The sequence below is a fragment of the Mustelus asterias genome, chromosome 10 (assembly GCF_964213995.1).
Source record: "Mustelus asterias chromosome 10, sMusAst1.hap1.1, whole genome shotgun sequence".
Taxonomy (NCBI): Eukaryota; Metazoa; Chordata; class Chondrichthyes; order Carcharhiniformes; family Triakidae; genus Mustelus; species Mustelus asterias.
The window spans coordinates 101,675,923-101,820,101 of record NC_135810.1 but is presented as its reverse complement, the minus strand read 5'-3'; the positions used below and the strand labels follow the sequence as shown (position 1 = coordinate 101,820,101).

Genomic DNA, 144,179 nt, shown 5'->3' with positions numbered 1-144,179 from the left:
TTTCCTCTCAAAATTTCATCATGTCATGAAAAGAACTGATCAATGTCACAGTCGCAGACAATGCTTTTACTTTGCGATATCACTGTTTATCATTTTGGTATCTGTGAGCCTCTCTCAACTCTACCCCCCCTTCTAACTCCACCTCCATGGTTTAGTATTTACCTTTAGTTCAGTGTTTAAATCTGCAGTGTCCATAATCCTGCTTTTAGAATGAAGGTTTATATTTTAAGATCTATCTAAAACAAAAAGTACGGGGCGGGATTTTCCGGCCACGCTTGCCCGAAGGCCGGAAATTCCCGTCCAAAGTCAACGGACCTTTGCGTGGTCCGCTCCCCGCCCACTATGATTCCCGTGACAGGCGGGACGGGAAAATTCTTCCCATGGACTGAGGTGAGAAACCTGCGCGGTTTTCATGAAACAGTGATGGCCCAATCAGATCCAAAACAGCCTAGCTTGACCATACCCATAAATATAGAACCACAAAAAAGTTACAACACCACAGAAGGCCATTCAGCCCATCTTGTCCATGCCAAATATAAACTCTTGGCTTTCTGGTTTAATGCTACTGATACACCCCCCCCCCCCAACCCTGGCCCGGCAAGTTATATTGTTTTTAGAATACATTTTGAAGATGTTGATTTTAAAATTAGATATGTAATGTGTGTGTGTGGGGGGTGGGGGGTTTGGTTTAGTTGATTAGAGTTGCAGGTGAATAGCAATATTTTGTCGACATTTTTAAAATGAGGAATATGGTTAATACAATGACCAGATAATGTTTTTTCGCGATTGAAGAATCGAAATCACGGGGTGACACGACGGCACAGTGGTTAGCACTGCTGCCTCACAGCGCCAGGGACCCGGGTTCGATTCCCAGCTTGGGGTCACTGCCTGTGTGGAGTCTGCACGTTCTCCCCGTGTCTGCGTGGGTTTTCTCCGGGTGCTGTGGCTTCCTCCCACAGTCCGAAAGACGTACTGGTTAGGTGCATTGGCCGTGCTAAATTCCCCCTCAGTGTACCCGAACGGGCGCTGGAGTGTGGCGACTAGGGGATTTTCACTTTAACTTCATTGCAGTGTTAATGTAAGCCTGCTTGTGACACTAATAAATAATAATATAAAATTAGAAAAATATTGACCAGGGCACCATCAGGGATACTATTTTGTCTTTTAAAAAGCGTTTGGACAGTTACATGGGTAAGATGGGTATAGAGGAATATGGGCCAAAGGTGGGCAATTGGGACTAGCTTAGGGGTTTAAAAAAGGGTGGCATAGACAAGTTGGGCTGACGGGCCTGTTTCCATGCTGGAAACCTCTATGACTCTATAACTCCCCTGCCCTTCTTTGGAACTGTGTTGTGGGATCTTTTACTTCCACCTGAATAGATTTAATGTTTCATCCAAAAGGTGGCACTTCCGACAATGCAGTTCTCCCTCAGTACTGAATCATAGAGTAAAATCCTTACAGTGCAGATGGAGGCCATTCGGCCCATCGAGCCTGCACCGACAACAATCCTATCCAGGCCCTATCTACATACTTACCCTGCTAGTCCCCTGGCACCAAGGGGCAATTCCGCATGGCCAATCAACCTAACTTGCACAGCTTTAGACTGTGGGAGGAAACTGGAGCACCCGGAGGAAGCCCACGCAGACATGTTTGCAGAAAGTGCAGACTCCACACAGACAGTCACCCGGGACTGGAATTGAACCTGGGTCCCTGGCGCTGTGAGGCAGCAGTGCTAACCACTGTGCCAACGTGCATTAGAGTGTCAGCCTTGGAGTGGGATTTGAATCCGGGAGGTGCTTGTGATTCAGGGGCGAGAGCGTTACTCACTGAACCACCGCTGTCGAAGCTAACAGCGTGAGGGTTCGATCCCCGTTCCAGCTGAGGCAGACTTGAGTCCTGCCACCATACACTGCCCCAGCGAACGAAATTACAGCCCTTAGTCACGGTTCAGGGTGCAATCACCAAGAACCTGTCTTCAGGCAGAGAGCTCGAGAAATATAATAAACAACATGAGAGGGCTGCTCAAATTCAGCGTGGATTCCACACAGTTTATTGTGCTTTGAGAAGATAATACAGGATTTATTATTCTGAGATGTCAGAGGACAGCTAGCTCATTATTACCACAAATTCCAGCCACTGCTCTGTTGCAAGCCTAGAATAGAGTTATGTGGATAAAGGGATAGCTGTTTAACTATGTGGCAAGCCTATCAGTGCATAATCACCCCACCTGTGTGGTGCAGTACAATGGTCTTTTATTCAGGGCTTATTAGCAGATTATACATGTTCAGAATGGCTGACAAGCAAGCAGTAATCCCTGATAGGATCACACATTCCAACTACTCTGAATGCTTCAAAGTGGTGCTGTGGCAGTCATTTCACCAAAGTTCAGTCTTCAGCAAGTTGCAGGGCAGAATTCTCCCAGGCTCCCACCGATGGCAGGGGCGGGTGGGTGGGGGAGGGGGAGAATATGACGGGAGGCCCAGAAATGTTTACGTCGGCGTGAATTTATAGCGGGATCTTCCACTGATGATGCCCACCATGGCGGGTTGGAAAACCCACCAGAGGCCATTGTCTGCGTCCTATTAATGGGACGCAGATGAACGCCCAATGCCAGATTCTCTATGATGCCAGCAGGAAAACACGCCAACGTGAAACCGGTCTGGAACAATGTGACGGGACTAACCTGAGCGATGACAGTGGCTGCCTCCAGAATTCAGGATGGAGGCCGCCCTCAACACTGGACCCTGGAAAGCTGCAGCAATGAGTCGGGGGAGCTTATGCAGGGGAACTTTCCAGATTGGGTTGCCCTGGAAGGGGGTCCATCTTCCGGCCTCAGAATGTTCCTGGAGATCCGTCTTCATTTCCAGGAAATTCGCCTTCTTTCTTTAATCGTGGGTCAGTGATCAGGGTGGCATGGTGGCACAGTGGTTAGCATGGCTGCCTCGGAGCGCCAGGGACCCGGGTTCGATTCCCGGCTTAGGACACTGTCTATGCAGAGTCTGCACATTCTCTGCGTGGGTTTCCTCTGAGTGCTCTGGTTTCCTCCCACAGTCCAAACGAGTGTTGGTTAGATGCATTGGCTGTGCTAAATTCTCCCTCAGTGTACCCAAACAGGTGCTGGAGCGCAGCGACTAGGGGATTTTCACAGTAACTTCATTGCAGTGTTAATGTAAGCCTACTTGTGACACTGATAAATTAACTTTAAAACTTGATGGACACCTTTCCAATATGGCATGGGTGCACCAGGGTGAAGCTTGTTTCCTAGAGTGCTCGCTGTGCACTGAGGCGGCCTTTAAAAATGCTGGCCCAAGCATCGAATCACAGAGTTGATGGCTGGGCGGGTGAATCAGAGGCTGCCCGCCAGCAAAAGGATGTGGAATCCCTGCATGTGTTATTTTTCTTCAAATTTCACACGCTGCTTTTCCCATCTGACATCGGCCCTTTGCCTACATCAGAGACATCGTCACCCATAGTGGGTGATTCATTTGCCCTCATACACCGCAAGCACAACAGTGACATGGACACAAAGTGAGAATCTTGTTTCCCAATTTCCCCCTTGCCAGTGATTTCATGAGAATTCATGCCCTTTGTGAGCAGGAACCTCATTTCCATCTATTTTAATACATATTATTAAAGGGCAATTCAGCCACATAATCCCTCCCCACTAAACGTTTGTACCTCACCAATGTGACGTCATCTCAGCGAGGTTTACAATATCTATACAAGAATGGGAATCAGTCGAGGGGAATATGCTAGGGGTGCTATGGTAAGTATAACCCCTAGGAGGAGAAGGACATACCCAGGCAATGCCCTGGCAGAGGTTGGCACTGCCCTGGCACAGGTTGGCAGGTGTCAACGTAGCAGTGCCAACTTGTGCTGGGGGCAGATCTGGGGCAGGACCATGGAAGCAGTGGACATGTGGGGATGATAACTGTGGAGGGCTGGGGTGATGATGGTTGTGAAGGGACGGGTCGATGAGCATGAGATCGTAGAAGATCAAAGAATCCCTACAGTGCAGAAGGAGGCCATGCGGCCCATTGAGTCTCCACCAACAACAATCCCACCCAGGCCCTATTCCCGTAACCCCACATATTTACCCTGTTAATCCCTTGGCACTAGGGTCAATTTAGCATGGCCAATCAACCTAACCCGCACATCTTTGGACCATGGGAGGAAACCGGAGCACCCAGAGGAAACCCACGCAGACACGGAGAGAATGTGCAAACTCCACACAGTGACCTAAGGCCGGAATTGGCACGGGTCCCTGGCGCTGTGAGACAACAGTGCTAACCACTGTGCTACCGTGCCGGGAGGAGAGTGCCCACAATACTGCCACAGTGGTGGGGGTGTTAGGAAAAGAGAGCCCCTGATATCTCTGTGGTGGTGTTGGGGGGAAGGGAGGATCCGTCCATATGAGGTGTGGTGGGGGGGGAGAGGGGGTTTATTTCCAGCGCTGAAGAGCCGGTCTTGCTGGTTCTTCTCAGTCCCATCACACTGAATGCGTAAATCATGCCCCCAGACTTTCTGTGCTCTAAGTGCTAGAAAATCTGGTCTGAAACCTTGACTGTGCATCTGGATAGATACACGCCCGTTTTCACTCAGAACCTGACTCTTGTGACAGATTTTGGTAAGATTCCACCCACAGTGTTAAATAGCAGACCGCAAGATGATTTAGCTTCTGCCTTACTGCAATAGCAATACACGTATTAGAATAACATACAGTAAGCTGATTAATGTGCTATAGTCACAGATAATTTAATTTATTTGAATCAGTTACACTGGAGTGAGTTCTGGGGTAACACCAATGTCATGTTGCATATCATGTTTTAAACTTAAATTGTTCGAAAGGGAGAATGAGAACATGTAATTGCAAAAAAAGAAACAATGGAATAACAGTGCTAACCATATAATTTAACATTCCTCCTTCAATTCAACCTTGATAATGTGTGAAGAGCCTAAAAATGATGTAGGTATCTTCCATAGCCTTCAAATTTGTCTTACATTTATTTTCCATATCGATGATACGTGGCATTTTTAACAATTTAAGACTTGCAGTCAGCACAGATCACCATACTATTGTATCTCCTACAGATCTGGAATATGAAGCAGGACTCTTGTGTACACGACTTACAGGCTCACAATAAAGAAATCTACACTATAAAATGGAGTCCCACTGGTCCAGGCACCAACAACCCAAACTCTTATATCATGTTAGCCAGGTAAGAGTGACATTTTTAAAAATGTGTGTAAAGTATGCACATAGTCGAAGAAATAACCGAGAATTGGATAAATAAATGTTCAGTAAAACCAATGCACTTGTGGTACAGATGTCTAAGTTGTACATAAGGTGCCTCGTAGGAAGTTGACACACGGAATTGAGCCATGGTAGTTTCAGGCTGACAGAACGAGATGCCATCTTGCTCCTGCAACATCCGCAGACGCAACCCTCAGCTAAAACGACTCATTTGACTTGAGCAGGGAAGAAATTTTGCCATATAAACTGCACGCACTCTCAACATAAATCCAGCAACCTCTGGTAAATTGGAGCAGAACACAGATCTGCTGAGTCTCCATCCAGTTGACCGAAAGGCAGATACCTCAGCAATCCTGTTGTCAGGTGTGCCCATGCTAAGCCCAGTGCTACCAATGGAGGCTGAGTGCAGCCATGGCGCTTCTGCTGTGGACCTAAGCTGGAGGTCAGAGTTCAAAAGGAAATTGACAATTAAATCGCGATCCATTGCAACTAGACCATACATTACAGGATGAAATATCTGAGCCGGATTAGCTGAAGTTGCGAAATTCCTCGACTCGGCAGACACGCCTCAGTGTAACACTTATTTTCATTTAATTTACATTTAATTTTCACTAGAGGAAGGCAGGTACAGCGTTATGGAGAAGATAAACATCAATTTTCACCTTCACCTCCATTGATGTCAAATGGAAATGAAAATGAGCATGTTCCCCAATAACTGGACCATCTGGTCTGGCAGTTTACCACACCATCCCCTGTTGGCAATTGGTGTTCTTTTTTTTTGGAACTTCAAAAATAGCAATTTTTCTTTATTCATTCGTGGAGCATGGCCATCGCTGGCTGGCTGCCCATCGCTAGTTGCCCTTGGCTAGGTCATTTCAGAGGGCAGTTAAGAGTCAGCCACATTGCTGTGGCTCTGGAGTCACAGGTAGGCCTGACCAGGTAAGGACAGTAGACTTCCTTCCCTAAAGGACATTAGTGAACAAGGTGGGTTTTTCTCCTCTATCGACAATGGTCATCAATAGGTTCTTAATTCCAGATTTTTTTTATTGAATTCAAATTCCACCATTGGCTGTGGCAGAATTCGAACTCAGGTCCCCAAAATATTAGCTGAGTTTCTGGATTAATAGCCTAGCGATAATACCATTACGCAATTGCATCCCATGGCCACGTCCATGAGCCACTGATAGGTGGCAAAGCACATCTTTAGTGACAGTTTATGGCCAATCAAAGATCAGGGTCAGAATTCTGCGACCTCGTCCGCGGCTGGGATTCTCCGTTTTTGGTGTTGTCAATGAAGATTTGGCTGAGCGCCAAATTCTCCGTTCTTGCTGGTAGTGCTGGTGGGACATACGTACAACATCAGAGAATTCCGGCCCACATTTGTCCCCGATGTGTCCCCATCTCCAAAATTAACAATGGGATCTGGCTGGCATAGAGATCAGTAAAGTGTAACTGATATATAGTTAGAATAAACAGTAAAGTTAAAAGTGAATTAGCACAAAGACAGAACATGAACTATTCAGCTTTCAGTTTAAAGTTTCAACGGTTGAGATTTTCCAGTCCCATCCGCTCCAAGGTCCATCTAGTCCCGTCAAAAGTCAATGGACTGTTGGCTGGGCCACTGAATCTCGGATTCCGCCACGGCAGGGCGAATATTCCCAGCCCAAAGTCTTTCCTCAATCAATTATGGGTTTTCTCTTGAGTAGACCTTTACCCAATGAGAACTGGATTGTGGCACCAACACACATAGGATGGTTTCTGTCCTGTAATTTGAGCTGGATGTGAGCCCAAATCTATAGAGAAATGGTAGCGTGCTCACCCACCACTGAGCGAATAGTGAAGACTTACCCAATGAGCGTACTGTGAAAGTCCTAATCAGCTGACACAGATTTTTAAAAAATGATCCAGCCATTATCAAAACACCATTTACTCAACAACCAAAATCATCTCCTCCTCCAGGCTTTTGTCTTTCAACTCCCTACCGAGGCGGAAGCTTTTTAACTCAGCACCGTTTCAAGCGGGCCAACGGCTCTCTGCTACTTCACACAAGTGGCTGTGCTGGATGTGTGAGTCAAAAGAGCAAGTGTTGACGAGCCCTTCAATCACCTCAGCTAAGCTCAATCTTATTCTCACCAGACATCCCCACACACTTTTCACTCAGGTCATTAGGCAGAGTGGAAGCCCAAGCTTATTTTTTCTTTCTGGAGCCCAGGTTTGCGACTCCTCAATGCAAAGGTCCGCTGATCTCGGGCAGGATTTTCCGTCCTTGGGGCTTGACTACAGCTCAGCCTTCAACACCATAATTCCTACGGCACTCATCTCCAAACTCCATGGCCTGGGGCTCGGCTCCTCCCTCTGCGACTGGATCCTGAACTTTCTAACGCACAAATCGCAATCAGTAAGGACAGGCAACAACATCTCCTCCACGATCATCCTCAACACCGGTGCCCCACAAGGCTGTGTTCTCAGCCCCCTGCTATACTCCTTATACACCTATGACTGTGTGGCCAAATTCCCCTCCAACTCGATTTTCAGGTTTGCTGATGACACCACGAAATGGGACGAATCTCAAACAATGACGAGACAGAGTACAGCAATGAAATAGAGAATCTGGTGAACTGGTGCGATGGCAATAATCTCTCCCTTAATGTCAACAAAATGAAGGAGATAGTTATCGACTTCAGGAAGCATAGTGGAGGACGTGCCCCTATCTAGAAGAAGTAGAAATGGTCGAGAGCTTCAGGTTTTTTGGCATGTCAGCTACAACTCTCACCAACTTTTACAGGTGCACCAATGAAAGCATTCTTTCTGGTTGTGTCACAGCTTGGTATGGCTGCTGCTCTGCCCAAGACCGCAAGGAACTACAAAGGGTTGTGATTGAAACCCAGTCCATCGCACAAACCAGTCTCCCCTCCATTGACTCTGTCTACACTTTCCTCTGCCTCAGAAAAGCAGCCAGCATAATTAAGGACCCCACACACCACAGACGTACTCTCTTCCACCTTCTTCCGACGGGAAAAAGATACAAAAGCCTGAGGTCTCATATCAACCGACACAAGGACAGCTTCTTCCCCGCTGCCATCAGACTTTTGAATGGATCTACCATGCACTAAGTTGATCTTTCTCTAGCTATGACTGTCACACTACATTCTGCACTCTTATTTCCTTCTCTGTGAACGGTATGCTTTGTCTGTATAGCATGCAAGAAACAATACTTTTCACTGTATAATACATGTGACAATAATAAATCAAATCAAATCAAATCCCGCCCCTCCAGATCTTTGACAATGAGTACTGTTGGACAAGCCACAAGTAATAAGGAAATTTTCTTGCCTATGTCCTTAAATGGCTCATTTTCTTCTCACATTGATATACCCAATGGCTTAAAACCATGTGCAGTAGTTGGGCAGGTTGCCATCGAATCAAAATTACTTTTACCTTTTATCTTTCAGTGCTTCATTTGATTCTACTGTTCGCCTATGGGATGTGGAAAGAGGAGTCTGCCTTCACACTTTAACCATGCACCAAGAACCTGTCTATAGTGTAGCATTCAGCCCTGATGGCAAATATCTAGCCAGTGGGTCATTCGACAAATGTGTCCACATATGGAACACTCAGGTAAGAGAGACAATACCATTTGCAACACTGACCACAGTCAGATTAGAGAAATCGTTAAATTGTTTTAGAATAATAGTTGCGTTTTAGATTTTTTTAAAAGAAGCGAGATTTGCAGCTGTATAAGGTGCTGGTGAGGCCACACCTGGAGTACTGTGCACAGTTTTTGTCTCCTTACTTGAGAAAGGATATACTGGCACTGGAGGGGGTGCAGAGGAGATTCACCAGATTGATTCTGGAGTTGAGAGGGTTGGCTTATGAGGAGAGACTGAGTAGACTGGGGCTTTACTCATTGAAATTCAGAAGAATGAGGGGAGATCTTATAGAAACATATAAGGTTATGAAGGGAATAGATAAGGTAGAAGTAGGGAGGTTGTTTCCACTGGCGGGTGAAACTGGAACTAGGGGCCATGGCCTCAAAATAACGGGGAGCAGATTTAGGACTGAGTTGAAGAGGAACCTCTTCACCCAAAGGTTTGTGAATCTGTGGAATTCCCTGCCCAGTGAAGCAGTTGAGGCGACCTCATTGAATGTTTTTAAGGCAAGGATAGATAGATTTTTGAACAGTAAAGGAATTAAGGATTATGGTGAGCGGGCGGGTAAGTGGAGCTGAGTCCACGAAAAGTTCAACCATGATCTAATTGAATGGCGGAGCAGACTCGAGGGGCCAGATGGCCTGCTCCTAGTTCTTATGTTCTTATTTCGGCCATGTTGTTGCAAAGATTCTTTCCATGTGAGCACTGGCGGTAAAGGGAAGCCAGTTATTTCTGAAATATAAATGGACTGCGTCACCTCACTTTTAATTGAATACATTGTGGTGTAAAGGACAAAAAAAATTGCTCAACATTTGAAGCAGACAACTGTGACTCCTGTGGAAAGGAAGACGGTGATCAGGATCATAATTAAGTTTAACCTGGAACTTGTCAGACTGTCATTGACATTTAAAAATGTCAGCAATCAAAGTAGATCCATTTCAAAAACATTCACCTGAAGTGTTTTCTCGGTATTCCAACAAATCAATGTGTTTGTTTTCGTAGACGGGAGCTCTAGTGCACAGCTACAGAGGGACCGGGGGAATCTTTGAAGTGTGCTGGAATGCATCAGGGGACAAAGTGGGAGCAAGTGCATCAGATGGCTCTGTAAGTATTTATGCTGTTCAATTTAGAGTCTGTCTGCACCCGCTACCTGCAAGTGATTGAAAGGTTTTTGCTCTATGTATCTGTCAGTGAACCTTGCATACAAGTGATCCAAAACAGACATTTTAAAATGTGTACGTGATTCCCTTAATAGCACATTCCCTCACATAAAATTACTTTTTAAAAAAAGATATTCAACAAAAAGATGCATTATTACAAAATAACTATTGCTGTGGAAGGCAATCCGACTCATTTTACGATCATCCATCCAGTCTGTTTGCTATTGAAGCAGTGAATGTGTTAACTTTTAAGAGTAAATAGCAAAGTTCAAGCAAAGGTGGGGGTGGACGGTGCAGTAATTAGCACTGCTGCCTGGAAGTGCCAGGGACACAGGTTCAATTCCAGCCTTGGTTGACTGTGCGGAGTTTGCATGTTCTCCCCATGTCTGCATGGGTTTCCTCCGGGAGCTCCGGTTTCCTTGCACACTCCAAAGATGTGCAGGTTAGGCGGATTGGCCATGCTAAATTGTCCCTTAATGTCCCAAATGTGTAGGTTAAGGGGATCAACGGGGTAAATAGATGCAGGAACAGGGATAGGGCCAGGGTAAGATGCTCTGTTGGAGAGTCAGTGCAGTCTCAGTGGGCTGAATGGCCTACTCATGCACTGGAGGGATTCTGTGATTCTATATATAGCTGGAGAGATCAGGGAAGCAAGCTGATGAAACAATCGGGCTGTGTTGGGAGATATTAAATATTACATCAACCAGGAGACACAGAGCAGCTTAGGTAGTAAAGCCAATGGATTTTAAAATTGGGGCAGGTTTCTAGAAATTGGATCACTCGTATTTTAAATTGTAGAGGAATTTTTGTTACTGCATTTACCATGTCAACCAAGTGTACTGCTCAAAATTAATTGGGAGAGACAGAGATGTTGCACAAATCAAGGTGTTAGCTAACCGAAAGAAAAACCAAAAGAGAAAATGCTGGAAAATCTCAGCAGGTCTGGCAGCATCTGTAAGGAGAGAAAAGAGCTGATGTTGCGAGTCCAGATGACCCTTTGTCAAAGGTGTTAGCTAATTTACTTGATATAATGGATGAATCAGGCATCAGAATACTTGAATTGGAGAAAAAAATTAAACATTATTAACAGAGAATCTGAATAAAAAGGAAACAATAGTTCATGTTGAAGCTTCCAGCAAATCGAGATTGAGTAAAGTTACAGGGGCTCATAATTAAAGTTGTCATAATCTGGGAATAGGAATAACTTCTACCAAACAGGAAAGATTGGAGGAAGTTTCCTCTGGGGATTTGATTTGTTTTCTTGGCCAGAGAGCAACATGCCGCACAGGGCTGTAAAATTCAGTCCTTTGAGATAGTAGAAACTGGAGCCTCAGTGATTCATGTGGAAGAACTAAAGCCAAGCTTATATCTGTTACATTATAGATTTATAAATGCCAGAACCTTTAAGAAAACTGTAACAGAATTCTTCCAGGAGTTCAGGCACTTCCATACAAGCCATACGTAACTTTGTGCTGTTCTTATCCATTAACGGGGTCTGTGGATTATCAGATAAACTGTGCTATACAAGCCATGTAACAAATTTATATCTATTAAATCTATTACATATGCTCAAAGTATATTTGAAGGTTAATTTATTGTCACAAGTAGGCTTACATTAACACTGCAATGAAGTTACTGTGAAAATCCCTTAGTCGCCACACTTAGGCACCTGTTCAGAGGGAGAATTTTGCATGGCCAATGCACCTAACCAGCACGTCTTTCAGACTGTGGGGGGAAACCGAAGCACCCGGAGGAAACCCATGCAGACACGGGGAGAATGTGCAGACTCCACACAGACAGTGACCCGAGCCAGAAGTCGAGTCTGGGTCCCTGGCACTGTGAGGCAGCAGTGCTAGCCACTGTGCCACCGTGCCGCCCTATCCCTTTAGACGCAGTGTTTGTCTCTCGACCAATTGGATATGATGTTTATTTTAATCTGGCAAGGCCAATTCAAATAAATGGACTAAAAATCCTACTTTAGAGAAAACTACCTCCTTAGATTGCCATGTCTCTCATTTCGGCAGTCTATCAATGACTCAATACATTAATGAACAGTCACCCCAGTAAGAACAGTTATGTTTGTATATACAGTGTTGTATTATATTTTAAAAAGATACTTAATAGGTAGTTTCATGGGGCTGTGAGAAAAATGTCACGGTTCACATGACACTTATTAAAATAGCTTGTCTTGTATTCTGTGATATTGAGGGCATCTGGCCCTCTGATTATATTGCAGTGTTTTTCTACAGCGTATAGCAGGAACAATTACTGTCACAACCACAATGAAGTTGTTAAAAATAATAAAGATAATTGGGTGGAATCGTCCCAAAATTTGTCAGAGTGTCAGTTTCAGACTGAAAACTGACGCGTTTTCTCTCCAGATTCTCTGGCACTCAGTGCCCGCAGAATCTGGAGGCATGGTTTGTGGCATCACTCTGACAGGGCCAGATAGAGCTGGCATGGCCGGCTCCATTGAGATTGGTGCACCATCTTTAAAGGGCGCCCCAATCTGCACAAAAGATAAACTACCTCCCCGCCTTCCCCCCACAGCGATATCCCATCCTAACTGGCACACAGGCTTCACCACGCCCCCACCATGGCATTCCCACCTCCCTCACCCACCACCTAGGCATTCCCCCAATAGGTATCAGGACACCCCCCCCCCCCCCCCCCATATCCTCCCCCAACATGCATCAGTGCCCCCCACCCATCCAAATGTAAGGGAACCGCCCAGTAGTTTACCTAGAGGGCACCCCCCCCACCCCCTGGCGCTGCCAGGTTGGCAATGCTGAGGATATCCCTTGCCACCTGGGGGCTATACTTTCCTGCGTGTGCCCAGCATTGTCATCAAATGAAAACCAGGAGTGATCTGCACCGGTGTGACATCACGCTGGCTGGGTGGGAAAATAGGTGGCGAGCGGAAATAGCAACATCAAGCCCACTAAATACATTATAATCGATGCTAAGATATGTTAATCAGGCTCGCGCCCTTCTGAAGCGTTAACCTGATCCCGTCAGGAGGGGGACAGGGAAGATCCTGAACTGAAATCTCGCCCGCACAAATCTCGTTTTTGGCTTCTCGCGAGATTTAGCGGTCAATATGGGATTTGCTATTCGTACTGGAATTTCCAATATTTGCCAATTATAATGCCAAGTCTTGCTACATATTAAACATGTTTTATTCCACGTTAAATAGAGACTGAAAGAAAACATCTCGGGGGCAATTCTCCCAAAAAAGTTTGAAGTGCTGAATTTGCGGGAAAACTGGTGTAAATCACGATTGTTTTTCCAATGGGAGTTCAGGATCGAATCTGAGGTCACGATCGTGAATATCATTAAAAGCTCGAGGGGCGGGGCCTATTTGCACCAGAGTCTGAAAGTTCCGGAACTCTGCGCATGAGTAGTGGCCCCAGTCTGTCAGCCTGCAGTGCTGCCCCTGCAGCAGCACCACCCCCCAATGGCCCGATCGCGGCCCCCATGACCATTCCCGGGCCAGCCCCGACAACCAGCCCCACTCACCCCGCCATCCCATCACGGAGCACCCCGATCTCCAATGCCCCCCTAACCCTAACCCCAATGGCAGACCTCACCCCAGCTCACCCCGATCGCTGGCCTCCCTTCAGTCCTAACTGATCCCAGTGGCAGAGTGACCCCCACCCCCAGGGGATGCTCCAAAGCCCCACCCTCTTGGCACTGCCCCATGCCCGGTGGGCAGTGCCCAGGTGCTCCTTGCGCATGGGCACTTTGCCCCGCCCCCATGCCTGACCCCCTGGGGGGCCCCGATTCCCCCCCCCCGCCCCCCACTTCATTCCAGCAGGCCTCCTGCTAGTTCCCCGAAAATGGGGAGCTACTCTAAATCCCGCCGAGGTGAAATGGTACTGGCAAGGTGGGAGACGCTATCGGGCCCGGGGAATTCAGCCCCGGGCCTGATAATCACATTTAAATTGCATTCAAATAAGATTAAAATAACTTACCTGCCGGTCCTGCCGGTTTCCAGTGTGGTCCCAACCGTGCCGGATATCCAGCACTCGGAGATGGGGAACGTCGGGAACGCATGCGCAAATCCTGCAAAATGGCCCACACGCGATTCTCCTGGCCCGATGCATGAAAAAAGTAGCACGTTGGGATGGGAGAATTGTCCCCCTATTATTTTAGAGTGTACTTTACAAATGGTATTACAGTTACCAGAGAGAAGAATCTGAGCCAAAGTCTTCTCAAAATTAGTCAGCACGAAGAAAGGCATGGCTATTATTGGAGTTTTATTCTTTTGAACAACTTAATAGGGTGGTATGTCTTGAGGAAAAGCATTTGCAAAGGGTGAAAAGCAGCGATACAGGAAATGAATTTTGTCCAAATGAAGCAAAGAATTGTGTTTCCTATTTCAGGTATTTTTGTGGTCAGCAGGGAGAGGGATGTCAGTAATTGTCAAATTAAACTTTTCTTTTAGGACAATATAAGCTATTACAGGGCAGGTTCGGAGTGGTGGGCAGCAGGGGTGCTTTAAGCCTGAGCACAGGAGAACATCCCTCTCCACCTATCTTCAATTTTTCTGCTCTCCCCTGGAGCAAGTCCCTGCAGCTGCTTTAACCTGGCTATTCATTGGGCTGTGGCCCATTCTAACTAGAAAGCAAACTCAAGGCATCCAGGCCCATTTCATCCAGAAGGGCATAGGTTTAAGGTGAGAGAGGAGAGATACAAAAGGGTCCAGAGGGGCAACTTTTTCACACACAGGGTGGTGAGTGTCTGGAATGAGCTGCCAGAGGTAGTAGTGGAGGTGGATACAATTTTGTCTTTTAAAAAGCATTTAGACAGTTACATGGGTAAGATGGGTATAGAGGGATATAGGCCAAGCGCGGGCAATTGGGACTAGCTTAGTGGTTTAAAAAAATGGGAAGCATGGACAAGTTGGGCTGAAGGGCCTGTTTCCATGCTGTAAACCTCTTTGACTCTATCTGTGACTCTAATCATTGGGCTGAATTTTGTCGATGGAGTCACAATCCCAAATTCTGCTTCAATTCGGGGCTGAGGATCCGAGACTGGCCGCAGTGGTTTGCCAGTACAGACATCCTGGCAGTCGGCCCATTAAGAAAGCACCGCCAGGAACTCCGTCCAGTTGAGGACAGTGGGTGGAGCAGGGAAACAAGAGGCTCAATCAGCAGCCCCATAGACCGATTCAACCAACAGCCCCACAGACATTAGGGGGCACCAGATGATCCCACCAGCGTGAACAGTCAGAGAATTCCGGCCACAGTGCTGTTAGGGAGGTTTTGGACTCAGTCACAGTGAAAGAATGGCAATATTATTCCAAGTCAGGAAGGTGAGTGGATTGGAGGGTGAACTTCCAGGTGGTGGTGTTCACAGGTGTCTGCTGCTCTTGCCCTTCTCGATGATAGGAATGGTGGGTTTGGAAGGTGCTGCCTAAGGAACCTTGTTGAATACCTGCAGTGTAATCTTGCAGATGGTACTCACTGCTGCCTCTCTGCGCTTCTTTCAAATGCTTTTTTTTATTAGTGTCACAAGCGGGCTTACATTAACGCTGCAATGAAGTTACTGTGAAGATTCCCTAGTTGCCACACTCCAGTGCCTGTTCGGGTACACTGAGGGAAAATTTAGCATGGCCAATGCACCTAACCAGCATGTCTTTCGGACTGTGGGAGGAAACCGCAGCACCCGGAGGAAACCCACGCAGACACAGGGAGAACGTCTGCACAGACCAGGCTGGGAATCGAACCCGGGTCCCTGATGCTGTGAGGCCGCAGTGCTAACCACTGTGCCACCGTGCTGCACTAAAGTGTTATTTTAAAAATAGCACTACGTAGAGTAGGAACTTTACTCTTAAATCAGGTTCTTATTGCCTCAAATCCGGAATATGGAAGTTGAGTTTTTTGACAGTTCTATGGGTAAATCTAGTATTTGCTGGTTAGTCACAATCGCATCTAAAACATGGTTCTGAGTGCAACCGGCTAGCCGATTGAACAATCAATGCTGTCTTTTTCTTTCCCCCAGAAGAATTGTGATCAACAATTGCTAATTCGTTTTTTCTTTTGATTTTCACAGGTCTGTGTGCTTGATCTACGGAAATAGCAAAATAGCAGGATAACAGGATGTAAGATTAGACCGGCAGTGAATGTGTGGGTGGCAAACACGCTCCTTCACCGTGTGTCAGCTCCAGAACTACAAGAACCTGACTTTTTAAAGTGAAACGGTTAAAACCAGCTCTCCCTGTCCTTTTAATTCTGATTCCCCCACACCCCCCTCCTCCCAAAAAAAAAAATGATTTTATTGTCTGCAAACAACACCCTCCCCTCCACTCACCCTGCCCCAGCTCCCGCTCCCCCCCCCTCCCCCCCCAACCCCTCCAAATGGAAACCCAGTCGTGCGCTGGCATTTTCACCAGTTGAACTCTTCAGCCTTGGAATGTCACGTAAGGAAACTGCGTCAGTCAATGTTTTGGGGTTTTCAACAGGACAGATGATGGCAATTTATGTTCGTGACTGAGAGCATTGTGCCAAACTGCAGATGCTGTGATGTACCAAAAAAAAAAGTGGGAAAAAAAAAACACAGAAAACAGACCAACGAAAAAAAAGGAAATAATGTAGATTTTCCTTTCTTCATATACTTTCCTCATTCTGGTTTGGACACTACAGTGCTGCTGAAAATGAAGAATAACATTGTGTGCGGTCACAGCGAAATAATCTGCTACTTTGTAATAGCAACACTTTATATTTTCTGGATTTTTGTTTTTTTTGTTTTTAAAAAGAAAAATGTTTTAGGGACGCTGGAGTATTATGTAGGTTCCTAAAAAAAAAAAGAAGCTTTTACCAGGGTTGGATGTGAATGATTTTGTTTCTAGAAGCTGCAGGGAGGAATTTGTGGGGCTTTAAAACTTAAGCTTTTCTGAACTGCTGATAGACTTGCTTACATTTACTGTGCTTCAGGTCGTGATCTTTTGGAAAAAGGCACTTCTACAGAGAACTGCATATAAAAAGTGCTTTACATTTGAGAAGGTGAACTTGTCACCAGCTTCATACAGGGAAAGAAGACTCACGGGAAGATCCCCAGTGTATTTTTGAAAAAAAAAAATAACAAAAGAAATATTTGTAATTTTTACCTTTAATCACACACACCAGACCTTAAGAGCCAGAACGGCAAACCACAAACCTAGCAGACACTTCGTTTTAAAGAAATGCGAGAAATGAGACATCTTAACACTGTACAAGAGCTTAAATTCTTTAATCTCATTGCCATGCTTTAGGTCCTTTTTGTTTTTTAAAAAAAAAACTATTTGCTAACAAAAGCTGTTGAGAGCCAAGTGAGGTGCACTTTGTCTAATGTAAGGGTCTGCTTTGTTTTGTTTCTGGGTTTTTTGAATATGTTCCTTGTCATACGCAGAGAGTTCATCTGTTTAAAATCTGTGTTCTGGCTTTCGTTGCTTTTATTGTCTGTGTCAGACTGTCAGCCAGACTTTGTTCCTTCTCCTTGCAGCCTCTCAGGAGTTTAGGTCAGAGGAGATCACGTGACCTTTTCTGTTTCTTCTAATCCAGAATGTGTGATGTAGCTCATGTGCTCATTAAAAGAAAACAAATCATCAAATCATATTCAATGTCTTGAATAAATTGCTATATTTTGATATTAGAAAATATGATTCTGTGATTTTTATTTTTCCTCATTTTAAAATGGTTTAGGTTTACTTTTGCACCTTTTGGCGGTCGCAGTCTTGCGAACAGGTCACGACTGACGACCTCAGCTATTAAACGTCGGGATTTTTGGAGCATGAAAATACGCAGAACTCTATAATCGCTGAGTTCACTCGCCGGTATTGCAACTCAGCCAGACAGACCAGGAAGGACCAGATTCAGTCAGCTGGCTTGGCACTAGGGACGCCTGCCATTGGTTTCACTGCCCTTTAGCTGAGACCCACACCGGATGTGTCAACTGACGAGTCTTGCTGACAAGTGTGCATGTGATGGGGAGGCAATGGCCTAGTGGTATTATCGCTAGACTATTAATCCAGAAACTCAGCTAATGTTCTGGGGACCCGGGTTTGAATCCTGCCATGGCAGATGGTGGATTTTGAATTCAATAATAAAACAAATCTGGAATTAAGAATCTACATATGACCATTGTTGATTGTCGGAAAAAACCATCTGGTTCACTCATGTCCTTTAGGGAAGAAAATCTGTCGTTGTTACCTGGTCTGGCCTACATGTGACTCCAGAGCCACAGCAATGTGGTTGACTCTCAACTGCCCTTGGCAATTAGGGATGGACATTAAATGCTGGCCAGCCAATGATGCTCATGTCCCACAAATGAATGAAAGAAATGTCAACACTGGGGAAAACAGGACTGGACTTGACTGATGTTCATTTGGCGCTTTTCCGCATGTTTTGCTTTTTTTATTCCTTCCATATGACACGGCGTTTGTTGCCCATCCCTAACTACCCTTGGATTGAATGGCTTGCTAGGCCATTCCGGAATGCAGTTAAGAGTCAAGTTAAGGGGCTGCACAGTTGTTAGTACTGTTGCCTCACAGCGCCAGAGACCTGGATTCAATTCCCGGCTTGGGTCACTGTCTGTGTGGAATCTGCATGTTCTCCCCGTGTCTGCGTGGGTTTCCTCCGAGTGCTCTGGTTTCCTCCCACTGTCCGAAAGACGAGCAGGTTAGGTGCATTGGCAATGCTAAATTCTCCCTCAGCATACCCAATAGGCGCCGCAGTGTGGCGACGAGGGGATTTTCACAGTAACTTCACTGCAGTGTTAATGTAAGCCTACTTGTGATGCTAATAAATAAACTTTAAGAGTCAACCACATTGCTATGGGTCTGGAGTCACGTGTAGGTCAGATCGAGTAATGCTTTCCTTCCCTAGAGGGACAGTCGTGGACCAGATGGGTTTCTAAGACAATTGATGATGGTTACTGAGACTAGTTTCATAATTTCAGATTTTAGTAACTGAATTTAAATTTCATCTGCTGCCATGTTGGGATTTGAATCTATGTACCTGAAAATTCCAGATTACTAGTTCAGTGAAATTACTACTCAGCTACCATCTTGGGTATCAAGAATTGACAATTTGTTGAAATGCTAGTAGGTGGCTGACATCTATATTCCAGCCTGGATCAGCACCGTCAGAATGCAGAGAAAACTTGGAGAATAATGAAAAAAACACATGAAAATTACTGCTGTTAACACAACAAATGACATACATAAGTTTGCAAGTTATCGACATGTAAATAATATAGGTACCAATGACTTGGGTATAAAGGTACACAAAACAATGTAGATCTGGATATATGAATGTGAGATGCATGGAAATAGAATGGGTGTTTCATTGTATGCAAATCAAATGATATAGATGCATAATTTATTGTACTTGCACATGGTTATCATTTAGTATATTTCTATGAACACATTTTAATTATGGGTGCAAACACATTATTACTGATCATTCATTGTACTTGTATGTACATACATTGTTCATTGTACTTACATATTTGTGACATTTAAGGTATTTCCATTTGTACATCATTCCTTGTGTTTGCAGATCATGGTAGATAACTTTCAATTGCAGCTGAGTTGTAAAATGATCCGTCATTTGTTATATATCCTGCCTGATTTTCAAGTAGTTCAATTGTGCAAGCGATGGCAGATCCAACATCACCAGTTTAACTCTCCTTTTGAAACTGAAAGTTACGCTTAATACACATATACATTAATCAGTCTTTGTACTAGCAGCCATATGTCTTTGTTGAACTTCCATACATATTGATCATGCAGATACCCAACATTTACTGTAATTACTTGGATACTTACACTGTTCACTACATTTTACATACTTAGAGGGCCAATTTCCCAAAACCGGGTGACAAAATGGGTAGCACGGTGGCACAGTGGTTAGCACTGCTGCCTCACAGTGCTAGGGATCCAGGTTCGATTCCAGTCTTGGGTCACTGTCTGTGCAGGGTCTGCACGTTCTCCCCATAGTTTGTGTGGGTTTCCTCCGGGTGCTCTGGTTTCCTCCCACAGTACGAAAGATGTGATGGTTAGGTGCATTGGCCATGCTAAATTCTCCCTCAGTGTGCCCGAATAGGCGCCCAAGTGTGGCGACTGGGTGATTTTCACTAACTTCATTGGAGTGTTAATATAAACCGACTTGAGACACTAATAAATAAACTTAAACAAGTAAGGGCCCTCCCCCACAAACTGCACATATCAAAAAATTACAGACATACTACCTATGATTTTCTAGCAACTGATTTTAATGGACAGAAAATCATGGGTGGCACACCCTACAATCTCAGGATATATCCATCAGTGAAGTGATACTCTCCATCAGTGAAGTGATACTCTCCACCAGTGCAGACGCATTGGGAAATCAGTCCTCTCGTTCACCTTTAACAAGAAGGACAGCATTCAGCATCCAGCAGAATCAATGACCCTCAGACAGTAACATGAAAATTATGTAGTTTTTATTCAGTTTTTTAAAAATGTAGTTTTTATTTTTATTCTAAGAGCCTTTTTATTACTAGCTTTCTGTGGCCTTAAATATAAACTTAACGTAATGCCATCTGTCACCTCTTCAATGTAAAATAGCACAGTTGCAAAATCCAGAAATTAAACATCTGATGTAAATTAAATGTGCCACAGACTGCACTGAAATATTGTCACCTCTGACAATAGTGTTAGAGGTGTTAGAATATGATTTCTAGTGTTTTGATTGTGAAAGTTGCAACACATAAACAAAAGTGTTGGTATATATTTATGGATCATTCCAGAGAATGCTGATGCAATACGATACAGTCCTGATGGGGAGGAGGGAGAGGGGTTGGGAGGGGTGGGGGGAGATCGTTTATATTGTATACTGAAAATTATTGTGATCCTTGAATTAAAGGAACATTTGAGGCTCACAAATAAACAAAAGACTGTTGGGACAATGCAGAACTGTAACTACGTACAATGTGCATTAAAGCATTCACAGTAACAATGATAAACATAGTTAAGCAGGTACATACAAAAATAGGATAGCGCACAGTATCAACATTGGATACAAGTAAATAGAAGACAAGCATTTCTAAATATATAACTCATTCTTTATTTTTTGCACTGTTGGAAATATCCAAAAACCAGCAGAATTATTTTTCTGTTTTTGCTGGATATCTCACTGTTAATGGTTAACGTGCAATCAACAAATCCACACATGGTATGCATGTTTGCAAGGTTGTAATTGATGCAAAGTATTTTGTATATGTAGTTTCCATTATTGTGTAACTAATTGCCTTGGTATTCCTAGCTTTCCATGGCATCTAATGTAAATTTGCCTTGTACTGTTTGTCACCATTTCAGCATAAAGTGGCACAGTTGCGAAACCCTTGCGAATTCAACTTCACGTGCACAGTAAGTAAATGTGTCGCAGAACCATAGAAATCCCTACCGTGCAGAAGGAGGCCATTTAGCCCATCGAGTCTGCGTCAACTATCTGAAGAAGCATCTTATCCAGGCCCACGCCCCCACCCTATCCCCGCAACCCTGCACGTTTACCATGGCTAATCCACCCAGCCCACACATCTTGGGGCACCAAGGGGCAATTTAGCATGTCCACTCCATCTAACCTGCAGTTCTTTGGACTGTGGGAGGAAACTGGAACACCCGGAGGAAACCCACATAGACATGGGGGAGAACGTGCAAAATCCACACAGCCAGCCACCCAAGACTAAAAAGGATATCAGTTCAGAGAAATTGCCCATATGTTGGTATCAAAATACTACTGTTCCTATTAGTTTGCACTAACTAATTTTAAATAAAATTCATGGCGTCATTATAATTTAAAAAGTAATTGCAGAATTCATTACCTTAGGGAGTCAACCTAATTTTGCATTTAAATTATTTTCTCATCATTTCCATTTATCTATTTCCCGCTATGTGTATAAAAAGGGAGTTATTCTACCACCATATTGGCATATGAATCAATTTATCTTATTGTCAAATCATGTGACATTAGTTTCAGCTTCATTAAACCTCCTAGATCAAACAAACTTGACCACATCTCAATGAGAATGGCCTACTCCTGCTTCTAGTTTCTATTTTAGCTCTGGGATCAATATTATAGCTCAAGGGATCAAGGAATAAGAGGGGATCAGGATATTGAATTCGATGATCAGCCGTGAACAAAATTAATGGCAGAGCGGGCTTGAAGGGTCGAATGGCCTACTCCTGCTTCTAGTTTCTATGAGATTGAATATGAAATGTTGACCAATGCTTGGAATTATTTTTCCTCTGGGTTCAGAACAGTCATAAACCACTCCAGTCTGGTGCCATAGTTAATGATACCATGCAAATCACTCAAAAGGGTTATTACTTTGAGATTACTTTCCAATGAGGTGGTATAGCATTTGGAAGTTGAATTCTTCATTTTGTCAAAAATCAACTCAAATTTCTTCATTATGGCATCGGAATGCATACATCCCTGTGTTCCACTTCTCCGAAAATACATCCCTTGTATTCTGCACCTCTGACAGTTATTCATCATGATGAAACAGATCGGGCAAGTTACTCAGTTTAAAAACTTACAACTAAAAAAAAATGTATATTTTATAAAATATAGTTGGGAACATAATCACTGTAATGTGCGGATTTATTTGTTAGTTTTCTCATTGTAACGTGTGGGCATAAACAGGACCATATACTGCCTCAAACCAACTCGGGGCCCCTGTGAATTTTTCATGTACTACTTCCAATTTCTTAATCGTCTTCAGCACGACAGTAATTTTGAACGGATTGGAGATTGGGTTCTCAATGGTAGCTCGTGGAACTTCTGTTCAACCCAAATACTTTCAACAAAAGAATTTGTGCAGCGTGATTTTAAGGCTTGTATTGAGTTTACTCATCTCACCAACATTATGCCCTTTCAGTGTTTTCCAATGAGTCACCATCGGCATCATTGCTACTGACGTCGTGCAGTTCACTTGGTATGTTCATTTCAAATGTACTGGTCTCAGAACCTAGCAAACAAAAACGAGGAAAGTGCCTTTGTAGTGCCATTAAAATGCGTATGGCTTCTGATACAGTATTGTTTTACTGAAACATTTAAAAATCTTTTGTAGGTGGCAAATGTCTTCTTATGACTTGGTTATTTTTTTTGTTTAACTGTAGCCAACAGCCATGCTTTTGAAATAAAACTAATTAACGCTATAAAATACATTTATTTACAATCCCAGTGCATTGTACTTTAGCTGTTAGAAGGTTACAGTGAAGAAAATGGTGCATGCGGAAGAGTTTCCTAGCTTCGTGTTAATAAAGTTATTCCTCCCAGTTTAACCCTCTGAGGCCTTCGATTCAAGGGTAGATCACTTGGTTCAAAATTGGAAGTTAAATGCTTGGAGCTGCCTCTCATTCCACTCTGCTTATCTTGAAACAAATGTATTCATCTCTAAGCTATATGGAGACTATGTTAAAAAAAACCATAGAATCCATACAGTGCAGAATGAGGCCATCCGGCCCATCTAGTCTGCACCAACTCTCCAAAACAACATCCCACCCAGGCCCACCCCTCTGCGCTATCCCCGTAAACATACATTAACCATGGCTAGTCCATCTAACCAATATGTCTTGGGACACTAAGGGGCAATTTAGCATGGCCAATCCATCTAACCTACACATCTTTGGAGTGTAGGAGGAAACCAGAGCAGCTGGAGGAAAATCGCACAGACACGGGGAGAACGTGCAAACTCCACGCAGTCACCCAAGGCCGGAATCAAACCCAGGTACTTGAAAGCACTATGTTCCAAGTTATCCCTGGGCTGTGGATATGATAAAGTGGGCTATTCAGATCTCTTGAATTAAATTCTGTTAACCATTCAAATACATGATAGAACCTATGGGCCAGTTTACAGTACAGACCATCAAACACCCCTGAATGGGCTTTCAGCACAGTTAGTTTATTTTTTATTGCTTCTTTCATGGGATGTGGGCATCACTGTATAGGCCAGCAATGTTGCCCATTCTTAATTGCCCTTGAGAAGGTGTTGGTGAGCCATCTTCTTGAACCACTGCAGTCCATGTGATGTAAGTACAACCAGAATGCTGTTAGGGAGGGAGTTCCAGGACTTTGACCCAATGACAGTGAAGTTGCTACAGCATACTCTGTCGATGCAGCTTTAAGTTAGAGCTATCTATCCAAGTTTTCAATGCCTGTTCTTTCCCTATTTCTTAATTTTTCTGTCACTCTCAGATTTTTATCCTATTCCCTCTAAAGAGTTTATTGAATTTGTTTCTTTGTGATTCTTCTTGCTTCTACTGTCATCTTTATACCCCATGTTATTGATGAATGAAATCAGTCTTCCACTATTTACTCTCACAAATCCTTCTATAATCTTAAACAGTTTCCACCCATTCCCCTCCTCTCCTCATTTTCCTTTGAAAATACCCCTTAATACTCAAAGGGAACCATAATTACATGTTTTTCTGTCAATGTTGTACAAGAGAATCTGACCAGCAAAACTAGTCCTGGCTAATATTAGTTATCGAGATATCTGCGTTTTAGTAGCAGCCTTTAGATACAATAGGGGAGTTCTCCACACATGTTGCAATAGGACACAGAAGGGACGGCATGGTGGCACAGTGATTAGCACTGCTCCCTCACAGCACCAGGAACCCAGGTTCAATTCCAGCCTTGCCTGACTCTCTGTGTGGAGTTTGCACATTCTCTCCGTGTCTGTGTGTGGGTTTCCTCCGGGTGCTCTGGTTTCCTCCCACACTCCAAAGATGTGTGGGTTAGGTTGATTGGCCATGTTAAATTGAGCCTTAGTGTCAGGGGGGGCTAGCAGAGTAAATACGTGGGGTTAGGGCCTGGGTGGGACTGTTGTCAGTGCAGGTTCAATGGGCTGAATGGCCTCCTTCTACACGATGTGGAGATGCCGGCGTTGGACCGGGGTAAGCACAGTAAGAAGTCTCACTAGTGAGAGAGTAAGAAGTGAGACTTCTTACTCTCCTTCTACACTCCAGAGATTCTAAGGGAAACAAAGTAGTAAGGATATATTCCAATTTTTTAATCTTGAGTGGTAAAATAAAAATTTAATGCAAATCACATTTAGAAATACTCTTGTCTGAGCAAGTCAGTTCTGAGGCATTTACTGAAGAGTTTGTTAAGAAACAACGTGATGTTGAGTTACTTGTTCACAGAATGAGTTGAAAATTCCCTCCTGGAAATCCCATGGGGTTTCTTCCAACCTCTGAAAGTCTTGACAGAAAACTGACAGAAATCCCAGAGAAACAGTGCCAGCAGCTGGTGGAGCTGCGTGTCTGACACACGTCTGCCAACGTGACAGACATTGGGGAAACCCCTCTCCCCCACACACACAGTGGAAATTCCACTCCCACATTCTTGACTAATCCATTTGCAATTTTTGAGCATCACAATAGCATTTATCATCACCGGCTTGGTAAAAGTCAAAACCTGAGTCTCCATTTTGTCTTTAAAAAAGGCGTCAAAATATACAAATGATTGATTGTATCAGGCATATTCCAGATTAGTCAGAAGCTTTGTAAGATCACTAAATAACCACGAGGATTAAAACACTCTCATTTTCAGTGTATAATGACATGCAATACATCGATAACTGGATGGAACTGTGAGCAAATTTCTCCATCTGACACTTCTACCCCTTTTGGTCCGACCTCCATTTTTAAGCAAGGTGCAATTTTTCATTAGCTATGTTGACTCTGACACTCTGTGTAGCTGACAGCGAATGCAGAACTTCAGAATAAAGAAGATCCCTGGTGGATTAGAGGGTGGAAACCACATCCATCAGGGGAGGGGAGGGGTTCCCTGGGGGAGTGGTGTGCCTGTGTCCGTGGAGTGGGAGGGGGATTGGTATTTCCTTTTTTATTTAATCCAACCCCTCACATAGATAACAATATGAGGAGTAGGATTAGTAAATTTGCAGATGACGCAAAGATTGGATGGGTGGCTAGCAGTGAGATGGAGTGTCTTGGGCTACGAGAAGATATCGATGGAATGGTCAAATGGGCAGATAAGTGGCAGATGGAATTTAACCCTGAAAAGTGTGATACACTTCAGAAAGAGTAATTTGACAAGAAAGTACTCAATGAATGGCAGGACACTAGGAAGTTCTGTGGAACAAAGGGACCTTGGCGTGTTTGTCCACAGATCTCTGAAAGCGAAAGGGCATGTTAGTTGGGTGGTGACAAAGGCATTTGGGACACTTGCTTTTATCAATCGAGGCACAGATTACAAAAGCAGGGAAGTCATGTTGGAATTGTATAGAACTTTGGTTAGACCAAAGATAAGCTGCATAAGATAAAGGCACACGGAGTTGGGGGTAAAGTGTTAGCGTGGATTGAGGATTGGCTATCTAACAGAAAGCAGACAGTCGGAATAAATGGGTGCTTTTCCGGTTGGCAATCAGTGACTAGTGGCGTGCCGCAGGGATCGGTGCTGGGACCTCAACTATTTACCATATACATAGACGATCTGGAGGAGGGGACCGAGTGTAGGGTAACAAAGTTTACGGATGACACATAGATGAGTGGGAAAGCAAATTGCGTGGAGGACACAGAGAGTCTGCAGAGAGATTTGGATAGGTTAAGTGAGTGGGCAAGGATCTGGCAGATGGAGTATAACGTTGGTAAGTGTGAGGTTATCCACTTTGGAAGGAATAATAGTAAAATGGACTATTATTTAAACGGTGAAAAATTACAACATGTTACTGTGCAGAGGGACCGGGGGTCCTTGTGCATGAATCACAAAAACTCAGTTTGCAGGTGCAGCAGGTAATCAAGAAGGCAAATGGAATGTTGGCCTTTATCGCGAGAGGGATAAAAGCAGGGTACTGGTGAGGCCACACCTAGAGTACTGTGTACAATTTTGGTCCCCTTATTTAAGAAAGGATATATTAGCTTTGGAGGGGGTACAGAGAAGGTTCACCAGGTTGATTCCAGAGATGAGGGGGTTAGCTTATGAGGAGAGATTGAGTAGACTGGGCCTGTACTCATTGGAGTTTAGAAGGTTGAGGGGAGATCTTATAGAGACACATAAGATAATGAAGGGGCGAGACAGGGTAGAAGCAGCGAGGTTATTTCCACTTACAATGGAAACAAGAACTAGGGGGCATAGCCTCAAAATACGGGGGAGTCAATTTAGAACAGAGTTGAGGAGGAACTTCTTCTCCCAGAGGGTAGTGAATCTTTGGAATTCTCTGCCCAATGAAGCAGTGGAGGCTACCTCGTTAAATGTGTTTAAGTCACAGATAGAGTTTTAACCATTAAGGGTTATGGGGAGCGGGCGGGTAAGTGGAACTGAACCCACTATCAGATCAGCCATGATCTCATTGAATGGCGGAGCAGGCTTGAGGGGCGAGATGGCCTACACCTGCGCCTATTTCTTATGTTCTTATGACCACAGCTGGAGTACTGTGCGTAGTTCTGGTCGCCACATTACTGGAAGGATGTGATTGCACTGGAGGGGGTGCAGAGGAGATTCACCAGGATGCTGCCTGGGATGGAACATTTAAGTTATGAAGAGAGGTTGGGTAGGCTTGGATTGTTTTCATTGGAGCAAAGAAGGCTGAGGGGGGACCTGATCGAGAAGTACAGGATTGGGAGGGACTTCGACAGAGTTGTTAAGGAGCAGCTGTTCCCCTTTGTTGAAGTCAGTCATGAAGGGACATAGGTTCAAGGTGAGGGGCAGATTTGGGGGGATGTGAGGAAAAACCTTTTTACCCAGAGGGTGGTGACGGTCTGGAATGCACTGCCTGGGAGGGTGGTCGAGGCGGGTTGCCTCACATCCTTTAAAAAGTATCTGGATGAACACTTGGCACATCATAACATTCAGGGCTATGGACCAAATGCAGGCAGAAGGGATTAGGTGGGAGGTCAGGTGTTTCTAATGTGCCGGTGCAGAGTCGATGGGCCAAAGGGCCTCTTCGGCACTGTAGTATTCTATGATTTTTGTTTTCAGATTGGGGCACCCTTTTTTAGGGCAGAGGTTGCTAGTGGGGTAGGAGTGATATCGTGGGATGTGCCTGCAAGATTTCTTTTGACCACATGTCAAAAAATACGGCGGAAAAAGCTGGCAGTGCCACTTTTCCTGCCTGACTTGACACGTTGAGCAGGATTTTCCGGCCATCCTCGCCCCGAAATGGAAAAATCCGGCTCAAGGTCAACGGACTTTTCCATGGTCCGTCCCCCGCCCATTCCGCTTCCCGTGGCGGGCGGAACGGGAAAATTTGCCCCACTGTCAATGTGTTCTTCTGGCATCCCTTGTCCATCACTTTAGCGATGAATTTAAGCTGCTTCCTTGAAATAGGGCAGGAATAATGCTTGCATCAATCAGTTATCCAACAATATCATTTAGTAATTTCTAGGCTTGGAGCATCGGAGTTCATCTCTGAAGATTATTTTATTTTACACAAAAGAAATTTAACCTTTTTTGAATATTTTCTTTTCATCTTTGCCAAAAAACAAATTACTGTTCCAAATTCAAGTAAGAAGAAAAATGTTGAAGAGAATGTTCCAGGTCTATTGCTCAATATTTGCACGTTTTGCTGACTTTAATTTCCCTTTACAGTCTTCGTGTTTTGTGAAGCATGTTTGTCACTTGCTAGATATTTATGAAAAATACACTGGATACTGCGTAGTTTCTCCTTTTGTCATATTTATTAGTGTTCCTTTAAGTCAACATGATCATTATAAGTGCCTTGGCAAGATCAGGGAATCATTAGAAGATCCAACAGGCCTCGAACTGCACAATAAATAACAACCCTCAACAGTTTGACATACCGTTTTGTTTGCAGCAGAATAGGTGGCAGATTGGTAACGAAGCATTTCTTGAACACAATGGAAGGTATTAAATCTTGTTTCAGATGTATACTTTAGAACACAGAACGACAGTGGGAAATACTGGCTGGCTTAGTATGGACTCCGCAGCTGTGTGTCAGAGTCGTGTCGAATTCACAGTGGAAAATTTCAGCTTGTGATAATTCCAAGAAAATTATGTTTGCTGCCAAAACAGCCAATGAGAAGCTGAACTGTAACCGAGCAATCTCGACTTGTATATATTGTGCAACCCAGCTGTCTTTCAGACAGCTTCATGTTAGGGCCTGGCCCTTCAGGAAACCAGGTCTGTTGACAGTGGCATAGTGGTTAGCACTGCTGCCTCACAGTGCCAGGGACCCGGGTTCGATTCCCGGCTTGGGTCACTGTCTGTGTGGAGTTTGCATGTTCTCCCCGTATCTGCGTGGGTTTCCTCCGGGTGCTCCAGTTTCCTCCCACAGTCCAAAAGACGTGCTGGTTAGGTGCATTGACCCGAACAGGTGCCAGAGTGTGGCGACGAGGGGAATTTCACAGTAACTTCATTGCAGTGTTAATATAAGCCTTACTTGTGACTAATAAATAAACTTTAATTGTCAAGGCATGATGTGGAGATGCTGGCATTGGACTGGGGTGGGCACAGTAATAAGTCTCACAACACCAGGTTAAAGTCCAACCAGTTATCGGAGCGCTGCTCCTTCATCAGGCGAGTGGAGGTGACCTCGCCACTCGCTTAATGAAGGAGTATCGCTCCAAAAGCTCGTGATTCCAAATAAACCAGTTGGACTTTAACGTAGTGTTGTGAGACTTCTTACTCTGTCAAGACAGGTGGTAAACACAGTAAGAAGCCTTCTTACTGTGTTTACCCCAGTCCAATGCCGGCATCTCCACATCAAGACAGGTGGTAGCAGGTGTGTGCGGTGTGCTGGGAGAAGTGTTGGGGACGCTGAAATGTGATGGCCATCCATTGCCTGTGCTGTCAAAGGGGGCAAAGGTGCTCATCATTTCCAATTCAGGAGCACTCCAGGGCTACCGGCACGGCAGCGCAGTGGTTAGCACTGCTGCTTCACAGCTCCAGGGTCCCGGGTTCGATTCCCGGCTCGGGTCACTGTCTGTGTGGAGTTTGCACATTCTCCTCGTGTCTGCGTGGGTTTCCTCCGGGTGCTCCAGTTTCCTCCCACAGTCCAAAGATGTGCGGGTTAGGTTGATTGGCCAGGCTAAAAAAAAAATTGCCCCTTAGAATCCTAAAATGCGTAGGTTAGAGGAGATTGAGGGGAGACTTAATAGAGGTTTATAAAATGATGAAGGGGATAGATCGAGTGAACGTTCAAAGACTATTTCCTCGGGTGGATGGAGCTATTACAAGGGGGCATAACTATAGGGTTCATGGTGGGAGATATAGGAAGGATATCAGAGGTAGGTTCTTCACGCAGAGAGTGGTTGGGGTGTGGAATGGACTGCCTGCAGTGATAGTGGAGTCAGACACTTTAGGAACATTTAAGCGGTTATTGGATAGGCACATGGAGCACACCAGGATGGTAGGGAGTGGGATAGCTTGATCTTGGTTTCAGATGAAGGTCGGCACAACATCGTGGGCCGAAGGGCCTGTTCTGTGCTGTACTGTTCTATGTTCTATATATGTGGGGGTAGGGCTTGGGTGGGATTGTGGTCGGTGCAGACTCGATGGGCCAAATGGCCTCCTTCTGCACTGTAGGGTTTCTATGATTTCTATGATCACCTAGAGGCATATGTGGGATCTCCCAGGCAGCCTATCGCTGCAACAAGCTGGTAATGGACACACGCACCAGAGGGCAGTGCAATATATCAGGTATCACACTAATCACACCAGTCAGGCTGTGAAGGCGATGGGCCATTGCTAGATTCCCCCAGGTTCACATGTGTGGCCATCTAAGCTCCCGCAGTGCATGCCAGGTGCCTCTACGAACAGGAAAGGGTTCCAGTAGCTGAAGATTCAATCAGCCTGTGACTGTCACGAGAGGATGCAGCAGGTGTGTGCATGGTTCCAGAAAGCTGCCAGAACTCATTTATCCTGAGACACTCCCTCAGCCCTCCAAGCCACCTGGCTCCTGGGTGACGAGGGGTACACGCCAAAGATATGACTGCTTGCAGCTTTACAGAACCCCAGCAGAGAAGACTCACAACTGCTGCTGTGTGACTATGAGGGCCGTGCAATTGGCCTTCTGAGAATAAAGCTGAGGCCTCGCTACATCTGGGGTTGCCCTGCAATACGCCCATCCAGGGTATCATTTATCGTGCTTGTATACTGCACTCTGCACAAGCTGGTGGCTCCAGAGGGGAGTAGCATTGGAGAATGGAAGCCATTTTGAATGCATCAATTTCTCCTCTGAAGAGAAAGAGTTGGAGTAGAGACCAGAGGGGCAGTGGAAATATACACGAGTCCAATATCAACAGGCTTCGACGCGTAGGTCAGGGAGATACATGGCTCATTCTTCAACACTTCTTCTCAGAGCCCTTTAAATTTCCCTCCGAGATGATTCCGTCATCTTGTTCTGCAGCTTTAATGATCTTTCATTTAATGCCATTACCAGTTTGGTGGCTCCATCATTACCTCATTCCAAGGGATTCATTGCCAATTTCCCTCATTCGGTGCACACTTTTACATGCTCTGCGTCTCAACTACTTACCACCTGGTAAAGGCCCACTCATGCAGAAATTAATGGACAAACAGTTGCTTTACATGACCTTTACCATGGCACATACATGTAATGCTTTGGCATTCAGTAATAAACTAGCACTCAGTGAGACCCCAACTGCAACTACAAAGGATTACACAAATGTTACAGTTGCTCCTACGTTGTGGTCCCCAGCACCTGCGGCTGATGTGGAGGTAATGTACTGCCTTCCTTGCACCTGTGTATGAGCTGGCTACCTCTGGGTGCCTGATCCCCAGAAGGGCCTAGCCCATTGGGAAGCTACCAGCACCTGTGCAAGGGTCGTATCAATCATCGGGGCTCATGCAACATTTGGGTTGTCAAATGGGCGGCATGGTGGCACAGTGGTTAGCACTGCTGCCTCACAACGCCAGGGAACCGGGTTCGATTCCCGGCTTGGGTGACTGTGTAGAGTTTGCACGTTCTCCCTGTGTCTGCGTGGGTTTCCTCCGGGTGCTCTGGTTTCCTCCCACAGTCCAAAGATGTGCGGGTTAGGTGGATTGGCCATGCTAAATTGCCCCTTAGTGTCAGGGGGACTAGCTAGGGTAAATGTATGGGGTTATGGGGATAGGGCCTGGGTGGGATTGTGGTCGGTGCAGACTCGATGGGCCAAATGGCCACCTTTGCACTGTAGGATTTTATGATTCTATGATGAGCTTAAGCTGTCGGGTCCCCGCCCGCCCCTTCCAAGGTCTTTGTCCTTCCCTGCTTAACTATAGTCGTTCAACAGGTCCAGGCGTCTCAGAGTCATCTTGCCAATCCATTGATATGAAGCACACAGGAAGATAAAGGGGCTAAAAAGATCACGGCCAGTTCTAGCTTTGGTATCGGACAACAAAGAAGTAATTGTCACTTTTGATAGTTCTGGTTCCCATGGCTTCAAATTAGATTTCAGAATAAATAGAAATGAATTTGCAACACAGGAGTCCATGCCTGACCTTTCTTGTTAGAACCACCCATTAAACAAGAGAGAGAGAGAGAAACACTCATTATATGAAATAAGCATTGACAGGAATTTATATAAAACAAATGTGGCACTGGAGTTCATTTCTTGCACTGAGCACCATGTTTCCTTGGTTGATTTATTTAATCTGGTTTCATTTTTCACTGGAATTACTTATCGTTAGGAATACCACAGCGCAAAGAACTGATCAGGTAATATACAAAGGAAGGCTTTCCTGGATCAACACTAGATCACGTGAACACAGGGATCATGGGACCATAAGACATAGGAGCAGAATTAGGCCACTCGGCCCATCGAGTCTGCTCTGCCATTCAATCATGGCTGATATTTTTCTCATCCCCATTCTCCTGCCTTTTCCCCATAACCCCTGATCCTCTTATTAATCAAGAACCTATCTATCTCTGTCTTAAAGACACTCAATGACCTGGCCTCCACAACCTTCTGTGGCAAAAAGTTCCACAGATTCACCACTCTCTGGCTTAAGAAATTCCTCCTCATCTCTGTTTTAAAGGATCGTCCCTTTAGCCTGAGGTTGTGCCCTCTGGTTCTAGTTTTTCCTACGAGTGGAAACATCCTCTCCACACCCACTCTATCGAGGCCTCGCAGTATCCTGTAAGTTTCAATAAGATCCCCCCTCATCCTTCTAAACTCCGATGAGTACAGACCCAGAGACCTCAACCGTTCCTCAAACGACAAGCTGGGTGGAGTCAGTGTGGGAGGGAGGGAGGGGGGAATCTAATTGTAAATTAGGGTTATACTTATAAAAGAGTCCAACTCGGTTTTGCTCCATTGAAATGAAATCAATCCTGTTCCTTTGCAGCAGTTGGTTGTGAGCTGCTTGACTTTCTGTTACGCGCTGCTCCCAGGGCAAGGGGGAGGTGGAGGAGATTTCTCCTTGTGTACTTTTGTCTTTTACAACTGAAGCTTCTGCCTCAATGCTTTGTCGAGCTGCTGGAATAATGGCTACATTAGCAACAAAGACCTGAAAATAATTTGAGGATAGTCTTTCCATTGAAGGGGGTTACAAGCCGAAGCCTGGAAAATTTGGACCGGGGGGGGGGGGGGCGTTCTTACCAAAGAAACTCTAAGCTCTGAATGAGCGTCAAAACTGGAGGAATTCGCGCCGTTTTTTTGGACGACTTAAAAATCGAATTCATTACCACAGGAAGTCGTTGATGCCAAAACATTGAATGCATTCAAGAGGCGGCTGGATATAGCACTTGGGTTAATGGGATCAAAGGTTATGGGAAAAAACAGGATTAGGCCACTGAGTTGGATGATCAGTCATGATCTTAATGCACGGCGGAGCAAACTCGAAGGGCCAAATGGCCTCCTCCTGCTCCTATGTTTCTAGAATCATACCTGACTTAGTCAAAAAAAGAGGCAAAACCTGGGGGTGTAGGGGGGGGCCTAGATCGCCTAAAAGCTGGCTGATAGAGATCTGCACATGCGCAATTGCTGTGTGCACAGTGACCTGTCACTACCTCCCCCAGCTATAGCCGGCCTTCATGGTCCATCACCACCCATCCCTGCTACCGCGGGGCTCTGCGGATGATCGCCCCACCGTCAATGATTACAGTTACAGAGCGGAGGCAGTTCCCCCCCCCCTCCCACCGATCTCAGAGTTTACAGTGGTTTCCCCCCCCACCCACATCGAATGGCCACACCCCCCTCAGGCCCCACTCCCTCAGGCCCCGCCCCCTTGGCATTGGTGGGCATGACCTCAATGGTTTCTGGTTCTACCGGCGAGACCATCACGTCTGGGCCCCGTTGATGGGAGATCAGGCGTGATCCTCACCGGAGAGAACCTCCACCGTCGAGGCCACAGAGGCGAATCCTGACAATTCCATCCCGGGCTCACTTGTAATATTTAAATGCCACCGGATATCTGGTGCTGGTAAGATCAGGAGAGGCGAGAAACCGGGCACGAACTTGATTTCTTGGCTCTCTCACAATCTTATCGGCTCGCCTGCCCATTGGCCGGCAGGGCAAAATGGTAAGATCGTTCCCCCTAATTTTGGCGCAAACCGCACTTAGGTGGCACAGCAGGTGGATCTTGAAAGAAAACCTGCACCCATTTATTCTCTGAAGAAGCTCTGACGAGGGGTCATCCAGACTCGAAACGTTGGCTCGATTCTCTCCCCACAGATGCCGTCAGGCCTGCTGAGATTTTCCAGCACTTTCTGTTTTTGTTTCAGATTCCAGCATCCGCAGTATTTTGCTTTCACCCATTTATTCTCAATGCCTCCAAACATCAAACAGAAAGCTCAGCATGATCTCTCTTTTGAAACAGGAAATTTGCATCAAGTGCTCACGACACCAGCGGCATTGACAAGGGAAGACAAATCAAACATTTTACTGCCACTGCAATCGAGTGTTAAAATCCTGGGAATTTGTAGGGAAGTGGTTCGGAGTTTGAAGTCTTGGAAAGGTATACTTGTGTTATCTGAGAAAATTATGACAAGAACGAGTGCAGGATCTTAATTCTTATCGCTGACAGGAAGGTGCAAACCATCTTGTGACCAAATGAGGGACATTCCAGCAGCAGTTACATAACGTGACATAAAATACTGTCATTAGGTTATTGAATTCTGAATGTTTCAAACACTCATCTAGTTAAAAACAATCTAGAGTTACAGCAATGCAATCTTAACCTTATTATTATTATAGGAAGGAATGAATATCAGAATGCTGATGACACTAGCGTAGTGGGTCGGATCTCAAACAACGATAAGCCGGAGAACAGGAATGAGATCGAGAATCTGGTGAACTGGTGCGACAACAATAATCTCTCCCTCAATGTCAGCAAAACAAAGGAGATAGTCATCGACTTCAGCAAGCAGAGTGGGGGACGTACCCCTGTCTACATCAAAGGGGATGAAGTAGAAATGGTCGCGAGCTTCAAGTTTCTAGGTGTCCAGATCACCAACAACTTGTCCTGCTCCTTCCAAACCGACGCTTATAGTCAAGGAAGCCCACCAACGCCTCTACTTTCTCAGGAGGCTAAGGAAATTCAGTGACTACAATTCTCCCATCCCGCTGCGCTAATTATTCAGCGCAGCGGGCTGGGAAAATCGCGTATTGGTCGATTCGCGGGGTTCCCATGAGCATTCGCACCGTGCTTGCGTTTCCCAGGCATCTGCGGCGTGCCAGAAATCGGCTAGGAGGCAGGGTCAGCATTTAAATAGTATTTAGCATACTATTTAAATACTATTCGTGAGGCCGGGATGGAATTCTCTGGGCTCGCTAGCATCTCCCAGCCCCCAGAGTGTTTCACTCCATCAGGATTCAGAGTAGCTAGCGACCCAACCCTGCATCAGTTAATTCAGGCAGCTGCTTCTGGTAGCACTGGACCCGCAGCAGATCCATAATGATTCTGATGTTCAATAAGATACAACAATACTGAACATGTATTGGAAGTTCCTCTCTTCATATTTTCACAGTTGCTAAGCCTTTTTTTTTATTAGTGTCACAAGTTGGCTTACATTAACACTGCAATGAAGTGAAAACCACACTCCAGTGCCTGTTCGGGTACAATGAGGGAGAATTTATCATGATCAATGCACCTAACGAGTATGTCTTTCAGACTGTGGGAGGAAACCGGAGCACCCGGAGGAAACCCACGCAGACACGGGGAGAACGTGCAGACTCCGCATAGACAGTGTCCCAAGCCGAGAATCGAACTAGGGTCCCTGGCGCTGCGAGACAGCAGTGCTAACCACTGTGCCACCATGCCGCCCCTAACTCTGCTAGTAGGGACAGTATTTCAAACCAGCTTTTGAATGCTAGTTTGCCACAGTGTCATTTCGGAACTTGCATATATATATTTAAATCACAGGAAGCCAGATTTTCCTGGTGTCAAAACATTTTTAGGAAATGCTAGTTTTCGCTGAGTACACAGTCTTCGGTGATTTTAAATACACACGCCTTTCCCAAAAGCAGTTCCATTTCCTGGCATGTTGTTTCATGGCACCAGTCACCTTAGATGTCCTGCCGCATGTGAGCTCAGACTAAGTGCCGTAGCAGGATATTTGGCTAAGGAGGTTAAAACTGCCAAGCTCAATCACGTCCTTTGCTGACGTACACTTCCCACCCACAATCTCAAGCGAAATGACTGGATAGTAAGCAGGGGCAGGCACCCTGGCTGATTTCCCTCTTTAATGCCACACATGAGACAAAGTGCAACATTATTGTCTAGGCTACCGAAGACAGCACATCCCAGTTTCAAATGTTCTTATTCTGCCCCAAGAAAATAAGAACTTTGTCTTTGGTGTCAAGAAGCAAGGTTAACTACTTTTAAAATAGAGATGGCCACCTTGTCAAAATAGCCCAAGCTGCTGAGACTGTCAGAAGAAACAGGACAATTTGGTCACTTAACTCAGATAAAAGCCCCCTTTGATGGCAGAAGTGGGCAGCACAGTGGCTGGCATTGCTGCCTCACAGTGCCAGCGACCCAGGTTCAATTCCGGCCTCAGGTGACTGTCTGTATAGAGTTTGCACGTTTCCCCCGTGGCTTTCCTCCGGGTGCTCCGGTTTCCTCCCACAGATGTGCGGATTAGGTTGATTGGCCATGCTAAATCAGACTTTTTGGTCAAAACATTGAATACAGGAGTTGGGACGTCTCGTTGAAGTTGTACAAGACATTGGTAAGGCCACACTTGGAATACTGTGTACAGTTCTGGTCACCCTATTACAGAAAGGATATTATTAAACTAGAAAGAGTGCAGAAAAGATTTACTAGGATGCTACCAGGACTTGGTGGTTTGAGTTATAAGGAGAGGCTGGATAGACTGGGACTTTTTTCTCTGGAGCGTAGGAGGCTGAGGGGTGATCTTATAGAGGTCTATAAAATAATGAGGGGCACAGATCAGCTAGATAGTCAATATCTTTTCCCAAAGGTAGGGGAGTCTAAAACTAGAGGGCATAGGTTTAAGGTGAGAGGGGAGAGATACAAAAGTGTCCAGAGGGGCAATTTTTTCACACAGAGAGTGGTGAGTGTCTGGAACAAGCTGCCAGTTGTAGTAGTAGAGGCGGGTACAATTTTCTCTTTTGAAAAGCGTTTAGACAGTTACATGGGTAAAATGGGTATAGAGGGATATGGGCCAAATGCGGGCAATTGGGACTAGCTTTTAAAAAAAAGGGCAGCATGGACAAGTTGGGCTGAAGGGCCTGTTTCCATGCTGTAAACCTCTATGACTCTATAAATGACCCTTAGTGTCAGTGGGATTAGCAGGCTAAAATACGTGGGATTACGGGGATAGGGCTTGAGTGGGATTGTTGTCGGTGCAGGCTCGACGGGCCGAATGACCTCCTTCTGCACTGTAGGAATTCTATGAAAAGTGTGTCTAACACCTCAAAGTATACTACAGTTGGCATCCGGTTCAAAGATTCTTGAATTAGTATAATTAGTCAAGTCCGTTTGAAAGGTAGCAAATTATCCTTGGCAGCATGGAGTAGCAGCGAGCGATGTTGGGAGCAGTTTACCAAGGTAGTAACAAACAAGATTACTGTATGGAGACTAATATAAGTAATTTCCAATTGTGCCAAGTGTTAAGGTATTTTAGTTGGAGTGATACAAAAGCCACACAAGAGCTAAGACTCAAAAACGTCAGAACATCAGATATAACATCAACTATCTCATTGTTTATTGGGATGGTAGACTTTAGACTATAAAGATTCTGTTTACAAGAGACAATTTTCAAAGACTGTTTGTACATCAAATAAATCCAGTGGATAAAAGTGATGTGTTAGTCCTGTTCACTGTGCTATTATATGCTTAATGGTGTGTATAATTTGGTGAGACAAGTTTCAATATTCCAACTGACATTTCAGAGATTGCCAGAAGGAACTGAGAGAACCATTCTACTAAACAACCAATTTACAGTGCAAGTTATTACTACTGCCGCACAGTATTTTGCATAAATATTTGCTTCTGAGAATCAGTTAATCATGAATGAATTTGGTCATTAGTCTATCCTATGTAAAATGCTCTGGCGTGTTTAAGGTTTTATGTTCTAATTGACAGGAGTATGCATCCTACACGGACGCAATCTACTGTGATCAGACTTGCTCAATGGCTCCGGGCTATGCTAATTCTTCTATCAAGTTATTGACAAGAGAAAATTGTTGAAAAGACCAAAAATGACTAATGACCTTTCATCAGAACCAGTGAATGTTACAGATGAACAGCTCAGAAGCAGGAACAGAACCAGGGAGAAACAATGAGAGGGGAAAAGAGACATGTCTGTGATTAGGTGCAGGACAAGAGATGATTAAATAATAGAAGTGATAGTGGTGTTACAAAAGGATGCTATGATGAGAGAAAGTAAAAGGCGGCTGATGAATTAACACGTGTCAACCTGTGGTATGATAGCAATGAACAGAAGAAATTAAACCCCACTGATATTCCAACGACCAGTCAGCAACACCAATGTCCTGGTGATTTGCATTATCATGTTGCATCATACTGAAGTCTTTCTGAGCGTTGAAATGACAATGAGAAGTTCCATATGGCAATGGTGTCGTAAGAGATGGGCGGTATGGTGGCACAGTGCTTAGCACTGTTGCCTCACAGCGCCAGGGACCTGGGTTCAATTCCTGGTTTGGGTCACTGTCTGTGCAGAGTCTGCACGTTCTCCCCATGTCTGCGTAGGTTTCCTCTGGGTGCTCTCGCTTCCTCCCACAGTCTGAAAAACGTGCTGGTGAGGTGCATTGGCCATTTAAATTCTCCCTTAGTGTACCCGAACAGGCGCCGGAGTGTAGTGACTAGGGGATTTTCACGGTAACTTCATTGCAGTGTTAATGTAAGCCTACTACTACTTGTGACACCAATAAATAAACTTTAAAGAGATGTAACCAAAGCTTTGATTTGTATCAGACAATAAATACAGGGCAGATTAAAAAAAATGGTTGCACTGGTTGTAGTCTTCCTAAAATTCTCCAGATCCTGGAAAGGTCCAAGTGAATAGACAATTCAAGAAAGGAGGGAGATAGAAAGTAGACCAACTGGCCTATAATTTCCTAACACTGGTCATTGGGAAAAGGCTGGAATCCGTTATTCAGTAGACAGTCAGAGGACACTTAGAAAATCATAACACAATCAAGCACAGCCAACATGATTTTATGAAAGAGAAATTGTATTTGATAAATTTATTTAAGTTCTCTGAGGATGTAACAAGTAGGGTAGATAAAGGGAACAATAGATGTAGTGCATTTGGATTTCCAAAAGGCAATTGACAAGGTGTCCCATAACACAGGATAAGAGCTCTTGGTGTTGGAGGGGATGTATGGGTTTGAACAGAGAATTAGCTATCAAACAGGAAACAGAGTCAGAATGAATAGGGAATTTTCAGATTGTCAAACTGAGACCTGTAGAGTGCCACAGGGATCAATGCTGGGGTCTCCATTATTTATGATCCATTCTAATGACTTAGATGAAGGGGCAGCACGATGGCACAGTGGTTAGCACTGCTGCCTCACACCGCCAGGGACCTGGGTTCAATTCCGGTCTCGGGTGACTCTCTGTGTGGAGTCTGCATGTTCTCCCCGTGTCTGCGCGGGTTTCCACCGAGTGCTCCAGTTTCCTCCAACAGTCCAAAAATGTGCGGATTAGGCTGAATCCGCTAAATTGCCAAGTGTCGGGGGATTAGGAGGGTAAATATGTGGGATTACGGGGATGGGACCTGGGTGGGATTGTTTAGGTGCAGGCTCGATGGGCCAAATGGCCTCCTTCTGCACTGTAGATTCTATGATTCTATGATAAGGGATTGAGTGTATTGTATTGATAATACCAAGATAGGAAGGAAAGTAAGTTGTGAGGAGGACACAAAATGATACGGATAGGTTAAGTGAGTGGCAAAAAATTGGCAGATGAAGTATAGCATAAAAAACTGAGATTGTTCACAGTGATAGGAAAAATAGGAAAGCAAAATATTATTTAAATTGATGGAGACTGCAGAATGCTGTGGCACTGAGGGATCTGGGCATCCTTGTACATGAATCACAAAGTTAGCAAGCTGGTACAATAAGTAATTAGGAAGACAAACGGAATGTTAGCCTTCATTGCAAGTGGATGGAAGTCTTGTCACAACTGTACAGGACATGGGTGAGACAGCACGTGGAGTACTGCATACAGTTTTGGTCTCCTTATGGAGGGATAGAATCACAATGGAGGGAGTTCAAGGAAGGTTTACTAAGCTGCTTTCTGGGATGAGGGGTTGTTATGTGATGAAAGGGTTGGGCCTATACTCACTGAAGTTCAGAAGAATGGGAAGTGATCTTATTAAAACACATGAGATTTTGAGTGGGTTTGACAGTGTAGATACTGAGAGGATGTTTCCCCTCATGGGGGAATCTAGATCCAGGGGGGGCCACAGTTTAAAAATAGGGGGACTCCCATTTAAGATGGGAGTGAGGAGGAATTTGTTCATTCAGCGGGCTGTGAATCTTCAGAATTCTCTGCTCCAGATAATAGTGGAGGTTAGGTGTTATTCAACGCCGAGTTGGGCAGATATTTTATCTGCAGGGAAGTCTAGGTTATGGGGAATGGAGCAGACAGGAAAGTATAGTGAAGGCTACAAACAGATCAGGCATGATTTATTGAATGATGGAGCACACTTGAGGGGACAAATCTTGTTCCTATTTCTTACATTCTTATGTACCTTAGATGTCAGCATACGAGTCGACCTTTGAAGCCTCTAAAAATCCCTCCAAAAATAGGGGTCAACTTATACGTTGTGTATAAAAATGAGCTGCTGGCAAAGGTGTGGGTGGTCACCATTTTGAAATGTCATCGGTAAAGAGTGGAAGAGCATAAACTCCCACACATCTCTTCAGTTGTTAACCACTTTTAGATTTTCAACATCCGCAGTAAGCAACTTTTCTTGCAACAAATATTTATGTTTGAGATTGATCTATTTGGATGATTAAAAAAGGGATATTTCTTCACTAAAAACGTATCATATAAAATGCAGTATTGCTCTGCTAAGCGTTTTTACTTCTTTTAAAAGTAGAAAGAGTAGAACCTGGTCTGTGAGTACAAACGAAGCATCATCACTTAACTTCCAACAAGAATCCCATGACTTTGAACCCAAGCCTTTCTGTCAATTGAGTTAATGGGTCCTTTTTTACCATTTTGATTCTAAGCGCTGGGCGGTCTTGAAACTGGAATGTTTCAGATCCGACTTTTAGACCCGTTCTCAGGCGCCCCCATATGCACCCTGCCTGAAAAAATATCAGCGATTCTGAATCGCGCTGCAGAAACCTGCGGGCGGGACTGAACGCGCCCGAAACCCTGCAGCTCCGATCGGCGCCTCCAACTGCGCATGCGCAGAAAATAAATGATACAAATGCTACTTCCCTCCAACATCCCTCCTGGATAATGCCTCCCCCTGGCTGCCACAGATATTACCCCACCCCCACATTACTGACCCCCTTATACCCCCACCCCCTTCGCCGCCCAGACCGATTGCGGGCTCCTCCCCCCTCCCCCCCCACCGATCTCAGGCAGAGTGACAGCGGCCCCCCCCCCCCACCTCACCCCCACCAATCTCAAACTGAGAGCTGTCGGATGTGTGAGGCACCTACCTCCTCACTAACTGGAGCGCCCAAATCGGACCTCTATGGAGTATGTCTATTTTGCGCCTATTCTGGATGGGTGAACGCATTGGTAAAGGGGGAAGTGCTGGTAAAGTTGGGCGTGCAGCCCATTAAGTCAATTTAAATGCACGCAAATGCATTTAAATGTCCATCGCCCCTGTTTCGGGAGCGGTCCCAATCGTGGCCATTTTCAGGCCTTGGTAAAGGGGGAACCGGCGCGGAGGCAGGCGCAGATCATGCTTCTCACCTCACGGCCGACTTTACTAAGTTTTTGTGCCCAAAAACGGGTGCAACGTGATGGTAAAATCGGGCCCAGTGTCTCTCTGGGCCACAATATGGAGCATCAAACATTGAGAAACATTGAGAAAAACAACTTGTCAATATATAGCACCTTTAACATAGTAAAATGTCCCAAAGGACTTTGATGGCAGCATTATCAAGTAACATTCGACACCAAGCCGCATAAGGACTTGCTAGTGACGATGACCCAACACTTGGTCAAAGAGGTAGGTTTTAAGGAACATCTTAAAAAAAGGGAAGAAAGCAAGACAAATGGATGTGGGGCTGGAATTCCAGATCTTTGGGCCGAGGTAGCTGAAATCATGATCACCGACGCTGGAACAATGAAAATCAAGGCTCTCAAGAGGCTGGAAATGGAGGAGTGCAAATATCTCTTGGAGGATTCAACTGTACTTGTGGAGTGGGGGAGGAGGAAGGTGTGACAAGCCCAGAGATTTGGGGGGAGTAGCTGAGCTCCATCATGGTAGAGGGAACAAGTGTGAATGAAAGAAAGAAAGAATGAAAGAACGAAAGGAAAAAAACAAATGAAAGGATGAAGGAAGAAAAGGAAGGAAGGCAAGCTCCTACAAACAGCAATATATTAATGACCAATCTGTTTTTTGTGATGTTGATTGAGAGATGAATGCTGGCCAAGATACCGGGAAAAACTTGCCCACAAGACATGACCATGATTGAAGGTGCATCAATTTTGATCAATAAATCATGAGGCAGTGTCAGGTAAGGTGGGGACGGGATCTTAGAAACTGACAGGTAGCAGGAGGAATGAAGGGGTTCTGAAGTTTGAAAGGCTCTGGGAATCAATGAGTGTTGTAGTTGGCCCCTTTAAGTGGGGTGCATCAGAAGGGTCATGTGACCCGATCGCCCAAAGTGAAACGAGAGCTGGACCTCTGGGCAAAGCGTGGGCTTTTGCAGCCAGATTGATCCTCGAGTCGAGAATAAACACATCCATTGTAGCACCCTGTGCACAACTGTAAATAGTAATAAACCCCTTGCTGTTCGCTAAGCAATTGATCTTGATCAATTCGGCCAATGGGCTGACGAAACGCAGATGGAGTTTAATTTAGACAAATGCGAGGTGATGCATTTTGGTAGACTGAACCAAAATGCAGTTCATTTTGGCAGGACTTACTCAGTTAATGGTAGGGCACTGGGGAGAGTTACAGAGCAAAGAGATCTAGGGGTACAGGTTCATAGCTCCTTGAAAGTGGAGTCACAGGTGGACAGAGTGGTGAAGAAGGCATTCAGCATGCTTGGTTTCCTTGGTCAGAACATTGAATACAGGAGTTGGGACGTCTTGTTGAACTTGTACAAGACACTGGTCAGGCCACACTTGGAATACTGTGTACAGTTCTGGTCACCCTATTGTAGGAAGAATATTATTAAACTAGAAAGAGTGCAGAAAAGATTTACTAGGATGCTACTGGGATTTGATGGTTTGAGTTATAAGGAGAGGCTGGATAGACTGGGACTTCTTTCTCTGGAGCTTAGAAGGCTGAGCGGTGATCTTATAGAGGTCTATAAAATAATGCGGGGCATAGATCAGCTGGATAGTCAATATCTTTTCCCAAAGGTAGAGGAGTCTTAAACTAGAGGGCATAGGTTTAAGGTGAGAGGGGAGAGATACAAAAGGGTCCAGAGGGGCAATTTTTTCACACAGAGGGTGGTGAGTGTCTGGAACAAGTTGCCAGAGATAGTAGTAGAGGCGGGTACAATTTTGTCTTTTAAAAAGCATTTAGACAGATACATGGGTAAGATGGGTATAGAGGGATATGGGCCAAATGCAGGCAATTGGGACTAGCTTAGGGGTTTAAAAAAAAAAGATGGCATGGACAAGTTTGGCCGAAGGGCCTGTTTCCATGTTGTAAACCTCTATGACTCTAAGTGGTGTTCGCCAATCATTGCATTTACTACAATGAGTTTGAAGGAAAGGCTGTGCAATACATCTCAACGTCAACCCCAATTGTGGGGAGGAGGACCCTACAAAGACCTTCACTCAAGCAGACAACCTGCTGGTTGATCATAGACCAATATTGATAGTCAGAGACAAAACCATAGCATGGACTCTCCTCAAATAGACCAATATCTTCAAGGAGATTAAAAGAATGGATAATAGTGGAAGTATTGGAATTGCTCTGGCTTGAGGAAGCCAGTTATAGACCTTGATAGATGGGGGAGATGTTTACCAAGAAACCATTTGCTTTCCCATTACCTTCTGAGAGGACAGAAAGCTCATCGTTATTTTCGTGGCCATTTTCAGTGATCATCTTTTCGTGTTCTTGAAGATATCCGTGATAATTGAGCGAGGCTGCCACCGGGTTGTCATAAGCATTTTCCGCTGTGGCAGAGGTCGTTGGCAACTCCCAAGGCATGTCGTGTTTCTGAAACCAGAAGTCAAAGTCCCATCCAGTCCAGCCATAAAATGCCAACGTGCTGAGAAAGCCTTGCATTGGATTCAGGATACTCTGCAAATGAAAATAGGATTGGGTTTAGAAATCTACACAGAACACAACAATACCAGCACTGCACGAAGCATTCAAGGACTATTTGCTTAGCCTTCAGAGCTTTGCAGCCCCCATTTTAAACAGAGATATCAATTTAAAGGGTTAATTTTCCCAATGCCAGCGACAAAGAGGCTGGCAACATTATATCCACCGGTAACCTTTAACCTTTTTTGTCCTTGAAGGTTCTAATTGGCCACCATAGATTTGGCTGAAATCACACCAGTCTTCTGAAGTTACAATAGCCAATCAAAAGGAGTCCCATTGGACGACACTCTCAGTCAGAATTAAAAATAAATGTGTTTATCTACTTAGATAAAAGCAAATTACTGTGGAAAGTTCTGACGAAGAGTCATCCAGACTCGAAACATCAACTCTTCTCTCTCCACAGACGCTGTCAGAACCGCTGAGAATTTCCAGCACTTTCTGTTTTGGTATTTATTTACTTATTCATTTAAAATTACAGGCAGTCCTGAAAACCGCTGCATAAGTTGGACTGTTGCAAGTCAAAACTGGCTTTCCCACAGGTACAATGTTATAAATGGAGGATTGGTTCCTGAACGTTATTTTCACAGTTTATAGTGAAAGATTTGTGAGATCTTGCTTCAGTATAATTGCCTCATAGTGTATTTCCCATCATTATAATCGTGTCTCCACCTTCAGAGACATTTCCTTGCTTCATAGAATCACAGGAGGCCATTCGGCCTACTGAGTCTGCACCGACGCTCCGACAGAGCATCCCACCCAGGTCTTATCCCCTGGTAATCCACCTAGCCTACACATCTTTGGACACTAAAGGACAATTTAGCATGGCCAATCCACCTAACCTGCACATCTTTGGACACTAAGAGGCAATTTAGCATGGCCAATCCACCTAACTACACATCTTTGGACTGTGGGAGGAAACCAGAGCACCTGGCAGAAACCCATGCAGATACGGAGAGAATGTGCAAACTCCACACAGTCATCCAAGGCTGGAATCGAACCCTGGGTCCTGGCACTGTGAGGCAGCAGTGTTAACCACTGTGCCACCCTTTGATTTTAAGAAGAAATTTGTCCTTTCTGCGATTGGGAAAGGTGGAACATAACAGTTGATCAAACAGTTTGCTGGCATGGTGTCATAAAGTCAAAACCTGCGCTGAAAAACTGAAACAGGTGTCAATTTGAAAACGACGCAAGTGCGGTTGGTTGTGAATCAAACGTGGTAAAGTCAGAGTCTGTCTATAAAGTGAATGAGGAACAATCCCAGTCACCTCATCCATTCTGCCAAGCCTACATTCCCAATCTGCTCCAGCTTGGGTGAACACTGCACCAAAAGCACCATCTCTTTCTATTTGCTCAGTTACAGACAGTGGACCAATCTTATCAGTAATGCACTCATCTCCTGCATGCGGTAAAACCCGAGGCTCATTAGCTTTAGTCACATTCATTTCAAAATGAGAATGAAAGCAATTCACAAGTCAGGAATCTTGTGCTAAAGTCATTTCTTCCACGAAATTGATTCCTCCCAATTTCCTCATTTTTCTGGCTCTTCAGTAATCTGCCTGAAGAGTGCTGACTGTCCTCATGTTTTCAAATATGTTAACACAATGTTATGATCTCAGTCAAGTCCAGTTAGTCTTAGTCTGAGTTCAAAAACTAAGAAATTCTAAAGTCCAGTTATTTACTGAAAAAGTGAATCCATAATATTCCATAGTTTAAAACAAAAGAGTTTTTTTACTATACAAGAGTCAAACAATGCAAACAATATTATCATGGGTAACCACCTATACTCTAACACAAGTTAAATATGATTAGCAAGCACATTTCAATTAATTAGTAGTTAGCACTGCTGTCTCACAGCGCCAGGGACCTGGGTTCGATTCCCGGCTTGGGTCACTGTCTGTGTGGAGTTTGCACATTCTCCCCGTGTCTGCGTGGGTTTCCTCCGGGTGCTCCGGTTTCCTCCCATGGTCCAAAGATGTGCAGATTAGGTGGATTGGCCATGCTAAATTGCTCTTTAGCATTAGGGGAACTAGCTAGGGTCAATGCATGGGGTTATGGGGGATAGGGCCTGGGTGGGATTGTGGGCAGAATGGTGTAGGCTTGATGGGCAGAATGGCCTCCTTCTGCACTGTAGGGCTATATTTAATGACAGAAAATACGAAAACAGGTCTTACAGGTCTTGGCAGTCTTGGCAGTCCACTCAGAATATCGGTCAGCGACCTTCGTCACAAAGACTTTCAAAACACAGTCTTCCTCGCAAAAAATTTCACCTCCTCCTCTTTGGGGATTTGCAGCCAACAGCAGTACACAACAAATCGGAGTTCTCCGGGCAGGGAATTCATCAAAAACCACACACATCACCAGAGCCTCCTGAATTCTGCTCACAACGGTCTGGATGGCACAGATCCACTAATATTCTCTTCAAGCAAACAAAACAGCTACAAAAACTACATATTTGCCTACGCTGAATCTAGCCTCTGACTTCTTCAGTCTGCCTGTACTGCACCACTGGACTCACCCGAGTTTGGATGGTGCTGTGTCCTTTGATGTGTTTCAACCAGTTTCAGTCCCCCCCCCCCCAGAAGTTTTAGTTTCCAATCTCAGTTTCAGTTTCCAATCTCAGTTTCAGTTTCCTTAAAAACTAGGAGGATCTGTTTTCTTTCTCAGTTTCCCTTTTCAATTAAGGTCTCAGAAATACTTTGAAGCTTTGAAACTATGGATTCCATCACAACAATCAGAAGTAAATGACAATGACGACTGAATTCTTCCCTTCTGAGTAATGCAGCCTATTTTTGATGGAGCTTTACCTCTTTTCCTCCCACTTTTTAAAAAATAGGAGTATGCCCTCAATCTGGTCCTGATCCTATAATAGTAATTTTGGCCCCTTTGCCGCTACATGAGTTAGGGCTATTAATGAGCACCCTACTAGAAATGGAAAGTGATGGAAAGCACACACTGTTCCCATGGCGGCTGCGACGGGGAAGAAGCTGTTGCCCACCTGCAGCATAATGTGGATAAATGTTTAGTTATCCACTTTGATAGCAATAATAGGAAGGCAGATTATTACTTGAATGGGAATAAATTGAGAGAGGAGGACACTCATCAAAACCTTGGTGTCCTTGTGCAACAGTCGCTGAAAGTAAGCGCACAGGTATAGCTGGTAGGCAAATGGTATGTTGACCTTCATAGCGAGAGGATTTGAGTACAGGGATAGGGATGTTTTGCTGCAATTGTATAGGGTGTTGGTGAGGCCACACCTGGAGTATTGTGTGCAGTTTTGGTCTCCTTATCTGAGGAAGGATGTCATTGCTATAGAGGGAGTGCAGCAGAGGTTTACCAGGTTAATTCCTGGGATGGCAGGTCTGTCATATGAGGAGACTAAGTCGGTTACGATTATAATCATTGGTGCTTAGAAGAATTAGAGGGGATCTCATAGAAACGTATAAAATTCTAACAGGATTAGACAGGATAGATTCAGAAGGAATGTTCCCGATGGTGGGGGAGTCCAGAACTAGGGGTCACAGTTTGAGGATAAGGGATAAACCTTTTAGAACTGAGATGAGGAGAAATTTCTTTACCCAGAGGATGGTGAATGTGTGGAAATCACTACCACAGAAAGTGGTTGAGGCCAAAATGTTGTCTGATTTCAAGAAGAAATTAGATATAGCTCTTGGGACTAAAGAGATCAAGGGATATGGGGGGAAGGGGTGGGTCAGAATATTGAATTTGATGATCAGCCGTGATCATAATGAATGGCAGAGCAGGCTCGAAGGGCCGAATGGTCTACTCCTGCTTCTATTTTCTATTTTTCTACCTCCTTCTGGAATGTGCCTTTGCAAAGAAGATCTGGAAAGTGATGCCGTGGTTTTCACTGAGTGGCTGAGCAGAACACAGGGCTCTACGAGCTCTTCCTAGAGACACACACCAAGCCAACCATCAACTGCTACTGGAGGATCATCAACCCTGTGAAAGACACGCTTTGGTCTGCCCGAAACCTGTTGGTCTTCCAGTTGAAAGAGCAGTCCAAGGCCAAGTGTTGCAGACTGACACATTCAAGACTATGTGCTGAGGGACACAGTCTGTGCTGTGGGGCAGCCACCCTAAAGGTTCAATGGGGCAAGGCCACTGTCATCACTCTCACGCCATAGTCTGCTGAAGGCCTAGAAAAATGTAATGGTCTTCAGTCCCTGGATGCCTTTGCTCGGTTGTCTGATCCAGTGGTGAATGCTGTAGACATTTGGAAAAAGTCCAAAAAACAACTTGACAAGAAAGGAATGAAGTTAATCAAGTGAAAGAGACAAACATTGCAGGTTCTTTAGTTGATTTGTTCTACAGTGACTTGCTGAAGTGTTCAGCTTAAACTGTCTTCTTAAACCCCCACTGCACTCCAATTTCCATACATTCCAGCAAATTGCATCGGTTTTACACAAGATTTCACCCATCACTTCTCTGGTGGGAATGAAGATGATATGAGCTAGGAAATAGTAACAGTGCACACTGATTAGAATCATAGAATCCCTAAAGTACAGAAGGAGGGCATTCGGCCCATCGAGTCTGTACCGATCACAATACCACCCTGGCCCTATTCCCGTAACCCCACACATTTACCCACTAATCCCACTGACACCAAGGCTGGAATTTTACCGACACGCCCACCCTGATTCCGGCATTCTCCACTGAACTCGGGTGGGATCGTACGAACATCGGGCGGACCTGCCGGTAAAATTCCACCCCGAGAGTCAATTTGAGCATGGCCAATCAACCTAACCCACACATCTTTGGACTGTGGGAGGAAACTGGAGCATCCGGAGGAAACCCACGCAGACACGGGGAGAATGTGCAAACTCCACACAGACAGTGACCTGAGGCCAGAATTGAACCTGGGTCCCTGGCGCTGCGAGGCAGAGGTGCTAACCACTGCGCCGCCCTGCTGCTGACTCACTGGTTAGCACTGCTGCCTCACAGCGCCAAGACCAGGGTTCAATTCCGGCCTTGGGTCACTGTCTGTGCGGTGTCTGCACGTTCTCCCCGTGTCTGCATGGGTTTCCTCCGGGTGCTCCAGTTTAATCACACAGTCTGAAAGACGTGCTGGTTAGGTGCATTGGCCATGCTAAATTCTCCCTCAGTGTACCCGAACAGGCGCCGGAGTGTGGCGACTAGGGGATTTTCACTGTAACTTCATTGCAGTGTTAATGTAAGCCTACTTGTGACACTAATAAATAAATTTAAACTTAATGAACGCTTGCGAAGCAGACACAAGTCACCTTTCATTGGCAATAAGAACAAATTAACCCAAGTTTCTTTACTTTTGTCTTTCAAACTTAAAAATAACATATTGCCTATCCCATCTTTAACAGCATCTGAGGGAGAATTATGCAGCAAATCTCTTTCTGTAGATGTAAGCCAGAAATTTCTGCAGAGGGCTCTCCCAGTGATCTGCCATATCAGATCTTCAGCAGAAGATGAGCAGATATCCTGGAGGAACAACATCCTTGACCCTCTGGAAATTCCTCCAATTTTTCACCAACATTATGAAAACAGGTCTGCAAGCTCCTGTAGAAATTCTTTCAAAGACAGCTCAAGTCTACCCCCTGGTGCCTACAGTATGTAATTACTCCACTTACAAATCTAGGACATTAGTGCAGGAGATCATTTCGGTGAAAAGTTGCTGTTTGCCCTATTCCACAGATCCAAGATTCTCCATATAAATTATACCAGAGTACTGCTCTCCTTTCAATTTTTCTTCCATGTATTTTCTTGTAAAACTTAAAAGTCCAACATTTCTGAAATGAGGATTGTTGAAAATAAAAACATGCTGTTGAAGCTTTTCATCTTGCATTCATCAGGACAAACCCAAGGATGCCAAATTTCAAAGGGAACAACAACTTATACTGCAGGACTACTCTCATGCAATGCTGTTTCCTTTGAAATTTGGCATTCTTGGATCTGTCCTGAAGAGTGCAAGATGAAAAGCTTCAACAGTAGGTCTCTTTTTTCATCAATATTCAAGGCCTGTATGATCAAACCACTTTTTTTTTATTCATTCGTGGGACATCAGTGTCGCTGGCTGGCCAACATTTATTGCCCATTCCTAGTTGCCCAAGGACAGTTGAGAGTCAACCACATTGCTATGGCTGTGGAGTCACATGTAGGCCAAATCAGGTAAGGACGGCAGATTTCCTTCCCTAAAGGACATTAGTGATCCAAATGTTCTTTTTTCCAATAATCAGCAATGTTTTCGTGGTCATCAGTAGATTCTTAATTCCAGATATTGTTTATTGAATTCAAATTCCACCATCTGCCGTGGCGGGATTCGAACCCAGGTCCCCAGAACATTAACTGAGTTTCTGAATTATCTAGCGATAATACCACTAGGCCATTGCACCATGACTTTTTGAATGGTTCTATTCCAAGAAATGGTTAGCATATTGCAGGATAATTAATGATGCGAAGAATGACTAGCAAGCAGATGATGCAGAGAACAGCTTGGATTTTTACATATTGCAGTTTTCATAGTTCTACTTCTCTACTTTTGCCTTCATCGCAGCTAAACAACGCTGGCCACAAAACTCTCCTCTGGAGCACCGCTGGTCTCAGCACAATGGGAGCCCAGAGGGGTTGAAAAATAGCAGCCACTCTGCTGCTGACTAATTCCAAGGCGGCCTTCACGACACACGACAACGCAGAGTCGCTGAGCAGAGACTGATAGCCAAGTTCCGCACACATGAGGACGGCCTCAACCAGGATCTTGGGTTCATGTCACACTATCTGTAGCCCTCAGGATGCTCACGACTTGCCTGGGCTTGCAAAATCTCACTAACTGTCCTGGCTGGAGACAATACACATCTTTTTAGCCTGTGCTTAACCCTCTCTCCACTCACATTGTCTGTACCTTTAAGACTTGATTACCTGTAAAGACTCGCATTCCAACCATTATTTTGTAAATTGAGTTTGTGTCTTTATATGCCCTGTTTGTGAACAGAACTCCCATTTACCTGACGAAGGGGCAGCGCTCCGAAAGCTAGTGGCTTGCGCTACCAAATAAACCTGTTGGACTTTAACCTGGTCGTGTTGGAGGAGCTTAACCCTCTCTCCACTCACATTGTCTGCACCTTTAAGACTTGATTACCTGTAAAGACTCGCATTCCAACCATTATTTTGTAAATTGAGTTTGTGTCTTTGTATGCCCTGTTTGTGAACAGAACTCCCACTTACCTGACGAAGGGGCAGCGCTCCGAAAGCTAGTGGCTTGCGCTACCAAATAAACCTGTTGGACTTTAACCTGGTGTTGTGAGACTTCTTACTGTGACTAATTCTAGCCCAGCTTGCACCCATCGCCACTTAGGAAGGGTAATACCACAAACATCTTCTGCATGGGTCATCAGTCACACCCACAGTGGGTGGTGTCAGTCAGTGTCTTAACACTGATTCGGTGACCAACCTGCCACTTGGACCAAACAGACCTTTCAATGCCCTCTCAAACAATTCTAGCTGAATGCCCTGTACAGCAACCGCCCCCCTCACCAGCAGTTTTGAAAGATTTTCAGATGAGCTGCATCTGTCTTTTGTTTGCTGCTGCAGAGTTAGTGAACACATTGTGTGTTGTTGGAGGAGCTCACCAAGCTTCTTTGCCACAGAAGAGGTTGCTGTTGGACCTTGGCAAGGAGCAGAGTGGATTTTTGAAATCTTCGAGCAGGAAACTTGCTGTCAGGCACTGTTCTTCCAGTTGTAGGTTCCTCGTGCAACATTGCAGGAAGACAGAGCGCAGGTGGTAAAGAGGGAGAAGGAGGGCTCTCAATAGAAAACTATTCACTTGGGTGGGAATTCAGACTGCAATTCTCCTACCTCCAATTCAGTCAGGAGCAGTATCTGAGTTAACATGACTCACAAGGAGGGGGTGACTAAATTCCAGCCAGATCTACAGCCACAGAGTAAGGGGGGGGACAACACTTCCATTTACTGTCAAGTCACTGTCGCCCTCAATTTCTGCACTTGTGGATTCTTCCAGGCTGGAACGATTAACATCATCAATGTCCAAAAAAGATACAAAAGGGTCCAGAGGGGCAATTTTTCACACAGAGGGTGGTGAGTGGCTGGAACAAGCTGCCAGAGGTAGTAGTAGAGGCGGGTACAATTTTGTCTTTTAAAAAGCATTTAGACAGTTACATGGGGTAAGATGGGTATAGAGGGACATGGGCCAAACATGGGCGATTGGGTCTAGCTTAGTGGTTTAAGAAAAAGGGGCGGCATGGACCAATTGGCCTGTTTCCATGCTGTAAACCTCTGTGACTCCATGACTTTATGTCTCTCAGTTCCTTGTACATCGCTGCATCAGGAAGGTCACAGCTCTCTACACAAGGAGGGCACTTCGAAGCTTCTCCCCAAGCTGAGAAGGAGAAGCAGGAAAAGTAGACAAAGTGATTTAGGAGAAGTGTGGGCTTCCCTGTGTATGTGGGTCTAAGACTGCCACATCACAATGGGGAGTCAAATCGCAATCACAAAGGATTCCACTCCATCAACTTCTCGACGTCCACCTCATCCGGTTCACGTTTTTAAAAAAAACAGCAGTAATTCAAGCCAGCGTGATGTCACGGCTGATGGATGGGAAGCCGCATCGGGGTTGGAGGTTAGGTCGTGATGCCCGCTATTGACGCTCTAAGATTAAAGCAAAATACTGCAGATGCTGGAATCTGAAACAAAAACAGAAAATGCTGAAAAATCTCAGCAGGTCTGGCAGCATCTGTGGGGAGAGAATGGAGCCAGCGTTTCGAGCCTAGATGACCCAGATGGACACTCTTGGCACCTTCTCAGCCTTCTGTATCCTCATTTACATTCCCTTTGTCCAATTTCACATCCCTCCCCCTCTCCCACCCCAATGGAATAAACCTCTGCTGATTCTGTTTGCTCTTAGCTCTGACAAAGGGTCATCTGGACGCGAAATGTTGACTCTATTCTCATTGACACTCTAATGCCTGCTAATCAGACTCTTCCTGGGTGCATCATCGGAGGGGGCGCTGGGTAGATTGCAAACCGAAATCTCACTGGCGTGCAAATCCCATTTGTGGCCTCTCACGAGATTTAGCAGCCGTTACGGGATTTGTGCCCATGGATAATGCGCCCATGAAGTTGCAGCCACAATACATAACGCATTGGGTGGGATTTTCCGTCCCTTCCTGCCAGCGGGATCTTCCACTCCTACCGAAGGTGAAACCCACCGCCGCGAGGGGTTTCCCCACTGACGGGACAGGCGAGCCACGCAGAACACCGCAGCTGTTGGCAGGAAGTTCCCGCCGACAGCCAACGGCTGGGAAATTTCACCCATTATTGCAAGATGTTTGGTAGGAACATTCTAAATAGGCAGGGTGCACTTGGCAGAGGTGCCTTCAAATCACTCATCAGACCAATGGTTTGCATCACCACATATTCACATTCACCTGATGAAGGGAGCAGCGCCCGAAAGCTCGGGATTCCAAATAAACTTGTTGGACTTTAAACTGGTGTTGTGAGATTTCATACCGTGCACACTCATATAGTTTGAGCCTGTCACTTTGTCATCAGCCACAAGGACCCTACACACCCTGGACATACTCTCTTCTACCTTCTTCCGTCAGGGAAAAAATACAAAAGTCTGAGGTCACGTTCCAACTGACTCAAGAACAGTTTCTTCCCTGCTACCATCAGACTTTTGGATGGACCGAGCTCGTATTAAGTTGACCTTTCTCTATATCCTAGCTATGACTGTAACATTACATTCTGCATCCTTTCCTTTCCTCCTCTATGTACGTATAGCGCACAAGAAACAATACTTTTCACTATATATTAATACATGTGACGACAATAAATCACATCAAAGAACAACTGGTCCTTTGCAAATTGCATTAGATTCACCAAGCTCGATAATCAGCTTTTCTTAAATGAGTAGAAATTATGAATTCATGGCAGGATAATTCATCTGTAGTCAACACGGGCTTGCATTTGCTCAGTTGCCTCTTTGTATGTTAATGTAGATAAAGTACCAAGTCGGGCACTGCAGTGAAACCCGTTTAGGATATTTCAGGGGGCTATATAAAAAGAAAAGCGGTTACAAGTTTTGTACCTTCCTAGAAAACCATATAAAACCAAACAGTTCACCCTCTCCTCTCCTTAAAAGGAAATGCACAATGTTTTCACGCACAGCAATGTAACTAGCAGAGCAGATTCTGAAAGCATACATAGAGTTCTGTTAATGGGAAAATTCAATAAATTAAGCTAAAATCAACAGCAAAGTGGCTTCCAATGTTAAGTCTGATTTTTAAGATGCTAATTGAGCGTGCTTGCGCCACTGAGTCATGTTACAGTTAGACAACACTCGAGCCATCTGCATAATCCTACTTTACCATTGTAAACCAAGTAATCAGAGCCGCATTTTTGACATTCTTCAGCAGCTCCCTGCTCATGTCTGGCTGCAGTTCAAGGTAGAATAAAAGACTTTCATTGATGATATTCGGGAGCCAGCTGTGAAAAAGGGAAAGACATGCCAATGATTTCAGAAATATGGCAAAGAAAGAAAGCAAAATGAAAATAACCTGCACTCATGCACTGCCTGCTCATGGCACAGTGGTTAGCACTGCTGCCTCGCAGTGCCAGGGACCTGGGTTCAATTCCGGCCTTGGGTGACTGTCTGTGTGGAGTTTGCATGTTCTCCCCCCTGTCTGTGTGGGTTTCCTCCGGGTGCTCCGGTTTCCTCCCTGTAGATGGAGCTAGGAAATATGTACCTTATATTAAAATATTAGCTGCTTGATATCCCTATGTTGGGGATTATGATTAAATTCCCTTCATCACTCCCACAGTCTAAAGATGTGATGGTTAGGTTGACTGGCCATGCTAAATTGCCTCTTAGTGTCAGGAGGATTGACAGAGTAAATACACGGGTTTACAGGGAATGGGGCCTGGGTGGGATTGTTATCGCTGCAGGCTCAATGGGCCGAATGGCCTCTTTCTGCACAGTAGGAATTCTATGAAAACATAAAGTGGAGTGACTAAAACATTAATGCATGGCCAGCATCTTGCTTACAACAGGATCCTACAAAAGGTAAAGCCAACCCCACTATCTCAAAGAAGGTGACAAACTCTTCAAATCACATGATTTGGTATAGAAATCATGATTTGTCCCCCCCGCACCCTCACCAAACATAGATTGACAATTAGTTTATAAATCTTATTAGAGGCTTATTTAATTTTTTAATAGGCTAAAGCTCTTTACAAAACTATATTAAAATTATAATTAAGTTTACATTCAAATTATATTACAGCTATTGAGTGCACTTTAAACTGGCTCCAGCCTTCCACACATGACTCCAGTTACACTCGATTCCATGGGTTTCAGAAGGGTCCATGCAGCTCAATTGAAAATTTCAAAGCTGCAATTGATAAGTTTTGGGTAACAAGGCACACAGAATTAAGTCGGCGGCACGGTCAGCAGTTTAGCATTGCTGCCTCACAGCGCCAGGGACCTGGGTTTGATTCTGGCCTTGGGTGACTGTCTGTGTGGAGTTTGCACATTCTCCCCGTGTCTGCGTGGGTTTCCTCCGGGTGCTCTGGTTTCTTCTTACAGTCCAAATATCATAGAATCCTTACAGTGCAGAAGGAGGCCATTCACCCATCGAGCCTGCACGGACAACAGTCCTATCCAGGCCCTGTGAGGGACAGCTCGGTGGATAGGATATTAGGATGTAGATAGGCTGGAAAATTGGGCGGGGATCCTGGATTCAGGATTCAATCCTGGACCGGGGAGCGGCGCGGGCTTGGAGGGCCGAAGGGCCTGTTCCTGTGCTGTATTGTTCTTTGTTCTATTCCCGTAACCCCTGTTAATCCCCCTGACACTAAGGGACAATTTAACATGGCCAATCCACTTAACCTGGACATCTTTGGACTGTGGGAGGAAACCAGGACCCCCAGGGGAAACACATGCAGACACGGGGAGAACGTGCAAACTCCAGACAGTCACCCAAAGCTGAATTTGAACCCGGGTACTTGGCGCTGTGAGGCAGCAGTGCTAACCACTGTGCCACTGTGCAGGTTAGGTGAATTAACCATGCTAAATTGCCTCTTAGTGTCCAAAGATATCTAGTTTAGGTGGGTAATCCATGGTAAATGCACGGGGTTTACGGGGATAGGGTGAAGGGGAGGGCCTGGGTGGGATGATCTTTTGGAGTCGGTGCAGATTCGATGGGTCCAATGGCCTCTTCTGCACTGTAGGGATTCTATGGTTCTAAGTTGTAAATAAGCCATGGAAGAGCAGACTGAATGGGCTAGGTTCCAATTCAGCCTTGGAATAAGGTTTAGTGCACATAACTATCATTACAGCAATTTTGGACTAGAAAAAATAAAGCAGTTTAATTACAGCAAAGAGATAGCCAGCAATTCCCATAAATACATTACTGTGCCTTACCAAATAATAAACACCAGCAGAATCTTGAAAAATCTTAATTTAATCTGAGTCCCCAAACGCCTTTCATTTTCTGTGTATATGCCTTGTCTTCCCTTCAACAATGAAGCAACTGAAAAATAAATTTAAAATTCCTTTGAACCGAATGTTGTCTTATGTTTAAAAATGTAAACTCTGGCACAAGCCAATGTTTCAAACAGTTTGAACGAATCGCTCCTTCAATATTGCAATTGATGATTTATTATTAGTATTCAAGCTGAAAGAATGGCTGGCAGTGAGTTACATAGATCCTGAAATTGCTCAGCGCAATGTTGTCACAAGGTTTCTTTGGTGAACAAGAGTATCTCACATGACGGTGCATAGAAATTAAATTTAAAAAGGATGACCAAGTTCTTAAAGGCCTTCCGCCGTTCATCCACCCCCAAGTCCTTAATCAGCTTCCTGCCGTTCATCCACCCCCACCCCACCCCAAAGCATCAAGAAATCACAGTCCAAAGATGTGCTAGGTGGATTGGCCATGCTAAATTGTCCCTTAGTGTCAGGTGATTAGCTGGGTAAATACATGGGGTTACGGGGATAAGGCCTGGGTGGGATTGTTGCCAGTGCAGGTTCGGTGGGCTGAATGGCCTCCTTCTGTACTGGAGGGATTCTATGATTCTATAAGTTAAGAAGTTTATAAAATTATGAGAAGTATAGATAGGGTGAAAAGTTGGAAGCTTTTTCCCAGGGCAGAAATGACAATTACAAGGGGGGGCACAAGTTCAAGGTAAGGGGTAGAAAGGTTCAGTGGAGATGTGCTGGGTAAGTTTTTTTACACAGAGAGTGGGGGGGGGGCCTGGAATGCATTGCCAAGTGAGGTGCTTGAGGCAGATGCATTAGTGACATTTAAGACTTATCTGGATAGACATATGAACAGCTGGGGAATAGAGAGATATAGGGGGTTTAGCCTAGCTAGGACAACGTGATTGGCGCAGGCTTGGAAGGCCGAAGGGCCTGTGCTGTACTGTTCTTTGTTCTAAAATGAATGACTCTCATCCAACTTGCCAGGTAAATAAATATATGTAGCCCTCACTCACCCAGTTACACAGATAAATCTGTGCTCATCACCCATTCCAGTTACATGTGTAAAGATACAAAACATTCACCCCATGAACCATTAAAGGCATTTGAACATGGGCTGTGCGCAGCGTATGAGCAGGCCAGACAGTGAAGGTGGGTCAGAGTATGACGTTCAGTGTATTCATAATAGCTAACTCTTTGATCATAGAAGAAATCATAGAAACCCTACAGTACAGAAAGAGGCCATTCGACCCATCGAGTCTGCACCGACCACAATCCCACCCAGGCCCTACCCCCATATCCCTACATATTTACCCACTAATCCCTCTAACCTAAGCATCTCAAGACACTAAGGACAATTTTTTTAGCATAGTCAATCAACCTAACCCGCACTTCTTTGGACTGTGGGAGGAAACCGGAGCACCCGGAGGAAACCCACGCAGACACAAGGAGAATGTGCAAACTCCACACAGACAGTGACCCAAGCCGGGAATCGAACCCAGGTCCTTGGAACTGTGAAGCAGCAGTGCTAACCGCTGTGCTACCGTGCCGCCCAGATTTTGAGGCATTGGTTTCCGTGGACCAATCATGCGTAAAAGAGTTATGAATCACCTGACCTCTCTTCTCATTCACCCGTGAAATTGCAAGCGCAGGTACAGCACATGATTCCTACACACCACCTTGGGGGAAGACAATACATACTCAAATGTGAAAAGATCACTTAAGAAAAGGAAATACACTCCAAGTTTTAGTTTGAAATTATTAATTCGTGCTATTATTTTAGGACAGGCCTAATCATACATTGTTTAACCAGTCATATATTAGAGGCAGTGTGAAATGATAGGAAGTTCACGGAGATGGTTTATGCCCTGGTGTAAGTGTATGATGGGAGAGGTGAGGCTGTTTTTTATACGATGATGCTGACTTCTTGCTGGAGTGCAGCTCCACGGGTGAATCACATCTCACACTTGGCCACTGTTCATGCAAGAGAAACATAGAAAATAAGTGAAGGAGTTGGCCATTCGGCCCTTTGAGTCTGCACCGCCATTCAATATGATCATGGCTGATCATGCACTTTCAGTATCCCACTCCTGCTTCCTCTCCATACCCCTTGATCCATTTAGCCACAAGGGCCATGTCCAGCTTCCTCTTGAACATATCTAACAAATTGGCCCCAACAGCTTTCTGTGGTAAAGAATTCCACAGGTTCACAACTCTCTGAGTGAAGAGGTTCTTCCTCATCTCAGTCTCAGAGAGACTTGCAAATGAGTGCTGTTAGATTATATTAGCCATATGGTGCATCACAGTATAGCCAAATGGTGGCAGTAGTCAGCATTGCCTCACAGCGCCAGGGACCCTGGTTCGATTCCCGGCTTGAGTCACTATCTGTGTGGAATTTGCACGTTCTCTCCCTATCTGCGTGGGTTTCCTGCGGGTGCTCCGGTTTCCTTCCACAGTCCGAAAGACTGTGTTGATTAGGTGCATTGGCCATGCTAAATTCTCCCTCAGTGTACTCGAACAGTGTGGCGACTAGGAGGATTTTCACAGTAACTTCATTGCAGTGTTAATGTAAGCCTACTTGTGACGCTAATAAATTAATTTAAACATCTACACAAACACATTTCCAGCAGGAGTGACTGTATATCCATCAGCAGAATTGCTTCCTCCTCTAAATTAGTGACATGGAATTCATTGTAATGCTGCTACCTGTATCTCAGTCAATTAACTAAGTGTGGTAAACCACTGTTAAGCTTATTGCCTGTGTGTGTGTGTGACATGCCTGGACATGCCCCTGCCGGCCCTGCCTGAGACTCCTCCCCCCCTGGTGCAGGTATAAAGGTGTTTGCTCCCAACCCCCCTGCCTCAGTCACCGGACCAGTTCATCAGCATGGGTGTGCTCCAAGTCTTTTGCGAATAAAAGCCTACTTGTCCTTGCATACAAACTAGTCTTTGCTTGATTGATAGTGCATCACTAAGCACAGAGCAGGAATTAAACCTGAGTTATATGTCTGGTTGCTGAAATCAATGAGGGCAATTCTTTTTTTATAAAGAAAATGCTGAAAAAATGTGTAATAATTCAGGAAATAAATCAATTTAAACATTTGGCAATATTTGTCCAGGCGATACCTGCAGATGCTGTTTTTCCAAACAGAATGGGATTAACAAGCAGAACAAGCAACAGAGGTGCGTAGGTTGTGATGTAATGTGGGATTGCATGTTCCAGTCCCTTTTCACAGCTGGAAGATAATCAAGTTTATATTAGTCATTTGAAATTCAATATAGGGAATATTTTCTGTTTGCCATGAATATCATGTGACAATGATTGAGTGTTACAGAGAGCGTTTATCATACAGTATAATTTAGTCACTTGGGAGTGCAGTGCGTGAGCATTTCTGCAAAAAGAGACATGCTGTTGAAGTTTTTCATCTTGCACTTATCAGGACAGACACAAGAATGCCAAATTTCAAAGGCATCAACAATTTATGTCGCATGAGAAAAAGGTGCTGATTAGTTGACAAGTCTACTCCAGTTGTTTGAGGTGTTGTCATAGAGAATGCACCAGGGAATTATTGTCATCCACGCTTTTGTTTAATACAAAAAAGACGCAATGCCCAAGCATGTTCCTTTTGTCTGCAGAAGGCAGGTCCCAGGCTATGAATATAAATAGCTTCCAGCGAACATAACTTAGCCCGACTCTTAAATTAGTAGTTTGTGTAACTCTTAGCACACTCAGGATTATAGTCTAGATTAGTAGAGCCAGATTATATTACACCTGTGTTTATTTTAATTTACATTCACAAGATGGTTCATTTTTGGGCATCGCTAAACATCACAAAAGCCACATCTTCCATTCACAATATTTAAATGTAGCATCAGGGGTTAAAAATCTACTACTGCCACTTTAATCTCAGAGGATGTGTGAGCTGTTGAGCATCCATCAATAGATACAACAGTAAAAGAATTGGTGCAAACTGCAGCAGATTTCTGAAAGCCAAGAGTGAAAACCAAATTGTTTCCAGTTCCTGAGGTTACTAACCTGGAAATGGATGGGTAATAGAGCATGGCCACACCTTCAACACAGAGGAGGATCGCTAAACCCCAAGTCAGCATGTGGTACAACACTAGAATACTGAGAGAAAAAATGAATGGCTTTAACATCATGTTTGACATTGATTGAATTAAGATTTCAGACATCTTTGACACATCCAAAGATGTGTGGGTTAGGTTGATTGGCCAGGATAAATTGTCCCTTAACGTCAGGGGGATTGGGAGGGTAAATATGTGGGGTTACATGGATAGGAGCGTATCCGGGTGGGATTGTTGTTGGTGCAGACTCAATGGGCTAAATGGCCCCTTTCAGCCCTGTAGATTCTATGATTCTTTGCAATGGTACAAATTAATTTATTTTCTCCATCAGTGAACTCAAGTGAATGGATGCTGATGGGAAATCTGTTCACACGGGATGGCTTCACAGGCAACCCCAACCTGCAGTTCACTTGTCATAACAAATCCACTGGATAGAGGCGCAGGAACCCTGCTTGATTTCCCTTTTCTTGCTCATAGACATGGAGACCAATTGCAAGCCCTGACGTCGTCTCAACTGAATTCAGTCAACTCAAAGCAGGCAAGTCAAATCTAAAACCTTCCTCACTAGATGGAGCAGTTATTCTCTCAGCCACCAGAAAATATGTCCATGATTAATTGAAATTGTTATTTGATCATTAACCGCTTTAAAAACAAGCAGCAAACCTGTTTCGTGTAGAGTGCAGATTGTTACTGCACTTCAAGGTTCAACTGGGTTGACTTATTGTTTTTCTGATTTCCGTGATTTCTGCCGATAATTTCTGCACCAGTTGATACTCAAGAAGGAGAACGGATTTAGCAGCGTGTATGTCAGGGTTGTGTTCCTGCCCCAACCTTAATATTGCTTGGTGCTGATCGCAAGACCATAAGATATAGGAGCAGAATTAGGCCATTCAGCCCATCGAGTCTGCTCCACCATTCAATCATGGCTGATAAGTTTCTCGACCCCATTCTCCTGCTTTTTCCCTGTAACTTTTGATCCCTTTATCAAGAACTTATCTATCTCTTAAATGCACTCAATGGCCTGGCCTCCACTGCCTTCTGTGGCAATGAATTCCATAGATTCACCACCCTCTAGCTAAAGAAATTCCTCCTCCTCTTAGTTCTAAAGGGTCGTCCCTTTACTCTGAGGCTGTGCCCTCGGATCCTAATCTCTCCTACTTTACTAATGGAAACATCTTCCTCACATCCACTCTATCCAGGCCTATTCTGCAAGTTTCAATCAGATCCCCCCTCCCTCATCCTTCTATACTCCATCGAGTACAGGCCCAGAGTCCTCAGACGCTCCTTGTACATCAAGCTTTTCATTGCCGGGATCATTCTCGTGAACATGGAGTTAATACAGAAAAGGAGCTTGTGGAAAATGACTAGACGATATGTAAGCACAGAGCTGGAGTTTGCCTTGGTTACGACACCTCACTGAAGCCTCTGTGTGAGGGATCAAGTATTTGGCTTCAGGTCAGCTGGAACAAGGTGAAAGTGTAATGTTATTACAGCGACCGTCCTTCTTAATAGATGACATAGAAACATAGAAAAACTATAGCACAATACAGGCCTTTCAGCCCACAAAGTTGTGCCGAACATGTCCCGACCTTAGCGATTACTAGGCTTACCTATAACCCTCTATCGAATGGAGTGTTATATTGAATGACAATCGAATGGAGGTTTTAATAAAAACTTCCTCATGGGTCAACAGAATCACATGTGGAGCAAAACACCTTATGCTCACACTAATGCCAAAATCAAAAACAGTTGGTGTCTAGGCGAACTTCACAATATACCTTGGAATTTCTAATCTTGTACCGAACATGGGTGACAGCCTAAAACTGCTCCCTGACAGCACGGGCTTTACAAATGAAGAATCACAAATGAGAGCTCTGAACCGTAAGAAGCTGTCTGCAGTAATGTCCTTTTATGGAAAAGTCCCTGGATAATGAAAATGATCCCCATGGTACAGCTCATGAAGAATAGTTTGTGGGTCACAACCTTTGATATTACGATTACCAAGAAAGATGGCTAGTTCCCACTCATATACCATTTCATCACCTTGCAGCAAATAGCATTGCTGAGCTGTTGCTCATTTCAGAAATGCAGCAGCTATTGGTTATTACTGGAAGAGGTCAAGACAGTGTACCTTAGGCGGCTGAAGGAGAAGAACAGTCTTGTGGAAAACAGATCAGTTGAAATGGTATTGTTGCAATGTTTTCCAGGGCTGTTGATTTGTTTGAGTGTAACAGGTTTGACCTTGCTGTACTCGCACTGCTGTTTATAGTACACTCCACAAAGGGGCATAGCTCAGTCTGTGTACAAATGTTTTCCTATGTGCTTCCATGATGGGCACCATAGGTGGTTTAAATTTTTTTACTCTCACTGTTTTGGCAACATATTGCGGTGGCACAGTGTTAGCACTGCTACCACACCGTGCCAGGCACCCGGGTTCGATTCCCGGCTTGGGACACTGTCTGTGCAGAGTCTGCATGTTCTCCCCGTGTCTGCGTGGGTTTCCTCCGGGTGCTCCGGTTTCCTTCCACAGTCGGGAAAGACGTGCCGGTTAGGTGCATTGGCCATGCTAAATTCTCCCTCAGTGTACCCGAACAGGTGCCAAAGTGTGGCGACTAGGGGATTTTCACAGTAACTTCATTGCAGTGTTAATGTCAGCTTTACTTGTGACTGATAAATAAACTTTACTTTTAAAATATTGGGCGGGATTTTCTGCCCTCCCCTGACCCCCACCATGGCGTATTGTGCAGCAGCAGAGGTGGCCTACCATTGGCCACAGGCAGGATCTGCCGGTCCCAACACTGTCAATGCTTTTTCCCGTTGTGGCAGGAACAGCTAGAAAATCCCGCCGACTGCTTACGTTAACTGCTCGGCACCTTTTAAAAAATCCTTCTGGAATTATGGCAGGCATTAGTTTGTGGGGAAACCACAAAATTCGTGGCATGAGGGACATTTCCTAAATATTTCTAGCATAAAAAAGTACATATTTCTACTGTTATTTTACAGAACGGATTGACTTCAGAAACCCAGTCTTATTTACATAAAAATACTTCAGGATTTAAAAATCTCCCTTCATTCTGCACTCGCTAAATTGATCCAATTTTGTTTCAAATCACTTTTCAAAAAAATTACACACTGTTCAAGTATCACAGCCACTCACTCCATGGGAGCATTAGCAATAACACGAATGCTGAGTACATCTCGACTGATCTGATTTATAAATATTTTAACAAGTTCCTATTGAACAGAAATGCCCTTTCATAGTGAAAATATGAACCTTAAGAGTGTCTAACAAAATCAGCAGTCAAGTGTGTGCGTTAAACTACGGAATAAGAAACAGCCAATTAGCCTATCACAACTTCTCATACTAGGACCACATCTCTTCCAAGTACAAATTGGAAATCCTGCATAACCTGAGGCTGTAACTCCAGCAGGAAAACTATGGGACCACGTGAAATGGCAGAAGCAAAGATTAATTTACTTCACGCCTATTTAAATTGATGCCATCTAATTCTACTTTCGCAGTTTCCCCTGAAGAAATATTACCTTCGCAATCTCAAGAACAGCTTCTTTCCTGCTGCCATCAGACTTTTGAATGGACCTACCTCACATTAAGTTGATCTTTCTCTACATCTATGACTGTCACACTACATTCTGCACTCTCTCCTTTCTCTATGTACGGGATGCTTCGTCTGTATAGTGCGCAAGAAACAATACTTTTCCCTGTATGCTAATACAAATGATAATAATAAATCAAATCAAATCATTTCATCCTGGAGTCAGCAGCAGGTACAAATGTGCACAAGTGGTACATTGATTAGACGCATTATTTAAATATGAGCAGTGAATTAAGGATCTAACCATTGGCCCTTGATATTCAATGGCTATACAATGCTGAATCCTCCACCATCAACATCCTGGGAGTTACCATTGAACAGAAACTGAACTGGACCAGCCATATAAATACTGTGGCTGCAAATTCTGCAACAAGAAACTCACTTCCCAACTCCCCAACGCCTCTCACGGCACATGTCAGGAATACGATGGAATTTTCTCCACTTCGGATGACTGCAGCTCCAACAACATTTAAGAAGCTCGATACAACCCAGGACAAAACAGCCTGCTTGAATGGCATCCCATTCGCCACATTAAACATTCATTTCCTCCACCACCATCGCACAATGGCAGCAATTGTTAACCATCTACAAGATGCACTGCAGCAACTCACCAGTGCTCCTTCCAAACCTATCGCCTCTACCGCCTAGAAGTACAAGAGCAGCAGTGGCATGGGAACTCTGTGACCTTCACGTTCCCCTCCAAGCCACAGGTCACCTTGACTTGGAAATATATCGTCGTTCCTTCACTGTTGCCTGGGTCAAAATCTTGGAAATCCCTTCCTAATAGCACCGTGGGTGGTCCTACATCACAAAGACTGTAGCGGTTCAAGAACACCACCACCTGCACAAGGGCAATTAGGGATGGCCAATAAAGACAGGTCTAGCCAGCCATGTGCGTGGAGTCTGCACGTTCTCCCCGTGTCTGCATGGGTTTCCTCCGAGTGCTCCGGTTTCCTCCCACACTCCAAAGATGTGCGGGTTAGGTGCATTGGCCATGCTAAATTTTCCCTTAGTGTCCCGGGATGCGTAGATTAGCAGTGTAAATATGTGGGGTTATAGCGATAAGGCCAAGGTGGGATTGTTGTCATTGAAGACTCAATGGGCCAAATGGCCCATATATATGTGCCAGTCCTTGTGTTGTGATTATATATATGGCCCTGATTTTACCAGCACGGCCGCCCCGAAATTGGGGCGGGTGAGGCTCACAGAATGGCATTCCCCATTTGCCTCGGGCGCGATCATACGAGCCTCGGGCGGCCGTGCCGGTAAAATCAGGGCCTATATGTGTCAGTCCGTGTGTTGCGATTCTCGCTGATATTAATACTGGACAAGTCAGGTCTCAGAGTGAAACCTGGCTCAATAGATTTCTTACCCTGTCTTCAGATTTCTATCCCTTTTAACTGCATTACAAACAAAGTTTCTTGTTTCTTTAAGAAAGAGGTTGTGCTGGAATCTTTGAATGGCATCAAGATAGATAAGTCGCCGGGTCCGGATGGGATGTACCCCAGGTTACTGTGGGAGGCGAGGGAAGTGATTGCAGAGCCTCTGGCGATGATCTTTGCCTCGTCGATGGAGACGGGAGAGGTGCCGGAGGATTGGAGGATTGCGGATGTGGTTCCTATTTTCAAGAAGGGGAATAGGGATAGCCCAGGTAATTACCGACCGGTGAGTCTAACCTCAGTGGTTGGTAAGCTGATGGAGAAGATCCTGAGGGACAGGATATATGAGCACTTAGAGAGGTTTAGTATGCTCAAGAATACTCAGGATGGCTTTGTCAAGGGCAGATCATGCCTTACGAGCCTGGTGGAGTTCTTCGAAAATGTGACTAAACACATTGACGAAGGGAAGGCGGTAGATGTGGTTTATATGGATTTTAGCAAGGCGTTCGATAAGGTCCCCCATGCAAGGCTTCTAGAAAAAGTGAGAGGGCATGGGATCCAAGGGGCTGCTGCCCAGTGGATCCAGACTGGCTTGCCCAAAGGAGGCAGAGAGTGGGTATAGATGGGTCTTTTTCTAAATGGAGGTCGGTCACCAGTGGTGTGCCCCAGGGATCTGTTCTGGGACCCTTGCTGTTTGTCATTTTCATAAATGACCTGGATGAGGAAGCAGAGGGATGGGTTGGTAAGTTTGCCGATGACACGAAGGCTGGTGGGGTTGTGGATAGTCTGGAGGGATGTCAGAAGTTACAGAGGGACATAGATAGGATGCAAGACTGGGAGGACAAGTGGCAGATGGACTTCAACCCAGATAAATGCGTCGTAGTCCATTTTGGTAGGTCAAATGGGATGAAGGAGTACAATATAAAGGGAAAGACTCTTAGTACTGTAGAGGATCAGAAGGAACTTGGGGTCCGGGTCCATAGGACTCTGAAATCGGCCCCGCAGGTGGAGGAGGTGGTTAAGAAGGCGTATGGTGTGCTGGCCTTTATCAATCGAGGGATTGAGTTTAGGAGTCCGGGGTTAATGATGCAGCTATATAAGACCCTCGTCAGACCCCACTTGGAGTACTGTGCTCAGTTCTGGTCGCCTCATTACAGGAAGGATGTGGAAAAGATTGAAAGGGTGCAGAGGAGATTTACAAGGATGTTGCCTGGATTGAGCGGCATGTCTTATGAGGATAGGCTGAGGGAGCTCGGTCTTTTCTCCTTGGAAAGACGAAGGATGAGAGGAGACCTAATAGAGGTGTATAAAATGTTGAGAGGCATAGATCGGGTAGACTCTCAGAGGCTTTTTCCCAGGGTGGAAATGTCTGCTACGAGAGGACACAGGTTTAGGGTGCTGGGGGGTAGGTACAGGGGAGATGTTAGGGGTAAGTTATTCACACAGAGGGTGGTGGGCGAGTGGAATCGGCTGCCGTCAGTGGTGGTGGAGGCGAACTCAATAGGGTCTTTTAAGAGACTCCTGGATGAGTACATGGAGCGTAATAGGATGGAGGGTTATAGGTAGGTCTAGAAGGTAGGGATATGTTTGGCACAACTTGTGGGCCGAAGGGCCTGTTTGTGCTGTAGTTTTTCTATGTTCTATGTGCCTTGTCTGTCCTGCCCCTGCTGCAGCGTCTGTCCCTAGTCACACGTCATCTTTATATTCCTGTTGCTACTTCCAGTTCAAAGGTCGTCAGACATGCTCCAGTATATTACCCAAGAAAATTACATTTGATCCCTTTACAATTGATACAAGCTCTTAAACATCTTTTACAATCATCCTTCAAAAAATTACACTGTATTTTAACAAAATTACAAATATTCCTTACTGGATTACTTCGGGTCAAAGGATCATTTGGCTCACCTTGCCTATGCCCCTTTGAAAAAGCTATCCAAATAGTTCATTCAGGCCGCAAACTTTTCCTTTCCTCTCCTGAGAGTACTGATATATCACAGAGACCCTACAGTGCAGAAGGCGGCCACTTGGCCCATCGAGTCTGCACCGACAACAATCCCACCCAGGCCCTATCCCCATTACCCCAGATATTTACACTGGTAATTTACGCATCCCAGGACACTAAGGGGAAATTTAGCATGGCCAATGCACCTAACCCACACATCTTCGGAGTGTGGGAGGAAACCGGAGCACCCGGAGGAAATCCACGCAGACACGGAGAGAACGTGCAGACTCCGCACAGACAGTGACCCAAGCCGGGAATCGAACCCAGGTCCCTGGAGCTGTGAGGCAGCAGTGCTAACCACTGTGCCACCGTGCCACCCGTAAGCTGGGTTTACTGCTCAACCTCCCACGTCCTGATCCATGAGGCTACAGTGCAAGGGCATCATAGTTTATCCTATTCACATTCACTTTCAATAATAAAAACACAAAAATGGTCGATCTAGTCGTTTCTTCTGTTCACTTATCCAGACACTGCTTGTGGTGCCCCGCACTCTCAACTCAACTACTGACAGCACAGGTAAGGAATCTAACATGGGATCTTCTTGGTCTAGAAGACTTGGTTCCATGCAGTAACAAATTTTCAGTGGAGCCAAAACCAGATGAACAAAAGCATATTATTTTGTACAATTAAAGAGTGAAATTCAAATATCCTGAACTTCCTAACTCGCAGACCACAATCAGTAAGGATAGGCAACAACACCTCCTCCACGATCATCCTCAACACCAGTGCCCCACAAGGCTGTGTTCTCTGCCTCCTGCTATAGTCCTTGTACACCCATGACTGTGTGGCCAAATTTCCCTCCAATTCGATTTTCAAGTTTGCTGATGACACCACCATAGTGGGTTGGATCTCAAACAATGATGAGACAGAGTACAGGAATGAGATAGAAAATCTGGTGAACTGATGCAGCAACAATAATCACTCTCTCAATGTCAACAAAACGAAGGAGATTGTCATCGACTTCAGGAAGTGTAAAGGAGAACATGCCCCTGTCTACATCAACGGGGCTGATGTAGAAAGGGTCGAGAGCTTCATGTTTTTAGGTGTCCAGATCACCAACAATCTGTCCTGGTCCCCCTATGCCGACACTATAGTTAAGAAAGCCCACCAATGCCTCTACTTTCTCAGAAGACTAAGAAAATTTGGCATGTCAGCTACAACTCTCACCAACTTCCACAGATGCACCATAGAAAGCATTCTTTCTGGTTGTATCACAGCTTGGTATGAAATCATAGAAATCATAGAAACCCTACAGTGCAGAAGGAGGCCATTCGGCCCATCGAGTCTGCACCGACCACAATCCCACCCAGGCCCTACCCCCACATATTTACCCGCTAATCCCACTAACCTATGCATCTCAGGACTCTAAGGGGCAATTTTTAACCTGGCCAATCAACCTAACCTGCACATCTTTGGACTGTGGGAGGAAACCGGAGCACCCGGAGGAAACCCACGCAGACACGAGGAGAATGTGCAAACTCCACACAGACAGTGACCTGAGCCGGGAATCGAACCCGGGACCCTGGAGCTGTGAAGCAGCAGTGCTAACCACTGTGCTACCGTGCCGCCCCTGCTCCTGGTATGGCTCCTGCTCTGCCCAAGACTGCAAGGAACTACAAAAGGTTGTGAATGTAGCCAGGTCCATCACGCAAACCAGCTTCCCATCCATTGACTCTGTCTACACTTCCCGCTGCCTCGGCAAAGCAGCCAGCATAATTAAGGACCCCATGCACCCTGGACATTCTCTCTTCCACTTGCTTCCTTCGGGAAAAAGATACAAAAGTTTGAGGTCACGTACCAACCGACTCAAGAACAACTTCTTCCCTGCTGCTGTCAGACTTTTGAATGGGCTTCCCTTGCATTAAGTTGATCTTTCTCTACACCCTAGCTATGACTGTAACACTACATTCTGCACTCTCTCGTTTCTTTCTATATGAACGGTATGCTTTGTCTGTATAGCGCGCAAGAAACAATACTTTTCAGTGTATGCAAATACATGTGACAATAATAAATCAAGTCAACTACAACATTCATATATTCACCATTTCCTCCCGCCTCTTAACTGTTTGATATAGTCATTTCTGCAGAGGTTTCCCTTCCCATCATTCAAAGGGGTGGCAGGGAACACATTCCCCGCCGACTCTGTTCACAAGAACGGTTCTGTTATGAGGACAGGTTGGAGAGATCGGGATTGGAGAGAAGGCAGCTGAGAGGAGATTGGGGAGAGATGTTCAAAACTATGAGGGGCTGGGAGAGTAGATCGGGAGAAATTGTTCCCACTTGTAAAAGGATCAAGAATGAACTGGCACAAATTTAAAGTGATTTGCAAAAGAGGCAGACGTGATGTGAGAAAAAGCATTTTCACACAATGAGTTGTAGCAGTCTGGAATGCACTGCCTCCTTGCGGTGGAGGCAGGTTCAATCGAGGCATTCAAGAGGTCATTGGATGATTGCTTGAAGAGAAAAAATGTGTAGGTGTACAGAAAAAGACAGAGGGTTGGCACAAAGTCATAATGCTCATTTGGAGAGCCGGTGCACACATGATGGATCAAATAGGGGGAGGCAATGGCCTAGTGGTATTATCGATAGACTATTAATTCAGAATAAAAGCAAATTACTGCGGATGCTGGAATCTGAAACCAAAAGAGAGAATGCTGGAAAATCTCAGCAGGTCTGACAGCATCTGTGAGGAGAGAAAAGAGCTGACGTTTCGAGTCCAGCTGACCCTTTGTCAAAGCTAAAAGGCAGAGAAAGTGGAAGATATTTATACTGCAGGGTAAGGGGATGAAAGATGAGTCATAGCCACAGAAACGAGGGGAAAAGACTGCTAATGACGGTCCACAGAGAGAATAAAGGGTCTGAATGGCCAAACGGCTGCCGGAAGATGAGATGTTATTCCTCCAGTTTGCGTTGAGCTTCACTGGAGCATTGCAGCAAGCCAAGGACAAACATGTGGGCACGGGAGCAGGACCGTGTTTTAAAATGGCAAGCAACTGGAAGGTCAGGGTCCTGAAAGCGCACAGATCGAAGGTGCTCAGCAAAGCGATCACCCAGTCTACGTTTGGTCTCTCCGATATAGAGGAGACCACATTGGGAGCAGCAAATGCAATAGACCAAGTTGAAAGAGGCGCAAGTGAAACGCTGCTTAACCTGGAATGAATGTTTTGGACCTTGGATGGTCAGCATGGAAGAGGTAAAGGGGCAGGTGTTACACCTTCTGCGATTGCATGGGAAAGTGCCATGGGTGACGGGAGGGGTGTTGGGTATAGAGGAGGAGTGGACTAGGTTATCCCAGAGGGAATGGTCTCTGCGGAATGCTGACAGAGTGAGTGAAGGGAAGATGTGTTTGGTAGTGGCATCACGCTGGAGTTGGTGAAAATGGCGGAGGATTATGCTTTGCTTTATTAATCCAGAAACTCAGCTAGTGTCCTGGGGACTCGGGTTCTAATCCCGCCAGAGCAGATGGTGGAACTTAAATTCAATTTTAAAAAATCTGGAATTAGGAATCTACTGATGACCATGAAATCATTGTCGATTGTCGGAAAAACCCATCTGGTTCACTAATGTCCTTTAGGGAAGGAAATCTGCCGTTCTTACTCGGTCTGGCCTACATGTGGCTCCAGCAATGTGGTTGACTCTCAACTGCCCTCGGGCAACGATGGATGAACAATAAATGTTGGCCAGCCAGCGACACACATGTCCCATGAATAATAAAAAAGACCTCCTACTCTGCCAGAACAGTAATGATGATTTGATGCTCGAATGAGCATTAATTGGCTACAGATAGGCCCTCCATCCCTTACTTGGGGGGAACTCCCACCTTGGAGAGTTGGTAGTACTGGAGCTGCAATGGCCAGAAGAGGAAATGCTTCAATATGCCAGAGTCTAAATCCCGGGACTAGATGGCATGGTTTTGGAGGGTCATAGGATGAGAAGGGCAGAGAGGGCCTCAGGAATGGGGGGAGGGAGGGAGGGAGTGTGCATATTGGATATTCAGGATTTCGGGGAGAGGCTCAGGTGAGGAGGGGGGTAGGTCCAATGGCCAGACATCAAGGAACACAAAGTCAGAAGAGGGCTTCTGACGGAGGCGCCCCAACCTCCTACCCGAGATCTAAGCTAATTCATATTCAGGCTTGCCCCACGTGAGGTAAATCCTCCCAGCAGCCCTGAAGGTGAGGTTGGCTGGGAAACAGTAATTGGGGCAAGGGTGATCAGCCTGTTTCAGGCCTTGCCTGTCAAGGTAACATCGCTGTACGTTTGGGGGACTCTGAGGAAATCCCTTCCATTCAACTTCACACTCCACATTGACCCCAAAAATCCCACTGGCGGGGGAGCGTGAAATTCAGGCGCTGATCTTAATCATCCAACAGGTACTCTACTTAAACTGGGAAAGTGTTTCTCAAGGCTACTGATATCTCCGAGGTTTCGTTTGATCCACATCAGTTGGCAGCAGCCACATAATGTGAGGCAGAACTGATTGCTTGCAATTGCCATCAAGTCCAATCATAGGCTGATGTTGAGGAGTTATCTATTTAATGGCCCTACTCAGCACAGATCACGATATCTCCCTCAGGAATAAAGGAAGCTGAGTATTACTCCTTAACTCTATTACATAGAAAGATTGGAATTGTATAACAATATCTGAAACAAGCAGCTCCCCCAACGGTAGAAACAGAATTATATCAGCAGGTATGATGTCTCTCCAAGTGAGAGGAAACATTCTTCATCATTGGGGACTATTCGCATATTAAAAATGTATTTGGTAATGGGGTAAACAGAACGGTTTTAATGGTTCAGTACATTCCCTTGTGGTTTAATCTAGCACAGCTACTGACAGCAGCGGTAATGATTTCAATATTGTGCGTTGCAGAACCCAGCACTCAAGGCTACAGTTTGCAGGAGTTTATTATTTTTAACATAATATTTTCAATGGAAAATTGAAACAGTTGCTTTGCACATTTAAATTTCTCAAGTGGATCAAGAACATGGAACAAACAAAATGATGTCTGTAAACGGGAGGAATCGCAAGAGAATCAAATTGGCAGACATGCCGAGAATGTTTACATGTTTAATGTTGCCTCGCGGGACATTTCCAAAAGAAAAATAATTCTAGTAACTATAACCTGATATCATAGAAACATGGGTTATGAGGAAAATGACATAAGTTGATCCCTTTTCAATTAGTGTCAATCCCATCTTTTCATAATATCCTTTGATCTCTTTGCTCTTAGCTCACATCTGACTGCTTTTTTTTTGCACTCTACACATCAGACTTACCTGGTAACTTTTCTACCTGTCACTGGGAGAGGGCTAAATGGTCCACTTACTTCCCTTCTTATTCCTGATCTTTTCATTTCCCACTTAATTGTGTCCCCTGGTATCTGAAACCTCCACAATAAATACAATGTCAATTAGTGTTAACCCTCTTTAACATAAGAACTAGGAGCAGAAGTAGGCAATTCAGCTCTTAGACCCTGCTCCGCCATTCAATGTGATCATGGCTGATCTCATCTTGCCCTCATCTCCACCTTCTTGCCCACTCCCCATAACCCTTCATCCCTCTATGAATTAAAAACTTATTGAGCTTCTTAAATTTATTTAGAGTTTCAAAGTCTACTGCACTCTGGATTAGAGAATTCCACAGATTCACGACCCCTTGACTGAAGTAATTCCCCATCATTTTCATTTTAAATCTGCCTAAAACTATGGCCTCTTGTCTAGGGTGTTCAACGAGGGGAAACATCCACTCTATGTCTGCCCTCCTCAGAAGACAAACATGGGACATGACCGACAGAGTACCCTTCATCGTCCAGTATTTCCCTGGAGCGGAGAAACTACGACATCTTCTTCGAAGTCTTCAACATGTCATCGATGACAATGAACATCTTGCCAAGGCCATCCCCACACCCCCACTGTTTCAAACAACCGCGCAACCTCAAACAGGCCATTGTTCACAGCAAACTACCCAGCCTTCAGGAGAACTGTGACCACGACACCACACAACCCTGCCATGACAGCCTCTGCAAGACGTGCCGGATCATCGAACAGATACCACCATCACACGTGAGACCACCACACACCAGGTACACAATACATACTCATGTAACTTGGCCAACATTGTCTACCTGATACGCTGCAAGAAAGAATGTCCCGAGGCATGGTACATCGATGGGACCATGCAGAAACTATGACAATGGATGAACGGACACCGTGCAATAATCACCAGGCAGGAGTGTTCTTTTCCTGTCAGGGAACACTTCAGCTGCCAAGGGCATTCAACCTCCAATCTTCGGGTAAGCATTCTCCAAGGCAGCCTTCAAGACACACGACAACGCAGAATTGCCGAGCAGAAACTGATAGCCAAGTTCCGTATGCATGAGAACGGCCTCAACGGGATCTTGGGTTCATGTCACAGTAGAATCATAGAATCATAGAAACCCTACAGTACAGAAAGAGGCCATTTGGCCCACCGAGTCTGCACCGACCACAAACCCACCCAGGCCCTACCCCCATATCCCTACATATTTTACCTGCTAATCCCTCTAATCTATGCATCCCAGGACACTAAGGGGCAATTTTAGCATGGCCAATCAACCTAACCCGCACATCTTTGGACTGTGGGAGGAAACCAGAGCACCCGGAGGAAACCCACGCAGACACAAGGAGAATGTGCAAACTCCACACAGACAGTGACCCAAGCCGGGAATTGAACCCAGGTCCCTGGAGCTGTGAAGCAGCAGTGCTAACCACTGTGCTACCGTGCCGCCCTTGTAACCCCCACCATACTGCCTGAGTTTGCAAAATCCTGGCTTGAGTTAATTCGCACCTCTCTAACCTGTGATTATCCTTCTCTCCACACACACTGTACCTGTAAAGACTCGCATTCCAACCATTCTTCACATTCTAATCTGTAATCATTTTGCAATTGTGTCTTTGCCTATATATGCTGTGTTTGTGAAGTAACCTCCACTCACCTGATGAAGGAGCAGCACTCCGAAAAGCTCATGATTCCAAATAAACATGTTGGACTTTAACCTGGTGTTGTGAGAACATAGAACAGTACAACACAGTACAGGCCCTTCGGCCCTCGATGTTGTGCCAAGCTTTGTCCAAAACCAAGATCAAGCTATCCCACTCCCTATCATTCTGAAACTTCTTACTGTGCCTACTGTGGAATGACTATTATTAATATAGATTACTCCCACCAGAGACTATTTTCCCTTGTTATTTTTTTATTTCTACCCAGATTGATTTCACGTCTTGATCTCCAGTGCCAATATAATTCTTCATTACAGCATTGATCCCTTCCTTTACTAACAAAGCTACACCATCACCTTTCCCTTTCTATCTATCCTTCTGAAACACTCAGTACCCTTAGATATTCAACTCCCAGATCTGGTCTCCTTGTAACCATGTCTCAGCAATCGTCATCAAATCATGCCCCATTGTTTCTATTTGTACTGTTAACTCATTAATTTTATTCCTAATACTACGTGCCGTGGAAATTTGCCCCATTATGAATTTTCCCTAGCCTTCTACAATTCCCTGGTTTAATATAACAGTCACGTGCTCTGTCTCTTCCTTTCATTGTCTGGTAACAATTAGCTCATCTCCTTACACTTTGATTTTTAAAATTTCCATGCAAATGAACCCCCCACCGCCCCACTATTTAGTTTAAAGCCCTATCCACAGCCCTAGTTATTCGATTTGCCAGGACGCTGATCCCAGCATGATTCAAGTGGAATCATGGACACTGATCCCAATGGAACAGCTCTCTCTTTCCCACATATTGGTTTTTAAGAAAAGCTGAATATGTTCGAATTATGGCTAGATGACATTTTCCGGGAGCACCTTAAATCATATCTTGGCCTGATACATACAAGCATTTTGACTCCTTTAAGCATTGAAACTTTTAAACAGCAGCAGCAAATTAAAAAGTGCGAGCACCTTTAATGCTATGACTTGCAAGTCATGCATAGCTATAATGTACAAAACTCCTGTAAACTAGTTTAAGTTTATTTATTAGTGTCACAAGTAGGCTTACATTAACACTGCAATGAAGTTGCTGTGAAAATCCCCTAATTGCCACACTCAGGTGCCTGTTCGGGTACACGGAGGGAGAATTTAGCACGGCCAATGCACCCAACCAGCACGTCTTTCAGACTATGGGAGGAAACCAGAGCACCCGGAGGAAACCCATGCAGACACGGGGAGAACGTGCAGACTCCACACAGACAGTGATCCAAGCCGGGAATCAAACCCGGGTCCCTGGCGCTGTGAAGCAGCAGTGCTAACCACTGTGCCACCGTGCCGCTAGTTGCCAATAATGATGATCTTTTATTTACCTTAGTCCAGAAGATCTCTTTACAACAAGGTAAGCATCCACGGCATAGCAGAACAACCACCAGAAGGTGGCACTATAGAACAGTTGAATCCAAATCTGCTGGGTGACAGGGACAAAAAAGAAGAATATTTGTTGTTGGAATTAAACCAGTTCGTATAATTAGTAATTGTAAAGCAATAATAGGCAGAGCTGGAAATATTAAACCGGTATTGAAGCTTCAGTAGTAGATCGATCCTACTCACAGCACTGGAGACACAGAAAGCTGTCGGCCAGGATTGAGTTCCATTAACTGAGATTCTTGTAACAAAGTCTGGGAAGCCAAGCCACACTGAAGCTCTGGTTATTATTCCTTAAAGAAAGAGGCAAACCTTGTTTGAGAGAATATTGAGCACTTGCTAAGGGGGTGTGAGGGGGGGAGGGGAATCATTGAAAAGATGCAGAACAGAACTTCAAGTCAAATAAAATGCATCCGAATGTATTGAGGTGTTAATAGAAAAAGCAATTTGCTATATTTAATCATCATATTCTGCAAATAACTTACTTTATGTTCAAGTTGAAGTTCGGGAACTACATTTCCCGGCGGATCTCCGGGATTCAGCTCATGCTTCGTCCGGGAAACGGCTGCACGTGTGCAGATTGTTCATTTTCACCTCTACAGGCCAAGAGCCAACCCTGCGTGCACACGCAGAACAAAAAAAGCGAAACGGCGCAAAACTGTAGGTCAGGTGACCTGACCCCAAGCGCCATTCCAGTGTGTGTGTCTGAGGGGAGCAATACACAATGAGGGGGACAGGGAGAAGGTCCCAAACCAGGGAGCGGGACGGAAAGAGGTCCCAAGCAGGGCCAAAAACAGGGATTAGAAACCAATCTCGCAGCACGGTGGCACAGTGGTTAGCACTGCTGCCTCACAGTGCCAGGGAGCCGGGTTCGATTCTGGCCTCAGGTGACTGTCTGCGTGGAGTTTGCACATTCTCCCCCTGTTTGTGTGGGTTTCCTCCCATAGTCCAAAAATGTGCAGGTTAGGTTGATTGGCCTTACTAAATTGCCCCTTAGTGTCAGGGAGATTAGCATGGTAAATACCTGGGATTACGGGGATAGGGTCTGGTTGGCACTGTTAGTGCAGGCTCGATGGGCTGAATGTCCTTCTTTTGCTCTGTATTAATTCTATGATTAGTAAAGTTAAATGAAAGGAGTAGGGTCACACAGGCTCCAAGTTAAAGAGAAAGTTGCAAAGAGCAGACTTGAAGCTAAGATGGCTTGAGAGGAGCACAGAAGCTCTGAGGGGGCAGCCAAAGGTTGGTGACTCCTTGCTGTGGGCCTTTTAGAGCAATGGTGTTCTGCTTGGCACGGCCGAAGATCTGAACATGTGCTTGCAAGGTGAAGCTTGAATGTACTCTGAGACCTGGGGAAAGGAATCTCAGGAGGTGAGACTGAAACCCTGGAGTGGATCCTTGTTGAAGCTGTCCAGGTGGGAGTGACATCTGAAGAGAATTCCAAAGCAAGATCTTCAGATGGAGAGATTGGAAATCCTTCTGAGAAAGGCCAAGGATGGAATTCTCCAGCCCTTCTAGCCAGCAGGATCTTCTGGTCCCACCAAAGTCGACCAACGCCGTGGGTTCCCCCAATTCTGCCCAAAGTTTCTTGGGAGGTTGCAAGCACCAAAAAGCATCAACTTCCCTCTGTCAAGGACTGTGGCATCAATCCCCTAACAGAGGAAAGGGATGCAAGGATTTATGGAAGCAAAGGATCAGAATGAAAAGTTGGGGTTCAGTTAACCAAAACGTCAGGGAAGAAGCTTTTGTTGATTCACAGAATGTGAAGTGTTATCAATGGTACCCAGGCTGATGGCGAGGGACATCACATGTATTCAGAATTGGTGGTTTGCTGCTCTACTTTAGCTCCTCTCCTAGAGATTAACCTGAATTTCTATGTTCTTAGGTGAGTTGAACTATTTCACTTCGCAAGCACTGCTCCTGTATCTTTGGACAGCAGTGGCTGCCAATGATTCTGTTGTTAGCATTTACAGCTCCTCTAGTCCCATCCTTTGTTGCACCAGAAGTTTCCGTGCTTCCCAGATGCCGAGAAGCAGGAGACAGGCGCAGCACTCCGCAAACTCAACTTCCAATTTTCAGGAGTTCATGTGTTAATCCGGCCCTTTCCCAGCCCCTGTGCCTGAAGCAGAGTCTCACACCTACTCCGACACACCAAAGAAACATCTGCTTCGCCCCAAAAATGTTAAAAACAGAACATCACTCCTTGCTGCAGCTTATCCCATTTCTCACCCAACTGTCTCAAAATATGGATGTATAACTGTATAATGAGGACTAGAAATAATGTCCTGGAATTATTATGCATGTCTGATTCTAGAAGCTTAAGTAATTACTGTAGAATAGTCCTTACATCACTGAACTAGTAATCCAGATACATCAGTACAAATCCCACCATGCAGCTGGGGAATTTAACTTCAGGCAATTAAATAAATATGGAATAAAAGGCTAGCATCAGTCATGGGAACAATGAAACTACTGAACTGTTGACAAGATGCCATTATATGATTCTGATATTTGCATAGTGACAATGTTCGCTGTCAGGAGCAACAAACATCTTTGTCAGTACAGACTCGATGGGCCGAATAGCCTCCTTCAGCATGGTAGGGATTCTATAATGGATTCTATGATGAAGCTGTCAGATTGGTGCAAAAACTCATCTGATTCACCAATTTCTATTCCGGAAGGAAGTCTGGCGTTCTTACTCAGTCTGTCCCATGTGTGACTCCAGGCCACATTGGTGAATCTTAATTACCACCACAAAAAGGCCTAGCAATCTACCCAGAGAAGCTGATTAGAGATGGTCAATAAATGCTGGCCTTTCCCGTATTCCCACCCAATAATATTTATCAACTTCAATTAGGGACAAATCAATTTGAATCTATTCTACAGCTAGTGCTTCAGGCTATTTATTTATGAGCAGTCAGTCAACAGAGTGATGCCCCTTTAATACAGTCTCAGCTTTAGCTTGGATTCCAGCAGACGGGTGTCCATTAACTGCCCCACTCCACTTACACAACCAAAACCTTTGATAAAAACTGGATCCAGTTTTTTTTTAAAGTTAGTTAATCTTGGAGTGCAAATACTGGGAGTCGACTCAGAAAATGATGGAAGTCTTGGTATCTGAATTAAAAGAGCACCAGCATAAATGGGACTGTGTAATAAATAATAAATAGTCAAGTCAGATGGTGTTCAAGCAGATTAACTTCATTTCAATGGTAAGGGTGGCACAGTGGTTAGCACTGCTGCTTCACAGCGCCAGGGACCCAGGTTCGATTCCCAGCTTGGGTCACTGTCTGTGTGGAGTTTGCAAGTTCTCTCCGTGTCTGCGTGGGTCCCCTCCGGGTGGTCTGGTTTCCTCCCACAGTTTGAAAGACGTGCTGGTCAGGTGCATCGACCCGAACAGGCGCTGGACTGTGGCGAGGAGGGGAATTTCACAGTAACTTCATTGCAATGTTTATGTAAGCCTTACTTGTGACTAATAAACTTTTACTTTGCTTTTACATCTTATTTTTGTTTTCCGAATACTTTAGCCTCGTTCATACAATTTATTTGACAATGTTATCACAGAACAGAAAGAAAGCACTTTCATTTCTAATGAACTCAGAGCGACCTAATGCTTGCTAAAAGTTCCACTTACCGCAGGCTATTTTTAAAAATTAATTCGTGGGACATGGGCGTCACTGACTGGCCAGCATTTATTGCCCATCCCTAGTTGCCAAAAGGCAGTTGAGAGTCAACCACATTGCTGTGGCTCTGGAGTCACACGTAGGCCAGACCAGGTTAAGACAGCAGATTTCCTTCCTTAAAGGACATTAGGGAAGCAGATGGATTTTTCCGACAATTAACGATGGTGTTATGGTCATCAGTAGATTCTTAATTCCAGTTATATTTCTTTTTCAGTGGATTCAAATTCCACCATCTGCAGTGACGGGATTCGAAACTGGATCCCCAAAATATTAGCTGAGTTTCTAGATTAATAGTCTAGTGATAATACCATGAGGCCTCCGCCTCCCCATTGCCAAAACAAATAGAGTGTCAGCATGTTTCACCAGCACGATCAAATATAAGCCTTGATGAGGACTCATTTAGAGCACTCTAGTTTACAGAGTTGGACCTCATTTCACAATGGATGAAATGGAGCCCATGTAAATGGTTCAAGGAGGGATCATTATACTTGTCACCAGTTTGAAGGTGCATGGTGGGCTGTGAGAGGTAGGACTTTAATTTCAGAAACATGTAGATCTTAAAGAAAGTATGACTATACAGAAAAAGAGGCCATTTGGCCCATCATACCTGTGCCAACTCTTTGAATGTGTTATCTAGTTAGTCCCACTCCCTGGCTCTTTCCCCAATAGAACTGCATTTTTTCCTTTTCTACTATATATCCAATTCCCTTTTGGAAGTTACTGTGCGTCTGCTTCCACCATCCATTCAGGCAGTGAATTCCAGACTTACACAACTCACAGTGTGAAAATTAGATTGGGGTAAAAGAAAATGGAAGGGATTTGTTTTCGACTATATGGATGCGCTGCTTTTATTGGATAGGTTGGGAGGGCTAGGGGACTTGAATAGAATGGGTACATTCATTCTTCTAATGAAATCAGCAGAAAGAGCAAGATAATCAAGTTTTAAAACAGTCAGCAAAACCATCAGTTGCAAAGTCTCCAGTGTAGGCCATTAACCCCAAGACAATAGAAACCTCTGATAGGTGAACAGAGAGATAAGCGGTATCCAGATACTGGCTGTGCTCGGATATAGACGATTGAAGAGCCAATGTGATTGGAGAGGTTGGGGAGTAGTGCATGGGAGGAAACGTGATTGGATAAATTCCTTTCATCAAGGTTTGAGTCAGTCATGTGTCAACAATGCTGTAAGCGCATTGAACAAGAGTTAAAATCCTCCCCATGGATTTACAGATGAATGTAATTCCCAATTGTTCCTTGTTAACTGCTGCTCAAATACTGTGACCTATTAAACCTTACTGAGATCCAAATGAAAAAAATCAGTACAGCGTTAACTTTGACCATAATCAAAATTCTCAGGATTACTATTGACCAGAAGCTGAATTGGACTCGCCATATCACTTTTTTTTTCATTTATGGGATGCAGGCATCACTGGCTAGGTCAGCAATTATTGCCAATTCCTAATTGCCATCAACAAGCTGTTGGTGAGCTGCTTGCTTGAACTGCTGCAGTCCATGTGGTGTAACTACACCCACCGTGCTGTTTGAAAGAGATTTTGACCCAGCAACAGAGAAGGGACGGCGATATAGTTCCAAATTAGGATGAGGTGTGGCTTGGAGGAGAACTTCGAATGGTGGTGCTGTTCCCATGTGTCTGCTGCCCCCGTGCTTCTAGGTGGTAGCAGTCATGGAGTTAGAAGGTGCTACACGGTCAGAGGCTAGGGATTCTGCAGCAAGTAACTCAGCTCCTGACTCCCCAAAGCCTGTCCACCATCTGCAAGGCACAAGTGAGGAGTGTGATGGAATACTCTCCCCTTGCCTGAGTGCAGCTCCAACAACACTCAAGAATCTCGAAACCATCCAGGAGAAAGCAGCCCGTTGCTTGGCACCCCTTCCGCAACATTCAATTCCTCCACCACCAACGCACAGTGTCATCGATGTGCACCATATACTGCAGGAACTCACCAAGGCTCCTTAGGCAGCATCTTCCAAACCCACGACAATTACCGGGACAGGGCAGCAGGAAACACTACAACCTGGAAGTTTCCCTCCAAGCCACTCACTATCCTGACTTGGAAACATTCCTTAATTGTCACTTGGTCAAAATCTTGGAACTTCCTCCCGAACAGCTCTGTGGGTGTATCTACACCATGAAGACTGTAACTGTTCAAGGAGGTGGCACACCACTACATTATCAAGGACAATTAGAGATGGGCTTGCCTAACCAGCGATGTCCGCATTGAATGAATTAATAATAAACTTAGAAGGCATTCAAAATAGTCCATTGTTAGATATGTTGTCCCCAGCCCTCCCAACCAGAGTTTAAACTTTGTAAAGAACCAAGAAAGACCTTGGGAGGCGTTCCTTTTCGAAGAGAGGCCCTGACCTTCAGTGCGTGAATTAGAGGGATTGAAAGCAGCTGCAGTGAGGAACCACTCGGTGTAGAGGCTGAGAGGAGAAAGAAGGGAAAATATCATAGGGAGAATCACACAGGGCTTGGCTTGGAGATTCATAGCTGATGGGGATTCTAAAAAAGAGATAAGAAAGTTTCAATGAAAACGCTGAAACATTAGCCTGTCCCTTATGCTGGTTGTAAAATTAACTGAAGAATGAATGAAGTCCAGCTATTTCCTGCTTTCTCCATTGACTAGACTAGAAGATCTGAGGCTGGAGGTTAGACGTTGACAATTGTACAGCCCAAAGCTCTGATCAATTTCAGCATAAAGTGAGAATTAAGCCTCAGTTCAACTGCTACAAGGTACAATCACAGAAACAGACCATTCAACCTGTCATATATTTAAGTAGTTGCATGATTGCTTGAAGAACTAGTCACATGATTTTACAGTGATGTCATTAGGGTGTTGCGCAGGCTGCTGTTTTAGTTTCAGTTTGTATTCTGTACAGGCCAGAGCTCCTAGAATAAATCTGTTGTTGTTAGTTTGAATCTACATGTGCAAACCACAACTCCTAACATAGTTCGGACATTACACAACCCAACAGGCTCATGCCAGTGCTTATGCTCCACACAAACTTGCCCCTTCTTCATTCATACCCATAAGCATAACCTCTATTGCTTACACACTTGTGCATTTCCCAGCTTCCCCTTAAGTAAGTTTATACTATTCGCCTCAAACATTGTAGCAAGTTCCACTTTCTAACCACTTTCTGGGTAAAGTGGTTTTCCTTTTGAATTTATCAGTGACTATCTTATGTTTGTGGCCTCTAACTTTGGTCCTAACCTCAAGTGCAAAGTTCTAAACATTGGTTAAGCCTCAATTGAAGAATTGTGTCCAATTCTGAGCACTGCACTTTAGGAAGGAGAGATCCTAAATGAATACTTTGTGTCGGTATTCACAAAGGAGAGGGATGTGTTGACTGGGAGTGTCTCGGAGGGGTGTTGACCCGTTAGAGAAAATCTCCATTACATGGGAGGAAGTGTTAGGTTTTTTAGGGAATATAAAGACTGACAAATCCCCAGGGCCTGATGGAATCTATCCAAGGCTGCTCAGGGAGATGAGAGATGAAATCGCTGGGCCTCTGACGCAAATCTTTGTCTCGTCACTGGACACAGGTGAGGTCCCAGTGGATTGGAGGATAGCTAATGTGGTCCTGTTATTTAAGAAGGGTAGGAAGGATAACCCGGGAAATTATAGGCCGGTGAGTTTGACGTCCGTGGTAGGGAAGTTGTTGGAGAGGATTCTTAGAGATAGGATGTATGCGCATTTAGAAAGGAATAAACTCATTAACGATAGTCAGCATGGTTTTGTGAGAGGGAGGTCATGCCTCACTAACCTGGTGGAGTTTTTTGAAGAAGTGACTAGAATGGTTGACGAGGGAAGGGCCGTGGATGTCGTCTATATGGACTTTAGTAAGGCGTTTGATAAAGTCCCTCATGGTAGGTTGGTGCAAAAGGTTGGATCTCATGGGATAAAGGGGGAGGTGGCTAGATGGGTGGAGAACTGGCTTGGTCACAGAAGACAGAGGGTAGTAGTGGAAGGGTCTTTTTCTGGCTGGATGCCTGTGACTAGTGGTGTTCCGCAGGGCTCTGTATTGGGACCTCTGCTGTTTGTGATTGATATAAACGATCTGGAAGAAGGTGTAACTGGGGTGATCAGTAAGTTTGCGGACGACACAAAAATGGCTGGACTTGCAGATAGTGAGGAACATTGTCAGAGGCTACAGAAGGATATAGATAGGCTGGAAATTTGGGCAAAGAAATGGCAGATGGAGTTCAATCCAGATAAATGCGAAGTGATGCATTTTGGTAGAACTAACGTACGGGGGAGCTATACGATAAATGGCAGAACCATAAAGGGTGTAGATACGCAGAGGGACCTGGGTGTGCAAGTCCACAGATCCTTGAAGGTGACGTCACAGGTGGAGAAGGTAGTGAATAAGGCATATGGCATGCTTGCCTTTATAGGACGGGGCATAGAGTATAAAAGTTGGGGTCTGATGTTGCGGTTGTATAGAACGTTGGTTCGGCCGCATTTGGAATACTGCGCCCAGTTCTGGTCGCCACACTACCGGAAGGACGTGGAGGCTTTAGAGAGAGTACAGAGGAGGTTTACCAGGATGTTGCCTGGTATGGAAGGGCTTAGTTATGAGGAGAAATTGGGTAAACTGGGGTTGTTCTCACTGGAAAGACGGAGGATGAGGGGTGACCTAATAGAGGTGTATAAAATTATGAAAGGTATAGTTAGGGTGAACGCTGGGAAGCTTTTTCCCAGGTCGGTGGTGACGTTCACGAGGGGTCATAGGTTCAAGGTGAGGGGGGGAGGTTTAACACGGATATCAGAAGGACGTAGAGGGTGGTGGGGGCCTGGAATGCGCTGCCGGGCAAGGTGGTGGAGGCGGACACACTGGGAACGTTTAAGGCTTATCTAGATAGCCACATGAACGGAGTGGGAATGGAGGGATACAAAAGAATGGTCTAGTTTGGACCAGGGAGCGGCGTGGGCTTGGAGGGCCGAAGGGCCTGTTCCTGTGCTGTATTGTTCTTTGTTCTTTGACTTTAAGATGATTAAAGATTACATAGATGCTCCAAGAGATGAGGAACTTCGGTTACTTGGATAGATAGGAGAATCTGGGGTTGTTCTCCTCTGAAAAGAGGACAAGGGCAGCAGACAAATGGGAACATCACCCCTGGAAGGCCCCCTTCAAGTCACTCGGAGCCTGACTTGGAAATATATTGCCATTCCTTCACAGTTGCTGGGTAGAAATCTTGGTACTCCCTCCCTAACAGCCCCATGCCACATGGATTGCTGAGGTTCAAGGTGACTGCTCACCACCACCTTGTCAAAGACAGTTAGGGATGGGCAATAAATGCTGGTCTAGCCAATGATGCCCACATCTCATGAATGTATCAAAAAATGATTTGATCGTGGTGTCCAAAGTCATGATGGGTGTCAACAGAGCAGTGAGGAATTTTTCCATTGACTGGAGGGTCAAGAACCAGAGTGCCTATATTTAAGATGACTGGCAAAAAGAACCCAAAGGCAACATGAGATAAAGTTCTAATTTTTTTAAAAACACAGTGATTGGCAAGGATCTGGAAAGCGCTGCCCGAGGGGGTGGTGGAGGCAGATATAATCATTTCAAAAGGAACTTGGATAAGCAACTGAAGAGAAAAGATATTGCAGGTCAATGAGGAAAAGGACAGTGGAGTGGGACTAATTGAATTGCTCTTGCAGAGAATCAGCATGGACTCAATAGGCCGAATGGCCTCCTTCAGTGCTGGAGCCATTCTGTGAACTGTTGATTGTGGTCAACACTACACCAATAGAACGCAGATGAAGTATTGGGAATATCTCTTGGTCGATCAATTCCAGGGCAGACAGAGATATTTTCCAGTTTTATTTCACCCCTAAACCCCTGGTCTGGAAAGTTTTTCCTTAACCTCTCCCAGTAGATTGCATGGCTACCTGGTGAGGGATGGGAAAGATGAGGTGTAGGTGCTGTCACATGATAGCACAGGATGACTTTGATGGACCAGCTGGTCTTGTACTTTCCCTTTGTTATTCCTCTTCCATTCTATTGACTGTAACAAAAGGTAACTGATGATGTAAACATAACTCATCATCTTTATTTGTGACCTAAGTGTGCAAACAAGGGAATATAACTATACGATGGCCTAATCACTGTGCGTCCGAATAGAACATACACAGAGAGACACACGCACGTGCATGCACTTCCCTGTAACCTTTCTCTGCGCCCTCTCCAATGCCTCTAGATCTTTCATATAATATGGCAACCACATCTACATGCAGTCCTCCAAACATGGTCTAATCAAGGAAAATCTCAGCAGGTTTGACAGCATCTGTGGAGAGAGAATAGAGCCAACGTTTTGAGTCTGGATGGCCCTTCGTCAGAGCCGACCTGATTTTCCAGCATTTTGTTTTTGTTGCAGATTCCAGCATCCGCAATGATTTATTTTTCTAATCAAGGTTTGATAGGTATATAAGACATGTTAACTCTTCAATTCTACCCCTCTCGAAATAAAGCCTAATGCTTGGTTTGCTTTTTAAAAAAATAGCGGTCTTGCTGACCCGTGGCTCAACCTTTAGTGATTGGTGTTATAGTTGTGCATGTCTTAAGTAATAGCACAAGAGGTTATCTTAAAACTAAACAGTCTTTGCCACATATAGCTTGCAGTTACTTTCCATTCAGTAATATTGATCTCTAAACCAAAATGCAGAGCAACGTGTTGTGTTGGACAAATGGAAAATGTTCTGCATTTTAATCTGCTCACCATTCAAGAGCCTTTGATGGCAACTCCTATTAATACATCTAATTATCACCAATGAGGAATTATTTTGAAGTGGATTTCATTTAGAGGCTTTGATATTGAAAAATTAAACTGAAAGCACTTGTAACGTTTGTCTTTGACATATACTTGATGTTGTGTTACCCAGCATCAATTATGGTTAATACCATATTATGCAAGGCCTCAAAAAGTAACTATGCGCTTACATAGAGTCATCGAGCAATACAGCACGGAAACAGGCCCTTTGGCCCAACCGGTCCATGCCGACAATGGTGCCCTCCCAGCTAGTCCCAATTGCCCACATTTGGCCCATGTCCCTCTAATCCTTTCCCATCCATGTACTTATCCAAATGCATTTTAAAATGTTACTATTGTACCTGCCTCAACTACTTTCTCTGGCAGCTCTTTCCATATACACACTACCCTCTGCATGAAGACGATGCCGCTCAGGTCCTTTTTAAATCTTTCCCCTCTCACCTTAAACCTACGCCCTCTAATTTTCAATTCCCCTTCCCTGGGAAAAGGACATCAGGTGGGTGATGAAGGAGCAGCGCTCCGAAAGCTCGAGATTCCAAGTAAACCTGTTGGACTTTAACCTGGTGTTGTGAAACTTCTTACTGAGCAGTATGAAACAGAGATGAGGAGCAATATCTTCAGCAGAGGAGGCAGAGAGACTTCACTGAGGAGCATTCTGGGAGAAGTCGGCGCACATTGACTAAAATTGGGAAGAGGAAGAACTGGCGGCAAGGGGTGGTTAAGCCTGAAACATTAGTGTTTCCCTCCCTCACTTCTCCTCTGACCAAAAACAAAGTGCACAGACATTACAGGTCAGAAAGTGACATGAGACAAACGAACGCAACTGATTGGTGAGTATGTCCTGGTGGATATTTCCAAACCATATTAAATTGAAACTCATTGATTAGGCAAGGGTAGGGAATTATTTGCTTTTTAATAAAATCTTCTAAAGCTTTTAAACTTAAATGGTTTAGTCATGGCAGGAGAGCTCTAAGCTGCGGCTTGTTCTTCTTGCACCATGTGGGAGTCAGGCACATTTCCAGTGCCTGGGGCCAACACGTGTGTAGGACGTGTGTCCAGCTGCAGCTTCTGGAAGCTCGCGTTTCGGAGCTGGAACGGTGGCTGGGGACACTGTGGAGCATCCCCGAGTCTGAGAGCATTGTGGATAGCACATTTAGTGAGGTGGTCACACCGCAGCTGAAGGGATTGAGGAAAGAAGAGAATGGCTGACTACTAGGCAGTCCAAGAGATGTAGGCAGGTAGTTCAGGAGTCCCCTGGGGTCTCGCTCGCAAATCGGTATTCCATTTTGGAGTCTGATGAGGGCACTGGTTCCTCCAGGGAGTGCAAACAGAGCCAAGCTTCTGCCACCACAAGCAGCCTATCTGTACAGTGGGGTGGGGGTGGGGTGGGGGGGGGGGCACAGAGAGGCAGGGCGATAGTAATAGGGGATTCTATAGTCAGGTGTATACATAGGTGCTACTGTGTCCATTAATGTGACTCCAGGATAATATGTTACCTCCTTGGTGCTGGGGTCCGGGATGTCACTGAATGGCTGCAGGACATTCTGAAGGGTCAGGGTGATAATGCAGAGGTCATGGTACATGTTGGTACCAATGACATAGACAGAAAGAGGGATGAGGTCTTGCATCAAGTATTCAGCGAGTTAGGCAGTAGACTAAAAAGCAGAACCTCTCGGGTTGTAATCCCGGGATTACTCCCAGTACCACATGGTAGCAAGCACAGAAATAGGAGGATAGTACAGATGAATGTGTGGCTTAAGAGTTGGTGCAGGTGGGAGGGTTTTAGATTTCTGGATCACTGGGACCATTTCTGGGGACGTGTACAAGCGGGATGCTCTACATCAGAACCAGAATGGGACTAACATCCTTGCGGGGTGTTTTGCTAGTGCTGTTGGAAGGAGTTTAAACTAATTTGGCAGGGGGAGGGGGCACAGACTGTTAGCAGAATAAAGACGTGGAATTATATAGCAAAACAAACATGTCAGAGGGAGTGCAGCTGTATTAAGTTTCAAGGGCATAAGGCCGGCTGGATAGCCCCTATTTTAACACCAGGAGTAATGCAGGCAAAATGGATGAGTTGAGGGCAATGATTGACACGTGGAAGTGTGATATAGTAGCCATCACAGAGACATGGTTGAAGGAAGGATACGATTGGCAACTCAACATTCCGGGATATAGAATCTTTAGGTGAGACAGGGGAAGTGGTAAAAGAGGAGGAGGCATTGCATTATTAGTTAAGGAGTCAGTTACTGCAGTAAGGGGAGATGATATCTTGGAGGGGCATCAAATGAAGCCTTGTGGGTAGAGTTTAGGAATAAAAAAGGGGCAGCCACATTGTTAGGTGTTTATTATAGACCCCCAGATAGTCAGAGGGATATTATGGAGCAGATTTGTGCTCAGTTTTTGGAGGTGTGTATAAACAATAACATTGTTATATTAGGTAATTTCAACTTTCCCAACATTAACTGGGATATTCCTAGTGTTAAGGGCTGAGAAATATGTACAGGAGAACTTTTTTAATCAGTATGTGGAGGGCTCAACAAGGGAAGGAGCTGTGCTGGATCTAATTTAGGGGAATGAAGCCAGACAGGTGGTTGAGATGGTGTTGGGGAGCATTTTAGTGATAGCGATCACAACATGGTACAATTAAAACTTGTTATGGACAAGGAAATAGACAAGCTGCAAAAAAAAGGCTTTGGATTGGAGGAAAGCAGATTTTAGTAAAATAAAAGAGGATCTGGCCACGGTCGAGTGGGAACAGCTACTAATGGGAAAGTCTGCATAAGAGCAGTGTGTGGGGGGGGGCATTCAAAAAGGAAATGGGGAGGATGCAAGTCCAGAAGTCCAGCATGTTCCCTCTAGGGTAATAGTAGGAATAACAAGCCCAGAGAACCATGGATGACCAGAGATATTCAGGATACAATGAGAAGGAAAAGAAAGACTTTTCAAAAGTACAAGGGGAGCAAATCAGTGGAGGCAATAGTGAGGTATAAAAAGTGCAGGGTGGAGCTTAAGAAAGCAATTAGGAATGTAAAGAGGGGATATGAGAAAGCTCTGGCTGGTAAAAGTAGGGAACATTCCAAGATATTCCAAAGTATATCAACGGGAAGAGGATAACCAGGGAAAGAATAGGGGCCATTAGGGATTAAGGGGGCAATGACATTGACGACTATGTGGGGGTAGGATTAGTTTGCTGATGACACAGAAATTGGATGGGGCGGAGTGTCTTGGGCTACAAGAAGATATAGGTGGAATGGTCAAATGGGCAGATAAGTGGCAGATGGAATTTAACCCTGAAAAGTGTGAGGTGACACACTTTGGAAGGAGTAATTTGACAAGAAAGTACTCAATGAATGGTAGGACACAGGAGGTTCTGTGGAACAAAGGGATCTTTGTGTCACAAAGCAGGTAAGTCTTGTTGGAGTTGTATAGAACTTTGGTGAGGCCACAGCCAGAGTACTGTGTGCAGTTCTGATCGGCACATTATCAGAAGGATATGATTGCACTGGATGGGGTGCAAATGAGATTTACCAGAATGCTGCCTGGAATGGAATATTTAAGTTATGAAGAGAGGTTGCGTAAGCTTGGGTTGTTTTTGTTGGAGCAGAGAAGACTGAGGGGTGACCTAATCGAGGTGTACAAGATTATGAGAGACATGGACAGGGTGAATTCTGATGAGTGCAAGATCACAAACTTTGATAGCATGTCTCTTTTTCAGCAATACTCACATTCTGTAACACTAAACAATTATTTATATTGCTATTTAACTAGTCTGATTGATCCACTTGAGCCAGGAGAAGAATTGCTGCATTTGCAAACCTGGGATCTCTCACTTCCGGCATCAGCATTGCCCTTCCAGAGACTGTTCCCCTTGGGATCCTGGCAATCTTGAGCTCCCATCCAAGTTCCTGTTCCCACATGACAATTTTGAATGGGAGACAGCCCTGTCAAATGCTAATGACACCCAGGAGTTAAATGGTGTGGGGTGGAGAATGTGGGATGATGGATAATTTGGTGGGGAGGGATTCCCTACTACCCCACATTCTACCCATCCTACACCCCGCCCAACCAGTTTTCAAGTATAGGATGGCATGACAGCACAGTGGTTAGCACTGCTGCCTCACAGCGCCAGGGACCCAGGTTCAATTCCCAGTTTGGGTCACTGTGCGGAATCTGCACATTCTCCCCATGTCTGCATGGGTTTCCTCTGGGTGCTCTGGTTTCCTCCTACAGTCTGAGAGCCATGCTGGTTAGGTTCATTAGCCGTGCTAAATTCTCTCTCAGCATCTCCGGATAGGTGCCGGAGTGTGGCAACTTTTCATAATAACTTCATTGCAGCGTTAATGTAAGCCTACTTGTGACCCTTAAACTTAAGTTAAAAATCAATCCCATTTTATCTGTAATCTCCACAGATGCCACCTGGTAGAATTTTCTAGGGTTTGTTTTTGTTTCTGATTTCCAGCAACTGTAATATTTTGCTTTTTTTTGTACAACCCAACCCCCCACTGTTAAAAGGCATCGTGCATAACTCGCAACTTGAACATGATGAATAAAACAGCAATACATTCTTGCAAATCAGAGTCACTATGGGCGTTAGTCAATAGCATATTAGTCAATATTTTATTCAACTTAGAAAACAATGTTAAAAGTGCTGTGTCACCTACCTATACAGCCTAGAATGTCACAAATACTGATAATCAGCAGGATCCTAGAGGATGCTGAAGGTTTCTGCAACGGGTACTGGCTGAACCTACGGTAGCCCAGTCTCCTTTTTGGCAAAACCTGGCAGAGGGTGCCAATCAGACTCAGACTGGCGCTGGCGACACAGATGGCATTGAAGAAGACAGGCTGGAAACCCAGTACAAAATCTGTAGCTGCATCCCTAGTGGGACAGCAGAAGGTTTCCAAGCGGGGGGAAGCCATGGCTAAAGATGCGTTGCAAGCAAGCAAGCAGTCAGCTAGAGAAAGAGAGAGAGCGAGATGTTGAAACGCTTCATTCCTTGGATCACGGGATAAGGATCATGTGCGTTCACTCAAATCCCATCACCGCCTCTGAAAACCTTCCCATCTAAATTCATGGAATGAAAGAATTTCTTTTGAACAAGCCACAGCTCTGACACCCCGATGTAACGGGTCAAAGGAAAGTACTGCTCCTTCCCGATTAAGACAAAGGCGAGTTGTCCACTCTCTCAGATCAGTGGGTAAAGAAATCTGGATAGTCTGGACACATGATTATAGAACAGGAGGTTAATCGTGCTTTAGTGTTCCAGTTCCGTTTTATATAATCATTTAAATGAGTATGAAGGTTAAAAAAAATTATAATTAAGAAATTAAAACACCCAGAAGTAGAATTCTATACTAGTTTACCGGGGGGAGTCACCTAATGCATGTCTTGTCCTGCACGATGAGAACTCAAAACCTTTCTGTACATGTGCAGGATCGCTATTATCAGTAAGAAGTCTCACAACACCAGGTTAAAGTCCAACAGGTTTATTTGGAATCACAAGCTTTCGGAGGGCTGCTCCTTCATCAGGTGAGTGGAGTATTATCAGCGGTCAGGGACGAGCAATCCAGAGTTTCGGAGACACCGGTTCGAATCCCATCCCGGTAGATGACAAAATTTGGGATTAAAAAGTCTGGGAATAAAACTATTGTCATAAAAACAAACTGTCCTTTAGGGAAGGAAATTTGGCAAACTTACCTGGTCAAATCTGTATTTCTGGAGATGGTGAACAGTATGAATGGATGAAGGAAATAATATTTTTTTAACAAGAAAATATGGACAGTGTCCGCAAAGAAGTAGTTTTCACTAACTTCACTGCAGTGTTAATGTAAACCTACTTGTGATACTAATAAATTAACATTAATCTTTAAAACTGGGGAATTTTGAAAGCTGGAATGTTAAGAGACAGACAATATGAGTCTTTTATTCACAAATTCTAAGCGAAAGGTTAATAAAGATCTTGTGTCTAATCACATGGTTTTCAGTAAATAGTTTACTACAATCTCCCAATTAAGATCACAGATACCGTAAAATGGGGATGCTTTTTTAAAAAAAAGTATGTTTCCTGAGGAGTAAAGCGATCCGTTGAACTTTGTTAATGGAAAATGCAAACTTCAAAAATGCTGCTTGTGCCAAGCAAACTTGTGACCAGAAACATTTCATTTAATCCTTTCATTACTAGCAACGATCCAGTTACAAATGATAGAAGGTTGGATGGAAACCAAAGAGATTTTTGCTAACAATGTAATTGTGAATTGTGCTGCAGTGGGGGACTATCTGGCAGCACTTGAGTTTGACAAGATATGGGGTAAAGCTAAGCAGCTTCTCAGTGGATGAATAGGGTTTTTTTTGCGCAAATCGAAAAAGATAGGAGTTTTCAAATGTCACCCTTCTCGTCAGCCATTCCCCAACTTTCTTTTTATTTAAACAATTCATCGAAATACATTACAATCCAAATACATTCATAGAATCATAGAATCCTACAGTGCAGAAAGAGGCCATTCAGCCCATCAAGTCTGCACCAACCACAATCCCACCCAGGCCCTATCCACATATCCCTACATATTTACCCACTAACCCCTCTAACCTATGCATCCCGGGACACTAAGGGGCAATTTAGAATGGCCAATCAACCTAGCCCGCACATCTTTGGACTGTGGGAGGAAACCGGAGCACCCGGAGGAAACCCACGCAGACACGGGGAGAATGTGCAAACTCCACACAGACAGCGACCCGAGCCGGGATTTGAACCCAGGTCCCTGGAGCTGTGAAGCCGCAGTGCTAACCACTGTGCTACCGTGCTGCCCCGGTAATTATAATTTCTCAATGGTAAATTATGAAAACAACAAGCTGATATAAACACAATGGGTAGGATTCTCCCATCCCATCCGCCACGGGAATCATAGCGGGTGGGGATGGGCCATGCAAAGATCTGTTGACCTCGGGTGGAATTTTCCAGTCTTGGGGCGAGTGCAGCTGGAAAATCCCACCCAATGTCAATAGCAAATCTACCTTCTTAATACAGCAGCAAACAACCACCCTTCCAATGAAAATGGAATCCATTGTAAGTTATCTATCGCCTTCTGGGGTTTCTCCTTCTGAGGAAGCATAGTGCCCCTGTCTACATCATTGGGGATGAAGTAGAAATGGTCGAGAGCTTCAAGTTTTTAGGTGTTCAGATCATCAACAACCTGTCCTGGCCCCACATGCCGACACTATAGTTAAGAAAGCTCACCAACGCCTCTACTTTCTCAGAAGATTGAGGAAATTGGGCATGTCCGCTACGACTCTCACCAACCTTTAGAGATGCAACATAAGATAAAGGTGCACAGATTTACGGGTAATGTATTAGCATGGATAGAGGATTGGTTAACTAATAGAAAGCAAAGAGTGGGGGTAAATGGGTGTTTTTCTGGTTGACGATTAGTGACTAGTGGTGCGCCTCAGGGATCAGTGTTGGGACCACAATTGTTTACGATTTACAGAGATGATTTGGAGTTGGGGACCAAGCGTAGTGTGTCAAAATTCGCAGATGACATTAAGATGGGTGGAAGAGCAAAGTGTGCAGAGGACGCTGAAAGTCTGCAAAGGGATATAGATAATCTGAGTGAGCAAGGGTCTGGCAGATGGAGTACAATGTTGGTAAATGTGAGGTCATCCATTTTGGTAGGAATAACAGCAAAATGGACTATTATTTAAATGGTAAGAAATTGCAGCATGCTGCTGTGCAGAGGGACCTGGGTGTCCTTGTGCAGGAATCTCAAGGAGTTGGTTTGCAGGTGCAGCAGGTAATTAAGAAGGCAAATGGAATTTTGTCCTTCATTGTTAGAGGGATGGAGTTTAAAAACAGTGAGGTTATGTTGCAGCTGTATAAGGTGCTGGTGAGGCCACACCTGGAGTACTGTGTGCAGTTTTGATCTCCTTACTTGAGAAAGGATATATTGGCACTGGAGGGGGTGCAGAGGAGCTTCACTAGGTTGATTCCGGAGTTGAGAGGGTTGGCTTATGAGGAGAGACTGAGTAGACTGGAGCTATACTCATTGGAATTCAGAAGAATGAAGAGAGATCTTATAGAAACATAGAAGATTATGAAGGGAATAGATAAGATAGAAGCAGGGAAGTTGTTTCCAAATGCGGGTGAAACTAGAACTAGGGGGCATAGTCTCAAAATAAGGGGAAGCAGATTTAGGACTGAGTTGAGGAGGAACTTCTTCACACAAAGGGTTGTGAATCTGTGGAATTCCCTGCCCAGTGAAGCAGTTGAGACTACCTCATTGAATGGTTTTAAGGCAAGGATAGATAAATTTTTGAACAGTAAAGGAATTAAGGACTATGGTGAGCGAGCGGGTAAGTGGAGCTGAGTCCACAAAAAGATCCGCTTTGATCTTACTGAATGGCGGGGCAGGCTCGAGGGGCCAGATGGCCTACTCCTGCTCCGAGTTCTTATGTTGTTATGCACCATAGAAAGCATTCTTTCTGGTTGAATCATAGCTTGGTATGGCTACTGCTCTGCCCAAGAACGCAAGAAACTACTAAAGGTCGTGAATGTAGCCCAGTCCATCTTGCAAACCAACCTCCCATCCATTGAATTCATCTACACTCCCCACTGCCTCGGAAAAGCAGTCAGCATAATTAAGGACCCCGCGCACCCCGGACATTCTCTCTTCCACCTTCTTCCATCAGGAAAAAGATACAAAAGTCTGAGGTCCAAGTCCCAACCAACTCAAAAACAGCTTCTTCCCTGCTGCCATCAGACTTTTGAATGGACCTACCTCGCACTAAGTTGATCTTTCTCCACATCCTAGCTATGACTGTAACACTACATTCGTCATTCTCTCCTTTCCTTCTCTATGTACAGTATACTTTGTCTGTATAGCGCGCAAGAAACAATACTTTTCACAGTATACTATACATGTGACAATAATAAATTATATCAACAAAGAACAAAGAAACAAGAACAAGAGTCAAATCAAGGCGGTTTTGCTGTCCGGGGTTTCACCATCTGGGGTTGCTCCTTCTCTGTCACACGAGTCCCAACTGGAACAGCAGTTCTCAGGCAAGTCCCAATAGGTACAATAGTTCTGTGTGAGTTTGGATTGTGACTGCTGATAGGTTACCAATCATCAATAAGTCTAATCTTGTCCTTACTCCATCAGCAGGGGGTCAATGGACTTTCGCTTCTCTGTTATGGGATGCAGAACCTGAACTTAACATCTGTCCTGCTGCTCTGACTGTGACGAGCTAATCAGCACATTATCAAGGATCAAAGTGTAGATTTCTTGCTGAACAACCCCATCTTTATGAGAAGTGTTTGTTTGCAAGTACTTGTGGGTGAGTTTGTAATGTGCAGGTGCTTATTGCTTTCATTTGAAATTCCTATTTCTGTTACTTTAATGGTGGCGATATTAATTCATTTGAAACAATTGGACTTTTTTATTCATTCGTGGGGCATGGGCTTTGCTGGCTGGCCAGCATTTATTGCCTATCCCAAGTTGCCCTTGAGAAGGTGGTGGCAAGATGCCATCTTGAAACGCTGCAGTCCACAATGCTGTTGGGGAGGGAATTCCAGGATTTTGACCCAGCAACTGCAAAAGGAACGGCGATATATTTTCAAGTCAAGATGGTGAGTGGCTTGGAGGGGAACTTGTAGGTGGTGGTGTTCCCATGTATCTGCTTCTAGATGGAAATGGTCGTGGGTTTGGAAGGTGCTGTCGTAAGGATCTTTGGTGAATTTCTGCAGTACCTCTTGTAGATAGTACACACTGCTGCTACTGAGCGTCGGTGGTGGAGGGATTGAATGTTTGTAGATGTGCCAATCAAGCGGCTGCTTTGTCCTTGATGGTGTCAAGCTTCTTGAGTGTTGTTGGAGCTGCACCCATCCAGGCAAGTGGGGAGTATTCCACCACACTCCTGACTTGTGCCTTGTAGATGGTGGACAGGCTTTGGGGAGTCAGGAGGTGAGTTACTCACTGCAGTATCCCTAGCCTCTGACCTGCTCTTGTAGCCACTGTGTTTAAGTGGCGATAATAACCCTGAGGTAGGGAACCAGAGTGCCAGAGCAGATAGTGGAGCAGGGGTAAAACGACAGGTTAGTTCAAGCAAAATCACAAATGGAAGGGTTGAGTGTGGTGGAAATAATCTTTTGAGGTGTGTCTATTTCAATGCCAGGAGTATTGTGGGGAAGGCAGATGAGCTGAAGGCGTGGATAGACACATGGAAATATGACATTATAGCCATTAGTGAAACTTGGCTACAGGAGGGGCAGGACTGGCAGCTCAATGTTCCAGGGTTCCAATGTTTCAGGCGGGATAGAGGCAGAGGGATAAAAGGTGGGGGGGGTGGCATTGTTGGTCAGGGAAAATGTTACAGCGGTACTCAGGCAGGATAGATTAGGGAGCTTGTCTACAGAGGCCCTATGGGTGGAGCTGAGAAACAGGAAAGGTATGATCACATTAATGGGGGTGTATTATAGACCACCCAATAGTCAGCGAGAATTGGAGGAGCAAATCAGTGGAGAGATAGCTGACAACTGCAAGAAACACAAAGTTGTGATAGGAGGGGATTTTAATTTTCCACATATAGATTGGGACTCGCATACTGTTAAAGGTTTAGACGGGGTAGAGTTTGTAAAATGTGTTCAGGAGAATTTTCTACATCAGTATATAGAGGTGCCAACTAGAGAGGATGCGATATTGGATCTCCTATTGGGAAATGAGTTAGGGCAGGTGATGGATGTGAGTGTGAGGGAACACTTTGGATCCAGTGATCATAATGCCATTAGTTTCAACCTGATCGTGGATAAGGATAGATCTGGTCCTCGGGTTGAAGTTCTGAACTGGAAAAAGGCCAAATTTGATGAAATGAGAAGGAATCTGGGAAGTGTGGATTGGCACAGGCTGTTCTCTGGTAAGGATGTAAATGGAAAGTGGGAGGCCTTCAAAGGAGAAATTTTGAGAGTGCAGAGTTTGTATGTTCCTGTCAGGATTAAAGGCAAAGTAAATAGGAATAAGGAACCTTGGTTCTCACTGATTAAGAGGAAGAGAGAGTGGTATGAAATGTACAGGCAGCAAGGAACAGATCAGATGCTCGAGGAGTATAAAAAGTGCAAGAAGCTACTTAAGAGGGAAATCAGGAGGGCTAAAAGAAGACATGAGGTTGCTTTGGCAGACAGAGTGAAGGAAAATCCAAAGAGCTTCTATAGGTATGTTAGGAGCAAAAGGATAGTGAGGGATAAAATAGGTCCTCTTGAAGACCAGAGTGGTAGACTGTGTATGGAACCAAAAGAGATGGGGGAGATACTAAATGGTTTTTTTGCATCCGTATTTACTGAGGAAACGGGCATGGAGTCTACGGAAATAGGGCAAACAGGTAGGGAGGTCATGGAACCTTTACAGATTAAAGGGGAGGAGGTGCTCGCTGTCTTGAGGCAAATCAGAGTGGATAAATCCCCAGGACCGGACAGGGTATTCCCACGGACCTTGAGGGAAGCTAGTGTTGAACTTGCAGGGGCCCTGGCAGACATATTTAAAATGTCAGTATTCACGGGGGAGGTGCCGGATGATTGGAAGGTGGATCATGTTGTTCCGTTGTTTAAAAAAGGTTCCAAAAGAAATCCGGGAAATTATAGGCCAGTAAGTTTGACGTTGGTGGTGGGCAAGTTACTGGAAGGTCTGATAAGGGATAGGATCTACAAATATTTGGATAGACAGGGACTTATTAGGGAGAGTCAACATGGCTTTGTGCGTGGTAGGGGACCAATCTATTAGAGTTTTTCGAGGAGGTTACCAGGAAAGTGGATGAAGGGAAGGCGGTGGATGTTGTCTACCTGGATTTCAGCAAGGCCTTTGACAAGGTCCCTCATGGGAGGTTAGTTAGGAAGGTTCAGTCGCTAGGTATACATGGGGAGGTAGTAAATTGGATTAGACACTGGCTCAATGGAAGAAGCCAGAGAGTGGTTGTGGAGGATTGCTTCTCTGAGTGGAGGCCTGTGACTAGTGGTGCGCCGCAGGGATCGGTGTTGGGTCCATTGTTGTTTGTCATCTATATCAATGATCTGGATGATAATGTGGTCAATTGGATCAGCAAGTTTGCTGATGATACAAAGATTGGAGGTGTAGTGGACAGTGAGGAAGGTTTTCAAAGCTTGCAGAGGGATTTGGACCAACTAGAAAAATGGGCTAAAAAATGGCAAATGGAATTTAAAGCAGACAAGTGTGAGATATTGCACATTGGAAGGACAAACCAAAGTAGAACGTACAGGGTAAATGGTAGGACTCTGAAGAGTGCAGTTGAACAGAGGGATCTGGGAATACAGGTACAGAATTCCCTAAAAGTGACATCACAGGTGGATAGGGTCGTAAAGAGTGCCTTTGGTACATTGGCCTTTATAAATCGGAGTATCGAGTATAAAAGTTGGAGTGTTATGGTAAGGTTATATAAGGCATTGGTGAGGCCGAATTTGGAGTATTGTGTACAGTTTTGGTCACCTAGTTACAGGAAGGATGTAAATAAGGTTGAAAGAGTGCAGAGAAGGTTCACAAGTATGTTGCCGGGACTTGAGAAGCTGAGTTACAGAGAGAGATTGAATAGGTTGGGACTTTATTCCCTGGAGCGTAGAAGATTGAGGGGAGATTTGATAGAGGTGTATAAGATTTTGATGGGTATAGATAGAGTGAATGCAAGCTGAGGCTAGGGGAGAAAAAAACCAGAGGGCATGGGTTAAGGGTGAAAGGAGAAAAGTTTAAAGGGAATATTAGGGGGGGTTTCTTCACGCAGAGAGTGGTGGGAGTGTGGAATGAGCTGCCGGATAAAGTGGTAAATGCGGGGTCACTTTTAACATTTAAGAAAAACTTGGACGGGTTCATGGATGAGAGGGGTGTGGAGGGATATGGTCCAAGTGCAGGTCAGTGGGACTGGGCAAAAAATGGTTCGGCACAGACAAGAAGGGCCAAAAGGCCTGTTTCTGAGCTGTAATTTTCTATGATTCTATAGGAACTTTTTTTTGGAAATAAATGATATTTATTGTTGAACACAAAATAAAGCCATGACTCCCTGGCATACAAAACAAGTCCCAACTTTCTTTTATTTTAAGAAATTTATCCAAATACATTATAAATTACAATTTACTGATCCACCCTTCAGCCCCCTCCTCTAAGTCATTAATAAAAATCACAAAGAGCAGAGGACCAAGCACCGATCCCTGTGGCACTCCGCTAGCAACCTGCCTCCAGTCCGAAAATTTTCCATCCACCACCACCCTCTGTCTTCGATCAGACAGCCAGTTACCTATCCAATCGGCCAACTTTCCCTCTATCCCACAGCTCCTCACTTTCATCATAAGCCGACCATGGGGGACCTTATCAAACGCCTTACTAAAATCCATGTATATGACATCAACTGCCCTACCTTCATCAACACACTTAGTTACCTCCTCAAAAAATTCAATCAAATTTGTGAGGCACGACTTGCCCTTCACGAATCCGTGCTGACTATCCCGGATTAATCCGCATCTTTCTAAATGGTCGTAAATCCCATCCCTAAGGACCTTTTCCATCAATTTACCAATCACCGAAGTAAGACTAACCGGTCTATAATTACCAGGGTCATTTCTATTCCCTATCTTAAACAGAGGAACAACATTCGCCACTCTCCAGTCCTCTGGCACCATCCCCGTGGACAGCGAGGACCCAAAGATCAAAGCCAAAGGCTCTGCAATCTCATCCCTTGCCTCCCAAAGAATCCTAGGATATATTTCATCAGGCCCAGGGGACTTATCGACCTTCAGTTTATTCAAAACTGCCAGGACATCCTCCCTCCGAACATCTATTTCCTCCAGCCTATTAGCCTGTAACACCTTCTCTTCCTCAAAAACATGGCCCCTCTCCTTGGTGAACACTGAAGAAAAGTATTCATTCATCACCTCGCCTATCTCCACTGACTCCATACACAAGTTCCCACTACTGTCCTTGACCGGCCCTAACCTCACCCTGGTCATTTTTTTATTCCTCACATAAGAGTAAAAAGCCTTGGGGTTTTCCTTGATCCGACCCGCCAAGGACTTCTCATGTCCCCTCCTAGCTCTCCTAAGCCCCTTTTTCAGCTCATTCCTTGCTAACTTGTAACCCTCAATCGAGCCATCTGAACCTTGTTTCATCATTCCTACATAAGCTTCCCTCTTCCTTTTCACAAGACATTCCACCTCTTTCGTGAACCATGGTTCCCTCACTCGGCCATTTCCTCCCTGCCTGACAGGGACATACCTATCAAGGACACCCAGTATTTGTTCCTTGAAAAAGTTCCACTTTTCATTAGTGCCTTTCCCTGACAGTTTCTGTTCCCAACTTATGCCCCCTAATTCTTGCCTAATCGCATCATAATTACCTCTCCCCCATTGTAAACCTTGCCCTGCCGTACGGCCCTATCCCTCTCCATTGCAATAACAAAAGACACCGAATTGTGGTCACTATCTCCAAAGTGCTCTCCCACAACCAAATCTAACACTTGGCCCGGTTCATTTCCCAGTACCAAATCCAATGTGGCCTCACCTCTTGTTGGCCTATCCACATATTGTGTCAGGAAACCCTCCTGCACACACTGCACAAAAACTGCCCCATCTGAACTATTTGACCTACAAAGGTTCCAATCAATATTTGGAAAGTTAAAGTCCCCCATGACAACTACCCTGTGACCCCCACACATATCCATAATCTGCTTAGCAATTTCTTTCTCCACATCTCTATTACTATTTGGGGGCCTATAGTAAACTCCTAACAACATGACCGCTCCTTTCCTATTTCTAACCTCAGCCTATATTACCTCAGTGTGCAGATCCCCCTCGAAGTGCCTTCCCGCAGCCGTTAAACTATCCTTGATTAACAATGCCACTCCTCCACCTCTTTTACCAGCTTCCCTACATTTAGTGAAACATCTATACCCCGGAACGTCCAACAACCATTCCTGTCCTTGTTCTACCCACGTCTCCGTAATGGCCACAACATCGTAGTCCCAAGTACCAATCCACGCCCCATGTTCATCTACCTTGTTCCGGATGCTCCTTGCATTGAAGTAGACACACTTCAACCCATCTTTCTGTCTACTGGTACCCACCCTTGACCCTGATACCTTCCCCAATATCACACCACCCTCACTGACCTCTGGACGACAACTCCTTTTCCCAGTCCCCTGACAAATTAGTTTAAACCCCCCTGAAGAGCTGTAGCAAATTTCCCTCCTAGGATATTGGTGCCCCTCTGGTTCAGGTGCACCCCGTCCTGTTTGTACAGGTCCCACCTTCCCCAGAATGTGTTCCAATTATCCACGTATCTGAAACCCTCCCTCCTACACCATCCCTGCAACCACATGTTTAACTGCACTCTCTCCCTGTTCCTCAAGTCGCTATCACGTGGCACCGGCAATGTACCAGAGATGACCACATGTTTTGTCTTGGCTCTCAGCTTCCAGCCCAGCTCCCGAAATTCCTGCTTTAAATCCCCGTCCTTCTCTTACCTATGTCGTTGGTACCAATGTGTACCACGACTTGTGACCGTTTCCCCTCCCCTTCAGAATCCGGAAAACACGGTCCGAGACGTCACGGACCTTGGCATCCGGTAGGCAACATACCATCCGTAAGTCTCTTTTGCTGTCACAGAACCTCCTATCTATCCCTCTAACTAACGAGTCCCCAATAACTATTGCCCTCCTGCTCTGCCCCTTACCCTCCCGAGCCACAGAGACGGACACAGTGCTGGAGATCCTCTCACTGCGGCTCACCACTGGTATGTCATCCCCCCCAACCGTATCCAAAGCGGAATACTTGTTGCTAAGGGGAACGACCACAGGGGATCCCTGCACGGACTGCTTCCTCCCAGCCCCTCTCACCGTCACCCATCTGTTTTCATTCCTCGGAGTAACTGTATCCCTAAAGCTTCTGTCTATGGCCACCTCTGCATCCCTAATGATCCTAAGTTCATCCAACTCCAGCTCCAGTTCCCTAACATGGTTTTGGAGGAGCTGCAGATGGGTGCACTTCCCACAGATGTAATCAGTAGGGACACTATCGTCGTTCCTCACCTCAAACATAGTGCAAGAGGAACATAGCACTGCCTGCACACCCATCCCCTCCAGATACCTTGCCAGTACCAGGTAGAAACAGCAAAAAATGTATTAAACTCACCCCTGCTCGCCCTTTCGGCCTAAGCCCTGTGACCCAAAGCCTTATAGCTCACACTCTGCTTCCCACTCACTCCACTGCCCGCTCCCGACGCTGCCCGCTGTATACTGCAGCCTACCTTTTATACTTCGTGCGCTTAAAAAAACCCTTCCCAGACTCCTTAGCAGCCCACTTCCAGTTTTCACTTTAAACTTAAGAAAAATACTACTACAAAAGTAAAGGCCAAAAAAAAACACACACTAGCTGACTAATTAAATAAATAAATAATTCAATTAATCTCTCACCAGCACTCCTGCCTCCAATCACTCCCTCTCAGCTTGCTCCAGTGGAACAGTGAGCTGAGTTTCTGGATTAATAGTCTACTGATAATACCAGTAGGCCATTGCCTCCCCAAATTTGAGAAGGTGGCCAATTCCCTATTAACTGTCACCTGTATTAAACAGACTGCTACAGTCAATCTTGACACAAACCATGGCAACCCCAAATATCACAAGAGGACTTTCAATTACATATTTTAAAGAGGATGACACTGCATTTTTTTAAATTTTAAGTTTATTTACTAGTGTCACAAGTAGGATTACATTAACACTGCAATGAAGTTACTGTGAAAATCCCCTAGTTGCCACACTCAGGCACCTGTTCAGGCACACTGAGATAGAATTTAGCATGACCAACGTACCTAACCAGCACATCTTTCCGACTGTGGGAATGGGGAGAACGTGCAGACTCCGCACAGACAGTGGGAAGCTGGGAATCGGACCTGGGTCCCTGGCGCTGCGAGGCAGCAGTGCTAACCACTGTGCCACTGTGCATGTGAGAGAAAGGTTTCCTGCTTCTGAAATTTATTTTTTAAAAATAACCAGTGTTGAAATTGCATTTCATGAGAAGATAAAAGCAAACACTGCATCCAGCCTTCAGTCAAAACAGTTCCAACCAGAACCCAATATGTCCAATTGATACTGTAACACGATGTACACAAGAAATTGACATCAACTTTCCCCCCGCGCTTTGGATTTTCTAACAACCTGCCTCCGGGTAACATTGTTGCGAATTTAAGTTGCAAAATAAAACACAACTTTGATTATTATTTTTCCTCTGTTTCCCAGACACAGCCCGCCATATTGAGAGGGTAGCTAGCTTGGGAACTGACAGACCTGTGGCTCCAGTTGGCAGTGAAGGAGGAAATTTTCCAGAAAACCATATTTGTATCATCAAACATATTTTTATTGGACTAATTGGCACCACTCATAACGGGCCAACAATGCAGAGGGGCACCCCCGGATGGATATTCGATCGGGTCTCCCCCTGCACAGCTGAGAGACTCACGAATTTCAGAAACTGCGGGAGATCCCTAATCTGCCTAGCAACAGCCTGTAGCTGCATTTTAAACTGGTCAAGGACGATCAAGATCCCTATGAAACGAGACACAGAGTGGGTTATCAAAACCAAGCTATCACTGAAACATTACTAATTCGGCCAAGGCAGACATAAAAATCTGATAAACTAAGAGATAAGGATAAAAGGTTAAGAATGAAATACCCCAGACACCCAACAGGACAGGATGACATTAACACTCAATCTCACAAGCAGGAAACACAGACACGGAACAATAGGACCAATTTAAATAAGAGGACACATAGAGATAGTAATGGGAAACGCATTTAGACACCGGGGCAGGACCAAGTAATCCCATTAACACGAACACACACCATACAAATGCTAATCCATGAAACTTCCTAGGGACTTTTGAAACTGACAGACCACTTTATACATATTGTAAAAAGATGCATAATCAAATGTTCCCGCTCAAATTTGGAGCCCTATAAAGATCCAGGGCTGATGTAATCCAATTGAGATCAACGTGGCCAAGCCACTGTTTCTGAGCTGGCTACGGGGGTCTCCCTAGGATCCTAGTAAATTGTACAATAAAGACACGCTTTGAACCTTGATTTGCGACTCGGCTTCTATTCTGTGCTGGTAAGGGATTTTTCCCTACAACAAAATGGCGTAGTCACGGCAGGATTTGATATCTGACTTCTGACTGATGGCCACAGTTTGAAAGTCGGGATCAAATTTAAACGAATCTGATACAAATCCAGAGCAGTCAGAGGCGAGTGCAGGTCTCCGTTCAAAGTGAGGTACCTTTAAGGGTTAGGGTTTGTCTGTTTTGAGTATTGTTGTCTTGTAGAACTGTATAATCTTGCCTAAGTTTTAAATTGAAACAGAAGTCCGCACTAAAGAGGTACAGGTCAGAACAACCGCGTGGAAGAAGGTAAGTAACTTTTAACTTTAATAGGAGTAAAGGACCAGAGGTAAAGATAACAGGTTTTGGGCTATTTGATAACAGGAATTAAGACTAATATAAAGATAAGAACCGCATGCAGAACTAATTGGTGTAACTAACCCAGGATTGTAAATGAAACCGCTGTCTGTGCCAAGGCAATAGGACAAGGGAGTGCTTGACTCAAGGTGCCCTACCCTAAACTGGACGTTAAGAGGAGAAATCTCCCACGCTAAGGTTGGGTTTTGAAGCGGGCGCTAAGAGGGACAGGCACTCAGGGTGCAAGGCACGGACAGTGTAAATCGGGTAACAACACTGACTCTGAAGGGACGAACAACCTCAGAGTCGATACAGTTACTAACTATAACAGGGGCTTTGATAACAGAGTACAGGTGTGTAAGTGTTGAGGAAAAGTGGACCCGATCCATCCTGACCAAGAGACACGACGACGGAGGATCCATTAGGGACCCGGGCGGAGTTTGATAACCTTGTTCGTCTGTAGGGAACACCACAGCCCATAGCAGGATACCCGGTTTTGGGGGGTAACGGATCAACCCTGCTAGTGGGGGTGGTGGCCGAGCGGGAGGCGTTGTACTTAGAGGGGCTGGGAACAGGGGCGGACAAACCCACTAAACAACCAGCACACATCCCAATAAGACAACACAAAATAGTCCAAGCGTGAGGTGTCAGGAATAGTTGGGGGAGCCCAGGGGAAAGAGACCCACTGGAACCTCACTACGAGGCTCTACAGCAATACAGACGGTGCTGGGGCAGTATCAGTGACAGGAGTTGAGGCACTTTTACTGTAGCAGCCAGCATACGGGGGTTGCAGGACTGCTAGACAGAAAAATGGCAGACCACGTTGTTAAGGGAGAAACTGCAGTAGCTCTCATTTTAAAGTATCTGTTAGCCAGAGAAGCGATTGTTGCAAAGATGAAACGGAACGGGTGGAACGCATCACAAACTTTAGAAGATCAAAGAAAGTGGGTAGACGGAGTTAAACGGGACAAAACAAAAGTAATGGGAGTAATATTAGTGACCCAGTTAGCTGGACTAATTGAGGAAGTAAATGCCTCCATGGAGGAGAGACACAAAGAGACAGAACAAATTAAAGTATTACAGGAGAGAGTGAGGGAGTTAGAATACAGAAACAACACTGCGGAGATAACGCAGAGATCAGAGGAAACGGACCCTCGGCGCCCATACGAGTCAGTGCAGAAACATACAGCCACTCCAGCATCAAAGGAAAACATAGACAATTATAATCTAGCGCCAGTCACGAGAGGAGGGACGTTAGCACAACCAAAGGCAACCTATAAGCCTTTTACGCCAGGGGAAAGGCAGCAGATGGATAGGAGAGATCTTAGTTTTTGTATTTCAGTGTGTTTGTGAGATCTGGTAGCTTGTCGAATGTAGGTGGTTGTTGTTGTAATTAGATTGAGAGCAGGGAGCTCTTTGTTCCTGTGGAATGTTTGCTACAGGCAGTAGGTGCAGTACATTGCACCTTGGTTTAGCCTCAGGGGGGCTGGGAGAGTGTTAAAACTGTAAAGATTCAAGTGATAGGATTTCTTGAATTTACTTCTGCTTTGAGTCAATTACAGTTTGGAAGAAAGAAGAATAAAAGCGATTGTCTTAATCAATGCTCAGTATTCTCTTTGAATGTTTTACACTCATCCCAGTCTGAAATGATAAGTTTGAATGAAAAAGGATGTACTGTGGAATGACTTTTGGAAGCTTCCATGTGTGTGTCTGTGTGTGTTTAAACAAAGTGGTTGCGTGGATGCTTTGTTGTTGTTTGTTTTAATGTTAAGAAAGGATTTAAACCTTGGAAGGAAGCATGTGCTCTTTCCTTTGTCTTGAAGTAGAAATTATAAGAGTTAGTTGAGGAGTTAAGAGAAGAAAATAAGTTATTTTGTGGAAAGGTAGAAAAGCAGGAACAAAAGACTGAGGTCTATGAATTAGTTTAAAGTGTATCAAGTCAGTGAAATACAGTATTAATCGCAGAATATCGCGATTTGCGAACGTCAGATAGTTTAGTATTCTGAACTAGTTTAAAATTATGTACTGCCGTCGGAATTTCATGAGCCATCAAGGTTCAAGGTTTGCCAAATATAAAAGCACTGCAAAGCTTAAAACCTAGCCAGTTAAGAAACCAAAATGTTCCTAATCAAATAACTGGTATGTATTGTACCTGCTTTGATTTTGATTCGGCGCCTGTTACTTTTCCTAGAGTGCGGGGGTTTCGATCTGGAGCTCAGTTTAAAAAAAGAAACGGCTTAAATTAAAAGGGTTTGGATATCACGGGTACGATGTGTAAAGTGGTATGATACAACTGCCGCTTGATTATTTTTATTATACAGTATAGCACTGCCATATAGACACAAGAATAACATCAAATCCTGAAAAGCCTTAACCAACTTTGTATGATGTATTCATATACTATATTGAATATTGATAAAGACATAATTATTTTGTGAAGTACTGTGGTGCGGCACTTGCACGCAAACAAATGATCAAATTAGAGATAGTGTAGGAGTACATCATATAAAGATCGGAGCTGTATGGCATGTGATTTTAATGGGGAAAGCGATGTCTTTTGATAAGATTACAGACAAATGAATGGATGCCCAATTGCAGCCAAAAAAGGCCAGTACAAAGTGTTATTTAATTCACACTAAGCTTGCTATGGATGGGGGATGCCAATTCCAAGTTGATTCGGACCAGGGAACACACTTCACAGGAAAGGTTCTGAAAAACATTTGCCAACTATTAGGAATAAAACAAAAATTTCACATCCCCTATCACCCACAAAGTTCCGGGATGGTGGAGAGGATGAATCGGACTCTAAAAACAACAATGGCAAAGGCAATGCAATCCTCAGGTAGAAATTGGACAGAAGTCCTACCTGCAGTCCTGATGAGGCTTAGGGCGACCACAAATCGAACTACCGGCTTGACTCCATACGAGCTGATGACCGGGCGAGCAATGCACTTGCCCGAAAACATTATTACAGGCTGGACAGATGTGGGTCCGATAAAAGATAGGATCCGACAATACATCCGAGACCTTAGCACCCAATTGAAGGGGATGCGCCGGTCCGTAATTTCTAATCAGGCACAGGTCGACGCAGAGGGGGACTCAGAAATACTACCAGAAGTCCCAAAGGCCGGGAGCCGGGTATTAACAAAAGTGCTTCCTGCAAAACCAGGATTTGCCCCAAGATGGCACGGACCTTACGAGGTCATTATTAGCGGAGATACCTGTGCCTGTATAGATATAAGGGGACAGGGGGTCTGGAAACACTGGACCCAATTGAAACTATATGAGGACAAATGAACTAAAAAATACCGTTTTGCTCATTCAACTTCCACAGGAACCAGGACCAGATCTACTATCAAGACGTCGGAACCAACTACTTTTAATTTAATTGCCTGTTTATTTTCTGTATATACTGTAATTGTAAAATACTGTTGAAAAAAAAAAGAGCGATATGGGAACAGGGACATATCTGATAATAACCCTGACCATTGTAAATACACTCCAACATATGGGGGTTAGGGGAGCAGAACCACCAATCATGGAAGGAAACCTATTCCTGAAAACACACATCCAGATCTATGGGAATAGGACCGCTTGTTACCCCTCAGCGCGATCAGTAAACTCCCTATTCATCGCAACACCAGGGTGGCTCCCACAAGAGTTATTCACTATTGACACATCAGGGGCACCCTGCAAAGAACATATTGGGTACTTTAAGCAAGGGATACAAGGAAGGTATGTAGAGCTCACTGAGCCGGGAATTCTAAGGGGGACGGGACCCCAACCGGAGGAGACACATGGGAACTACCCACAATGTTTTAAGGGAGAGGGATGGGGGTGCGTGCATGCCTTTGTCCCTAAAAATGATTCGTGCGCTGAGGCACATTGTGCTCTCCAGGAGTGCCGGGTCCGGGAAGGACACTTCACCTGTGACTGCAAGCAACAGAAATGCATTGCAGTCACCGCGGGTAGGCAGCTTATGTGTGGCAAGTGCAACAGCACCCACGTAAGCTCAGCCTCAGGGACATATCCATTTGATTCTCACCAAGAGGTACAATCAAGTGGACAGTCCAGGGGGAGGGAAGGTTCCACAAGATGGGGCCATGCGGTCAAACGACCCCGGGGTAATGCATGTTATCGGGTTAAAGACGGGTACGTGTTTTTATTTAAAAATGTATATATGACGGCCACAGACAGGCCTCCAAGGTTCTTTTCCGTAGGGACAATCAGACCTCTCACGGTTCCATGCCCAAGTGAAGGGCATGTCCAGAAACGCATAGTGACCAGGGCCATCAGCGCAGAATTTTGCTCCGACTGGCAGGCCCCTGTCACACTAGGGTCTTCTTTAGGATATGGATTTCTGGGGACACTATCCCTGGGAGGCGCCGCAGGGGTGATCAGTGCCAGTAATAGGAACTTCTTCATATGTGGACTGACCATTTTAGGAAACAACACCCTACAAGCATTAGGCGCAATTGACCAAGAACTCGCAGAACTCAGACTATACACACAACAAACGAGATATGCGGTGGACTATCAGCTAGCCAGACAAGGGGGGGTATGCACCATCATCAAGGAAAAATGCATCACATACGTACACGACGAGACACTAAACATAACAGCAGCCATGTCCGGGATACAAAAGCAATTGGATAACTTTAAACAGGGGTTAACAGGGACTGATGGGTGGTTAGGATGGCTGTTTAACACAGTTTGGGGAGCATATATTATGAAGGGATTGATCCTAGTAGTAGCCATCCTGTTCACACTCTGCCTTGGCCTAACCTGTATTAAAGTGATATGTGCAAATATTACATCAGGAATGCTACCCACTGCCAGTATCCAGATGCAAGAACTTAACAACGACCCAGAAGAGGAGGAACAACGGCAAGGACAACAGCTGTACAAATCACTGTTCCTCTGAAGGTCGTCCATGGGGGGTCAGCCATGAATGGCACCCCCTGGACGAGAGGAGGGACTGAAGGAGGAAATTTTCCAGAAAACCATATTTGTATCATCAAACATATTTTTATTGGACTAATTGGCACCACTCATAACGGGCCAACAATGCAGAGGGGCACCCCCGGATGGATATTCGATCGGGTCTCCCCCTGCACAGCTGAGAGACTCACGAATTTCAGAAACTGCGGGAGATCCCTAATCTGCCTAGCAACAGCCTGTAGCTGCATTTTAAACTGGTCAAGGACGATCAAGATCCCTATGAAACGAGACACAGAGTGGGTTATCAAAACCAAGCTATCACTGAAACATTACTAATTCGGCCAAGGCAGACATAAAAATCTGATAAACTAAGAGATAAGGATAAAAGGTTAAGAATGAAATACCCCAGACACCCAACAGGACAGGATGACATTAACACTCAATCTCACAAGCAGGAAACACAGACACGGAACAATAGGACCAATTTAAATAAGAGGACACATAGAGATAGTAATGGGAAACGCATTTAGACACCGGGGCAGGACCAAGTAATCCCATTAACACGAACACACACCATACAAATGCTAATCCATGAAACTTCCTAGGGACTTTTGAAACTGACAGACCACTTTATACATATTGTAAAAAGATGCATAATCAAATGTTCCCGCTCAAATTTGGAGCCCTATAAAGATCCAGGGCTGATGTAATCCAATTGAGATCAACGTGGCCAAGCCACTGTTTCTGAGCTGGCTACGGGGGTCTCCCTAGGATCCTAGTAAATTGTACAATAAAGACACGCTTTGAACCTTGATTTGCGACTCGGCTTCTATTCTGTGCTGGTAAGGGATTTTTCCCTACAACAGCAGCCAGGGACCTGAGCGCAGGGAAGCGAGCAGACATCGTGATAGTGTCTGCTGTCGATGTGGAAATCAGTCATCGAGGATGGGTCTGGATAACAGGGAGGGACTCAGACTTCCTGAAGGGAGTCTGCGATCCGGTTGGGATGTGACATCTGGGTAGGAAGGTGGGATGGATATTGAGGGAGAGGTGGGATGGATATTGAGGGAGAGGAGTATCACAATGGATTGTAGACATCACGGAGGAGGTGCATTTCTGGAGGAAGGGAGCTCATACATCAAGGACGGAGAGCACATATGGGGGAGGCTGGGGACATTAGAGGGAGGGAGTTGGACGTTGGGGAGGGCAGCTGGACATTGGGGAGGGCAGCTGGACACTGGGGAGAGCACCAAACACCGTGGAAACGCTTGCGTTCCTCCAGCCCACAAGCAGTGCTGGAAAGATACTTTCCAGTTCTATCCAGCTGTCTCACCTTTCGTCACATGTTCTATGTGCGACTTTGGAACTCTGCCTCTGAAGGTGGTGGAGACAGGGTCATTGCATATTTTTAAGATAGAGGTAGTTAGATTTTTGTTAGGCAAGGGAATCAAAGGTGATCGGGGGTAGAAATGAAAGATTTGAAACACAAAGAGATCAGCCATGATCTTATTGAATGTTGGGGCATGCTGAAGGGGCCTACTACTGCTTTTAATTTATGTGTTCATATGTATGCTTGTATGCTCAATTGCCAATATTCCCAAGGCTTAGGAAAAAAAGCTAACCAGCATAAACCATAAAATCAAGGTAATAGATGTGGCACACAGGTTCATTCTAACAATTAAACTCAGGGCCTGTCTCATAGAATCCCACAGTGCAGAAGGAGGCCACTCAGCCCATCAAGTCTGCACCGACCACAATTCCACCCAGGCCCTATCCCCATGTATTTACCCTAGCTAGTCCCCCTGACACTAAGGGGAAATTTAGCATGGCCAATCCACCTAACCTGTACATCTTTGGACTATGGGAGGAAACCAGAGCACCCAGAGGAAACCCACGCAGACATGAGGAGCATGAACAAACTCCACACAGACAGTCACCCAAGCCGGGAATCGAATCTGGGTCCCTGACACTGTGAGGCAGCAGTACTAACCAGTCTGCCACCGTGCTGCTCTCTGAAGAGCAAGTTAATCTGCTGCCTCTGATCACACCTCTGTTAAAGTGCAGTCCGGTTCCTCTTTTTAACCTTCTTTCCCCCTCACCGAGTCCCCACCCATTCTGTGGGGGTTAAATGCTCCTCAATGTCTCTGATTATCTCAGGGGATAATTCAAAAGTTACAATGGAGTAAATTAAGTTGAAATACACCACTAAGTAAAATGGTGGATAGCTCTGACTCTCCCACCAGCATGTGTGTCGAGAAGACAATGTCCCTTTAATGATGTAACAACACATTCATAAAATGAAACAGACTTTCTTCCGGCAGGCATGATTCATAAACTATCCCCAGAGTGAACCGTTCGGAGAATGCTACAATTCTTGTGTTGGCAAAGGGAATGAGACTTTGTGATTGTAAAGCAATGCCCAATGGGCTTCAGAAAACATGTTGAACTCAGGAACCCCTCCCTCAAACAAACGCCCTTGTGCCAATGTTCAGAAAAAAAACATTTAACAGATAATGACTGTGATACTCTGATCAGATTATCACACAAGGATGAAATAAATGTTCAAAATTATATTTCAGAATCCAGTATAATCTAAGTACCCACAAAAGTTAACCTGTTAAAAGATATTTGATATATTCAGATGGCACTATTAATAAAATGTTGAACATAGTCTACGCTTCAGATTTTGGTTATACTTTTACAGTTTGATTTAACTTGCAATATGAGCTTATATGCACCAAAGCCATCCAAAATTAATTGTTCAATATGAAAATTTATGTCATAAAATCAGTAGATAAAATTCAACCGTTAAAAATGTTGCACTCCTTATTTTTCAATTGATTTTTACATTTTTTTAACCATATATGGCTTGCTATTATAAATTAATTGATAACTGTACCTCATTCAGCTTCCCTCTTCCCCTCAAGGCTGTTACCAAGGTAACCCTCCAATGACTGCTCATGTGTCAGCTAAAATAGCAGACTCTTCAAGCATGATTTATTTTTTATTCATTCGCGGCTTATAGGCGTCGCTGGCTGGCCAGCACGTATCGCCCATCCCTAATTGCCAGAGGGCAGTTGAGAGTCAACCACATTGCTGTGGTTCTAGAGTCACTTGTAGGCCAGACCAGGTTAAGGACAGCAGATTTCCTTCCCTAAAGGACATTAGTGAACCAGTTGGGTTTTTCTGACAATCGACAATGGTTTTGTGGTCATCAGTAGATTCTTAATTCCAGATATTTTTTATTGAATTCAAATTCCACCATCTGCTGTGGCGGGATTCGAACCCGGGTCCCCAGAACTTTAGCTGAGTTTCTGAATTAATAGTCTAGCAATAATACCACTAGGCCATTGTCTACCGCAGATACTCAACATTCAAGTCCAATCCATTCCTTATTCATTTGTCCATATGAACACAGCATGATAGTAATCATGAGAAAAATATATCCCTTTGACTTTTATCTAATCCTTAAACACTGCATCAATCATAGTGCCTTGTCTGGTACTTCAGCAGATTTAAACAACCAATCACCCAATGCCAACTAAGGATGAGCAATAGGGGCCTTTGTTGCCTAAAAGAACAAGGATAGCAGGCACATGGAAACACTGCCATCTGCAATAGGGGTATTCATTCATTGGATGTGGGTGTCACTGGTAAGACCAGCATTTATTCTGCATCCGTAATTGCCCTTGAACAGGTGGTGATACGTCATCTTCCTGAACTGCTGCAGTCCATGTTGTGTAGGTACACTAACAGTGCAGTTAGGGAGAGAGTTCCAGGATTTTGACCCAGTGATGGTGATGGAAAGGCTATCTGCAGATGGCACTGTTCCCATGTGTCTGCTACCCTTGTTCTTTTAGGTAACAAAGGTTGCAAATTTGGAAGGGGCTGTCGAAGGAGCAATGGTGACTTACTGTATCTTATTGATGGCAAACACTACTGCCACTGTGCACTGGTGGTAGAGGGGATGAATGTTTAAGTTATCGATGGGGTGCTGATCAAGTGTCTATTTTGTCTTGGGTTCTGTCGAACTTCTTACCTGGATGAGTACAACTCCATTTAAGTAGAGAGTATTCCATCACACCATTGATTCAATTGTGCCTTGTAGATGGTGGACAGGCTTTCAGGAGTAAGGAAGTGAGTTAACTGTTGGTGGTTTCAGAATCACTAGTTTTAATGTGACTATCACTTTGTAATTTGAATTAATAAGTTCTTAAGCATTTTCTGCTAAAATTGATGGAAACCATTTTTAATAAAAACTAAAGCAGTTTTATTGGAAACTAGCCAGAATAGTTGAGTAGACAACCTTAATTGTGAGACATTTAAAATATAAGTAATTCATTAATAGATATATTAGAAAGGTCGGAATTGTTATTTGGAAGACAAAAGTTTATAACTTTCATCATTGTAAGCATATTATTAACATTTGATTATTAATACAGTTTCTTAAAATGTTGTGGGAATAAAAAGCTTGCACCCTTCATCCAACTGAATAAAAAAGATAACATGACTTGTTAACTTTGAAGGGAATGATGTTAACCAGCCATTTGTTGACACTTAGCCTACCTCATGATAAGAGATATAGCTTGAGAAGAGACATTTAAATTTGAGACAGTAGCCGGAATTTCACCGTCCCGTCTGCCACGGGAATCAGAGCGGGCGAGGGACGGACCATGGAAAGGGCTGTTGACTTTGGGTGGATTTTACGGTCTCGGGACGAGCAAGGTCGTAAAATCCCACCCAATATGTGTAGTTAGCTAAAGACAACTGGGCTATTTCTTATTTCACTATAGACAAGTTATAGCCATTTTCCAACAATTGGTTAAGGTGGGCTTTCAATATTTTTAAGGAATAAAAAAAGAGTCTCCAGAAGCCATTTTGGGTGGAGAGAGATGTTCAGAGAGAGATGTAGGTAGAGCAAGGTGGCGAGATGCACACAGAGAGAGTTGTTGGTTTTACACATTATTCACGTTTTTGGAGACATCACTTCACGTCCTGGTCTGAGAACGGTGGTGAAAAGTCTGTTCAATTGTTGAAGGTATGGTTTTTCCTCTTACTGCTATTTACTGTTAATTGACACTTTGCCTTTTATCTTTCTGATTTGTTACCATTTTAATGATTAACAAACTTGCTGAATGCACCATTTAAAGTGTTCTTTCTAGCCGTAAAGTTGTCTCTAGAACCTGGTGTGACTTACGATTGGTGAGTGGGGGGTTATTGCAAACAAGTAAACCCCATAAATCTTAGTTCAATTAATTCAAACTTCTTATCGGTTACTCACTGCAAAATTGCTTTTGCAGCCACAGTATTTATCTGATTGGTCCAGTTAAATTTCTGTCAATGGTAACCCCCAGGATGGTGATGGTGGGGGAATCAGTGTTGGTAATGCCATTAGACATTAATGGGCAGTGGTTAGATTAACAATTGTTGGGGATAGGGTTATGACCACAGCAGGTGCTATTGCTGAGCAGGCCAGACCCCAGAGTGAGATCTCTCACACTGATCATAAACTTTTTTTAAAATTGTGAAATTGAGGAGAAAGATCTACTGTTCCCAAAAGCAGAGAACTCCAGAAATATGTTTAGAATTTTAAAAATGAAAAGATTTATTTAAAGGAAAGAATAATTTAAGCGCGTAAGTTACACAGTTAAAACAGCCTTACAGAACAACCCCTAAAAAAAACCCCTGCTTGGTAAAAGTAGTCATGATGTGGAGATGCCGGTGTTGGACTGGGGTGAACACAGTAAGAAGTCTCACAACACCAGGTTAAAGTCCAACAGGTTTATTTGCTAGCAAAAGCCACTGGCTTTCGGAGCGCTGCTCCTTCATCAGGTAAGTGGGAGTTCTGTTCACAAACAGGGCATATAAAGACACAAACTCAATTTACAAAATAATGATTGGAATGTGAGTCTTTACAGGTAATTAAGTCTTAAAGGTACAGACAATGTGAGTGGAGAGAGGGTTAAGCACAGGTTAAAGAGATGTGTATTGTCTCCAGCCGGAACAGTTAGTGAGAGTTTGCAAGCCCAGGCAAGTCGTGGGGGTTACAGATAGTGTGACATGAACCGAAGATCCCGGTTGAGGCCGTCCTCATGTGTGCGGAACTTGGCTATCAGTCTCTGCTCAGCAACTCTGCGTTGTCATGTGTCGTGAAGGCTACCTTGGAGAACACTTACCCGAAGATCAGAGGCCGAATGCCCGTGACCGCTGAAGTGTTCCCCAACAGGAGGGGAACACTCTTGCCTGGTGACTGTTGAGCGGTGTTCATTCATCCGTTGTCGTAGCATCTGCATGGTTTTCCCAATGTACCATGCCTCGGGACATCCTTTCCTGCAGCGTTTCCATTAGACAACGTTGGCCGAGTTGTAAGAGTATGTACCGTGTACCTGGTGGATGGTGTTCTCACGTGAGATGATGGCATCCGTGTTGATGATCTGGCATGTCTTGCAGAGGTTGCTGTGGCAGGGTTGAGTGGTGTCGTGGTCACTGTTCTCCTGAAGGCTGGGTAATTTGCTGCGGACAATGGTCTGTTTGAGGTTGTGAGGTTGTTTGAAGGCAAGAAGTGGGGGTGTGGGGATGGCCTTAGCGAGATGTTCGTCTTCATCAATGACATGTTGAAGGCTCCGGAGAAGATGTCGTAGCTTCTCTGCTCCGGGGAAGTACTGGACAACAAAGGGTACTCTGTCCGCCGTGTCCTGGGTTTGTCTTCTGAGGAGGTTGGTGTGGTTTTTTGCAGTGGCGCGTCGGAACTGTCGATCGATGAGTCGAGTGCCATACTCTGTTCTTATGAGGGCATCTTTCAGCGTCTGGAGGTGTCTGTTGCGATCCTCCTCATCTGAGCAGATCCTGTGTATACGGAGGGCTTGTCCGTAGGGGATGGCTTCTTTAGCATGTTTAGGGTGGAAGCTGGAGGAGTGGGGCATCGTGAGGTTATCCGTGGGCTTGCGATACAGTGAAGTGCTGAGGTAGCCATCCTTGATGGAGATGTGTGTGTCCAAGAATGCAATAAAATTGCATCTGGAGACAGTTACAGTTACCCGCAGATCCAACCAAAGAACACACCCGTCAACTCAACAGACTGATCAAGACCTTTGATTTGGACCTTCAGAGCACCCTCCGTGCTCTCATCCCACGTACTCCCCATGTTGGAGATCTCTACTGCCTCCCGAAGATACACAAGGCAAACACACCCGGCCGTCCCCTCGTATCGGGTAATGGGACACTGCGAGAATCTCTCTGGCTATGTCGAGGGCATCCTGAAACCGATTGTACAAAGAACCCCCAGCTTTTGTCGCGACACTACGGACTTCCTACAGAAACTCAGCACACATGGAGCAGTTGAACCAGGAGCACTCCTCGTCACAATGAATGTCTCGGCACTCTACACCAGCATCCCCCACGACGATGGCATTGCTGCAACTGCTTCAGTACTCAACGCCGACAACTGCCAGTCTCCAGATGCAATTTTATGACTCATCCGCTTCATCCTGGACCAAACTGTCTTCACCTTCAACAACCAGTTCTTCATCCAGACACATGGAACAGCCATGGGGACCAAATTCGCACCTCAATATGCCAACATCTTCATGCACCGGTTCGAACAAGACCTCTTCACCGCACAGGACCTTCAACCGATGCTATACACTAGATACATCGATGACATTTTCTTCCTTTGGACTCATGGTGAACAATCACTGAAACATCTATATGATGACATCAACAAGTTCCATCCCACCATCAGACTCACCATGAACTACTCTCCGGAATCGGTTGCATTCTTGGACACACGCTTCTCCATCAAGGACGGTTACCTCAGCACTTCACTGTACCGCAAGCCCACGGATAACCCCACGATGCCCCACTTCTCCATCTTCCACCCTAAACACATTAAAGAAGCCATCCCCTACGGACAAGCCCTCCGTATACACAGGATCTGCTCAGATGAGGAGGATCGCAACAGACACTTCCAAATGCTGAAAGATGCCCTCATAAGAACAGGATATGGCGCTCGACTCATCGATTGACAGTTCCGACGCGCCACAGTGAAAAACCACACCGACCTCTTCACAAGACAAACACGGGACACGGCGGACAGAGTACCCTTCATCGTCCAGTACTTCCCCGAAGCGGAGAAGCTACGGCATCTTCTCCAGAGCCTTCAACATGTCATTGATGAAGACGAACATCTTGCCAAGGTCATCCCCACACCCCCACTTCTTGCCTTCAAACAACCGCACAACCTCAGACTATTGCCCGCAGCAAACTACCCAGCCTTCAGGAGAACAGTGACCATGACACCACACAACCATGCCACAGCAAACTCTGCAAGACGTGCCGGATGATCGACACAGATGCCATCATCTCACGTGAGAACACCATCCACCAGGTACACGGTACATACTCTCGCGACTCGGCCAACGTTGTCTAACGGATACGCTGCAGGAAAGGATGTCCCGAGGCATGGTACATTGGGGAAACCATGCAGACGCTGCGACAACGGATGAATGAACACCGCTCGACAATCACCAGGCAAGACTGTTCTCTTCCTGTTGGGGAGCACTTCAGCAGTCACGGGCATTCGGCCTCTAATCTTCGGGTGAGCGTTCTCCAAGGCAGCCTTCACGACACACGACAACGCAGAGTCGCTGAGCAGAGACTGATAGCCAAGTTCCACACACATGAGGACGGCATCAACCGGGATCTTGGGTTCATGTAACCCTCATGATGCTCACGACTTGCCTGGGCTTGCAAAATCTCACTAACTGTCCTGTCTGGAGATAATACCCATCTCTTTAACCTGTGCTTAACCCTCTCTCCACTCACATTGTCTGTACCTTTAAGACTTGATTACCTGTAAAGACTCGCATTCCAACCATTATTTTGTAAATTGAGTTTGTGTCTTTATATGTCCTGTTTGTGAACAGAACTCCAACTTACCTGACGAAGGAGCAGCGCTCCGAAAGCTAGTGGCTTTTGCTACCAAATAAACCTGTTGGACTTTAACCTGGTGTTGTGAGACTTCTTACTGGTAAAAGTACACAAGTAAGCCACATCTTTGGCGAACAACTCCCTTACAGATTTTAACTATAGAAATCCAGTGATATTACCCAAGTCAAGGAATTATTATTTTAATTTTCACGACTTCCCAAACACTTCCATGCTAATGTGGAATTCCAAAAGGAAGTTCAGAAACAAACTCTTTTTTGAAAACAAGCACTTTTCTGGCTTAGTGTTGGGTAGCTTCCTCCAATTCAAAACCTGCGTAGCAGCTCACACACAAAGGAGATGGTCTTTAAAACTTGCCCCCGCAGTCTCAACGTTCAGTTAAACATCCTTCCTTAACTTTCATTTCCTCCTTTCATCTTGGGTCCCATTGTGCTCAAATATCACGTTGAATACAACCTCTCCAAATATAAACATTTTCCATGTTTTCTATTTTGCCTCTACTTTTGGATCAATAAAATTTAATATGTTTACTCATGAACCCTTTGTAAGATGCCAATGTTCCTTGGAATCTCTGAATTCCCTTTTGAAGTTCAGCAGCTGAAAACTCATGTTTCCCACTTAACTGACAATGCAGATTTTAGATCCAATTTATTTACTTGTATCTCAAACTCACCATAATCTCTCATTACAAATGCCTCAACCTAATACCTTCAGCCTTTAATCTCTTAAACCTCACTGATAACCTGTCTCCAGTAACCTTCCCTCTGTTTAATTAACCCTGGACTCACAGGCACACACACAAAACATTTTCTCATCACAATGATCATTGCCTGGCACTTGTGTGATGTGAATATCTCTTGCCACTTCTCTGAGATTGATTCTGGAAGGCAGCACAGCACCACCTTTTTAAGGGCGATAGATAATGGACAATAAATGCTAATCTTGCCAATGATACCTACATCCAACAAATGAATATAAAAAGGGTGTCACTGAGTGAATCCCTGCTCTTGCTGAGTTACAGTGGGTGACTGTGGTTGTTCATATCTACTCAAGTTTATATCTGCAGAGAAGGCTTTATGATTGGAAGAGTGTCTAAGGATTTGATTTTTTTTAAATCAAAGAGGTACATTTTTCTCAAGATTACTATCCTGTTGTACTTGTGTATATATTGTGGTAATATAATCAAGGCCTAGTTTTAAGGCTGATTAAATTGGATACCCTAAATTAAAGAATTGGGCATATTAAAATCAAACAGTCAAACCTCGGGCAGGTCAGATTTGATGAAAGTCAAATATACAAAGACACAGGAATATGGGCCTGGCCCATCAAGGATCATTGCACTCTACTGAGAGCCAGCAGGAGATCATCGCACCCCATTGAAATACACCGGCCTATTGTTAGAAGCCCAGATCGGGCGAGACGTTCTGACACCTCGAGTTCCTGCAGTTATCTTACATGGCAACACCATGGAGATGGACACCCTGGGGGTGGTTCCCGGTGTCCTGTCAGGCAGACATCACTGGATGTTGGGACCCAAGAAACCCACTGGATATTGGGACCCCCTCCCAAGACCTCATTGGCTGGAAGCCAGAGAAGTTTCTGGAAAGGCGGGGAGGGAGGGGAATAAAGGTACACATCTCAGACACATCAGCAGCGAAGACTCGGCGAGGGAGTCGAACTTGACCATCCGGAAGACTGACCAGAGAAGGAAGGAAGGAAGGAAAAAGACTCACCTTCGTGACGACGGACTAGAGGGACTCAGAGAATCAGGCCTGCAGTTTAAGCAAACCATCTTTGCGGGTAGTATACTTGAATCTGGAGTATCCTCTTGTTTTATGTGGGTAATTTAAGGGTTAATAGTATTATTATGAATAAACTTATTAAACCTTTACTTGTGTTTGTCCTTTGTCCATCTTGCAAATAAGGGCACCAGGGTAAAACCTTTGAGTAAGCAAATTGGTCGAAAGTATCTGAGAATTACAGGTACAATAGTATAGACAGTGAATGAGAATGGGACTGGACTTCACTGATAACCTGGCCTTCCTGTATGCAGGCACAGACTACCTCAGCATCTGAGGAGTTACAAACGGTGTTCAATACTGTGCAATCATCAGTGAACACTTCCACTTCTCACCTTATGATGGAGAGAGTGACATTGATGAAGCAGCTGGAGGTGGTTGGGCTTGGACAAGGTCCTGAGGAACGCCCGCAGAGATGCCCTGGGACTGAGGTGACTGGCTTCCAACAACCAGAACCGTTTTACTTTGTGCTCGGTATATTTTTAACTGGCGGAGAGTTTTCCCCAGGTGATAATGCCCCTGGAGTCTGCTTTACTGTTCAATATGATCATCAGCCTCAACAGCACTCTCCTGCCTGCTCCCTAATATCCCTCGATTTCCTGGGTGATCACAAGTCTATCCCTCCCAGCCTTGAACACATAAATGCATGGTGGATCTGAAACTCTGTATGGTAAATTCCAAAGATTGACAACCCTCTGAATGAAGAAACTACACTGCAACACAGTTCCAAATGATTAACCCTTTATACCAAGGCTGTAACCCTGAGTTCTAAGTTCCCGGAGAAACATCCTCTCAATGTCTCCTCTATCTAGCCCCTTCAGAATCTTATATATTTCTCAATCACCTCTTACTTTTCTGAACTCAAGAGAGCTTAAGCCCAATTTACTCAGCCGGTCATCATAGGACAGCCCTCTCATCCCAGGAAAGAATCAAGTGAACCTTAGCGGTAATGTCTCCATGGCAACTATATTCTTCTTCCTTAGATATGGAGACCAAACCTGCACCCGTACTGCAGGAGTAGACTCACCAAAGCCCCATAAAACTGTATTCCTGATTCCGTGCAATAAAAGCCAACATGTCATTTTTAAAAAATTGATTGCTATACCTGCATGTGTTAGGAAATCCCTTAAACAGAATTAAATAATTCATTGCGATTCAGGCTTGAGTGTGTTACTCAGATCACTCAGGCACCGGTAGTACAATTACAATTATACAATAAATTCATACAATCTGGCTTCTTGTAGACCCAAGGTGATTGAACTTGGCCTTCGGAGATGTTGGACTTCAGATTGTGCTATGAGATTTGACCTTAGAAGGGTTGTTCCCTGATACTTTGTGCTCTTTGTGCACTGTATCACATGATGCCTGGAATGTATATTGCAGTGAGTTCCTTCTTCCCAATTTCAAGACTTGACATAATGGCTGTCTTAATGGTTTAGCTGTTATGCAGTTAATCTTACAAAATGACAGGATGAGCTAGACAGAAGATAGGACAGGGTGGTGGGCCGCCAACAGGGGTGGTGGGCAGGGGCTTAGAGATTATACAGTGCCCAAAGAGTCTTAAGTGTAAAGGCATGACAGCAATGAAATCTCGGGATGACAAAGCCTGAATATGAGTTACAGGAATGTTGCTGACAGTCCCTAGATCTGTTGTGAGATCTGTTCTGAATCGACCCCAGTTAGCATGGTGTTAGTGCCACACAAATGATGGCGGGTATCCGCGATATGAAGACATTTCTCCAAATGGGCTGTGCAGTTACCACTCCTACTAATACAGTCATTGATAGATGCATCTGCAAAGGTAAATTGTTGAGGGTAAGGTCAATTAATCTTTTCCCTCTCCTTGATTCTCTCACTAACTGCTGCAGATATGTCATTTAGGACTTGGCCAATTTGATCAGTGGTGATGCTACAGATCCCCGTTTGATGATGGACTTTGAAGTCTCCCACCCAGGGAACATTCTGCATCCTCGCTATCCAAATCGCCATAGAAGAACCATAGAATCCCTACAGTGCAGAAGGAGGCCATTTAGCCCATCGAGTCTGCACCGACTCTCCGACACAGCATCTTACCCAAGCCCCCTCTCCATAACCCCATGTATTTACTCTGCTAATCCCAGGGCACTAAGGAGTAATTGAGCACGGCCAGTCAACCTAACCCACACACCTTTGGACTGTGGGAGGAAACCGGGGCACCTGGAGGAAACCCACGCAGACTGTGCAAACTCCACCGAAGGTCGGAATTGAACCCGGGTCCCTGGCGCTGTGAGGCAGCAGTGCTAACCACTGTGCTGCCCTTGGTGTTCAACATGGAAGAGTACTAATTCATCAGCTGGAGAGGGGAGGTGATGCAATAGGTGATGACAAACAGGAGGTTTCCTTCTCCATCGCGGGGGGCAGTGGGGGGGGGGGGGGGGGGAGCGGTAGTCAGGTCTGCTTGGCAGGGTGCTTGTCTGTTTGTTTGACAGGTTGTCAAATTGTAGGCATAGTCAAGTCTGGTTTTGGGAGGTGAATAGTAAATTGTTATTGAGGTTAGTCAGGTGGGTGGGAAGGGTAGTTATGCCAAGGGAGGTAGTCAGGACTGGTTGAGGTGGTCGTTGGAGGGTGGGGCAGTCAGAACTGGGGCTAGTCAAGTTGAGTCTGAGGTGTAGTCAGGTGGTTGGGTGGGATAGCTGGATCAGGGGTTTAGTTAGGTCTGGTTGGAGTGGGTGGGGAGGGGCGCAGTTTGGTCTGGTCAGGAGGATAGAGGGTTGGTCAGGAGGGTAGTTGGGTGGAGTGGTCAGACTGGTGAGGTTGTCAATTCTTGTTGGTGCAGGTGGTGGGAAGGCACAGTTGGAATGTAATCGTGTGTGATCAGGAGGGTAGTTGGGTGATAATCATTCAAGCCAGGGGTTAGTCGGGGATTCGGCAGAGGTCAGGGGTGTTCGGTGTCAGGGAAGGTGGTTGGCACAGGGGATAGTCAGATCTCATTCACAGGTAGTCAAGTCAGATCAGGAGGGTAGCTGGGTGGTTTAGTCAGGTCTGGTTGAATGTGTAGTCAGTTGGTCAGGGGGCTAGTGGGTTATCAGGGGGTCTTATTTCTCGAGGAATTAAGGGCTATGGGGAGAGAGCGGGTAAATGGAGTTGAAATCAACCATGATTGAATGGTGGAGTGGACTCGATGGGCCGAATGGCCTTACTTCCGCTCCTATGTCTTATGGTCTTATGGTCTTATGGTTGGGGGCTCAGTGGATAGTTCACTGGTTAAGTGGGGTTGGTTAGGGTGTCGGGTTAGTTGTGGGGTGATTGTAGGAGTGGTTGTTGGGTGATCAAGGTTTTAGTAAGGAGAAGTTAGGGGGAAGGAATTGGGTGGGGGTCAGTTGTGCAGTTACCCAGAAATTAGACAAGGTTTTAATCTGACTAAAATTTCCTGAGTAACGACCCAATTAAGACCCGTGGAACTGTCCCAAGTAACCAACTCTAGCCCAGAGTCTAAGATATTCACTGAGAGTCCTGGGGAACAGAGAAATTGCCAATGGGAAGCTGCATCTTCCCAGGCAATTCCAAGATAGGTCCGTGTATCAGGACTTCTACAGGGTCCCAGTGTGAATGTTCCGCCTTGTGTCCAGTCTCCAACACTCCAAAGACTGGAAGATTTGGCCCATTAAGCCATCGGACTGACTTTAGCCACCTCAAATCACATAGTTTAGAAGGCAAGCTCACTTTAACGGTCTAAACTAAATCAGCTCCTGAGTAGGCAGTAAGTCAACAAACTGCCAAAAAATTCAGGACTAATTGATACTTACTTTATCATCTTGTTGAGGGAGACCACAAATCCATTGATGCGAGAAATTAAAATGTCAAACTGAATGACTGAGTACGTTTTTAAAAATAAAAGCCCAAAGTGATATTTCATTTTGCAAAGGTTTCAATATTTTATTGCATCTGACCAGTACAGCATAAGACTTCAGACAGCATTTTACACTTAACCATCGAATGCTACATAGATGTTCTGTGCATGTCTGCAATCCATCTTCCAACGCCACCCACCCTCCCCTCCGCCATCTCTGTTACTCTGTCCATAGTGTAGGTATCAGTAATAGTCAATCACAAGGACTAAGGTAGCAGTGTCAGTGGAATCAGGAGAATGTTACATTTATTGATCAATGCTCATTTGGACAGTCATGAAAGGAAATTGTCCTGCAGCACTGCAGTTTGAACTTGCTTACAAACTTATTATATCATGCAATAAAGCAGGGGCATTCACCAAAATGTACTTAACGTTTGAGAAACCAGAACACAATTTAGGCCTTTTACAAATGGGAAGTGGTGGCACAGTGGTATTGTCACTGGGCTAGTAATCCAGAGACCCAGAGTAGGTTCAAATCCCACCACTGCAGATGGTGAAGTTTGAATTCACTAAAATTCTGGAATTAAAAGTCTAATAATGACCATGAATTGATTGTTGTAAAAACCCATCTGGTGCACTCATGCCCTTAAGGGAACGAAACTAATATCCTGGCGGGAAGGTTGGCTAAGGCTACTGGGGAGAGTTTAAACTAGCTAGGTTGGGGGGAGGGGATCGAGACGAGGTGACTGGGAGCGAGGAAGTTAGCTCGCAAACAGAGAAGGGTTATAGACGGTGCAAGAGGGAGGATGGACTGGGGATAGAGAAGGGGAGAGCTCAGAACAAAGGATTGAGATGTGTTTAATTTAATGCCAGGAGTATAGTGAATAAAGGGGATGAGCTCAGAGCGTGGATCGATGCCTGGAAGTGTGATGTGGTGGCCATTACGGAGACTTGGATGTCTCAGGGACAGGACTGGATACTCCAGGTACCGGGATTCAGATGTTTCAGGAAGGACAGGGAGGGAGGCAAGAGAGGGGGTGGAGTGGCACTGCTGATCAGGGATAGTGTCACAGCTGTAGAGAAGGTGTATGCTGTGGAGGGATTGTCGACAGAGTCTCTGTGGGTGGAAGTTCGGAGTGGGAAGGGGTCGATCACTTTGCTGGAGAGATGCAGTAATAGCAGAGTTGTTGTGATGGGAGACTTTAATTTCCCAAACATAGATTGGAATATCCCTAGGGTAAGGGGATTGGATGGGGAGGAGTTCGTTAGGTGTGTTCAGGAGGGTTTCTTGACACAGCATGTGGACAAGTCTACAAGAGGAGAGGCTGTACTTGATCTGATACTGACCATTGAACCTGGACAGGTGTCAGATCTCTCAGTGGGAGAGCATCTTGGGGATAGCGATCATAACTCTATCTCTTTTATGCTTGCATTGGAAAAAGAGAGGATCAGGCAAGCTAGGAAAGCGTTTATATGGAGTAAAGAGAAATATGAAGACATAAGGCAGCAAATTAGAGGAGTGAATTGGAAGGAGGTATTCTCGGGGAACTGTACTGAAGAGAGGTGGCAATTTTTCACGGAGTGCTTGTCTAGAGTTCTACAGTAAAAAGTTCCGAGTAGACAGGGAGGAGTTGGTCGGTTAAAGGAACCGTGGTGTACGAAAGCTGTGCGGGACCTAGTCAAGAAGAAAAGGAAAGCGTACAAAAGGTTCAGAGAGCTTGGCAAAGATAGGGATCTAGATGAGTATACGGCTTGTAGGAAGGGACTAAAGAAGGAAATTAGGAGAGCCAGAAGGGGTCACGAGAAGGCCTTGGCAGGTAGGATTAAGGAAAACCCTAAGGCGTTCTATAAAGATGTGAAGAGTAAAAGGATGAGACGTGAAGGAATAGGGCCTATAAAAGGTGAAGGCCGGAAAATCTGTACGGAACCAGTAGAAATGGCAGAGGTGCTTAATGAGTATTTTGGCTCGGTTTTCACAGAGGAGAAGGACCTGGGTGGATGTACTGCGGGCTTGCGGTGGACTGAAAAGATTGAGTATGTGGAATTTAACAAAGAGGTTGTGCTGGAATCTTTGATTGGCATCAAGATAGATAAGTCGCCGGGTCTGGATGGGATGTACCCCAGGTTACTGTGGGAGGCGAGGGAAGAGATTGCAGAGCCTCTGGCGATGATCTTTGCCTCGTCGATGGAGACAGGAGAGGTGCCGGAGGATTGGAGGATTGCGGATGTGGTTCCTATTTTCAAGAAGGGGAATAGAGATAGCCCAGGAAATTTCCGACCGGTGAGTCTAACCTCAGTGGTTGGTAAGCTGATGGAGAAGATCCTGAGGGACAAGATTTATGAGCATTTAGGGAGGTTTAGTATGCTCAAGAATACTCAGCATGGTTTTGTCAAAGGCAGATCGTGCCTTACGAGCCTGGTGAAGTTCTTAAAAAATGTGACTAAACACATTGACGAAGGGAAAGCGGTAGATGTGGTTTATATGGATTTTAGCAAGGCGTTCGATCATGTCCCCCATGCAAGGCTTCTAGAAAAATTGAGAGTGCATGGGATCCAAGGGGCTGCTGCCCTGTGGATCCAGAACTGGCTTGCCCAAAGGAGGCAGAGAGGGGTATAGATGGGTCTTTTTCTAAATGGAGGTCGGTCACCAGTGATGTGCCCCAGGGATCTGTTCTGGGACCCTTGCTGTTTGTCATTTTCATAAATGACCTGGATGAGGAAGTGGAGGGATGGGTTGGTAAGTTTGCCAACGACACAAAGATTGGTGGGGTTGTGGATAGTCTGGAGGGATGTCAGAAGTTACAGAGGGACATAGATAGGATGTAAGACTGGGCGGAGAAGTGGCAGATGGACTTCAACCCAGATAAATGTGTAGTGGTCCATTTTGGCAGGTCAAATGGGATGAAGGAGTACAATATAAAGGGAAAGACTCCTAGTACGGTCGAGGATCAGAAGGACTTTGGGGTCCGGGTCCATAGGACTCTAAAATCGGCCCCGCAGGTGGAGGAGGTGGTTAAGAAGGCGTATGGTGTGCTGGCCTTTATCAATCGAGGGATTGAGTTTAGGAGTCCGGGGATAATGATGCAGCTATATAAGATCCTCGTCAGACTCCACTTGGAGTACTGTGCTCAGTTCTGGTTGCCTCATTACAGGAAGGATGTGGAAAAGATTGAAAGGGTGCAGAGGAGATTTACAAAGATGTTGCCTGGATTGAGTGGCATGCCTTATGAGGATAGGCTGAGGGAGCTCGGTCTTTTCTCCTTAGAGAGACGTAGGATGAGAGGAGACCTAATAGAGGTATATAAGATGTTGAGAGGCTTAGATCGGGTGGACTCTCAGAGGCTTTTTCCCAGGGTGGAAATGTCTGCTACGAGAGGACACAGGTTTAAGGTGCTGGGGGGTAGGTACAGGGGAGATGTTAGGGGGAAGTTTTTCACACAAAGGGTGGTGGGCGAGTGGACTCGGCTACCGTCAGTGGTGGTGGAGGCAAACTCAATAGGGTCTTTTAAGAGACTCCTGGATGAGTACATGAGACTTCATAGGATGGAGGGTTATAGGTAGGCCTAAAAGGTAGGGATATGTTCGGCACAACTTGTGGGGCCGAAGGGCCTGTTTTGTGCTGTAGTTTTTCTGTGTTTCTTCTTCTAAACCTGCTGTCCTTACCTGGTCTGGCCTACATGTGATTCCTGATCCACAGCAATGAGGTTGCCTCTGAAACGGCCGAGCAAGTCACTCAGTTCAAGGGCAATCTGGAATGGGCAATAAATGCTGGCCCAGCCAGCGACTCCCATGAGCAAATAAGAAAAACTGTAGTTTACGTTCACTGTATTTATAAAATTTGGAGTAATCAACATTTAATTTGAAATTCAAAAATATTTCATCCAATTTGGGAAAAAAAACCAAGTGATTCATTGGTTGACTGACAGAATCTCTCCACCATCTAAAGATTTCAAGTTAAAGAGTGCAATTGAACACCACCATTCATCTGGACACACCCAACCACAAGATGACTTAAGGAGCTCTGCACCATCCAGAATAAAACTGCCCATTTCATCACCCCCCACTCAAAGCAGTCAATATTGATCCCCTCCAGCACAGGCAAGATCATATAGAGTAGGGGTAGAAGGCAGTTACTTGGATTGGAGGAAAAACAGAGAAGACTTGATCAGGATGTTTTTAAAATTAGCAATGAGTTGAACAAAGTAGAAGTGAAGAAAGTGGCAGAATCAGAAACTAGACTCAATACAAGACAGTTACTATTCGATCGAAAAGGGAAATGAGGTAAAATCACTTTAGTGAGATTGATTAGAATGTGGAACTCACCATTGCCAAATAGCTGAGATACTTTCAGAAGGAAACTGGACAAGCACGTGAGAGAAAAGCAAATAGAACAACATACTGAAAGACTGAGAGAAGGTAAATGGAATGTTAAGAAATGGTGTGTGAAATATAAATACCAGCACAGACTAGCTGGGCTGAATGGCCTGTTTCCTGCTGTAAATGGGAAGTCATTTTGTGAGACTACATGAGGCACTGCAGCAACTCACGAAGCTTACTCAAAAAGCATCACCCTCCCCTCTGACATCCATCCACAAGAACGACAATAGCAACAATCCTGTGAGAACTCCATCGTTTCCAAGTTTCTTCGCAAGCTACGCATCATCTTAATTTGAATCTGTAACACCGTGCCTTCATCACCATTGCGGCAAAGTCATGGAATTCAATGCCATACAGCATTTTGGAAGGACCACCAAGACAAAGATCTTAGCAGTTCAAGGAGATGGCCAACCTTCTCGGGGCAACTATGATTGGTAATAAGTGTGGCACCATCCACATCCCAAAAAGCAATAAAATAAATCCAGGTCAAAATTTACCACCGGTATTTACTAGTGTTGTGTTTGTCCACAGATCTCTGAAAATGGAAGGGCATGTTAGTAGGGTGATGAAAAAGGCATATATGACACTTGCCTTTAACAATCGAGGCATAGATTACAAAGTCATGTTGGAGCCACAGCTAAAGTACTGTGTGCAGTTCTGGTTGCCACATTATTGGAAGGATATGATTGCACTGGAGAGGGTGCAGAGGAGATTCACCAGGATGTTGCCTGGGATGGAACATTTAAATAATGAAGAGCGATTGGATAGGCTTGGGTCGTTTTCGTTGGAGCAGAGAAGACTGAGGGGTGACCTGATCGAGGTATACAAGATTATGAGAGATGGGGACAGAGTTTTTTAAAGTTTATTTATTATTGTCACAAGTAGGCTTACATTAACAGGGCAGTGCGGTTTCCTCCCACAGTCTGAAAGATGTGCTGGTTAGGGTGCATTGGCCATGCTAAATTCTCCCTCCGTGTACCTGAACAGGCGCCATAGTGTGGCGACTAGGGGGATTTTCACAGTAACTTCATCGCAGTGTTAATATAAGCCTACTTGTGACACTAATAAGTAAACTTTAATCATGGCTGATCTTCTATCTTAATGATATACTCCGGCGCTTTCCCCATACCCCTTGACACTTTTGGTGAGTGGAAATCTAACTATTTATTTGTTAAATACATTCAGTGATTTGGGCTCCACTACTTTATGTGGTAGAGAATTCCACAGGTTCGCCACCCTCTGAATGAAAGAATTTCTCCTCCTTTCAATCCTGAAAAGCCTACCCTGTCCCACGAGACATAACCCTTGTAAAACATCTAATTTATATTGCCATATCTCATTCTTACCATCAAAATTAATCACTTCACACTTCTCTGCATTAAATTTCATCTGCCAAATGGCTGCCCATTTATCAGTCTGTCTTTATCCTCTTAGAATCTGTTCCCATTGCTTCCTACTTTTTTGAGCTTAGGGTCACTTGCAAATGTTGAATTTAGGCCCAGTGTACCCCAGTCCAGCTCATTAATATATATAAGTAATATTAATAATGTTAATATATACAATATATCAAAAAGAGCAATGGTCCCAACAATGAACTCTAGGGAATCCCCCTGCCCCCTTCATTCTGAGCTGAAAACAATTGTTTACCTTCTTCTCTGCTTTCTGTTCCCACCATGACAGAAGGTGAATTTTAAATTCAATAAAAATCGGGGATTTGATGACTTGAAACACTGTTGATTCGCTAATGCTCTTTAGGGAAGGAAATCTATCATCCTTACCCGGTCTGGCCTACACGCGACTCCAGATGTGGTTGACTCTTAACTGCCCTGTCAAGGGCAATTATGGATGGGCGATAGATGCTGGTGTGGTGGTGATATCCTATGTCCCATGAAAGAGCATGTGACACTAAACACATTCTCTCAATTGAAATGATTACTCTCTAATAAATTCTCATGTAGCTCATGCGACGTGATCTGGTGATCTAGTCCAGCGACTTGTGGAGAAGTCCTAACAGTAACAACTTGCATTTTGTTACCAACTTTTATAAAGAATTGTGCCAAGACATTTCAGAGAAACATAATAAAATTAACACTGAGTCCAAGGATGAGATATTCGCAGAGTGACTGCAAGTTTGGTTTTAAAGAGAGGAGGAAATATCAAGATGGGGAGGTTTAGAGAGGGATTTCAGAGTTTGGGGCCTAACCGGTTGAAGTCAAAGCTCCATCATTGAGGTGAAGGCTTTCGGGATGCACCAGAATATTAACTTATTTAGTAATTTCTGAGTCCAAGGTACGTTTCTCTTGCCAGGAGTCAGACAGTATGAATCAGAACCTGTGTTTGCATATTTCCCCAAAAAATGGATATGTCAGTTTCCCCATGCGTCTTGACTCAGTTTGAGCTACATCATTGAAACTCTCACTGCAGAAATTGAAATAGCATGCAAGTGCAAACACTGAGAAACTTCAAACAGATGTAAAAAAATGCACAAAGATGCTTGTTTGCAGGGCTGCACATGCCTAAAATTTAGCCCGGTATTCCCATTTAGAAATACATGTAGAACCTGTGGAATAGGACACAGCAGAGAAGACAGTTACACATAACCAGGCCCGAAGATAACAGGCGCAGTTGAAGCAGTTCTGACTTCTTGAAACTGTGCGGTTTAATCCGGAATTTCCGGTTTAATCATATTTTCACCTGTCTCAATTTTCAGCCAGATTTTCATTCTTCTTCTGAATCATCGCTTTGCTTTGAGAAAGAGAATAAGCAGCAACTGCACAGTATCAAAAGGCCCAAAACTGAGTGGCTTATGGCAAGGACAACAACCGAGAATATGTACACCGTTTTATCGCAGTAATCCTGAGGCTGGTGGAAAGGGGGGATGAAATTGGGCAGGTACGCAGAGAATACCCAATAGTTTCCCAATATAAACCACACAAAGAGGAACAGACTGAGCGTGACATGGATGTAATATCGGTGCAGGTTTTGTCGCCAGGGATACTCATCATCATCATCATCGCCAATCATGACGGACTTGGAAAGAAGTTGTCTCATTTTCGCAGAATCATAGAGTAGGAAGGTGACCTGTGTAATTAGCATAACAAAACAGCATTAATTAAGAACATAAAAAAGGGAGCAGGAGTAGCCCATTTGGCCCCTCAAGCCTGCTCCATGATTCATTAAGAGCACGGCTGAATTTTAATCTTAACTCCACCTGCCCATATTGGGCAGCATGATGGCTCAGTGGTTAGCACTGCTGACTCCCAGCACCAGGGACCTGGGTTCGATTCTTGGCTTGGGTCACGTGTCTGTGCGGAGTCTGCATGTTCTCCCCATCTCTGCGTGGGTTTCCTCCGGGTGCTCCGGTTTCCTCCCACAGTCCAAAGACATGCTGGTTAGATGCATTGGCCGTGCTAAATTCTTCCTCAGTGTACCCAAACAGGTGCCAGAGTATGATGACTAGGGGATTTTCACAGTAACTTCATTGCAGTGTTAATGTAAGCCTACTTGTGACACTAATAAATAAACTTTAAGCTTTATCCCTTGATTTATTTAATATCCACAAATCTATCAATCTCTGTTGTAAATCTGTTCAATGTTTGGGATCTGCACGTTCTCTGGGGTAGAGGATTTCAAAATTCACAAGATTTTGAGTGAAGAAAATTCTCCACATGACCAACCCTTTATTCTGATACTGTGAAGCCAAGTTCTAGATTTTCCAGTCAAGGGTAACATCCAGTCATCGTTTACCCTGTTAAACCCCCTTGAAGGTCTAGTGAATAAATATTTGTATTGGGCACCTAGAATAGAATAAAATAGAAGCCCACAGTGCAGAAGAAGGCCATTCAGTCCATCGATCCTGCACCGACAACAATCCCAATCAGGCCCTATCCCTGTAACTCCATGTATTTACCTTGCTAGTCCCCTTGATACTAAGGGGCAAATTAGCAGGGCCAATCAACCTAACCTGCATGTTTTTGGACTGTGGGAGGAAACTGGAACACCTGGAGGAAACCCACACAGATGCAGGGAGCATGTACAAACTTAACACAGTCATCCAAGGCTGGTATTGAACCCAGGTCCCTGGCATTGTGAGGCAGCAGTGCTAACCACTGTGCCAGCGTGCTTCCCCACTTGGTGCTGGCTTTTTAACAACACCAAAACCTTAGTTTTTAGAGTCTACTTCCATTTGAATATAGAGAAACAATTCACAAATGGGGCAAAATATTACACCAACCCAAACTATACTAAGTTGTATTTCACTTCAAGAATTGCAGACCAGCCATAGTAGCAAGTTCTTTCCAAAGGTGTCGATAAATGTTGACATGCATTTCATTTTATAGTGATAACCTACCTTTAAACTGCCGATTATTCCTCCAACCAGCAAATACAATGGAATCAATGGCTGAATTGGACAACTATCCAGGAACTTCATTCCTGAAATATGCAATTGGGATAAAACTATATGAACACGAACAGGTGCAATACACAAAGTGAGAATTTTGCTGGTTGCTAAATGTGGCAACATTCGAAAATTGTATAGAAAACTATGAGTTTTCATTGATTTTTGAAAAATCCTGAATTTAGTCTGAATCAAGTTGCTAGAAATCTTCCACAACAGCACTTAGACCATCACAACACACAGCGACCATTTAGATTTTTACTCTGCATTTGCAAAGTGCTGAGTTTCTAAACCATGAAATGGTGGGTGGGTAAATGGATTACCCAACCCCCCAACCTGAAAATCAGTCAGCATCTCGCAACCAGCAGAAATCTGGCTGCCCTCAAGTGACATTACCCTGGGGACGGCTTTAATTGGATCAGAGTGGGACCTCCACTATCAGGGAGGAAGTTCCACCCCAGGGTGCTGCTGGGTAATCTGATTGGCCAGCAGCTATGTAGTTCCAGCAGCTATGGTTCAAACAGAGCCAATGGCTGGGGCAACAGGCAGTTCCAGTGGAAGAAAAGAAAATGTCTCCCGGACTTGCCTACATCACTAACGTCCATTAGTCTGTTGAAACAGCTGTGCCCAACGGAAAACAATGCTTGCGTGACAGCTTGCTCTCTTAGATCTACTTCGGAATTGCTCAATGTTTATTTACATGAGATAAAGAGGTTGCAAGTTCTTGCCATTTTTGCAACTGATACTTTAATATGTAGGTTGATTGACACTTTTATAGGGTTACAGCGAAAGGACCTTTTATGAGAAAGTTATGAATGAGTGACTTTTTAAAAACTGCTTTCAATTCTCAAGAATACCAAATTTAAAATTAACCACAATTTATACTTCTTGAGAAGAGAATGCTGATTGGTTGGCAATTGGACTCTGATTGGTTAAAGCAGGTAACATTTAAGGGGCGGCTTGATGCATACATGAGGGAAAAGGGTACAGTGCTAAAATGGGGTAGGGTGAGAGGAGGCTATTAGGGTACAGGACACAATTAGAGTTGTATATAAACATCAGCCTTTAGCAACAATAATGAATGGCCTGTTTTTGTGCTGTAGAGTCTATGTAATTTTATATAGTTCAACTTTACATCCCTACTATGGGCCTTCTTATCCTCCTTTCCATCTCTTCAAGGAAGAGAAATAGGGACCATAAGGAAAGGCCTATTGATTCCTTAGCCCTGTCCAGATGTTTAAAACTTAAAAATATGGTAAAACTAGGGCGCGATTCACCTGAATCAGCTCCAAATGTGCACAACAGCAGGAAAACCGGAGTGTTTCCCATTGGGAACATCCCTGCCAGCCCAGCTGTGTGGTGTGCGGAAGGGGGTGCCCATTATTTTAGTGGTGGGGGGGGAAGAATGCCCCTCTTTGCTGAGGGGTTGGGGTCAGCTCGCCTGGTCAGCAGGGGGTCATAAATTCCACTGTGAGGAGTGGGGGGGCCTCTCTTTGTACACGGAGATCGGGGCACCCTTTAAAAAACGCTGACATATCCTGGCCCACTACACTACTCAAGCAGCGCAACGGGCTGGGAAAATTGTGCCCTAAAGCTCGAGGTATTACAGAGCCAAATCACTGTCATCAGCAGTAAGCATGACGTTAGCAACAGACTGTAGACTTAAATGAGGTAGTGCTGCTGCTTCCAAAGGCCAAAGATGTTTAAAAAGAAGTGCTTACTACTGGCACCTCAGATGACCGCAGTAACTATCAAAGCACCGATAGAAATATTGCCCTGCAGGCAGGTGTCATGTATTTTGTCATGTCCCTGGCGAGCTGTTCACCTCAGCCTGTGTAAGGCAGTTCTGCAGCAAAAAATATGCATCTAGAGATAGGCTAATCATGCAACTGAGGTCAATGCACATCTCCTTATCTTTACTCAAAACCCTCCCCCCAAGAAATAGCAAGTCTGACAAACTCATAAACTAATGAGATAAACTGAGATGAAATAACAACAGTTTTGAGAGAATACGCTGAGAAATTAATTAATTTAAATGAAGTATACTGCTCCTTTACAAGTGTTGGCATTGTTAAAACAGTTATTCATTCTAATACAATATTTAATGAAAATAAAGTTTCTCACCCACAAAGGCCATTGACAGCGGCAACGCAAGGAAGGCAAGCAGCCCAAAGATTAAGCAAGCTGTGCAAATAAATAGATAAACATGTCACATTCTTTGTTTTCACCATACTGGAAATACAATTAGCAGAATGTGAAGAGCTGTAAACTCGGCATCATTTCCTATAAATAAACAGGCTCACTAAGGTAATGAGCAGCTTGGCATCACTTGTGATTCTACTTAACATTGATTGAAAATTATAATATGTAATGTGGGCAGATCCTGCCCACAGGTTGTGAGTCTGAAGTGCTTTATTCAGCAGAACAGAGGAAGCAATGGTCCCCGATTGGAAATACGCAGGCAGCAACTTTGAACACATCCACAATATTCCCAAATTGTGTCATCTCATTCTGAATTCTAAGAAGACTGGAAAATTTTGAGTCTCATATTTGGACCACTGCATTTTAGGTCACTTTTAAACGTGTTTCAAGCAAAAAGGGTAAATACATAGGGTTACGGGGATAGGGCCTTGGTGGGATTGTTGTCAGTGCAGACTCGATGGGCCGAATGACCTCTTTCTGTACAGTAGGGTTTCGATGATTCTATTCCATGAAAATTAGAAGTTACAAATACTTCAACCATAAGTTCAGGCTACAAAACAGCCTTTCTCATTCCCTTCTCCTTCTCTGATCCACCATTTCATTGCAATTGATCCCACCCATTTTATTATCCATCATCATCTCACAGTGTGAATACACATGAGTCACACTTTACCCTACATAGAATTGTATACAGCTCAGGTGACACCTCTTTGTTATCACTGAATCCCTGCAGTGCAGAAGGAGGCCGTTTGGCCCATCGAGTCTGCACTGATTCTCTGACAGAGTATCTTATCCAGGCCCTCCCCTCCATCCTATTCATGTAACCCCACACATTTATCATGGCTAATCCATCTAACCTACACATCTTGGAACATTAAGGGGCAAGGGGCGGTGGCACAGTGGTTAACACTGCTGCCTCACAGGGCCAGGGACCCGGGTTCAATTCCTGGCTTGGGTCACTGTCTGTGCGGAGTCTGCACGTTCTCTCCAGGTGCTCCAGTTTCCTCCCACAGTCTGAAAGAAGTGCTGGTTAGGTGCATTGGCCATGCTAAATTCTCCCTCAGTGTACCCAAATAGGCACCGGAGTGTGGCGACCAGGGGATTTTCACAGCAACTTCATTGCAGTGTTAATGTAAGCTGACTTGTGATGCTAATAAATAAACTTTAGCATGGCCAATCAACCTAACCTGCACATCTTTGGAGTGTGGGAGGAAACTGGAGCACCCGGAGGAAACCCACACAGACACGGGGGAGGACGTGCAGACTCCACACAGACAATGACCCAAGTCTGGAATCGAACCTGGGTCCCTGCTGCTGTGAGGCAGCGATGCTAACGACTGTGCCATCTATATATTCTTCATATTATTCCACTCTATATTCTTCATTTTTAATTAATGTTTTTATTGAGCATTTTCCCATAAGCTGCAACAAATCCCCAAAATCTACAGTGCAGAGTGATCATTATTCCACTTATACATACAGAAAAGACCAGCAAATATTCATACAAATGGTTCAGATTATCAATCATTGTAATAGTTGTAGTGGGCATCTCCTTTCATAGGGATAATGAAAGGATACCAGAAAGAATGGGGATCTCAGGATAAAGCCATGAGCACATGGCACCATGGTGCATGCTCTTCTCCACAGAATAACAAAGACAGAGCTACACAATATCTGGAATCCTAATGGGGTAAAATGCAACCAATTGGCCGCTAACTCAACAACCCAAGAGCTCCAAGCAATGAAAGGGTATCCCAGAAAAAGGAACATCAGGATACCGCCATCTATAAAAGATGTGGCATGGCTGTGTACACTCTCGTATACAGAAGGCAGTAAGCCAAGGATTCTTACACCACGCCAAGACTCGCAACACAACAGTGCTGACCTTCCTAATTTCACCCCACACTCATCAAACCTACATGTTAGAGCATGATCTTGCAAAGAGATACTGGTTTCAATAAAGAGGGAATTTGATAAGAAAATCACCCACAGGATTTGTCTGGATGTGAACCTGCCTCAAAGCTTATACAGTAAGAGTTTTAACAACACCAGGTTAATGTCCAACAGGTTTATTTGGTAGCAATGCCATTAGCTTTCAGAGCGCTGCTTCTTCTTCAGATGGAGTGGATATCCACTCCATCTGACGAAGGAGCAGCGCTCCGAAAGCTAATGGCATTTGCTACCAAATAAACCTGTTGGACTTTAACCTGGTGTTGTTAAAACACTTACTGTGTTTACCCCAGTCCAACGCCAGCATCTCCACATCGAAGCTTATACCCAGATCTAGAATAAATAGTCTTCCAGATTTAAAGTTTCTGATTTGTAGGAATGAATATTTAATATAATCACATCTCAGTGTTTTGCTGTACTAGCATTCACTAGTTTCCCAAAAGATGAAAGAAGATCGATTTCTGGAGAACCTTCTGACCTTTCCATGGTCTTCAGTTCTGCTCTGCTCCATCATCCATGGGCAGTCCTTCTATAGTTCGATATCTACCTGCCTGAATGCAGCCAATGCATCTCAAGCAATGGTTTATCTTCCCTCTCCTCACCATCCTCAAAGATTTATCCTCTGACTCATCTGCTTCCTTGTTCACATGATGCTCCTCAGCAACATCATCTCCAGGTGGGGGAGCGGTCTTCGGGGTTAGTTTTCACTCTACCCAGAGGATCTTGAGTTCTACCTCACCACACTTTCTCACAACCACCTGACTGCCTCCATGTTATTAAATATCAAGTTCTGGATTGACTGCAACATCATTTTGCTCAACATTCGGAAGGCCAAAGCTCCAGCTCCTCCCATTGCTCCTTTGTCAATGTCTTCACCTCCCCCTGTGCCACCCAGTCAGTGTATCATCTCGGCTGCCTGTTCAAGCCTGAATTGAGTTTTAAAATCAACAGCCTATCTATCACCAAGATCACTTACTTCCAACTCTACCCTCGCCTTAGACCCTTCATCAGTAACACTCGGGACTCATCTTAATCATTTCCCATTCCTCATCCTCCATAAACTCCAAATTGTCCCAACTCACTGGACCCCGACCTGCATGTCCAAAGATAAAAACATGTCAGCTTTAGGCAGGTGTACATACCACTGCTCAAAAGACAAGGTTAAAATAGAAGATGGCAGAATTGGTATGGGGTAACGGTGGGTCAATTTTAACTATTTGTCCACCCAGCTTCCCCCAGGTGGGTAGGGTTAAAACCATCCTTTAAGAAAACAACAGTGCAAACAGCTGTGTGGAACTTGCTTCTGATAAATAATGTTTCAATGACCTTGCGTTAACTGACTGTGCATTGTGTAGACATCAGGTATTTGAAGTCTGTAAGGCTGATTATCCAAGTCTGTGCTGTTAGTCAAGTGTCATGACCAGTGTCAGCACTGAACTCAAAATTACTCCAAGTACCTAAATATACAGATGGAAATCAGTGCTTCTTTTCACATAGCCAATCATGGTTGAATCTGGGTGATCTAATGTGTTTGGTCTTCTGCATCCAAATCCATTAGTAGTTATTAAGGATCCTGTTAGGTCACATAACAGCATAATTTATTCCGTGTCCTTCTATTAATGGCAATCTTCTTCAATCAGTACTGGAAATCTGAACAACACTGTAACAACGGACTGTCTAAATTCAGGTTGGGCTGTTGGTATAATAATTTCAAGAAAAGAGGAGGAAATTTCCCATCCCACCCACCATGGGAATCATAGCGGGCCGGAGGGGGAGGAGGGGGGGGCGGACCATGCCAAGGTCAAGGACTCGGGTTCGATTCCCAGCTTGGGTCACTGTCTGTGCGGAGTCTGCACGTTCTCCTCATGTCTGCGTGGGTTTCCTTCCACAGTCCAGTTTCCTCCCACAGTCTGAAAGATGTGCTGGCGAGGTGCACTGGCCATGCTAAATTCTCCCTCAGTGTACCCGAACAGGCGCCGGAGTGTGGCGACTAGGGGACTTTCACTGTTAATGTAAGCTTACTCATGACTAATAAATAAATTTTACTTTACTTTTACTTTAGGTTCGTTGACCTCAGGCGGGATTTTCCGGTTTTAGGGTGAGCGTGGCTGGAAAATCCCAGCCTGTACAGTACTGACATTATCCGCAAGAGGCTATTTTAGTTAGATTAGCTGACAATTTAGTGTAGACATATGTTACTTACCATTGCTGGCAATTTTTGAAATACATCGATGGCAAGCCTTTTCCACACCAGCAGACATTCTCCTACCCTTTCTCTGGTTCAGGATATTTCTGAAACTAAACAAGAGGAAGAATTTCTGTTAGCATTGTAGGTATTTTAAATCTCCCAGTTTGCAAATTAATGTATTAAAACCATAGAGGAAGAAATTTTAATAAATGGTCACACTCGTGTGTCTGAATCAGTGGGTGTTGATTGTAATGTTTTTGCACTACTCTAACATTCTTGCATTAGATTTTATAACTTCTATATTTTAGGTTATGTCAGCCAGTAATTCCCAACACCTTATGACCCTGAGGTTGCTATAACTTCATAACATTAGTTTATGCTTTGCTGTATACCCAGAATAACAAGTCAAAAAACAACACAGCTTTGAGTTATTTAAATGAATAGTCAAACTCTGGATAAAGCGTCCACTATTGCGTTGCCCCTCCCTGCAACAGGAACAATTTTTCAAGTAAATTGTTGCAGCATCAGACTCCAAAGGCATAAGAGCAGATTTTTGGTCTAGAATTTCTCCAAAACCACAGGTGGATTATAGCCCATTTGGTTCACTCTGCTGCTTCACAGCTCCAGGGGCCCAGGTTCGATTCAGTCTTGGGTCACTATCTGTGTGGAGTTTGCACGTTCTTCCCTTGACTGTGTGGGTTTCCTCCAGGTGCTCTGGTTTCCTCCCACAGTCTAAAGATATGCAGGTTAAGTGGATTGGCCATGCTAAAGTGTCCCCTTAGCGTCCCAAGATGTGTAAATTGGAGATTAATTAGGTAAATACGTGGGGTTACGCAGATAGGGCAGGGGCTGGGCCTGGGTAAAGATGCTCTGTCAGAAAGTCGATGCGGACTCGATGAGCCTAACTGTCTCCAAATAGGGATTGTGTGGTTCTTGATCACAGTCTCTCCAGCACGTCTAGAAATATATATTTCAAGCAGTTAAAGAACAAAATAAGGCTTAATGCTTCCTTTTCATCTATTGGAGTGCTTTTGTTGACAAGGATTATGTTTTCACAGAATTGTAGAATCATACAGTGTAGAAGAGGCCCTTCGGCCCATCGAGTCTGCATTCACATGTGAGAACACCTGACCTCCCACCTAATCCCATTTACCAGCACTTGGCCCATAATCTTGAATGTTATGACGTGCCAAGTGCTCATCCAGATACTTTTTAAAGGATGCGATGTTTTCTTGAGAAATAACTGACTGGACGCTTTATGTTAGGCATCATCCAGTAACAACAGAGCCCCGGCCTTCATTCAATGACACCAATTACTACCTTGAATGAATTGTTGAAATTTGGAGCAGTCAACACGGGCTCATTTATAAAGTCAGCCTTTAATCTGTCGAGGCCAGTCTGACAAGACTCTGTCCAGTCATATTTGATTTTCTTCTTCAATAGGTTTGTCAACTGAGCAGCTACTGGAATCATAGGATCATAGATTCCTACAGTGCAGAAGAAGGCCATTTGGCCCATTGAGTCTGCACTGACCACAATCCCTCACAGGCCCTCTCCCCATAATCCCATACATTTACCCGAGCTAGCCTCCCTGACACTAAACGGCAATTTGGCATGGCCAATGCACCTATCCTGCACATCATTGGACTGTGGGAGGAAATCAGAGCACCTGGAGGAAACCCACACAGACATGGGGAGAATGTGCAAAAACCACACAGACAGTGACCGAAGCCGGGAATCAAACCCGGGTCTCTGGCGTTGTGAGGCAGCAATGCTAACCACTGTGCCACCGTGCCACCCCTACCAAAATTCCAGACAAACTTCCTGTAAAATCCACACATTCTGAGGAAATATTCTGCGTTTGGTTTTGGGGGCAGGAGAGATTATAATCACTTGAACATTAGCTTCTCTGGGCAACACCTGACCTTGCCCCACGACCTGTCCTAAATAAGTGATCTTAGCCTTGGCCAAATCACTGTCACCAAATTTATCACCAAGTCAGCTTTTGTAATTTCTGAAATATTGCACTGGAGTGTTTCATTAGGTGGGTCTTCTTAAGAATCGCTGTAGACCAATGGTTCCCAAACTAAGATTCGCAAAATGTTTCAGGGGGTTCATGGAAAAAGAAATCGCAAAATGGCGGCCGCAGAAGTTTTCTGCCCGCCAAAATTAATCTCAGCTATCAGTTTGAGTAGTAGCTTGTCACTCAGGATAGTCAATGTCCAAAGCAGCTAATCAGGTATGTAGACCAACCAGATTGACAGGTTACCTGGCCAGTTATTACTGTTGTTCTGAACAACAGCAGACATTGGCCCAGTAGAAAGCGCCATGTCTCGCACCTCGTGATGGGAGTTGGAGCTGCAAAATCTTTTTCTTTCTCAGAATGGACCGGGCAAACACAAATCCATTCCTTACTCGCTCCAAGATTTGAGGGCATCACGGTGGCACAGTGGTTAGCACTGCTACCTCACAGCGTCAGGGACCCGGGTTCAATTCCGGCCTCGGGTCACTCTCTGTATGGAGTTTGCATGTTCTCCCAGTGTCTGCGTGGGTTTCCTCCGGGTGCTCCGGTTTCCTCACACAATCCAAAAATGTGCGGGTTAGGTTGATTGGCCATGCTAAATTGACCCTAGTGTCAGGGGGATTAAATGTTTGGGGCTATGGAGATGGGGCCTGGGTGGGATTGTGGTTGGTACAGACCCGATGGGCCGAATGGCCTCCTTCTGCACTGTAGGAATTATATGACTTTATGGGCCTGATTTTACAAAAACATCGTGCCCGTTTTCGGGTGCAAAATCGCGGTAAAGTTGGGCGCCTGGCCTATACCGCGATCTGCACCCGATTCCAAGCAGGTCCAAGATCAGTACAAGTCCAAGAGGAGACACTGGAGAAAGACCAAGCTGGTCCTGTAAAGGGATACACCATCACTGGTACACTACCAGCCACAGATTACTCTTCCCTGCAGGGACAAGAGAGCGGGAGAGATGACTGTGGCTGGTATTGTACCAGTGATGGTGTATCCCTTTACAGGCCCAGCTTGGTCCTTCTCCAGTGTCTCCTCTTGGACTTGTACTGATCTTGTAGCCGGTTTTCATGCGGATCCACTGTGGAACCGGCCGGTTCTGCTTCATCTTCTTAGCGAGGAATCGCTTCATCCTGAAGGTTTTGTGGGATGACATGGCCGCACGTCCATTCCGGCAGGAGGGATTCGTTCCTCCGGTGGGGAGGAGGGATCGCCCGCAGTGGTGGTGGACTGCCCCCTCCCTCCCTACCGATCGGCCGCAGACTGGCCAGCGGACTCCCCCCCCCCCACCACCACCCCCCTAACCAGAGGATGATCGTCAGAGAGCCGCTCTCTCCGCTTTCTGCTTATTCTTTTCTTTTGAGCCTGGGCGCGCTCTCAGATGTTTTTCAAATTGCGCGTGCGCAGTTCAGAGCTCCGATTGGTCCGCCAGCGCTAAGCCCCGCCCACAGCACGAATCGGACCGGAGTTGGCAAAACGCGTATGAGCGCGCTGGAAAGAGGATTCCAGGCGCGGATCTATTTGACGCCCAGATTCGGCACTTCGACTCAAAATGGTAAAATCAGGCCCTATGAAAAACCAAATTCAAATTCCAATTGAATCCAATTCATGGTCCCCACAAGGGAGACAAACAAGATCCAAGCTGACAAGATAAGGCATTGA

At 44.8% G+C, this 144,179-nt stretch overlaps 3 protein-coding genes across 10 annotated transcripts in view; 1 reads left to right on the top strand and 2 right to left on the bottom strand.

Moving 5' to 3' along the window:
* The window catches only part of LOC144499821 (F-box-like/WD repeat-containing protein TBL1XR1), a 385,459-nt gene extending 367,797 nt beyond the window's left edge, over positions 1-17,662 (top strand). For all 7 annotated transcript variants that reach the window (XM_078222335.1, XM_078222337.1, XM_078222340.1 and 4 more), the window contains 4 exons: positions 5,092-5,219; positions 8,707-8,872; positions 9,907-10,008; positions 16,122-17,662. In XM_078222335.1, the coding sequence (XP_078078461.1) occupies positions 5,092-5,219; positions 8,707-8,872; positions 9,907-10,008; positions 16,122-16,148 (423 nt within the window). In that variant the 3' untranslated portion in view covers positions 16,149-17,662. The remainder of the gene's footprint in view (positions 1-5,091; positions 5,220-8,706; positions 8,873-9,906; positions 10,009-16,121) is intronic.
* A 26,929-nt stretch (positions 17,663-44,591) lies between these two features.
* On the bottom strand, positions 44,592-92,294 carry gpr143 (G protein-coupled receptor 143). Its single transcript, XM_078221458.1, has 8 exons — positions 92,036-92,294; positions 77,079-77,185; positions 76,838-76,932; positions 61,448-61,540; positions 60,538-60,647; positions 57,355-57,463; positions 55,301-55,418; positions 44,592-44,903 (listed from the first exon to the last, which is right to left on the bottom strand). The coding sequence occupies exons 1-8, from the start codon at positions 92,292-92,294 to the stop codon at positions 44,592-44,594; spliced, it is 1,203 nt and encodes a 400-aa protein (XP_078077584.1).
* Positions 92,295-132,473: 40,179 nt separating this feature from the next.
* LOC144500088 (transmembrane protein 272-like) lies at positions 132,474-140,567 on the bottom strand. Of its 2 annotated transcripts, XM_078222862.1 has the most exons (4): positions 140,510-140,567; positions 136,279-136,338; positions 134,107-134,189; positions 132,474-132,836 (listed from the first exon to the last, which is right to left on the bottom strand). In XM_078222862.1, the coding sequence occupies exons 1-4, from the start codon at positions 140,565-140,567 to the stop codon at positions 132,474-132,476; spliced, it is 564 nt and encodes a 187-aa protein (XP_078078988.1). The 2 variants fall into 2 exon arrangements, with proteins under 2 accessions (XP_078078988.1, XP_078078989.1); XM_078222863.1 differs by lacking the exon at positions 136,279-136,338.
* Positions 140,568-144,179: the final 3,612 nt, after the last annotated feature.

Excerpts from the sequence above, each read along its gene's own strand:
- gpr143 (XM_078221458.1), bottom strand. The coding sequence starts at position 92,294 with ATGGCTTCCCCCCGCTTGGAAACCTTCTGCTGTCCCACTAGGGATGCA. Across the intron at positions 77,186-92,035 it reads TGACATTCTAGGCTGTATAG|GAATAATAACCAGAGCTTCA; the intron begins GTAGGTGACACA and ends TCTTTCTTTAAG. Across the intron at positions 76,933-77,078 it reads CTTTCTGTGTCTCCAGTGCT|ATTTGGATTCAACTGTTCTA; the intron begins GTGAGTAGGATC and ends GTCACCCAGCAG.
- LOC144500088 (XM_078222862.1), bottom strand. The coding sequence starts at position 140,567 with ATGTCTGCTGGTGTGGAAAAGGCTTGCCATCGATGTATTTCAAAAATT. Across the intron at positions 134,190-136,278 it reads GCTGTCAATGGCCTTTGTGG|GAATGAAGTTCCTGGATAGT; the intron begins GTGAGAAACTTT and ends TGCATATTTCAG. Across the intron at positions 132,837-134,106 it reads GAATAATCGGCAGTTTAAAG|GTCACCTTCCTACTCTATGA; the intron begins GTAGGTTATCAC and ends CTAATTACACAG.